General features: G+C 41.1%; 2 protein-coding genes across 2 annotated transcripts; one reads left to right on the top strand and one right to left on the bottom strand.

Annotated features, from left to right (window-relative positions):
* Positions 1-566: 566 nt before the first annotated feature.
* Positions 567-1,001, bottom strand: LOC124622188 (molybdenum cofactor biosynthesis protein 1-like). The gene has a single exon (XM_047147833.1). The coding sequence runs from the start codon at positions 999-1,001 to the stop codon at positions 567-569; it is 435 nt and encodes a 144-aa protein (XP_047003789.1).
* A 71,389-nt stretch (positions 1,002-72,390) lies between these two features.
* LOC124621929 (molybdenum cofactor biosynthesis protein 1-like) lies at positions 72,391-114,454 on the top strand. The gene is made up of 4 exons (XM_047147435.1): positions 72,391-72,600; positions 81,802-81,947; positions 92,048-92,133; positions 114,399-114,454. Exons 1-4 carry the CDS (start codon positions 72,391-72,393, stop codon positions 114,452-114,454), a joined length of 498 nt encoding a protein of 165 aa, XP_047003391.1.
* Positions 114,455-144,179: the final 29,725 nt, after the last annotated feature.

The raw sequence follows: 144,179 nt of genomic DNA, 5'->3' as shown, positions 1-144,179 counted from the left end.
GACCATCAAAAATTGAAACAATAGAGCAACACAGAGGACACTACCACACAGCTGGGGGAGGGCACAGAGAGAGAGAGAGAGATTTGGAATTTGGTACAGTTACGTTGCAAATTTCAAACTCACAGTTATTCATCTAACAGATGTGCTTTTTAAAGGTACGGTTCAAGAAATGCTGCACATGCAATGCCCAGGATTGTAGCGACGCCACTGTACTTTGGGAGGAGAGTGACAAAAATACTGACAGCGACAAAACAATGAATGTTAGTGAAGTTAAGAGTGTCTTACATGAAAACTGCAACTGAAAGCTTTGTTTTTGTGTGTAATTTATCTACAGTGTACTACAAAAAAACTGGTTAAGGGTAAATCACGTTTTGAAAAGCTTTTGTAAATGGGCAACTTGACAAATTATTTTTAATTAAGTTTCTCTCTTTTTCGAAATTAAAGGTGCAACTTATATTCAGGCCAATTCGATGTGTATATAATTTATGATAACTATGAACAGACTTTGAAATTTGCCTACATCACACCAGGTATACTTAACTTATTTCACTGCCCCACACAGATGCTCATGTCCGGTGGAAGTCTCCTCTAGTTCCCCCACTTTTGGCCAGAAGCATTATTTCAGATATCACAATGTCATGACTCACAGCTTTGCACATATCGTACACTGTTAAGGCAGACACCGATACAGCAGTGAGAGCTTCCATCTCCACACCCGTCTGCCCTCTACACTTTGCTGTGCCAGTTACAATCACACAGTTGAGAGCAGAGTCCAGTTCAATGTCCACAGCCACAGAGGATAAAGATATGTTATGACACAGAGGGATAAGGCTGGACGTCTGCTTGGACCCCACAATTCCCGCCAGGCGAGCAACGCTAAGTACGTCACCTTTCTTCAGGCCATTTTCTCGTATGAGTTTCATCAGTTCGGGTCCCACAAAAACCTTTGCTTGTGCTGCAGCAGTCCGTTCTGTCACCAGCTTCGAACCCACGTCGACCATTTTCGCCCTGCTGGTCCGGTCAACATGAGTCAGACTTCCGGACTGTGCTCCCAAACTGCAGAAACGGCAAGAGAAGACAGAGGGCAGTGCTCTGTGTGTTTGTCTTGTTAGGAGTCCTGTATTGCACATAATGCTTGGGGTACAGGGAAGCAAAAGAAACTGTTTTCTAGATTCAGTCACTACACTCAAATTATGTGACAACAACTGAGACATCTGTGTATCCGACACAAACAGGGGCGAAATATTGGTATCTGAGAAGAAGTACTTTTGAAAATCTTGTTTCTGAAGGTTTAACAACTTCCGACTTTGTGCCTTCACAACATCACTACAGCCATCAAGTTCAGTGCCACCTGGAATAAAAATACAAGCTGTAACAAAGAACTCTTCATAATCTGAAAATAGGTTAACTACAAAAGAATTTTTAAGGATTCATGTTGAAACACCCCCGATTAATTCCTTTACTGGATTTTGGGTAATTTACCAAAGCCACAAAACAGTTAATTATTATGATATATGACCGTGTGCTTACTGCATGAAAGGCTATTGGTTGTTCTGCGTTGTTCTGCTGTGGTTTAGGGAGTATTTCAACCGAATGCGGCTGTTCTGAGACGGAATAGCTAATGATTGAAAGTTTGTCTATTATTAAGTATCACAAAGGTTGCGATGTACAACTGATATATATTTCCTACTAACACACAAATTCTGAGGCTGTTGCTACCTTTGCCTTACACGTCTAATTGTGGTTATCTCTTTTTATTGATTGCTGATTTTCAGCACTTTGTCACAGGCAATGCTGATGGTTAACATTCACAACAATCCTCACTGCAATCCATGGTTGTTGCTGGCTGACGCGGTTGACACGAAACACGTAATTTGGCACTTGTCACTTTCTGTTTCATATCACTCGCGAATCGGCATTAGTGAGAGTCAACCCCACGACGATCAGGGGGACGTGCTCACTCATCATACTCCAGTGAATTTTACCGTTTACAACTCACTAGACCACCATTCTTGGCCGTCTTTCCCACTCTACTTCTCACTCGACACTCTACCATACTACTGCGCACTCAGCACTAGTCTCACTGCCTACTGCAGTGCTCGACAATCGACTCCTGTCCGCTATCGACCTGGGCGTCAGATACTAGAATCTATGTTTGTGGGATCACGGATCCCTTACAGTGTTCAAGACAAGTTCTTTGAACCTTAATGATCTGTGATGATTCTTTTCTTTCCTAAGCTAAGGTCGAAAATCTGTTTTGTCTGCAGAAGTGTGCAATATGAATGTTACACAAAGTTGATAGGAACATCTCACATAAATCTCCTCAGTGGCTGTAGATTTCACAATCTTGCAGGAGTGGATATAAGGGGAGGTCATTGCAATGATGATAACTACCACCCACTTCCCAAACAACATATTATACTGGGGTGCCCTTAAGAAGGCAGCAGTGTGGTTCATTCCGTGCAGAAAGAGATGGGGAATGCTTTATGGTGCTGTCTGTGTGTTCTCTCTCTCTCTCTCTTTCTCTCTGTCCCACGACTCACATTTCAGCCACTTCCAACCCTCGTATCTGGCACAGGCCACTGTGTCTGCTTCTGACTCTGCCTAGTAGAATTTATGCGGTCGGAAAGCTATCGCTGTTGCTTTCTAATGTAATACTTGTCATGTTTCCTTTATGCCAGCCATTGTGAACACTAATGGCTAAGTAACCTCACCATACCTAAATGCCTTGTATCGTACACGCACCCCAAAATGCACACTACAGACAGATGTGGCAGAACAACACGATGTCTTTATATTTTTTACTTCACCAATTTCCAAATGCACACATAACTTTTGGAGAAGGAGGTAGCATGGAAACAGAAGTGTGTCAAAAATGCCAAGTTCTTCCAGCAATGACAAGCTACATGTAATAAAGGACACTTTTCAGTTGCTCGTGCTAGGGTCTGCCCACAAGGACATGCTTTTGGTCTGATTGACAACATTCCAGCCGGGTAAAGCTGCACACCACTGGGTTGAACATACCAGGTGTCAACAACAGATCCGATACAACAACAACAGAAAGAATGACTTCCCGAACACAGTTGGAAATCATTGATAGAAACAGTATTCCCCTCATTCACATGTGTTTGCAGACCTCTGTTCAGTCATAATGTTTATTGAAATGATGATGGTGAGCACACACTTTGACAGAGTTCAACTTGGTTGTTACGTGATTGTTCAGATTTTTCCTTATTTCCTCCTCCCTTTTCTCTTCCCAAAATCGTTTCATTCATTGAGTGTGTTCTTGTTTCCTTTGATATGTACATATTTTCTCTGTTTTCTTCCTTCCCTTTACTTCAAGTTTTATGTTCATAATTTTGATTCTGAATTTGTCTCTTTCATTCATCATTTCCATTCTGATTCCTGCTCGTTTTAGCCTTCTTCTATTTCTTGAAACCAACTGGTTTTTTTTGATTTAGGCATTTACTACATCCTAAATCCCTTTGTGAATCTGTTGCTGTTCATTGTGTGTATGTGTCCACAGAATGTTAGTCGGTGTTTTCTGATTGTGACTGAGTCTGCCTCTGTGTTCTTATAATTCTCTGGTTGATCTCTTCATCCATATGCCATCTCTGTACACTGCTCCAAAAAATTTTCTGAGGATTTTGCATTGCATTCTTTCTGCTTTGTGGTGCCTGGTCCTCAGATTGTGGTCATTTCTGATGCGAAGAGTGCTTCTGATACTATAACTGTATTGTAGCGCATGTGTTTGCCTTGTACTGAAATGTTTCTTTTATTATAGTGTGTCCATGTCAGTTTGTACACTTTCTGAAGTTCTTTTGTTTGTCCTATGTTTTCTTCCTTCTTTGATCCACCTATTTGTATTGTTACTATTATATTGAATAATTTAATATATTTTTGTGTGTTTATTATTGTTATTAAAATTGTAGATGTCTGTCGTATGCTAACAGTGAGGTTGCTAGCGAGTTGCATTTTTGAGGGAAGCTGGGTGAGGGGGGTGGAAACAATAACAAACCATCACTCCCCCAACCCCCCCCCCCCCCCCAAATAACCAAACCCTGGGTGCCAATACATTTGCTCTGTATAGGTGTTTGTGCCCAGAAGTAAGAGTCAATTTAGCAAAAAAAGGCAAAGGAAAGCTTCATGTTCTGGCCCACATCAAAACCAGATGACCAACCACAGTGTAATCCTCTGCAATGGCATCACTGAAATCAGTATAGTGGGGGGGGAGGGGGGGGGGGGGTGAGTCAGCACACCCTGTTCTGGTCACTGCCAGCTTTCTTGACCTCAGAGTCACTACGCCTCAGTCCAACAGTTCCTCAATGGGCATCACAAGGCTTGGTGCACCTCGTTCCAGTCCTCCCACCAAGGAAAACCACGGGCAGTACTACGGGTGAGTCGCAGCTGAGCAGCTGCCTTCCCTCTGTACCTGCAGTAGCTGCGAGAGGATATTTGTGTTACATATACGCTAAAACTGGCATAGATGCCACAGGACACTCTTTGGAGTGTCACTAATAAGCACACGCTGCTACACACTTGACAGTGCTAGGTGGCCAAGAGTTCTGGCTCAAAGTTCCTGCAACTGTGGTTGGAACTTCCCCAGTGTGACTCTCCCATTCTTTAATAGGGTATTTCAGTGTCCGGGGCACGTTCACATTGGACAACACTTTCCAGTACAGGCCTGCTGTCTACCACCCGTGCTCTCTTGCACTGTGCATTGCATCTTGCACAAGTGAGTCATAAGGACTCCCCTCTTCTGTATGTACACTAAAAAAGCAAAATTGTCTTTTCAGACGAAAAAGTAAAATTGTCTCATATCCACATTCTATCCTTAAAAGTATCCTTATGTCTGGGAGACGGCAGATCCACCGAGCAGATCCCACCCAACGACCCGTAGCAAGACTGCAGCACAAGAGGCAGGAGTGCCATCTGTTCCCTTCAATGTTTCTGTCTTGCTTTGCCACCTATCAGTAAGTGATGAACCAGCTAAATCTGGACTTTGCTGCCACAAATCAAGAAGCAATGGCTCGGAGACAGCATGAGCTCATTGTCCAACTGACGGGTGGAAGCAACGCAACAGCAACAGCAACACCAACACCAGTCACACCACCAGTGAATATACTAGAGAGGCCCTCAATATCACCGCAGGAGTCCTCGAGCTGGAAGTGACAGCTCCGTGGAACAAAGATGGACCTTCGAAGCTGGTGGGTCCAAAATGGAATCAGCAGCAACATACACGAACAACTGAGCCTACTGACTCACATGGCAAATGCAGCGTGCTTTCACCAACAGCAGTTCTGAGCATCGGTAATACGAGCGCCCATACAAACAATTTTGCAGCACCTCAACTACACAACACTAACCCAGCCGCTACGCAGAACACTACACCGACTGGCTTCCCACTGGTCATAATACACAATTACACTTGCCTCGGCAAGCTAAACAAGACATTTGTAGAATGTCACTCCCCACCATATACCAAACACAAAACTCACAAGGGACCATGTATCACTGTATGTATGCAACAAAACAGATTGCACAAATCTCCTGAAATTCGTCAAAGCTGGGGGAATTGAGTATCATAAATATAGCACCCAAGGGGGAAAAACTCGAATGTACATCATGAAAGGAGTTGACACCACAACCCTCAATGACATTCTTCATGGTATAATCACAGCTCTCAGCTGGGACTGTGAGAGCATGAGATGAATTCTGGGATTCGTGACACACAGACTGCAGCCAAACTATTTAGTGGATTTGGACGACACAGCTTACTCATGCAACTTTCTGACGCAGATGCTCCTGCTTCACATGGTCGTAGTAGAAATATACACACTTCCGTGTGTCCCCCAACAGTGCCACCACTGCCAGCAGATTGGCCGTGCGGCACCCGATGTGAACTGGCACACAGTGCTGCAAATGCACTGGTAACCATGTAGCACGACACTTTAAACTTGGTACAACTATCAAATGTACCAAATGTGGAGGGGTCCATGTGCAAACTACAGATGGTGTGCAGCATACAAAGAAGCTCTAAGGTGCAAAAGTGCCAAAGACAGACAAGTGGTAACCAGAACAGCTCCAAGACACTCCCCACCCCCCAACCAGTAAGGTGTGGAATCTCTTTTACTAGCATTGTCAGTGGAAGTGGATGAACTGAGGATGCACAGAGCTCCACAAACTCATGGCACACTCCCACAACAACAGAACCACAACCCACACCTGCAATGCTAGAAACTGCCCCTGTACTGATGACAACACTGCCGGTCCCAGACAACACCAAGTCAACTCTGTCTAGGCCACATTGTGACACTCGTGATATCACAGAAGACACACCCAAACTAGGGCAACCACAAACACACGAAATGAAACAGAGGTACCCAAAAAACAAAAGAGGGGACACTATCACACCACAACAAATACACCAACAACAGACCAGACAAACATAGGAACACATTAAAAGGAACAATGTAACCGTAACTCACACTCTTGCCCCCCTCACCACAGCAATAACACAGGTGACCCCAGATGAAATACAAACCATGAATAACACACAAGCCAGCCCATCCAGTACACCAACATAAGGACCACCAGCCACCAACACCACCGCCAACACTTTGGCTGACATAACAAACATTCTCACCACAATCAGAGGCATAGTGGAGACACTATTCCCCACTCACGTGGCTTAAGATCCTCTTGAGGCTCTTCATCATAACGCATGCACAAACTCATGACGGCTACACCCAGCCATTGCATGGCTGCTATACAAACTGCTATCACCACACCGCCCACACTCTTCCATAGATAATACACCACAAAACACAAACAACAGTACTTTGACTCAGATGCTATTCTGGAATGCAGATGGGATTGGCAACAAAAGGGCAGAGCTAGCTGCATTTATGGAGGAGAAGGGAATCTGGAATGCTCTCATGAACAAAGCTTAACTCCAGTCACACGAACAACTACTCTTCCCAAGATATTACATCTACTGAACTGACCACCTGAAGGCACAACTGTGGGTGGAAAAGCAATCATCATATATTGAGACAAAGAATACACAAATATTAAGATCCCTGAACCTGCAAGACTAGAAGCCACAGCTGTTAGGGCCAAGTCAACTGAGTGAACACTACATTGATATCGATATACAATTGATCTGGTAATATCATAACAAGCGATATCAGCACAATACTCAACATAGCATAGTGACTAATAGCCACTGGTGATCTTAATGCTAAACACTCTGCTTGGAACTAACAAAGATCAAACACCATTAGCAAAAAAACTATGCGAACATGCACTGCGCCCAAACTACATTACACTAGTGCCAGCTGAGGTGACACTTAAAACAGGGAACAGAGACTAAATGTGATAGACATTAGATGTGATTGGCATTATAGTCACAATCAACATTGAAATTATACATGATTTGGCCTCACCAAACACCTGTAATACTTTACTTGGAAGAAACACAGCAGTATGATGAATCTCACAGGATACTGAGCTACAAGCGTGTGAATTGGGCATTGTTCAAGGAAATGCTTGAAAAGTCATATCCCACAAATTCCCAAAATTACACAAAGCAGGAAACTTGTTGAAGCTGTCAAAGCCCTTACCACCGCCTTACAGACCAGCATACTCCATGGAGGAGAAGCATGAGCTGATGACCAGAACACTAGCAACATCATTCACACTGAATCTGGCTCCTTCCAATCCAGCACTGCTACTTGAAATGAACCAGGAGGTTACATGGCTTGTAACCCAGCCCACGTGCAATGTAACAATACATACTGCTACACATGAAATTACACAGGTTATTAAGCACAAAACAGCTAGAAAAGCTCCTGGTCCCAATCACTTTCAAAACCATGTCACCCAGGAGTTCACAAATAAAGCTATAGAGCATCTCACACATATGACGAATACCATTCTACAACATCAACACTTCCCTGTCCTGATGTTCAGGAAGCCAGGGAAATACCACTCCCTACCACAAAATTATGGAGCCATCAGCCTGCTGAGCTCCCTGAATAAGATTGTTGAGAAGATGATTCTCAAACATCTTACTATGCACTGCAACACCAATCACTCGCTGAGACTGGAGCAATTTGGATTCTGCAATCACCACTCCACAACACAACAACTCCTCGGTGTAGTAGAACATATTACACACACCCCCAACACCAACAAAGCTACAGGAGTGCTGTTCTTGGTCTTCAGTCATCTACGGCACAATCGTCTCATTCGCAAACTCTGCACTGCTAGTCTCTCCAACGAGTTCATGCATCTTACACACTCAATCTCACCCACAGAAGCTTCAACACCGACGTTCAGGGCAAACAGTCAACACAACACAGTATACAAGTGGGAGTACCCCAAGGCAGCATCCAAGGGCCCCTCTTGTTTAATCTCTACGTCAATGACTTTCCAACTGAACAAAACACAATGGCAACCATCTACGCAGACGACATTACCATCCTAGTGCAAGACTGGAAACCATCAGGCATAATTCGCAACTGCAAACAAAACTGCCTAGCTGGAACGACAGTGTGTTAAAGCAAATGCTGACAAGTGTGAATCAGTTCTGTTCACTGACAAACCATAACAACTGCACAAACATTAAGTGTTCTGGCATACCCACAAGCTCTGGAATGAAAATTAAGATTGCAAGAGCTAAGAAGGCAGTGAACACACCGTCAGCCAATAGCCCACTGGCAAGGACCACACCACGACGGGAGCAGGCCCCTAGACAAAGAGAATATAAGTGCCGCTCCTGCCAGCCTCGGCCACTCAGTATTTGGATAGGATTAGGACAGTATACGGACAGGCCTAGCGCTGAATGCTACAATAACAGTTATTAGTGATCCACAAACTGTGTGTCAAACTTGCACGAACATTGTATATAGCAAAGGACTCGGATTTATACTGCATGTCGCCTATTGCTTGCGACACCATTGTAAATTCCAGGTTAAGCATTGTCAAACTTCTTATTTGTAATAAAAACTATTAATGTTGTTTGCTTGAATTGTTGTATAGCATTTTGAGAATGCAGCATCCTTTAGGCACCCTATATGAGATGAGTGGGCAGGACCCCACATTAAGACTGAAGACAAATAACGCTACACACACGCCCAATACGTTTCAGTGTGAAAGTCAAATACTTCAGTGACTGGCCAACTGAGCAAATGCAAGGCTCAAACAGTGTTACTCTAAGCTCAACAGGTAAAGCACACTGAATAGGAGGGTATCGAGGTCTGTGTACATGATACTGATTAGATCCATGATGATACATGCAGCTGCAGTCTGGGGTTATGTGGCTCTGACCGCCTGTGCCGCCTACAGGTGATACACAACGAAGTGCACCACAGTCCACACACACTGTCGATCTTCACAGAGAATACTGCCTTGAGACTCACACACAGATATTCAAAAAACTCACCACACGACTGTAAAGGAACTTGAGACACTCTGACAATTATTTCATTCTTAACCTGGGAAACTACGACCACAACCATGGGTGAAAACACAACTGCTGAAAAACACTTCTATCTAGGGACAATTAATCACCTGTGGACAGCACAAGCTCACAGACAAAATAAACACTGGTGAATCCCTGCATTACAGCAAAACTAAATGGCATTGCCAGCTGCAAATATCTAGCTGACCAACTGGCAATACGGGAAAGCAGTATTGCACACTAAACATAAACATATCCAACCAAACCTCTTTATGGCCAATTGACCACTCGTATAACGACCTTGGCATGTTACAAGTACAGATGCTGCAGGTGGCCCAGGAGACACTGAGGTGCACAGCCCAGGAGTACCCCTCCTCAATAGGACTGACACTCGTAAAGAGTGTTTTAAGCTGCGACAATGGTATCGAGCATCGCATGATACCCAAAACTAACGACAACCTCACCCTTGCAGACAGAAAGAAACTGTTACTGCTCTTACTATCTGTCCAGACTATTGCAGAAGTTCTTTTCCTTTGGTGCTTGCCTCGGCACTTTTCTCCCTCTGCCCTTAAAACTGCTATGTTCTGCTCACTTCTCGACCACTTCTATCGCCTCAAAGTGCCTGTATTAGTGGGTAATCCTACGGACAACATCATGACCCCACATCCTGTGCACTTCTCAATTGTAACGAAGCAAACGGAGGTGATGGTAGAACTTTGGTGATGGTCACCATGTCAGTGTGGGTGTGGAGTAGCTTCGCCCCTTAAAAAAAAAGGCATTACCACGAATTGGACCTGGGTCCTCCACATAGCAGCAAGATATGCTGACCTTGAGCTGCTGAAATGGACAAGAGAGAATTTAGCATTAATTGCAAAGTTTGCAACCATAACAATCACAATATAAATAATTTCCATAGAGAATATGCATTGAAGCTTAGGGTTAAGAAAACTGTTTTATATTCAGGTGCAACACCCTTTTAACATCTGCCAGCCGACATTAGGAGCAGTCGGGAAATCCCCAAATATTCAAAATTAAAGTAAAAAATGTTTTATTAGCCAGTACACCAATAATTTACCTGGATATGTGAATTTACCTACCTGTCCCACCTCAAATACACAACACACAAACACTTTCTAACAGAAGACCATATTTAGCCATGCAACATATTCTCTAGGAGCAGACAGGAATGCCTTTTGAAGTGGTGATTACATCATGATAATAGCCTATGTGCAGGTACGGTTGGTCCTCCACGGAACAGAAACTACTGTACCGGTCCCAACGTGGCATTGACAGCATAAAGGGCATTGCACAAGAAGGAAGTATATGAATTTATCAGAATAAGTTTAGATGACAGTGTCCTGTGTAAAATTAAATGCCCATTTAGCATGAAGTATTAAATCAAAATAGTGGCAGAGCAGTTTAAGTAGCAGAGCATTGGCTTTTTTCAAGTAGTTGCTTCTCTGTATATTTATAAAAATAAAATGATGTAGAACTGATCCCCTTGAATAATGATTAATGTGAGCAGATTAGTAGTAGATGAAAATGGTTGTTAGTAGTTCAGTGGCACTTCTCACTTACTCGTTTTACACCCCTGAAGGCTCTCATCGGTGATGGAGCTGTTGGAATATTACATGTGAATGAATGGCTGAACTCGATAATTTTCAAGGTATTCAATATTCTTGTACAGTGCATTCAAAACAAAGTTATTTAAAATGAAGAGGGATGTGTACTTCATAAACTGGCTTGACAACAAGTACACAATGAAGCAGTGTGATGTAGCTTATTCAAGGACCTCAGTTTCGCAGGAGACCCTGAGGCAACAAGTACACGCATCATGTTTGCTCACTGTTTTTTATTGCCTGTGCTCGAGCACAGTATGAAATGTATTAATTTTTATGGAGTCAGCTATCCGTCCAATTTCCTTCTCCAATCTGAGGCTGCTTCCCATCTCTAATTAATTTGTCGTTAACAGGATGTTAATTGTAATATTCCCTTTATTGAACCCATTTTCAGCAAATTGCTAAGCTGGTAATCTTCCTTTCTGTATTGAATAATAATAGTAACTCTGACATTTACATGAAGAGACATACCAGCAACAGCATTTAGCTGTCTTTTAAACTTCATTTGATGCATCCAGAACATTGGAGATATACTGCAAAGTCAGTAAGACATATTTACTGAGAAAAATCATACACGACACACTTGCTTCCACTGAACGCATCCACACCCATTAATGTACAGGCAAAAATCCACAAAACCTAACATTCTAGAAGTGGAACAAAATGAATAATATTTTTCAAATACAGTGCTTAAAAAAGTTTCACACTGCCCCCACAGCTTGCAAACTTTGTTTTTAACCCATTTGTGGGCACATTTTTTGTAGCAGCCCTGTAAAGTTAATTGTTTTGGTATCATTTTAGAAGTTTCAACTAAATTTAATTTTTGATTATTTTATTTTTGTGATTTAGGAGCAAAAAACTATAGTAGTAAGTATACTTCCCACTGTCTTTAGTAAGCTGTTATGAGTTACTACTACATGTGAAAAAAAGGAATTTTCTGATTTTATTTGACTATCTATTTTACAATCCTAGAAACTTCATTTAACACTACTTAAAGAAACGAGCTGAGGCAAGTCACAATAGCATATATTGCAGAATGAAACAATGTGTTCTGTTGTAACAAGTGACAACAGCACTGATGTCATGACAAACAGGCACCAGTGGTTTAGCATATTATCACAAAAGATCAACCACGTCCAGAGGAGGTACAACATTTTCCCAAGAGCATAGTAAAACAACTAAATTAGTGGTAAGTATGGTCAGTTGGTGGTAAGTATCTTTTCTGCAGTCCAAAAAAGAAATTAATTTTGTGGTAAGTATATTCTTCTTGTATCATGGAAAAATTACTTTGGTAGTAAGCATACTTCCCAGTGGCCTTCAAAACAACATTATTTGGTGGCACATATATTTGCAACTGCTTCTGAAAGGAACAAGTGACATTTAATGACAATTAAAAGCTACATTTCATAACAGACAGAAAGTTCAGCTGGTGCAGCAAACTAACATCAGGTGCCAGGTGCATACAGAGCTCGTATGATGTGTTCTCAGGAATACAGTAAAGAAATACAGTTGATGGTAAGTACATGTCCCACATCCTGTGAAATGGTAAAATCAGGAACTTCTCTCAAAATATATCGAGCGAGGTGGCACAGTGGTGAGCTCACTGGACTCACATTCAGGGCGACTAACAGTTAAAGTCCATGCATTACTCTCCTGTGGCAACCTGTTCATCTCAGAGTAGCCCTTTCAACCTACAGCCTCAATTATCTGCTGGATGTATTCCAATCTCTGTTTTCCTCTACAGTTTTTGCTCTCTACAGCTCCATCTAGTCCACCCAGACTTGGGATTCCTGAGCTTTCTCTAAATCAGTACAGGCAAATGCCGAGATGGTTTCTCTGAAAGGGCACAATAAATAGCCTTCCCATCCTTGAAACAATCAGAGTTTGTGCTCAGACACTAAAGACCTCAGTGTTTATGGGACATTAAACACTTATCTTCCTTCATTTCTCCTTTCTCAATATTCTTTTGTCCACCAGAAATCACTAAGTACAACTGACTGTGTAATGTAGGTGAAAGCGAACCTGCACTCTCATTTACTTTAGCAGAGTGCACTGTGTCTCCATTCGTTAATGGGACAGTGTGACTCACGTGGGCTGTACAGTCTGTCGACCTGCTGCAAAGAGTCACTTAAGGCTTTTACTGGTCATAAGAGATATACTTAGCAGTAGCTGTGTTTCTTTACTGCATTTATGGGAATACATTGAACCACTTCTGCATGCTCCTGGCATCCAGTGATAGTCCGCTGCACCAGTTTACTTTCTTTTTGTTATGAAATATAGCTTTTAGGGCTGTGAGAAGTATACAGCCCACCAAATAACAGTGTTTTAATGGCTCTTGGAAAATATGCTTTCCATCAAAATAGTTTCTCAAAATGGTTTGGGAAGTACACTTACTGTATTTACCCGAATCTAAGCCACACTGGAATCTAAGCCGCACCTGAAAAATGAGACTCGAAATCAAGGAAAAAAATTTTTCCCGAATCTAAGCCCCACTTGAAATTTGTGACTCGAAATTCAAGGGGGAGAAACGTTTTAGACCACATCTCCAAACCGAAACAAAGTTGGTCCATTTAGGTCGAATGAATGACGATACAGCTACAGTAGTTTGGTGCGTGTGGTGAACTTAGCAGTTAAGCTTTACCACGTAGTCATTGCTATGCGTCAGGCTCTCCGTCCGCATTTATACTAGAGAGTCTTTTTCAAGTGCTTCGTCTGGTTTGAATTGATTGCTTATTTTTCTTTGATCTGATAAGTGCCGTTCTCTTTGTTACATTACAAATGTAATGTATTGCGAATATATAGAAAGAAGGATCCTTTATTGTATGATTATATGATAGCGGAACAAACACTGGCAGCAGTTACTTCTGTAAAATATCTGGGAGTATGCGTGCGGAACGATTTGAAGTGGAATGATCATATAAAATTAATTGTTGGTAAGGCGGGTACTAGGTTGAGATTCATTGGGAGAGTGCTTAGAAAATGTAGTCCATCAACAAAGGAGGTGGCTTACAAAACACTCGTTCAACCTATACTTGAGTATTGCTCATCAGTGTGGGATCCGTACCAGATCGGTCTGACGGAGGAGATAGAGAAGATCCAAAGAAGAGCGGCGCGTTTCGTCACAGGCTTATTTGGTAACCGTGATAGCGTTACGGAGATGTTTAATAAACTCAAGTGGCAGACTCTGCAAGAGAGGTGCTCTGCATCGCGGTGTAGCTTGCTCGCCAGGTTTCGAGAGGGTGTGTTTCTGGATGAGGTATCAAATATATTGCTCCCCCCTACTTATACCCCCCGAGGGGATCACAAATGTAAAATTAGAGAGATTAGAGCGCGCACGGAGGCTTTCAGACAGTCGTTCTTCCCGCGAACCATACGCGACTGGAACAAGAAAGGGAGGTTATGACAGTGGCACGTAAAGTGCCCTCTGCCACACACCATTGGGTGGCTTGCGGAGTATCAATGTAGATGTAGATGTAGATGTATAGGTGTTTCCATCACTCTAAGCTCAAAATGCATTATAGGACTGTGCCATGCATTGTTTGTCGCATTCTGATTATGCGTGTTTACGGCCTGTCGCCGCTCGCGGGATGGCTTGCTTTTGCGCACGCTACCGCCGCTTACAATTAAAAAAAAAAAAAAAAAGAGAGAGGAATCGCCTCATCAGTGAGACAATGGCAAGAGACTGCTATTTGTTGTTACTTACACTGCTGGTTTCTTTGATAATGATCAACAAGAACCATATAATAGACTGCATATGATAGATGTTCCAAACGAAAGTTTAGCGAAAAATTTTCTCCGTTTGAAAATTTTTGCAGACGCCTCTTTAGTGCATTACATTCTGCACAGAAATTAGAGCCATCTTAGGTTTAAAAATCTAGTCAGTTGCCGTGCTTCATTTCTGACTGTATCACTATTCAGCATAGGAATAATACGAATATAAACATGACATGATATATATATTCTTCCGCGTTTGCTGTTGTCTCACTCTAGTTTCATAGTTTATTAGGAAGACAGGATTTAAATGAGATAGCAGGAATCACATAGGAATACATGGCAAAATGTTTACATTCGTATTATTCCTATGGTGAAGAGAATACTGCATGTGATTCACAATTCATAAAAGTTGCTATTAACAACCATCTCTTGTCAGAGGTAGGACAAAAATTCAGAACGTAGACTTGGCCATATTGACAAACATCCCAAACAGTCTTCCAGTCGGATTTTCATAGTACATTGAAAGGCTGCAACATTCAGAGATGAAGAATATGGAATTTGTATTTACTTTGTTGGATAAAGTATGAAAATGCAGTGGTCGAAACTCGGGGCAGAGAAAAAAGCTCGTCTTCCACCCCCCCCCCCCCCCCCCACCACCCTCCACCGTTTTTTTTTTAATTTGTTTACTGACGCAGAGGTTTTGGCGCCAGTATTTATCTTTGTGCCTGCAAAGCATGCCTGTGTAGTGCTACATATATTCGACGGCAGAAGTTAGTTGTGGCGGCACCTACCAACATTTTTCAGAACTTCCGCTTACTTTGCACTTGATTCTAAGCTGCAGGTGGTGTTTTGGATTACAAAAACCGGAAAAAAGTGCAGCTTAGATTTGAGTAAATACGGTATTACACAATTATGTCTTTTGTGAATCTCGGGAAGCACACTTGCCAACCACTTAGTGGTTTTACAAAGCTTTTGGGAATATATATTACCATCTGTTGATGTACCTGGTATCTTGTGATAGTACACTGTACCAGATGCATAAAAATTGCTACAACAAACAGTTTTTGTTTGTTGTCAGATCACTACTATCGTCACTTGTGTAGTTGGAAAAAAAAAATTGCCTCATTTTCACAGTGGAAAATAGCAGCCCACAAAAGGGCTCTAGGAGAAATACACTACCACTACAGTTTTTGTACTAAACCACAAAAATAAAATTACAAAAATAAATAAATAAACAAACTGATCACATGTCAAATATAACATCAAAAAATTTGACTTTGCAATGGGATTAAAGCGTTAATGCTTAAAGACTGCCCAAGCATTGTTACTTTACAGTGAGAATGTTTGTCAGCATGCAAAGTTACCACACAATTGGCAAAAGCTACAGCGACGTCATATGAACATTCCACAGCCTTTGCAGTAACAAAATGTTAAAAATCGGCACTACAGAGATTGCTCAGAGCCAACAACAACTGACGACTGCTAACTTCAAATTATAGCTGACAGGTAGTACCTCAGGAACTTACTGTAACTGCACTGTGACTTTTTTGCAGATAATGGGGAGAGCTGTGTTGACTCACACGGTACACAACCATCTCGACACATTCAGTGGGGTCTCTAGGTGTCCATTATGTACTACAGTACAAACCCCCAGGGAATGTAGTGCACAAAGAATCGTGGTGTACATGGAAACCGGTGGATGGCAAGCGACAATCTTTTTAAGGAGCACTAGTGAGAAAATTTAGAGAAATGGCTGTTGACGCTGACTGCAGAACAATCTACTGTGACTAATGTACATTCCATGTAAGGGCCATGAAGACAAGTTTAGAGAGATTAGGGCTCATTCAGAGGCATATAGACAAGTCATTTTGCCCTCACTCTGTTTGTGGTGCAACAGGAAAGGAGATTACTAGTGGTGATACAGGGTGTCCTCCAGCGGAACTTGGATCAGTGGTATTGTATTCCTTTCACAATAAGTGAAGCATTTCTTTGATACCTGATGATCCTTGTAGAAGGGTGCGGAAATGGCCAGGTACCAATGCATGTCTCAAGTGTGAAGACCCACAGATTCAGCACATAGTTGAGTCAGTCTGGTTTTGGTCTTGTGTCACCTATGGATATCAAATGCCTCTAATAACTAGTAAGTATAATTTGAGAGCTGTGCAGTATCAGAACTGAATCCTCCAACCTACTGTTTAGCCAACAAAATGTCAAAATTTCAGCAATGGATCTCTCGACAAATAGTGCACTATGGCATAGGTCCTGTTCTTAGCATGCATTTATTGTAATTTCCTGCTTAATGCAAAGTCATAAGCAATTGGAAAAAAGCATGGTAATTCCTGTATATAAGAAGAGTAAAAAAATGGACCCACAACATTACAAACCAATATCCTTAACATTGGTTTGCTGCAGAATTCTTGAATGTATTTTCACTTTGATTTCCACGAGGCAGAAAAGCTTCTGTTCACAAATCAGCACAGATTTAGAAATCATCGTTCGTGTGAAACTCGACTTGCTCCTTTCTCACAAGATATCCTGCAAATCAGCAATGAAGGGAACAGGCAGATTCCACATTGCTGTTTCCAGAAAGTGTTTGCCACAGTTGCATACTGTTGATTAAGGTCTGAAATTACAGATTAGGTTTCAAGATATGTAAATGGCTCGAGATGACTTCTTGTGTAGCAGAAGCCAGAATGTCGTCCTTGATGGTGAGTGTTCATCAGAGGCAGGGGTATTGGGGTTATTCTCAGGAGTGCCCCGGGGAAGTATGATAGCACCACTCTCATTCTCTATACAGGGTGTTACAAAAAGGTACGGCCAAACTTTCAGGAAACATTCCTCACACACAAATAAAGAAAATACATTATGTGGACATGTGTCTGGAAATGCTTAATTTCCATGTTAGAGCTCATTTTAGTTTCGTCAGTATGTACTGTACTTCCTCGATTCACCGCCAGTTGGCCCAATTGAAGGAAGGTAATGTTGACTTCGGTGCTTGTGTTGACATGCGTCTCATTGCTCTACAGTAATAGCATCAAGCACATCAATACGTAGCATCAACAGGTTAGTGTTCGTCAGGAAGTGGTTTTGCAGTCAGTGCAATGTTTACAAATGCAGAGTTGGCAGATGCCCATTTGATGTATGGATTAGCACTGGGCAATAGCCATGGTGCGGTACGTTTGTATCGAGACAAATTTCCAAAACGAAGGTGTCCCGACAGGAAGACGTTTGAAGAAATTGATCGGCATCTTATGGAGCACGGAACATTCCAGCCTATGACTAAGCGACTGGGGAAGACCTAGAATGACGAGGACACCTGCAATGGACGAGGCAATTCTTCGTGCAGTTGACGATAACCCTAATGTCAGCGTCAGAGAAGTTGCTGCTGTACAAGGTAACGTTGACCACGTCACTGTATGGAGAGTACTACGGGAGAACCAGTAGTTTCCGTACCATGTACAGCGTGTGCAGGCACTATCAGCAGCTGATTGTTCTCCACAGGCACACTTCTGCGAATGGTTCTCCAACATTGTGTCAATCCTCATTTCAGTGCAAGTGTTCTCTTTACGGATGAGGTTTCATTCCAACGTGATCAAATTGTAAATTTTCACAGTCAACATGAGTGGGCTGATGAGAATCTGCACGCAATTGTGCAATCACGTCATTGACACATATTTTCTGTGAACGTTTGGGCAGGCATTGTTGGTGATGTCTTGATTGGGCCCCATGTTCTTCCACCTACGCTCTATGGAGCATGTTATCATGATTTCATACCTGTGCTGCTAGAACATGTGCCTTTACAAGTACAACACAACATGTGGTTCATGCACGATGGAGCTCCTGCACATTTCAGTTGAAGTGTTCGTACGCTTCTCAACAACAGATTCGGTGACCGATGGATTGGTAGAGGCTGACCAATACCATGGCCTCCACACACTCCTAACCTCAACCCTCTTGACTTTCATTTATGGGGGCATTTGAATGCTCTTGTCTACGTAACCCCGGTACCAAATGTAGAGACTCTTCGTGCTCATATTGTGGATGGCTGTGATGCAATACGCCATTCTCCAGGGCTGCAACAGCGCATCAGGGATTCCAAGCGACGAAGGGTGGATGCATGTATCCTCGCTAACGGAGGACATTTTGAATATTTCCTGTAACAAAGTGTTTGAAGTCATGCTGGTACATTCTGTTGGTGTGTGTTTCCATTCCATGATTAATGTGATTTGAAGAAAAGTAATAAAATAAGCTCTAACATGGAAAGTAAGCGTTTTCGGACACATGTCCACATAACATATTTTCTTTCTTCGTGTGTGAGGAATGTTTCCTGAAAGTTTGGCAGTACCTTTTTGTAACATCCTGTATAGACTGGTGGTCCAAAACATTATGACCTGCTTAATAGCTTGTTTGTCCATCTTTGGGACAAAATACATCACTGATTCTGCGTATCAGGGATCAGACAGCTTGTTGTTAGGTTTGAGGAGGTATGAAGCATTAGATGTCTACACACAGGTCTTGTAATTCACTGATTTGCATACGTGGTAATGATGCCCGATAGTGATCCAGATGGGTTTTTTAGGTTTACATCAGGCAAATTTGGCCACCAAGACATCAACGTGACGTCACTATAATGCTTTTCAAACCTCTGTAGCATGATTCTGGCTCTGAGACACAGACATTTACACTGCTGAAAGATGACATCGCTGTCGGGGAAGACATCAAGCATGAAGGGACACAGGTGATTCACAGCTGTCGGCATGTCTTTGATTACTACATGCAAGTGCAGGAGAATGTCTCCCAAGCATAATGCTGCTCCCACCAGCCAGCATCCGTGGTGTGCTGCACATTTGGAGCTGCCATTCACCTCAATGATGGTTTTTGTGGAGACACCTATCAACCTAGTGTAGCAAAATGGGATTCACCCAAAGAGCCAACATTTCCATTGATTGATGGTTTAATCCGAATGGTCCTGTGCCCACTGCAATCACAACTGATGATGTTGTTGGGTAGACATGTGAACATGTAGGAGTGGTCTGGTGCGGAGATCCGTGTTCCAGAATTTACAATGAACAGTGTGCTATGGAACACTTGTGCGTGCACTAGCAGTGTGCTCTTTCAGCAGAGTTGCTACAAATCACCGTCTATCCTACATTGCAGCCAGACATGCCGCCAAACCCCAAGTACTGTGAAGAGTCATGGATGTCTAACCATTTAGCACCTAGTGATAGATAGCACATGAACATTTGACCAGCATTGCCGCTTTTGAGATGTGTGTCACAGGCTTAGCATAATAATAATCTGCCATATATCAAAATCACTTATCTCAACTGATTTCCCCATTTGCAGCCCATATCTTACCTAAGTGAGCCCCCACTCCCCTCTGCTCTATTTACATATTTTTGTTACCGCATCACATGCCCGCAATGCCACCAGGCAGCATCCAACTTGCAGTGGGCAGTGGTCATAATGTTTTGGCTAATAAGTGTACATTAAGGATCTGACAGCCAATGTGGCCAGCACTATGAGGCTGTTTGCTGATGACGCTATTGTGTATGAGCAAATGTCGCCATTGAGTGACTATAGGAGGATATAAGATGACTTAGACAAAATTTGTGATTGGTGAGATGAATGGAAGCTTACTGTAAATATAAAAAAATGTAGGTTAATGCAGATGAGAAGGAAAAAAAATCCCATGATGTTTGAATACAGCATCAGTAGTATGCTGCTTGACAGTCACGTCAATTAAATACCTAGGCATAATGTTGCAAAGCAGTAAGACATGAAACAAGCAAAATTGTTTGTAGGGAAGGCAAATGGCCAAATAGCTTTATTGCAAGAATTTTAGGAAAGTGTAGCTTATCTGTAAAGGACACAACACTAGTGTGACCCATTCTTTAACATCGCTTGAGTGTTTGGGATCTGCATGACATTGGATTAAAGGAAGACATTGAACCAATTCAGAGATTTATCACCAGTAAGTTTGATCAGCACATAAGTATTATAGAGATGCTTCATGAACTCAAATAGGAACCCCTGGAGGGAAGATGATATTCATTTCACAAAACACTATTTAACTATTTAGGTACCTCATACTTGAGGTTGACTGCAGGATGATCCTACAGCCACCAATTTACAATTAATGTAAAGGCCACAAGGACAAGAGAAATTAGGGCTTGTACAGAGGCATATAGACTATTGCTTTTCCTAGCACTATTTGTCAGTGGAACAGGACAAGAAATTACTAAGGTGGCTTGTGGGGTATGTACGTAATTTTAATCAGCATGATAGATACATTTTTGTACATGTTTACTTTCAAGGAACTTTGTTGTGCTGTTCTTTTTTAATAAAAACAAATACAAAGCTCGTGTGGGGTATGTACATAATTTTAATCAGCATGATAGATACATTTTTGTACATGTTTACTTTCAAGGAACTTTGTTGTGCTGTTCTTTTTTAATAAAAACAAATACAAAGCTCGTGCTTATTCACTCCATTCCTGGCTGATGAAAGTATCTAATGTAATTATCATCTTTCTCATGTTCCCAGTACCTCGGAAACTCTCTGTCAATTGTATTTCTTTTTATTTGGCATTTATGGCGTGGACATCTTGGAATTCACGAGCATCTATTCTGTTATCAGAAACATTACATTCTCTTCAGACCATTCTGCTGCTCAAAGATCTTGAGTTGAAGACAAAAGTTCACTGATGAAACACCAGAATTTAGCTCTTTCTCTCCTGCTCTCACCAATGCAGAGATGATGGAGACTTCGTTTGACAGTTCATCGAAGGACTGATAATGGGCAGAACATGAGTGAACACCTGTGAATGCTAACCAAATGCAACAGAATGGTGTCTGCTTGTGCTCAGCTACTGTTCAGAGCCATAGATAATTCTTGTTCATTTGTGTCCGCTCCAGTGAAAAATGTGTTTCAGACCTGCAGTCCAGTCTTTTAAGTTTAGCAGGCAGATGGATCGGTCATGTTTTGGGCCAGTATGGTATACAGATGTCTGACACATCTCATTTCTAATAAGGTTATTTGAGGGCTGTGCAATATGATGATAGGATCCTCGAACCTACTGTCCTGTCATATAGTCGACATTTGGATGATCATTGGTTGTGTTTCAAGATGACAATGCACAAGTACACCATGGGATACGAATGATGGAGGAAATCAAAGTCAAAATGAGGGCAGCTCAGTCTGTATTATTGTAAAATATTAGGAGAGAGAGAGTCACAGACATGATATGCGAGTTGAGATGGTAATCACAAAAAGAAATACTTTTTTGCTGTGGCAAGATCTTTTCACAAAATTCCAGTCTCCAACTTCATCCTCCAAATGCAAAAACATTTTAATTTTCATAGCACTCACCTTCATAGGGAAAAATGATCGTTATAATAAAACACAAGAAATCAGAGATCACACAGAGCGATTTAAGTGTTACTTTTCCCCACACATTGTTCAAGAGTGGAACGGTAGAGAAACAGTATGGAAGTGGTTTGATAAATCCTCTGTCAGGCACTGAGCTGTGAAATGCAGAGTAGTCATATAGATGCAGACATTTCATATCCCATAAGCACGGTGGTTGTGGAGGTCTAGTGGGTAGCGCACTAGACTCCAATCAGGAGGTCCTGGGCTCGATTCCCCATAAAACATATAAGGTGGGGAATTTTCCTTGTTCCAGTGACTGCAGGATGGCCCCCAGGTGACGCCAACCTGCTATCAGGTGACTCCTGGGGATATTTCCCAGGGGTAAAAGGAAGCTGGGGTGATAGGCCATTAACCCTCTCCCTCCTAGTGCCACAGTGAACAAAGGCTGCACCCTACCTGCTGTCAGGACAACAGCCCAGTCACTGCCTGTCATCATAGACCTTACTTTTACTTTTATGTTGTATGCATCTGAACAATTACTTTAACACAGAACAAATACGGAAATGAACAAGACCAGAATAATTAACATATTCTGTTGGATTTTCTGTTGTGGCTATATCATAAATTAAACAACAGCAGAAAGACATCTTCAATCAATTCTCTAAAATTCATGACATAAAAGTATTGTATAAATCATTAAAACTCTACTGTACTCTATCGAAATTGTAATACTCCTGGGTAGATGCCAACGTTAGCATGCAGCTAGAGCCAGTGTGGACATGGTTTTTAGGCTGTTGTCCACATCCGACTAGATGAATAGCAGACTGGTATGCACACCCCACATCAGTTACATGATCCTCAAACATTTTGAAAACATTCTCACACTTTCACACACGATAATATTAGATACATACAGATACAGGGTACATAACTTTCACTCTGGTGTGGGTTGGAAGGGGGGGAGGGGGGGGGGGGAGGTGGCATGGAAAGGGCATCTGGCCACAATTTACCACTAATACTGCCAAATCCACATTAACATGCTGAGACTGTGATAGCAGGGGATAAAGACTAAGAAAAAGAAAAAGTAAAATGTATCAAAGTTGTGAGGTAAAAGTCTGTGCCCACTGCCAGAAGAAAATTCACTCTAGATTTAATGTTGCAACAGTGCATATGGAGTACATGAAATGATCACATTTACAGATCAATACTGCAAATGCTTCTCAGCTAGCATGTATCGACCCGTGCCAAAACACACACATTAGTACGTGGTGTAGGCCTCACTGGTGACAATGCAGGCACTGACTACGGCATTCAGTCGATAGTACAGATGGCAAAAACTGTCCTGAGATAAATTATGTCACACATGCTCAATCTGTTCAGATAGTTATGTAAGAGTTGTTGGTTGACAAGTTGCACGAGTCACTTCTCATCCCATGTTCCCACATGTGCTCGGTTGGAGACAAACTCGTAGAACATGCTGGCCCGGGAAGTCACTGCTCATCTTTCTGAGAACACTGAGTTTCATGGGCAGCGTGTGGGTCCTCACTATACTGTTGGAACAGTACATTACCTTCCAGTTACAAGAATGCAAAAATAACAGGTGTAACATCATTCTGCATGTACCAAGTGCAGAAACACCACAGATGAATGAGAGTTGTAGTTTATCGCACCACAGACCATAAGGCCTGGGGTGGGGCCACTGTATCTTGGGCAAATGCACTCTACAAGAGAGTGCTCACCAGATTTATGTCATTTGCTGATACGACCATCACTTGTGTGTGAGCGGAATCTGCTTTCATCACTTACAACCATGGCGTGCCATGCCATCCTCAAAGAGATCGTCTAATGGCACCACTCGAACCATGCATGTCAGTGCTGAGGCACGATTGGAAGACAGGATAGATGTGTGCACGTCCGTAACGCAACTGGCAATAACTGCTTCGCAACAGTTTGTGTTGACACATCTGGGGCTCACAAGACCTTTTATCTGTGCTGTGGTAGCCGTACGATCTGCAACTGCTGCCCTTTCAGTACAACAATCCTAGTGAGCATCTGTGCTGTGTGGATGTCCAGAACCTCGATTACGTGTGTGAGAATGTTTACGTGACTACTGATACTAGCAGCGTTGCATAACTGATGCAGCACATCCAACTTGTGTGGAAATTCCCCCGAAAGGACCATCCTGCCACTCGGAAACCCACAATTTTACCCCTTTTTAAACTCACTCGTTGGCTATAAGAATCACGAGTGTGCCTTCCTGGCATGGTTGCCTGCTTGCTTCACATGTCTGCATCACACTGGCTGTGAGCATTTCCTATTAAAGGGTAGACACATATAGCACTCTGATAGCTATGCCATTACACTATCTGTTGGCGGATGACACTGAAACCATTGCCAGTACATCTACTACTCCCAGGTGACATACGTTGTCATCGGAACAAAATTGACATTGTATTTCCAGGTGTACAATATAAGCTGTATCAGCAGAAATATGTGACTAAAAAGATGCTAGCCTTACATTATTCTGGCACATTATCATTATCTTTGATGTTAATATGACAAGAAACATGAAAAATGCAATATCGAAAGTGAAGTTCATGGGAGAGATCTATGAACTGTTCAAAGTAAAGACAGGAGTGAGGCATGAGGAGAAAATAATCAGGACATGGGACAAAAGAGACAGATGGGTGAAGACTGAACCGTCGCCCTCCAAGTGCCGTGCCAAACAAAGAAAGTTGATGATTGAAATTTTAAGAACCTGCTCCAGCAAAATGCTTTTGCTTTATTGACTGCCACCCTAATTCACATGCGATATCTGTGGCATGCACTTTCCTGTTTGCTAATAATACAAAATGAGCTGCCCTTCTTTGAACTTTTAAATGATGTCCTCTGTCAGTCCTATCTGGTAAGGATCCCACACCATGCAGAATACTCCAAAAGAGGACTGACAAGTATAGTTGTAGATAGTCTCTTTAGTAATCCTAATCTTCTAAATGTTTTACTATTAAATCACAGTCTTTTGTTTGCTTTCCCACCGCATTATCTATGTGAGCATTCCAATTTAAGTTATTTGTAAATGTAATTCCTAAGTATTCAGTAGACTTCACAGCCTTTAGATCTGCGTGAATTATCGTGTAACCAAAATTTAGTAGATGCCTTTTACTACTCATGCGGATGACATAACAATTTTTATTATTTAAGGTCAGTTACCACTTTTTGCATCATATGGATAGGTAGCCTAAATCATTTTGCAGTTCATTTTGATCATCTGATCGCTTTACAAGACAGTAAATGATTTGCAAGACTGTAAATGATAGCATCATCTAAGAGGACTGCTCAGATTCTCTCTTAAATTGTTAATGAATATCAGCAACAGCAGGTGGTCTATAACACTTCCTTGAGGAATGTCAGATATCACTTCTGTTTTACTTGACGATTTTCCATCAATTAATATGAACTGTGACCTTTCTGACAGGAAACCACACATCCAGTTGCACAACTGAGACAATACACCATAGGCACACAATATGATTAGAAAATGCTTGTGAGGAACTGTTTCAAAAAGTCTTCTGGAAATCTACAAATATGGAATCAATTTGAGATCCCCAGTCGACAGCACTTATTACTTTGTGTGACTAAAGAGCTAGCTGTGCTTTAAAAGGTCGATATTTCTGAATCTATCTTGGCTATTTATCAATGAATCATTATCTTTGAGATAATTCAAAATATTCAAACACAATATATGTTCCAAAATCCTAATGCAAATCAACATTAGTGAAAATTTAGTAGATGCCTTTTACTACTCATGGGGATGACATAACAATTTTTATTATTTAAGGTCAGTTACCACTTTTTGCATCATATGGATAGGTAGCCTAAATCATTTTGCAGTTCATTTTGATCATCTGATCGCTTTACAAGACAGTAAATGATTTGCAAGACTGTAAATGATAGCATCATCTAAGAGGACTGCTCAGATTCTCTCTTAAATTGTTAATGAATATCAGCAACAGCAGGTGGTCTATAACACTTCCTTGAGGAATGTCAGATATCACTTCTGTTTTACTTGACGATTTTCCATCAATTAATATGAACTGTGACCTTTCTGACAGGAAACCACACATCCAGTTGCACAACTGAGACAATACACCATAGGCACACAATATGATTAGAAAATGCTTGTGAGGAACTGTTTCAAAAAGTCTTCTGGAAATCTACAAATATGGAATCAATTTGAGATCCCCAGTCGACAGCACTTATTACTTTGTGTGACTAAAGAGCTAGCTGTGCTTTAAAAGGTCGATATTTCTGAATCTATCTTGGCTATTTATCAATGAATCATTATCTTTGAGATAATTCAAAATATTCAAACACAATATATGTTCCAAAATCCTAATGCAAATCAACATTAGTGATATGAGTCTGTTATTTAGTAGATTACTCCTCTTTTCTTTCTTGAGCATTGGTGTGACCTGAGCAACTTTTCAGTCTCTAGGTATGGATCTTTATCAAATGAGCGGCTATATATGATTTCTAATGGAGCTATTGTATCAGCATTCTCTGAAAGAAACATAATTGCTTTATGACACTGAGGAGAGCTACTACTAAGTTACTCACAGTTGCAGTTGTTCTTGATTTGAATACTGCAATATTTACTTTGTTGTCTTTGGTGAAGAAATTTCAGAAATCCGTGTTTAGTAACCCTGCTTTAGTAGCACTGCCATCAGTAACATTACCACAGCTATTGCACAGTGATGGTATTGGTTGGGTCTTGACATTGGTGTACTACACATTCAACCTGAACCTCTTTGGATTTTCTTCCAGATTTCAAAACGAAGTTTCACTATGGGAACTATTAAACACATCTTGCACTGAAACCCACCCTAAGTTTCGAGCTTCAGTAAAACATTGCTAATCTTGGAGATTTTGCATTCTTTTAAATTTTGACATGCTGTTTTTCATTGCTTCTGCAGCTGAGTTTTGACATATTTTGTGCACCACCCTTTTAATTTATTTGGTATCCTTTCAATTTATTTGGTATACATCTCTTAATTGATGTCGATACTATTTCTCTGAATTTAAACCATCTCTGGTCTACACTTACATAGTCAGACTTGAAGGAGTAGAGACTTAGTAGAGACCGTCTTCTTGGAAGGCATCAAGTTAATTTTTATCTGCTTTCTCATTAAATGCCTTATTGTGTAGGGCTGGAAATTAATAGAGATAAGGCAAACAGAATGTGCAAAGTAAGTGGAAATTACTCGTCTCTTCCCCGATTACAGTGCAATAGAAGATATTACAAGATGTTGACAGATTGCCATATCTCGGTAGCTTTATATGTAATAATGAGGTCACAGATGCAGAAATCACCAGCAGAACTGGAAAATCGGTCCATATGGCAATTAGGTCTGTAATATGTCAACAAAGCTTTGACTGTACTCCTTTATCGTTTATATGTGTGAGACTTGGAAAATGTCAGTAAAATCAGCACACAGTCTCCATATTTTTCACCAACAATGCTATAGATGAATTCTGAAGATGTTAACCCAACCAAGTTACAAACGATGAAGTGCTGAGAATACGAGGTCTACACAGCCTGCACGTAATTATTGTTGAAAGAAGACTGAAGATTGCAGGTTATGTTCTACGCATGTAAGGTGGAAGAATCCCAAAATCAACACTGTTGTGGAAATCAATGGACAGATACAGATGTACAGGAAGACCTTTTAACACCTGGAACTTTTGCAATGAATCTTCAATGCATGGACACAAACTTGGAGGAAGGTGAGAACTTGGCAGCTGATCGAGTGAACTCTGTGAAACCAGTTCCTTGTATGGTACACAGCAAATCTGAGTAAGTTAGTAAGTAAGTAAGTAAGTAAGTAAAGTAAGTACAACTGGGGATTTTGCAAAACTGCTGGATGATCGATATTATTGTCTAGATTTGACACTGTTGGACTTATACCTTTTCCTTGATGTGTATTCTTCAAATTGTGAGTTTTATGAGAAAGCTGATAGGTACTTACCAATCAACCTTCCCTCACATGAACTGACATTGTCTCTTTATAAATTCTACTGTGCTAACAATTATCTACTGAGAATCCTCAACTAGGTCTCCGCAGCTCAAATGAGCCAGTTTCTTTTAAATTTCTGTCTTTGGCTATAATTGTCTTCCAAGTATGGTGACACAACATCCTGTCATGAAACTTTTGCCTTTACACTTGTTTTTTTTTCTGGACACTGCCTTTTTCTGCACTGTGCACTAAATACACTATGTGAGTAACCCCCAATCTCCAACAACCAATCGTGAACTGTAAACAGTTGTAAACTCTACCAGGGCACATAACAAACAATTAACATTTGTGTTTTAGTGTTCTAAGCTGTGAGGTCATCAGTGGACAAATAATTTAGTACTTATTCCTGGACAGCCATAGTGACCGTGCGGTTCTAGGCGCTACAGTCTGGAACCGAGTGACCACTACGTTCGCAGGTTTGAATCCTGCCTCGGGCATGGATGTGTGTGATGTCCTTAGGTTAGTTAGGTTTAATTAGTTCTAAGTTCTAGGCGACTGATTACCTCAGAAGTCGCATAGTGCTCAGAGCCATTCGAACCTATTCCTGACGTGCTGTTGTTTGGAACAACAACTGACATGATCCAAAATATTACTTTCTTTTATTATAGCTTCACTTTTATTTTGTCTAATGATTACTAATTTCAGTATCAAATTCCATCATCAAGCCACTATATGATTGGAAAGCAAAGTGTATCGTTAAAATATTGTTTATTAAACAGATTACCATTATATCATCATTCCTTAAAGTAATGTCCAAAGTGGAAGGACAGATGATTAATTTTGAGTATATACAAAAGTCAGAGTACTGAACCGGATATGAAAGAAGGAACATCAGAAGGGCAGTGAGAGACGGGTGCCTTCTATCACCTTACTTCCTTAATATTTTCATCAAGGAAGTAATAACAACAACAAAGAAAAGATGACCAGAATCAAAAGGTAATTTCTGGAATACGCCAAGGAAATGTGATAGGATCATTACATTTACAATGTATATAAATGATCCAGTAGAAAGTGTCAGAGGCTCCTTAATATTGTTCACAGGTACTACACTTGTCCATCAGAAAGTAGCAACAACAGATGGCAGTATCAATTAGCACAATGACCTGCAGAGGATTGGTGAATGATGCAGGCTCTGGCAGTTGACCCTGCACATAAATAAATGTAACATATCACACACACACACACACACACACACACACACACACAGGAAAAGAAATCCAATACTGTACAACTACACTATTAATGACAAATTGCTGGAAACAGAATCTACCATAAAATATCTAGAAGTAACTATCCAGAGCAACCTTAAAGTGGAATGACGACATAAAACAGCAATAGAAAAGCAGATGCCAGACTAAGATTCTCAGGAAGAATCTTAAGTGAATGTAAATTACCCCCGTGTCCTTACCCAGTAGGACTGACAGAAGAGAGAAAGAAGATCCAATGAAGTGCGGAGTGTTTTGTCACAGGATCATTTAGTCACTGTGAGATCATTACAGAGATGCTCAGCAAACTCCAGTGGTAGATGCCATAAGAGAGCAGTTGTGCATCACGGAAAGATTTACTACCCAAATTTTGAGAGAGTAGTTTCTGAGAAGAGTCTGACAACATAATAGTTTCTCTCATATACAATTCACGAAATGATCACGAGAAGAAAATTTGAGAAGTTAGAGATAATACAGAAGCGTACTGACAGTCATTCTTCCCAAGCACTGTTCACAAGTGGAACAAGGCAGAGGGGTTCAGTTGGTGGCATGAGACGTACCCCCTGCCACACACAGTTAGGTGGTTTTTGGAGCATGATGTCGATATGGAAATTTAATTGCATGCATATACACTGCAGATTGATGACATCACAATAATAAATCAAAGTAGGAACTAAATAAAATGTTTCAGGCCTTAAATCAAGAAGTGGTAAAACTAAAGCTAAAAATGAATACAAAGAAGACAAAAGTTATGGCTACGGACAAGAAAGGAGGTGGAAGTAGAACTGACACAAGAACAGGCAATGAGCAACTCAAGAAAGGAACTGAAATTCAGTATCTCAGTAGCATTTTGCAAGAAAACAATCAATATTTCAAAGCATTCAAGAAAAGAATAGCACAGGTGAAGAGTTCCTTCCAAAATAAGAAGAATCTGCAACTGAATAAACATATCAGCTTCCACATTAACAAAATATTTGTAAAGACCTTTGTGTGGAGTGTTCTGACACACAGATGCAAAATCTGTACATTAGAAAAGCCAAAGGAAGCTCGCCTCAAACCTGCTGAAATGTGGTTCTGGAGGAGAAATACAAGAACTAGCTGCATTGACAGAAAAATCAAAGGAAATAGGAGAGAAGAAAGTTATAATCCAGGGCAAAGCAAAATACACTGAACACTTAACTGGAGATGATAATCTTTTAAAAAACATTTCTGAAGGCAAGATTGTAGGTAAGAAAACAAGGGGATGACTGAGAACATCCTACTTAAACAATATGATCAATGAATGGTATTTTCATCACTCATGGAGATGAAGACAACTGCTGGAGAGAGGGAGCTGTGGCTGCAGAGACAAGGTTTAACCTTTTGGAAGAGTAAGGACAAACTAATACAAAATATGAGTCTGCATGGTAGCTACATATGGAATAAATGACAACTTCTTGTGTGCAGTCATCTAGTCTCTTACCCCAGTAGGTGTCTTATCTACTAAAAGTAAAGGTCACTGTTGTGCTTTCAATAGATGTGAACTGCACCCTGAAAATGGTATGTCTAGTTTGCAGTTGTACAGAAGCTTTTTATTTTGCAAAATGGTTCAAATGGCTCTAAGCACTATGGGACTTAACATCTGAGGTCATCAGTCCCCCAGTCGTAGAACTACTTAAACCTAACTAACCTAAGGACATCCCTGCCTGAGTTAGGATTCGAACCCGCGACCGTAGCAGCAGCACGGTTCCGGACTGAAGTGCCTAGAACCGCTTGGCCACAGTGGTCAGCATTTATTTTGCAAAGAAATTTTTGATAATAAGATGAACTGATGCTGGTACTCGCTACTGAAACCAGTAGTACTTAGACACAACAAAAATGTGACTACAGAATTAAGAATAATTTTTCCAAACTATGGAGTATTTTTTTCAAATCAGAACCACAATAGAGGAAACTTATTTTAAACTAAAGACACAAAAGAAAAAAAGAGAAACTGTAAAGATCTTGAGTCTCATAAGACTCTCCTGGGAGGAAAATATAAGATATTTAATTGGTAAACTTGCAAGGCATACTTTTTTATGTTGTATAAACTATGAAACTGTTAGCATCGTCAGCTAAAATTTACTTCTTCTGTCTTAATATACCTTCCTTCACCTACAGCTGCAGTGTGGAGACAGGGGTGAGGGTGGGAGCAGGGATGGGGGTGAGGGTGAGGGCGTACTGCTTTAAAATGGTGATTATTGTATTGATATTCTTAACAACAGATTTATATCTTTTGCTTATGAAAGTCTGCATGCGATGACAGCCGCACTAGTAATACCTTCACAGGGTTGTATTCAAGTTGCAAGGCTAGATCTATGCCAGCCATGACACGCTCCCAGCCTTTCCTCCTCATGATCTGGTTGTAGCGTCGGGTCTGCAGGGTGTCTAAGCTGATGTTCAGACCGTCAAGCCCTGCCCTCTGCAAGGCAACCAGCTGTCTTGTCAACATGAGGCCATCGTTTGTCATTAAGACACTTTTGAGATCTTTCATTTCCTTCAAGGCACCTGTGAAACAGCAAATTATTCTAAAGAAACTGAAACAAATAATTTGTAACATTGCTGCTGCATATGAAACAAAACTCCAGTTGATAAATTGAAAATACAAATTCCTTAAAAGTTAACTGTACATTTGCCCTAATACCAAGAGATATGAAGGGTAAATAAACTGAAGTGAAGAATGCAAGTTAAGATAGCAATGAAAAAATAATTAGAGGCATAAGATCACCTACTGCAACAGGGAAATGGGAATCAATATGAACCATTACCCATCTACTGTCAACTCATTCCATGTCTCCATGCACACTGTATAAACCACTGTGGGTTGTACGACAAAGTACATTGTTGTACCACACATTACGGTTTTTCCCCATTCAATGCTCATGTGGAGTGTGGGAAGAATGATTCTTTAAATGGTTCTGTGCATGCTGTAATTAATCTTGCCTTCATGGTCCCTATAGGAGTGATACATATGCGGTTATTGTATAATCCCTAAATACCTCACTTAATACAGGTTCCTGAAATTTCATAAGTTAGGTTTTGTCATATATTTGGCGTCTATCTTCACTTGTCTGGCATTTCCAATTTTTAGTAGCTTCTTGATGCTCTCCCATGCATCAAATAAATCTATGATCAATCGTGCTACACTATTTTGTATACATTCAATGTCTGCCATTAGCCTTATTTGTTATGGGTCGTACTTAAGCAATATTCTAGAATGGGCCACACAAGTATTTTGTAAGCAATGTCCTCTATAGACTGATTGCATTTTCCAGTATCTTACCAATGAATTGAAGTCTGCATTCTGCTTTGCCTACAAGTGAGTCTATGTCACCATTTCATTTCATCCAGATATTTGTATTAGTTGACCAATTAAAACTGTGATTATTTGATAATGTAGTCATACAATACTGTCTTTTTTTTGTTTTGTGATGTGCTCCAATTTACATTTCTGAAAACTTAAACTCAGTTGCCTATCTTTGGACCAAACTGAAATGTTATGATCTGACTCAAATTTGTGCAGATTTTTTTCAGGCAATAGTTCATTATAGACAACTCTATCATCCAGGAAAAGTATGAGGTTCCTTATAATATCGTCTTCCAGAACATTAAGTTACAACATAAATGTAATGGTATAAATTACTATAACTGTATAAGTAAGTTTATAAGTGTGTAAAATACATTGAACTATTTGTTACAACAAAATATTGTACCGGTATACTCAGCAAGATGTTAAATCAGCAGATAGCTACATTTTATGTTCAACATTTTGTGTACAGCATATATGCTGGAAAGGATTTATACCCAAATTAAATAAATCTGAAGAAATGGTAGTGTGTGTCTGGAAAAAAAATCCGTAAAAACTCATACAGTCCAATTTGCTATTATGTCACTGTTACTGAAATATAATACAAAGTAACTGAATTTGATGAACATTCTCAGAGTGCAATATGCCTCAGAGTGAAATGCACAGTAATGTCAACATTATTTTTCAAGGCTATGTTTGTGAAAATGGATGAAAGCAAACCACACATTTTGTTCTCAATCTGCGGAAGCATTATGCACTGTGAAACACTGTACTGCTGTTCTACATAAAAGCTGTCTCATTGCCAACATCTTTCCCCTGCTGGCTGTTCTACACTTCTCATCATTGATTCAACACGTTGTAAGATATTTTATGCTGTATGACACCACAGTCCAGTCTGGTTAGGACAGCATAAAAATAATATATGAATTTCAGTATTGAAACTGGAACAGCAGAACAGTTCTCATCACACTGGATATCAAATCGAGGTTGGATTACAGCCATGGGTACATCATTTCATGCTACTCAACTGTATGTCATATGTCAGAGTTCTTCAACTGTAGTGGCTGGCGACTGGTGGCTGGCGACTGGTGGCATACCCATCTCTTGGCATCCTGTGAACAGACGTTCTCCACAGGTGACAGATTTGAAGAAAATGCTGGATGCGGCAACAGTGGAACACTCTCTGTATCGAGGTAGCTCAGTACAGCTCAGGTGATGTGTAGTCTTGCATTATCTTGTTAAAAGATAACATCACGGAGCCCTTGAAAATAGGGCACAGCAATAGGCCTTAACAAAACACAAATGCAATGGCTGCTGTCCAAATTACTGGCTATGTGAACCCGAGGTTGTGACATGTATCCAGTTGCACCCCATACCATCACATCACATGCTGGACCCGCATGAGAATGACAGGTACAATCTGGCCAGGTCTGTTAGCATCAGAGCCTCCACACACAAGTACATCAATTGTGACGATGTTGCAGAACCGAGACTCATCTGATACGATGACACAGTGCCATTCCTGTGTCTGGCATTGTTGTCAGTTGCACTGCTGTCAGTTCAACTCTCTCTAGAGCCGCATTAATGGCTTGACAGTCTGTGCTGCTCCAGATGCCATCACATTGTATGTGTGGATACTTGTCTCACTGTATACAAGCCCACTTCCTGACTAAATGTACACAACTTCACTGCAGGATCATGTACGCATGAGCGAACACTTGTCTGCCCTCTCAGGTGCTAGTTGGATGGCACTACGGAGGCCCTGCAAGGCATTTAGCATGGCCCTCCTGAACCTACCAATTCTATGTTCACACAAATTGAGATTCTGAGCAATGCAAGCAGCAATATAGTGAAACAATAAACCAGAGTCTCACCAGACCATGAGCCTGCAACTGCCAAATCTGGAATGCTGATAAACATTTCTCCTTCTTCCATTATGCTTAACACGGTCATCGTGTAAACAACCAACACTGAAATAGAATTTCTGAATGAGAAACCTGCTCCATAAGCTTTTCTTGCATACAGAGTATGCATGGGAGTGCTGAAAAGTAATGCCTCTGAATTTTTTATTCTGTTCTCAATATCGGTCGAGGTATGACACATCACGCATATTACTTGGTCAACTTTCCCACTTCACTGACTTGTGGCACACCTCCCTCCTGCAAACAGATGGTGTCGCAATAGGCAGCCCACTCTGACCAGAGATTGTGAATATGTTTACGGTGCGCTTCGAAGAAGAGGCCCTGATGTCATCCAAATGGAAATCCATCTTCTTCTTCTTCTTCTGTTATGTGGATAACACACTTGTCATCTGGCCTCATGGAAGAGACAAACTTCTTGACTTCTTTGTACATCTGAACTCCACACGCCACAAAATCAAATTCACAATGGAGACCAAAGAAGAGGGAAGACTACCATTCCTGGACATCATAGTCAGGAGAATAACGGATAGCACCTTGTGCCACAGCTTGTATCTGACTCTATAAAACACATAAACGCAGTTCTCCCTATGTCACTGTGAATAATTTCAATAACAAAAAGTGAGATGAATGTTGCAGCGTACATTTAATTTCCACTTTGGCTTTGCATTCAAGATCAGTCTTACCTGAGAGTGCAACATTACATCTTTGGTTAATTTAATTATATGTTCATTAGATTTTGGTTATAAGGCACGTTTTGCTGCCTAATGTTTCATCTCCAAATACTGGAAACAATCCATGGAGGAAGAGGAGTATGTAAGACATTGGTGGACCAGGTTGGAAGAATCTGTGAATTTCAATACTCTGTAGAAGAGCTCAATCATTTGAAAATAACTTTCAGACCTTGTGGCTATTCTAACAGATATACATAGGGCACTACATTCTAAAATATTTGCATCTTTCAGTGAGAAACAAGCAACTAGAGGAAAAGTTCTGTTGCCATTTGTAAAAACTGTCGCAGATAACGACCTCCGTGTGCTATGAAGAGAAGGTGCTTAAACCAAACTGAAGACCACAACAGCAGCCATACTCAAGCAAATTGCTATGCAGTAGTTTCAGTGAATTTGACAATGATGTGGCTGCTTTCATTGTGGCCCAGTCATATTGTGGGGTAGGGAATGCCAGTGACTGGGCTGGATTTGTAGGTGACAGATGGATTTTTGGCAAAGCCTTGTATCAATACCTCCTTAATTATTGAGCTGAAAAACTGTAAAAAACATTCATACAGTAAAATTGCACAAAAAAATTTCCTATTTCCGCAGGTATTGTGCCTTCTGTTTCTTTTTCATTACAAAAACATATTGATTCAAGTTTATAGAGTCACAACTATGTCACTGTGATTTGTGTAACACACATTCTGGAACATGTTCCAGGAATGTCATGAAACAGACAGCTTTAAATACTTACTCTAGCTCATCTTTCAAGACTTGCATGCCAACAACAACACCATCTATCCAATCTGTTTTTATTTCACTTTCATGTTAAGATTTCTCCACAAAGGATGTCATCTGCCATGTAGGCAGTGCAAGAGGAAATTCCACACTCACATTTGGGTAATCAAGTGGATTCTGTGTCTTGTCAGAACCAAGTACAATCAACCCAATATCATCTTTACCACTGGTAAATATCTGGAAACATATTAAATGGTAAAAATAAGTTTTGTTTATAACAAGTTGTATACCAATAGAAACATCACACACAGATACTCTTTATAAAATTATTTAATTGGATAGATAAAAAATCTACTCACCAAGCAGTGGCAGAACACACACATAAAAGACTGTTGTGATAGGCAAGCGTTTGGAACCAGTGACTCCTTCTTCAGGCTGAATGGTTGCAGGGGAAGCAAGAAGGGTGAAGGAAAAGGACTGGAGAGGTCTAAAAAAAGGGGTAGATTTTGGGAAAAGTTACCCAGAACCATGGCTCATGGGTGACTTACCGTACAGGATGAGAAGGAAAGACTAATTGTTGGAGACTGCATCGGGCAAGATTCGGAAACCTGAGAGCTTAAAGGTGGAAGACGGGGTAATATGCAAGACAGAGATTACTACTAAAACTGTATATGGTTAATAAGAGTGAGAAGGTAAGTGTATTGTATGCAACAGTTGTGGGAGGGGGCAGTGAAAATAGACGGGAAAGACAATGAAAGATGTAGAAAGCTAAAACGGAGTGAAGCAAAGAGTAATTACAGTGAAGAAAAGCTGAGACAGAAGAAATTAACGTAAATTGAGGCGAGGTGGGTGGTGAGAACCAAGGACATGTTTTAGTGCTAGTTCCCACCTGCGGAGTTCTGAGAAACTGGCGTCTGGCGGAAGAATACAGGTGGCATGTGTGGTGAAACAAGTGCCGAAGTCATGTATGCCATGTTGTAGAGCATGCTCTGCAACAGGATATTGCGAGTTCCCAGTATATACACTATGACTACGCCAATTTATCCTAACTGATAATTTGGTGGTAGTCATGCAGATGTAGAAAGCTGAACAGTGTTTACATAATAGCTGGTATATGACATGTGTCGTTTCTATTTCTCGCCTGATCCGCAGTTCTGTGTGACTTTCCCAAAATCTACACCTTTTCATGGAACTCTCCAGGCCTTTTCCTTTACCCTTCTTCCTTCCCCTTCAACGCTTCTGTCTGGAAGAGCCACTGTCTTTTATGTGTATGTTCTGCTGCCGCTTGGTGAGTAGATTTTTTATCTATTCAATTAAATAAATTTATCAATAATTTATTGTTTTTGTTGTTATAGTTACTCTTTATAACCTACTTAAAATACATCATGTACCCTCCTCTCCACAATTCTTCGAACACATAGTTTTGCCTTTTGTAAAAAATCACTGCGTTTCTGTATAACATACTTGGAGTCAAAGTGTCCAACATCTATCACAATTACAAACAGATGAAAGAAAGTCATTGTATTTATTGGCAGTTTTACGCAATCAGATATTTTGAAAGAGTTCCAGTGGTATAAATTTACAATATCTTACAATTAAATATATACGTTTATTCTTTATATCAATTCTTAGCAATAATATAATAGTATAAATTGCAGAATCAATATAGCCAATTTTAATGTAATGACTGCAATACAAATACAAAATAACAGCGGTAAGTTATAACAAATGAGAGAGAGAGAGAGAGAGAGAGAGAGAGAGAGAGAGAGAGAGAGAATGAGGCATTTAGACAATGTTTCATTACAGTGTGAAACTTATTAGAATTAAAATGAAGCCATAGTGAATTATTACATTCCAAAAATAATAATTATTGTGTTCTTTCACCCCAAAATAATACATTCATTAGGCAATGTATACTTTTAATTTCAGAAATTTTTACAACAGTTCTGAACTTCACTGTTTCGATGAATTTATTACATGTGTCAATGAATGAGGGTTGATAACATTGCTTTAGTCATTCAATTGTTCATCATTTGATATTCGCAATGTTCTTAATAACTTCTTATGTAAAGTTCTATCATCAAAAAGATAATCTACGTAAGTTTTAAAAGTCGCGAATCTTTAAACAACAACTTGAAAATGGGTATATCAGAATTTTGTATACATTCTAGCATTGCTAGATTTACTTTTAAATTTTAAAGTATATGAGCAGATTGAGCGACTTTCCATCCAGAAAATTTGCTGTTGGCAAGACCTCACTACAAAGAAGAATGGTCTTTCCGGAGTCAAATGCTAAAAAATTCATAAATACCAGCATTGTAAGTGATACAAACAGGTATTAAGCACTGTGCATAAATATCGTTCTGCTTGGCGAGAAAAAAAGTAGGTAGATGAAAGAGTAAATTGGGTGCAAGGATTGAACATAAACTCACCCAAATTGCAAAGGTTAAAAAAAAAAAAAAAACAAGGGGGTCACTGCTCAAGAATTGAGAACTGCCCCCCCCCCCCCTTTTCTTTTACAGGCTTGCTTTCACTTTTCAGATGAGACCATGTCCCCCATATGTGAAGAAAATAGCCAATATGTAAAGAGAATTACAGATAAAGCGTTTTCTAGAATGAGATTTTCACTCTGCAGCATAGTGTGCACTGATTTGAAACTTCCTGGCAGATTAAAACTGTGTGCTGGACCAAGACTCAAACATGGCGATCGTAAACACAGACCTGTGTTGCCATTTTGGGAGGTAGATCTCGTATCTGGAAAGAGGAGATGACAGTTAGGGTACTATGGGTGAGCAGCTGCCATCAATTTTTGATGGTGCAGAACCCACAATAGTGGAACTGCTGCCTAGTCCAAAGGCACCTGTTACCAGTCTTACCCCACAATAGTGTATCGAATCCAGATGTAATGTCGAAGCTGATAAAAAGTCATATGAGAGATTCCTGTAATCTAGGTGTGACTGCACCAGTGCTGCATACAGCCATATCAAAGTAGAGTGGACCACACCGTGGTCGGTGTCGCTGAGGCATAGAAGAGCATTCAGGTGTGACATACATGTCTGCTTTGGTTGACATAGACGGGGAAGCCATGTCAACTAGGCATCAAAGACCGGTCCTAAAAAACACAATGACAGAAATGCATAACGTAGGTCATGGCAGCCAAGAAATGGATGCTATGAGTGAAAGCCCAGGATTGTGCTTGGTGTATTGCTCCCTGCATTCTGCCTCCAGCAATAGCCGTCGCGGACGAACAGAAAAGATGGGGACACCATATGTCATGCAGCTGTCGCCAGATCATTGATAGCCACAAAAAGGAGAGTGACACTCAAAACAGAACCTTGTGAAAGCCCCTTCTCCTGCAGGGGGGGGGGGGGGGGGGGGATGCTACAGGAGGCACCAACCTGTTCCCAAAAAGTGTGACATGGAAGAAAGTTCTGGATAAAAATCAGGAGTGGGCCATGGAGGCCCCACTCCTTTAAGGTGTCAAGGATGTTATGGCACCATGTTGCATCATAAGATATATATGCAGATCAATGAAAACTGCAAAAAGGAACTGATGCTGAGCAAAAGCTGTTCAGATAGCACACTTCAAGTGGACTAAATTATCTTCGCCCTTGGCGAAAAGCACCCTGGATCGAAGCCAAAAGATCCGGGGATTCAAGGACACAATACAGCCTTCGACTAACCATATGTTCAAGTAACTTGCAGGACACTGAGTAAACAATCTGGACGACAGCTGTCCGTTTGAAGAGGCAATTTATCTGATTTCAAAATTGGAATATCGGCATTTTCTCGCTACTGGGAAGAGAGTTCTGCATTGCACCAGGGATGGTTAAAGAAAGGCCAGGTACACTGATGGAAAAATTTGCAACACCAAATAATAATTTATGTAGAGTAATGAAATACCAGGAATATGTGGTGTCACCGCCAGACACCACACTTGCTAGGTGGTAGCTTTAAATCGGCCGTGGTCCATTAGTACATGTCGGACCCGCGTGTTGCCACTGTCAGGGATCGCAGACCGAGCGCCACCACAAGGCAGGTCTCGAGATGCGGACTAGCACTCGCCCCAGTTGTACGGACGACGTAGCTAGGGACTAGCAAGTGTGGTGTCTGGCGGTGATACCACATTAAGAAGCTTTGGCTCTCGTGTTTGGTGTTACTAAGTTCCATGATTTCTTGTATGGTCGTCACTTTACCATCATCACCGACGCACAAACAGTTTGTAAATATTGCTGAAACAATGCAGGGGTGGATGCACACCCGAATGGCAGTCTTTTGAATCGGTACAAGCCAAGATGCGTGTTAACCACCAAGACGCGCTGGGATTCGGCGTCCACTGGGATTTGCAAGTACGCATCTGCTAGGTCCAACTTCGAAAAGTATTTACCCCGTCCGCCGGGCGCACTGCACGGCCCAGTAAACTGCCCTCGCACGCGTCCGCGCAGCTGCCGCCTCGCTCTAAACCAGGTGTGCCGTGACAGCATACAACTGCAGTGAAATCATGCCCGCGGTGTGCTACTAGACATTTGCGTGAAAATTGCCCGTCACGCCAAGCTATTTGTTTTTACTGTAATAAGAAAGGACATGTTCAAAGTGTTTGCCAGAAAAAGCTCAGATCAGACACTCTTAATCATTCCAAGCCCTTTGCTTCGCGCCGGAATCGAACCAAGAATACTCAGGCTCGTGTACCTTCGCCCATGGACATTCATGTAGTTAATTCCACTTCGTCCAGTGCCACTGTCTCTAACAGTGACTGTGTTCGTTCCACAAATGCTGTGCGTCGACGTTGCCGGAACTCGCGTCAAGTCGCAAGTGCTTCTGTACCAGTGTCAGTTCAAATTGCATGAGACAGTCGCTCATGTCGTCACCAGGACAATAAACTTTTTGTAGATTTGGACTTAAATGGCAAGGTCATACCATTCCAGCTTGATACCGGAGCTGCAGTTTCATTGCTCAATCATGACACGTACAAACAACTGGGCAAACCTCTGTTGCATGCCGCAAATGTTAAGTTAAATAGTTATTCAGGTCAGAATATCCCTGTGTTAGGACAGTGCACCCTTCTTGCAACATACAAGGGACAAACAAAACTTGTGTCATTTTACGTTCTTCGTTCTTCTACTGCAGTGAACTTGTTTGGTTTAGATTTATTTCAGTTGTTTAACATGTCTATAGTAAATCAGGACCTATCAGTGAACCAGCCTGTACCTCCGTGTACAGCGCAGAAATTCATTCGCTTGTCTATTTTCCTCTCGCATTACCGCTACGATATCTTTTATCGGTCCACTGCTAAGCACGGAAACGCCGATGCCTTGTCCCGTTTGCCTGTTGCTGAGGATAGAGCATTCGACTCTTCTGAACTTGCTTGTATGCTCATTGATTCGGAAACCGATTACGTGGTCAAATCGTTTCCGATTGATTTTCGTCGTGTAGCTACAGCCACAGCTGCTGACCCGGTCCTTGCTACCGTTTTGCGTTTTGTTGCTACGCAATGGCCTTTGTCAAAGTCTCGGATCGAGGATCCGTTGGTTCGCCGATTTTTTGCTCACAAGGAGAGACTTTTTGTTCGACGTGGTGTTTTGTTGTTGCGTTCTGATAATGATCAGTCCAGAGTCGTGGTCCCACGTTCGTTACAGTCCTCTGTTTTACGGCTTCTTCACCAAGGACATTGGGGTATAGTGCGAACGAAACAACTTGCTCGTCAGCACTGTACTTGGTTCGGCATCGATGCTGCGATTACGAATATGTGTTCTTCTTGCATGGCGTGTGCCGAACAACAATCAGCACCGCCGCGGAAAATATTTGCATGGCCAAAAGCCACTTCCCCTTGGCAACGCTTGCACATCGATTTTGCTGGTCCATTCTGGAATGCTCGGTGGTTTATTCTGGTAGATGCCTTCAGTAATTTTCCTTTTGTTGTCCGGATGTCTTCCACGACGTCAACTGCCACCATCCAAGCGTTGTCTGCTATCTTTTGCATTGAAGGTCTTCCGCAGACTATTGTTTCTGACAATGGCCCACAATTCATGTCCGCAGAATTTCAGTCATTCTGCCAGGCCAATGGTATTCAACATCTGACATCCGCGCCGTTTTCGCCTCAGTCAAACGGTGACGCTGAACGATTGGTCCGGACTTTCAAGTCACAGATGTTGAAGTTGAAAGAGTCGCATTCTCGGGAGGACGCGTTGTTGCTCTTTTTGTCTTCGTATTGCTCTCAGCCCCGAGATGGTCGCTCGCCGGCTGAGTTGCTCCACGGTCGTCCTCATCGAACCTTGATGTCTTTGCTGCACCCGCCGCATCAGGTTCCTGTGCAGCGGCAGACTTCTGCTTTTGCTCCAGGCGACGTTGTATTTTATCGCAACTATCGAGGTTCACGGCGTTGGCTCGCAGGGCGCATTCTTCGCTGCCTCGGCCGCGCGATGTATTTGGTTTTGGGGGCCTCTGGTGAGGTGCGTCGGCATCTCAATCAGCTGCACCTCTGTCGTCGCACGGGTTCTGCCGCTCCCCGTCTGCTTTCAGCGACGGTGCCGTCCGGTCAGCGCCCTGGGGACCCATCTACTGGCTCGCCTCATCCCCAGGTGTTACCGACGATGAATTCCATTTTGCCCCATGGCGACGCGCCGCTGCCGCCTCCGCCGCCGCCGCCTGTCCTCCAGCCGGCGCCGCCCACAGTGGACGCTTCGCTGCAGCCGCCAAGCACCTCCCTGGGTCACGCGCCGCCGATCGCTTCCCGTGACCAGCTGTCCTCCACCATGGAGCTCTTGCCCGCTCCGGACCACATGGCGTCTTCGCGGTCGACCCTTCGGCCCCTCCTGTCTCTTTACGGGCACATACACCGCATGTTGACGTGCACCCTGGACTAGGTTATCAGGCGTTTCCTAGATCCCCTCGCACCGAATGGCTGGGTGCGGGTGGCACAGCCTCGCCTGTTGTTAGTTTCCCCACCTCATCGCATACGTCAACATGGGGTCCTCCCCACGGCGGGCGGAAGCCTTATAACACGACCGTTCGCCGATTTGCGGGGGAGGAATGTGGTGTCACCGCCAGACACCACACTTGCTAGGTGGTAGCTTTAAATCGGCCGCGGTCCATTAGTACATGTCGGACCCGCGTGTCGCCACTGTCAGGGATTGCAGACCGAGCACCACCACAAGGCAGGTATCGAGATACGGACTAGCACTCGCCCCAGTTGTACGGACGACATAGCTAGCGACTATACTGACGAAGCCTCGCTCCTTTGTCGAGCCGATAGTTAGAATAGCCTTCAGCTAAGTCAATGGCTACGACCTAGCAAGGCGCCATTAGTAACATTGCATGTATCTAAAGAGTCTCACTTGTATCACCACATTCCCCAGATGTACCAAAAGGATGGATTAAAGTTAAGTATTACAGAAGCTATGTACTTTTCTGTATAGCATTCATTACGTATCCTGTTTCAGACCTCACGTCCATCTGTGTGAGCGTAGCGCATGCCTTTCGGCTTCCTCTTATTGTGTCTAGGCTGTCTTGTCTACACACAACAGAATATATTTGTTGAGTCAACGTATGTAAAGTGATTAACGTTGCAGGATCAGAGATCAATGTGAGTGTGAGATAAGCCACTGCAAATGTAAATGCAAATGCTGGTACGCCGTTGTACACTTGTCATGTGTCAGTTTGTGGGATGGAGTTCCATGCCTGTTGCACTTGGTTGGCCAATATAAGGACAGTTAATGATGTTTGTGGATGGGTTGAAGCTGTCATCAGATGATGTCCAATATGTGCTCGATTGGAGGTAGAGCTGGTTATCGAGCAAGCAAAGGCAATATGTTGACACACTATAGCATGTTGGCTTACAACAGCAGTATGTGAGCAAGTGTTATCCTATAGGAAAACACCTCCTGGAATGCTGTCAGCATTCGTGGGATTCATACAGACAGTTTTGTCAGTGGAAAAGCGAAAGCTATTGTTGATGCTCCAGGAGTAAAGACAATCAAGACATTGCTGAAGGTGCCACTAAGTGAGACAGGTTCATAGAGAACTGCAATAGAAGGCAAAATCGTCAAAAAAAAAGGGAGCCGGAGATTCCCAGTGGGAGACAGGCCATTATAGGGTTAATGGCGATAGCAAAGAGAATGACACTCAGAATGGAACCCTGAGACACACCATTTTCCTGGATAAAGGTGTCCGACAAGGCAGACCCTTCATGCACCTCGAAAACTCAGTCTTTTAAAAATGTCTGAAGGAAACAGGGTAGGTGGCCATGGAAGCCCCACATGTGAAGAGTATGGAGGGTACTAGCTCTCTAGCAGGTGTCATAGGCCTTCTCCAAATCGAAAAACACGGCGACAATCTGGGATTTCTGCAGAAATCCATTCATGACTTGGGTGGGCAAAATAATGAGACGGTCCACTGCAGAATGCCGTGTTGAAAGCCACACTGTGCATTCATCAAAAATTGTGAGACTCGAGCCACCATATCATCCGGGCATGAATCATATGTCCCATCACCTTGCAAACACACTGGTAAGAGAGATGGAGTGGTAGCTAGAAGCTAATTTCGGCAAGAGCTGGATTTCCATCAATAAATTGAGTTGAAGTCTGCTGTTGTGGTCTTCATCCAACTACTGGTTTGGTGCATCTCACCAGCCTATTCCAGCCTTTGTAAGCCTCTTCATCTCTGCATAGTATTTCAACCTAAATCCACTTAGAATGGTGAACCACCATTCAGAGGATAACTTTTTAACAACACAGTTTGACTTCTGTAAAGGCTTCTATACTGAGAATCAAACATAATATCTCACAAATTCAATTCCAGTAGAATTAAATAGTGGAAATTATCCCCTCTGTAATCTTGCCAAAGCCTTTGACTGTTTAGATTAAAAAATTCTGTGAGGGGAAGCTAAAATAGTATGGCATTAAAAGTCTTCCCCTTGCATGGATTGAGTTGTACTTTAACTACAGAAAATGGAAGGTCACATTAACAAATGATAAGACAGGAATAAGATTAAACTCAAAAAGGGAGAACATAAAATATGGTGTGGCACACAGTGTTTGCTGCCAAGTCCACAAAAATGATTTACTTCCGGCACTGGAGGGCTTAGGAAAAACTCTAATGTTTTGCAGTGCCACAAACTTATTGATGCAAGATCTAAACTCATCCATACCAGAAACATCCAGGAGAATAACAGAACAGGCGTGTACTGATCCACAGGTACCAGCTTAATGCCTAAAAACTTGTATTGTGCAGTTCTAAAGAAATGAAAGTGACTTACAGATACGAATATCAAAAGTAGGGATAACTGGGCAATTAGGCTCCCGTGTTCTAAGTTCCTGGGTGTGCAGATACCACTCACGTGTGAGTTTAGGATGAACTCAGCAATTCAGAACTGCAATACTAGAAGCAAAAATAATTTCCATATATAAAAACCTAAAATCAGGGCTGCCACAAGTTTCTCCAAGTGAAATTCCCTGATATCTCTGATTCCACGGACACATTTTAGAATTTTTCCCCGACAAATTTTGAGGTCTCAAGGGGAGGTAAAGACATAAGTCGACAAAAGAATGTAAGGGCCTTGTATTTCTCCCCCATTTTGTTTTAGGGCGCAAAAACAACTAGGGTCATATGTGTCCATGCCAAAACTGTGAAACACAAAGGTGAGGAGAGGAGTTAAAAATGATTACATGTCAACGTTTAATGACAGGAGAGAGGACAGCTACAATCAGGGATGTGGAGAAAGGTCTATGAAGTACGCAATAGGTAAATGGAGGCCCAGAACTAAAAGTTAAATGGCCTTCACCATATTGCTACAACTGATAAGAAGTAAAACACGGTCGACAGCCCACGCATTGTTCACTAAAACGGCCAATAACTCAGATGGCAAACCCAAACGGGAACGTAAACGGTAAAAAAAAAGGGCACCCTCTGAGGAAACAGCAGACAGTTAAAAGTTGGGTGCAATGTACACAAAGTAGTGGGGGAGCACCACTTAACAAATGGTGATGGCTAAAAAGGCAGTGCCCAATATGCAACCTAGTTAAAATGACCTCCTCGCCGCAGGACGACTGAGAGGAGGTTGTCCAAGCCACTGGAAGAGGCTTAATAACCCAGAGCTTATTCCTATGAATGGAGGACCAGTGGCGATGCCAAAGTGACACCACCTCCTGACAGAAAGCAACAAGAGATCATCAGAGGGAATGCAAGAATTATTGGGCTGAAGTACGAGGAATGCAGCTTTGGCAGCAGTGTCAGCAACCTCTTGGACCGATATGACCTGGAACCGACGTAAACATCACAGTGGCTCCATAAAAAGTGAGCAAGTGGAAGCTTTCCTGGAACCGGTGCACTAAGGGATGGACAGTCTACAGTGCACAGAGGCTTTGAAGGGTGCTGAGAGAGTCTGAGCAGTGACACAGTTGAAAAGAGTATGTCACCAGATGTACTCCATGATCTGATACAGGGTGAAGAGCTCTGCTGTAAATACTGAGCAATGTGCCGGAAGTCAGTATCAAAAAATGTTGGTTGACGTTGAAGGCACACCTGACACCATGGTCAGTGTACACAAAGATATTGTTGCAAAAATCCATGCATAGGTCGTGAAACTGAAGGCGAGCCTGAAGGTCAAGGTGAAGATGGGCTGCCGCATGAAGCCAAGATGGTGAAGGGTTCACACCCATCGAAAAAGCTGCAGGGAGCATGAAGTCGGAGGACCAAGATAGTTTTGTATAAAGCAGGAGCCTCAGGAATTTTGTAGTTTCAATGAATGGAAGAGCAACAGGCCTAAGACGTCCGGTGGCTGCACGAAAAGCATTATTCGACACATTGGCATTGCTGTCAGGCTTTCTCAGAGCCATAATCTGTTGGTAGCAGGCACCCACTGCAGTAGTAGCCCTCGGGTGGCCTGAGCAAGGTATGTCACTGATAGTTCCTGTCCCTCTCTATCTCTTCCATGTCCAAACAACATTGCCACGGTTCACTCCACGATGTCTGGACACTACCCTTGCTGAGAGCCCTTCTTGGCAAAGTGTAATAATGCAGATGCAATCAAACTGCAGTAAGGATCATCTAGGCATTGTTGAACTACAGACAACATGCCCTGAATTCCTCATGTCGACAGCAGAAGAAAGCCGACACTTCTGTAGGACCTGATGGAGCAGGATCCTCTTGCCTCTGTGCCCTGTAGCAGTGAGTTTTCGCAGACTGACACTTGGCAGCTGCCGAGGTGACACCCCTTCCTATTGTCCTCATTGTGACTGTCCTCCAATGGAACTTTTGCAGACTTTGATCCAACAAAGAGGATTTATGACTGCTTTTAGAATCGCAGCTTCTACTTGTACTCTGCCTTCAGGAAACAAAATTGCATCCTCACGACTGCTTTGAGCTTTTGTATTTCTTCCTGGTCTGTTTTGACCTTCCGCTCGAGGTTGGCATTCTGTCTCATGAAGGAGTCATGCTGCTCATATGGGATGACATTCATAGTCAACCCATCCATCTCCCTGACTACCTGTCATCAAGCTGTTGCAGTCTGTCTTTTCCTTCCTCACTTGAACTTTTCCCTTTCTACCATTTACATCCCTCAATCATTTGATGTCACCAGGTTCGACTTCCTCCAGCTTATTGGACAGCTTCCTCGCCGATTTCTGCTGCTTGGGGACTTTAATGCACACCATCCCATTTGGGGCTCTTCCAGAACCTATCCGAGAGGTGCCCTCTTCGCTGCCATTCTTAATCAACTTAACCTTTTCATCTTTAACACAGAAGCACCCATGTTGCTTTCAGACTCGTCGCACTCCTATTCCCATTTGGACCTTTCCTTCTTCACTGCCCGTCCTGCACATCATCTTGAACGGTCCGTTCTTTCTGACACCTACTCGAGCGACCATTTCCTGTGTGCTATCCATTTGCTGACTCCTACCCCACCTCCGTGCACATCGAAATGGCAGCACACTAAGGCTGACTGGAGACTTTACCCCGCCCTGGCGACCTTCAACAAACATGATTTCCACAGTTGTCACAGGTGGAATTTCTTACAAACATTATCCTTACCGTCGCAGAACATTCCATTCCTCACACTTCCTCTTTACCATGCTGTGTCCCAATCCTTTGGTGGACTGAAGCCTGCTGCGATGGAATTCGCATTCTTCAGGATAACCAAAAAGGTAGCTGAACTTCGTTCACTAGTTCTTTTAACAGTTTCACCCCCCTCTTCCATCGTGTGCACCAACTTCCGATGGTTCTCTGGGAGCAAGATCCATTCCCCAATTTTCATCCTGACAGTAGCAGACAGTATCATCGTGTACCATATTGCTATCTCCAACACCTTGGGTCGCCATTTTGCAGAAATGTTGAGCTCCTCCCACTATCATCCTGTCTACCTCTATTGGAAATGGGCAGAGAAGACTCAGGCAATACCCTTCTCTTCTCAGAATCGTGTGTGTTACTGTGCTGCCTTTACTATGAGGAAGCTAGCTCACGTTCTCACTTCATCTCAATCCTCTGCCCTGGACCAGACACTGTTAATTTTCAAATGTTGCAGCACCTTTCTCTTGTGGGCAAGCACTTTTTGCTTAATACGTACAACCGGACCTGGGCAGAGGGCATGTTATTAAGCCACTGTTGTGAAGCCACTGTTATACCCACACCTAAGCCCGGTAAGGACAAACAACTTCCTTCTGGCTATCACCCACTTTGTTTACCCATGTCATGAATGGTTTTCTGTGGAAATCCCAGACTGGCTGTGTTTTTCAATTTGGAGAAAGCCTACGACATTTGTTGGGGACTAGTATCGTTTGTACTCTCTACACATGGCGCCCACTTCCTGTCTTATCATTTGTTAATGTGACCTTCCATTTTCTGTAGTTAAAGTACAACTCAATCCATGCAAGGGGAAGACTTTTAATGCCATACTATTTTAGCTTCCCCTCACAGAATTTTTTAATCTAAACAGTCAAAGGCTTTGGAAAGATGACAGAGGGGTTAATTTCCACTATTTAATTCTACTGGAATTGAATTTGTGAGATATTATGTTGGATTCTCAGTATAGAAGCCTTTAGAGAAGTCGAACTGTGTTGTTAAAAAGTTATTCTCTGAATGGTGGTTCACCATTCTAAGTGGATTTAGGTTGAAATACTATGCAGATGAAGAGGCTTACAAAGGCTGGAATAGGCTGGTGAGATGCACCAAACCAGTAGCTGGATGAAGACCACAACAGCAGACTTCAACTCAGTTTATTGATTGAAATCCAGCTCTTGCCGAAATTAGGTCTCTGTCTCTCTCTCTCTCACTCTCTCTCTCTCTCTCTCTCTCTCTGACACACACACACACACACACACACACACACACACACTCTTCCTTCTAGCTACCACTCCATCTCTCTTACCAGTGTGTTCGCAAGGTGATGGGACATATGATTCATGCCCGGATGATATGGTGGCTCGAGTCTCACAATTTTTGATGAATGCACAGTGTGGCTTTCAACACGGCATTCTGCAGTGGACCGTCTCATTATTTTGCCCATCCATGTCATGAATGGTTTTCTGCAGAAATCCCATATTGTCGCTGTGTTTTTCGATTTGTGAGAAGGCCTATGACACCTGCTAGAGAGCTAGTACCCTCCATACTCTTCACATGTGGGGCTTCCATGGCCACCTACCCTGTTTCCTTCAGACATTTTTAAAATACCGAGTTTTCGAGGTTCATGAAAGGTCTGCCTTGTCGGACACCTTTATCCAGGAAAATGGTGTGTCTCAGGGTTCCATTCTGAGTGTCATTCTCTTTGCTATCACCATTAACCCTATAATGGCATGTCTCCCACTGGGCATCTCCGGCTCCCTTTTTTTTGACGATTTTGCCTTCTATTGCAGTTCTCTATGAACCTGTCTCACTTAGTGGCATCTTCAGCAATGTCTTGATTGTCTTTACTCCTGGAGCATCAACAATAGCTTTCGCTTTTCCACTGACAAAACTGTCTGTATGAATCCCACGAACGCTGACTGCAAATTTGTATGTCCGTCTGGTTATTTGACCTGTTGTGCTGCCATTCACAAACAGCATTCCAGGAGGTGTTTTCCTACAGGATAACACTTGCTCACATACTGCTGTTGTAAGCCAACATGCTATAGTGTGTCAACATATTGCCTTGGCTTGCTCGATAACCAGCTCTACCTCCAATCGAGCACATATTGGACATTATCTGATGACAGCTTCAACCCATCCACAAACATCATTAACTGTCCTTTTATTGGCCAACCAAGTGCAACAGGCATGGAACTCCATCCCATAAACTGACACATGACACGTGTACATCAGTGTACCAGCAATTACTTTTACATTTGCTGTGGCTTATCTCACACTTACATTGTTTTCTGATCCTGCAACATTAATCACTTTACATACGTTGTCTCAACAAATATATTCCTGGTATTTCATTACTCTACATTAATTATTTTTTGGTGTTGCAAATTTTTCCGTCAGTGTACCTGGCCTTTCTTTAACCATCCCTGGTGCAATGCAGAATTCTCTTCCCAGTAGCGAGAAAATGCCATTATTCCAATTTTGAAATCTGATAAATTGCTTCTTCAAACGGACAGCTGTCGTCCAGACTGTTTACTCAGTGTCCTGCAAGTTACTTGAACATATGGTTAGTCGAAAGCTGTATTGTGTCCTTGAATCCCCGGATCTTTTGGCTTCGATCCAGGGTGCTTTTCGCCAAGGGTGCTCTACTGAAGATAATTTAGTCCACTTGAAGTGTGCTATCTGAACAGCTTTTGCTCAGCATCAGTTCCTTGTTGCAGTTTTCATTGAACTGCGTGTATATCTTATGATACCACATGGTGCCATAACGTCCTTGCCACCTTAAAGGAGTGGGGCCTCCATGGCCCACTCCTGATTATTATCCAGAACTTTCTTCCATGTCACACTTTTTGGGTACAGGTTGGTGCCTCCTGTAGCATCCCCCCCTGCAGGAGAAGGGGCTTGCACAAGGTTCTGTTTTGAGTGCCACTCTCCTTTTTGTGGCTATCAATGATCTGGTGGCAGCTGCATGGCATATGGTGTCCCCATCTTTCCTGTTCATCCACGACTTCTATTGCTGGAGGCAGAATGCAGGGAGCAATACACCAAGCACAATCCTGGGCTTTCACTCATAGCATCCATTTTTTGCCTGCCATGACCTACGTTATGCATTTCTGTCATTGTGTTTTTTAGGACCGGTCTTAGATGCCTAGTTGACATGGGTTCCCCGTCTTTGTCAACTAAAGCAGACATGTAGGTCGCACCTGAATGCTCTTCTATGCCTCAGCGACACTGACCACGGTGTGGTCCACTCTACTTTGATATGGCTGTATGCAGCATTGGTGAAGTCACACCTAGATTACAGGAATCTCTCATATGACTTTTCATCAGCTTCGACATTACATCTGGATTCGATACACTATTGTGGGGTAAGACTGGTAACAGGTGCCTTTGGACTAGGCAGCAGTTCCACTATTGTGGGTTCTGCACCATCAAAAATTGATGGCAGCTGCTCACCCATAGTACCCTAACTGTCATCTCCTCTTTCCAGATACGAGATCTACCTCCCAAATCGGCAACACAGAACTGGGGTTAAGATCACCAAGTTGGAGTCTTGGTCCAGCACACAGTTTTAATCTGCCAGGAAGTTTCATATCAGTGCACACTATGCTGCAGAGTGAAAATCTCATTCTAGAAAAAGCTTTATCTGTAATTCTCTTTACGTATTGGCTATTTTCTTCACATATGGGGGACATGGTCTCATCTGAAAAGTGAAAGCAAGCCTGTAAAAGAAAGGGAAGGGCGGGGGGGGGGGGGGGGGGGGCTGTTCTCAATTCTTGAGCAGTGACCCTCTTGGTCCTTTTTTTTTTTTTTTTTTTTTTTTTTAAAAAACCTTTGCAATTTGGGTGAGTTTATGTTCAATCCTTGCACCCAATTTACTCTTTCATCTACCTACTTTTTTTCAAGTCAAGCAGAACGATATTTATGCCCATTGCTTAATACCTGTTTGTATAACTTACAATGCTGGTATTTATGAATTTTTTAGCATTTGACTCCGGAAAGACCATTTTTCTTTGTAGTGAGGTCTTGCCAACAGCAAATTTTCTGGATGGAAAGTCGCTCAATCTGCTGATATACTTTAAAATTTAAAAGTAAATCTAGCAATGCTAGAATGTATACAAAATACTGATATACCCATTTTCAAGTTGTTGTTTAAAGATTCGCGACTTTTAAAACTTACGTAGATTATCTTTTTGATGATAGAACTTTACATAAGAAGTTATTAAGAACATTGCGAATATCACATGATGAACAATTGAATGACTAAAGCAATGTTATCAACCCTCATTCATTGACACATGTAATAAATTCATCGAAACAGTGAAGTTCAGAGCTGTTATAAAAATTTCTGAAATTAAAAGTATACATTGCCTAATGAATGTATTATTTTGATGTGAAAGAACACAATAATTATTATTTTTGGAATGTAATAATTCACTATGGCTTCATTTTAATTCTAATAAGTTTCACACTGTAATGAAACATTGTCTAAATGCCTCTCTCTCTCTCTCTCTCTCTCTCTCTCTCTCTCCCCCTCTCATTTGTAATAACTTACCGCTGTTATTTTGTATTAGTATTGCAGTCATTACATTAAAATTGGCTATATTGATTCTGCAATTTATACTATTATGTTATTGCTAAGAATTGATTTAAAGAATAAACGTATATATTTATTTGTAAGATATTGTAAATTTATACCACTGGAACTCTTTCAAAATATTTGATTGCGTAATACTGCCAATAAATACAATGACTTTCTTTCATCTGTTTATAATTGTAATAGATGTTGGACACTTTGACTCCAAGTATGTTATACAGAAACGCAGTGATTTTTTACAAAAGGCAAAACTATGTGTTCGAAGAATTGTGGAGAGGAGGGTACGTGATGTATTTTAAGTAGGTTATAAAGAGTAACTATAACAACAAAAACAATAAATTATTGATAAATTTATCTAATTGAATAGATAAAAAATCTACTCACCAAGCGGCAGCAGAACATACACATAAAAGACAGTGGCTCTTCCAGACAGAAGCGTTGAAGGGGAAGGAAGAAGGGTAAAGGAAAAGGCCTGGAGAGTTCCATGAAAAGGTGTAGATTTTGGGAAAGTCACACAGAACTGCGGATCAGGCGAGAAATAGAAATGACACATGTCATATACCAGCTATTATGTAAACACTGTTCAGCTTTCTACATCTGCATGACTACCACCAAATTATCAGTTAGGATAAATGGGCATAGGCGTAGTGTATATACTGGGAACTCGCAATATCCTGTTGCAGAGCATGCTCTTCAACATGGCATACGTGACCTCAGCACTTGTTTCACCACACATGCCCCCTGTATTCTTCCGCCAGACACCAGTTTCTCAGAACTCCGCAGGTGGGAACTAGCACTAAAACATGTCCTTGGTTCTCACCACCCACCTCGCCTTCATTTACGTTAATTTCTCCTGTCTCAGCTATTCTTCACTGTAATTACTCTGTGCTTCACTCCGTTTTAGCTTTCTACATCTTTCATTGTCTTTCCCGTCTGTTTTCACTGCCCCCTCCCACAGCTGTTGCATACAATACACTTAGCTTCTCACTCTTATTAACTCATGTACAGTTTTAGTAGTAATCTCTGTCTTGCATATTACCCTGTCTTCCACCTTTAAGCTCTCAGGTTTCCGAATCTTGCCCGATGCACTCCCCAACAATTAGTCTCTCCTTCTCATCCTGTACGGTAAGTCACCCATGACCCATGTTTCTGGGTAACTTTACCAAAATCTACCCCTTTTTTTAGACCTCTCCAGTCCTTTTCCTTCACCCTTCTTGCTTCCCCTGCAACCCTTCAGCCTGAAGAAGGAGTCACTGGCTCCAAACGCTTGCCTATCACAACAGTGTTTTATGTGTGTGTTCTGCCATTGCTTGGTGACTAGATTTTTTATCTATCGAATTAAATGATTTTATAAAGAGTACCTGTGTGTGATGTTTTTATTGGATACAACTTGTTATAAACAAAACTTATTTTTACCATTTAATATGTTTCCAGATATTTACCAGTGGTAAAGATGAAATTGGGTTGATTGTACTTGGTTCTGACAAGACACAGAATCCACTTGGTTACCCAAATGTGAGTGTGGAATTTCCTCTTGCACTGCCTACATGGCAGATGATATCCTTTGTGGAGAAAGCTTTACATGAAAGTGAAATAAAAACAGATTGGATAGATGGTGTTGTTGTTGGCATGCAAGTCTTGAAAGATGAGCTAGAGTAAGTATTTAAAGCTGTCTGTTTCATGGCATTCCTGGAACATGTTCCAGAATGTGTGTTACACAAATCACAGTGACATAGTTGTGACTTTATAAACTTGAATCAATATGTTTTTGTAATGAAAAAGAAACAGAAGGCACAATACCTGCAGAAATAGGAATTTTTTTTGTGTGATTTTACTGTATGATGTTTTTTACAGTTTTTCAGCTCAATAATTAAGGAGGTATTGATACAAGGCTTTGCCAAAAACCCATCTGTCACCTACAATTCCAGCCCTGTCACTGGCATTCCGTACCCCACAATATGACTGGGCCACTATGAAAGCAGCCACATCATTGTCAAATTCACTGAAACTACTGCATAGCAATTTGCTTGAGTATGGCTGCAGTTGTGGTCTTCTGTTTGGTTTAAGCACTGCATCAATACCTTCTCTTTATAGCACTCAGAGGTCACAATCTGCGACTGTTTTTACAAGTGGCAAGAGAACTTTTAATCTAGTTGCTTGTTTTGTCACTGACAGATGCAAATATTTTAGAATGTAGTGCCTTATGTATATCTGTTAGAATAGCCACAAGGTCTGAAAGTTATTTTCAAATGATTGAGCTCTTCTACAGAGTATTGAAATTCACAGATACTTCCAACCTGGTCCACCAATGTCTTACATACTCCTCTTCCTCCATGGATTGTTTCCAGCATTTGGAGATGAAACATTAGGAAGCAAAACGTGCCTTATAACCAAAATCTAATGAACATATAATTAAATTAAACAAAGATGTAATGTTGCACTCTCAGGTAAGACTGATCTTGAATGCAAAGCCAAAGTGGAAATTAAATGTACGCTGCAACATTCATCTCAGTTTTTGTTATTGAAATTATTCACAGTGCCATAGGGAGAACTGAGTTTATGTGTTTTATAGAGTCAGATACACACTGTGGCACAGGGTGCTGTCCGTTATTCTCCTGACTATGATGTCCAGGAATGGTAGTCTTCCTTCTTCTTTGGTCTCCATAGTGAATTTGATTTTGTGGCGTGTGGAGTTCAGATGTACAAAGAAGTCAAGAAGTTTGTCTCTTCCATGAGGCCAGATGACAAGTGTGTTATCCACATAACAGAAGAAGAAGAAGAAGATGGATTTCCATTTGGATGACATCAGGGCCTCTTCCTCGAAGTGCACCGTAAACATATTCACAATCTCTGGCCAGAGTGGGCTGCCTATTGCGACTCCATCTGTTAGCGGGAGGGGGGTGTGCCACGAGTCAGTGAAGTGGGAAAGTTGACCAAGTAATATGCGTGACGTGTCATACCTCGACCGATATTGAGAACAGAATAAAAAATTCAGAGGCATTACTTTTCAGCACTCCCATGCATATTCTGTATGCAAGAAAGCAGGTTTCTCATTCAGAAATTCTATTTCAGTGTTGGTTGTGTACACAAAGACCATGTTATACATAATGGAAGAAGGAGAAATGTTTATCAGCATTCCAGATTTGGCAGTGGCAGGCTCATGGTCTGGTGAGACTCTGGTTTATTGTTTCACTATATTGCTGCTTGCATTGCTCAGAATCTCATTTTGTGCGAACATAGAATTGGTATGTTCAGGAGGGCCATGCTAAATGCCTTGCAGGGCCTCCGTAGTGCCATCCAACTAGCACCTGAGAGGGCAGACAAGTGTTCGCTCATGCGTACATGATCCTGCAGTGAAGTTTTGTACATTTAGTCAGGAAGTGGGCTTGTATACAGTGAGACAAGTATCCACACATACAATGTGATGGCATCTGGAGCAGCACAGACTGTCAAGCCATTAATGCAGCTCTAGAGAGAGTTGAACTGACAGCGGTGCAACTGACAACAATGCCAGACACAGGAATGGCACTGTGTCATTGTATCAGATGAGTCTCGGTTCTGCAACATCGTCACAATTGATGTACTTGCTTGTGTGTGGAAGCTCTGATGCCAACAGACCTGGCCAGATTGTACCTGTCATTCACATGCAGGTCCAGCATGTGATGTGATGGTATGGGGTGCAACTGGATACATGTCACAACCTCTGGTTCACATAGCCAGTAATTTGGACAGCAGCCATTGCATTTGTGTTTTGTTAAGGCCTATCGCTGTACCCTATTTTCAAGGGCTCCGTGATGTTATCTTTTAACAGTATAATGCAAGACTTTACATCACCTGATCTGTACTGAGCTACCTCGATACAGAGAGTGTTCCACTGTTGCCGTATCCAGCATTTCCTTCAAATCTGTCACCTGTGGAGAACGTCTGTTCACAGGATGCCAAGAGATGGGTATGCCACCAGTCGCCAGCCACCAGTCACCAGCTACTACAGTTGAAGAACTCTGACATATGACATACAGTTGAGTAGCATGAAATGATGTACCCACGGCTGTAATCCAACCTCGATTTAATATCCAGTGTGATGAGAGCTGTTCTGCTGTTCCAGTTTCAATACTGAAATTCATATATTATTTTTGTGCTGTCCTAACCAGACTAGACTGTGGTGTCATACAGCATAAAATATCTTACAATGTGTTGAATCAGTGATGAGAAGTGTAGAACAGCCAGCAGGGGAAAGATGTTGACAATGAGACAGCTTTTATGTAGAACAGCAGTACAGTGTTTCACAGTGCATAATGCTTCCGCAGATTGAGAACAAAATGTGTGGTTTGCTTTCATCCATTTTCACAAACATAGCCTTGAAAAATAATGTTGACATTACTGTGCATTTCACTCTGAGGCATATTGCACTCTGAGAATGTTCATCGAATTCAGTTACTTTGTATTATATTTCAGTAACAGTGACATAATAGCAAATTGGACTGTATGAGTTTTTATGGATTATTTTTCCAGAGACACACTACCATTTCTTCAGATTTATTTAATTTGGGTATAAATCCTTTCCAGCATATATGCTGTACACAAAATGTTGAACATAAAATGTAGCTATCTGCTGATTTAACATCTTGCTGAGTATACCAGTACAATGTTTTGTTGTAACAAACAGTTCAATGTATTTTACACACTTATAAACTTATTTATACAGTTATAGTAATTTATACTATTACATTAATGTTGTACCTTAATGTTCTGGAAGATGATATTATAAGGAACGTCATACTTTTCCTGGATGATAGAGTTGTCTATAATGAATTATTGCCTGAAAAAAATCTGCACAAATTTGAGTCAGATCATAACATTTCAATTTGGTCCAAAGATAGGCAACTGAGTTTAAGTTTTCAGAAATGTACATTGGAGCACATCACAAAACAAATAAAAGACAGTATTGTATGACTACATTATCAAATAATCACAGTTTTTATTGGTCAACTCATACAAATATCTGGATGAAATGAAATGGTGACATAGACTCACTTGTAGACAAAGCAGAATGCAGACTTCAATTCATTGGTAAGATACTGGAAAATGCAATCAGTCTATAGAGGACATTGCTTACAAAATACTTGTGTGGCCCATTCTAGAATATTGCTTAAGTACGACCCATAACAAATAAGGCTAATGGCAGACATTGAATGTATACAAGATAGTGTAGCATGATTGATCATAGATTTATTTGATGCATGGGAGAGCATCAAGAAGCTACTAAAAATTGGAAATGCCAGACAAGTGAAGATAGACACCAAATATATGACAAAACCCAACTTATGAAATTTCAGGAACCTGTATTAAGCGAGGTATTTAGGGATTATACAATAACTACATATGTATCACTCCTATAGGGACCATGAAGGCAAGATTAATTACAGCATGCACAGAACCATTTAAAGAATCATTCTTCCCACACTCCACATGAGCATTGAATGGGGATAAACCATAATGTGTGGTACAACAATGTACTTTGTCGGACAAACCCACAGTGGTTTATACAGTGTGCATGGAGACATGGAATCAGTTGACAGTAGCTGGGTAATGGTTCATATTGATTCCCATTTCCCTGTTGCAGTAGGTGATCTTATGCCTCTAATTATTTTTTCATTGCTATCTTAACTTGCATTCTCCAATTCAGTTTATTAACCCTTCTTATCTCTTTGTATTAGGGCAAATGTACAGTTAACTTTTAAGGAATTTGTATTTTCAATTTATCAACTGGAGTTTTGTTTCATATGCAGCAACAATGTTACAAATTATTTGTTTCAGTTTCTTTAGAATAATTTGCTGTTTCACAGGTGCCTTGAAGAAAATAAAAGATCTCGAAAGTGTCTTAATGACACCCGATGGCCTCATGTTGACAAGACAGCTGGTTGCCTTGCAGAGGGCAGGGCTTGACGGTCTGAACATCAGCTTAGACACCCTGCAGTCCCAACGCTACAACCAGATCATGAGGAGGAAAGGCTGGGAGCGTGTCATGGCTGGCATAGATCTAGCCTTGCAACTTGAATACGAACCTGTGAAGGTATTACTAGTGCAGCTGTCATCGCATGCAGACTTTCATAAACAAAAGATATAAATCTGTTGTTAAGAATATCAATGCAAGAATCACCATTTTAAAGCAGTACGCCCTCACCCTCACCCCCATCCCCGCTCCCACCCTCACCGCTGTCTCCACACTGCAGCTGTAAGTGAAGGAAGGTATATTAAGACAGAAGAAGTAAATTTTAGCTGACGATGCTAACAGTTTCGTAGTTTATACAACATAAAAAAGTATGGCTTGCAAGTTTACCAATTATTGTCAACATGAGGCCATCGGTTGTCATTAAGACACTTTTGAGATCTTTTATTTTCTTCAAGGCACCTGTGAAACAGGAAATTATTCTAAAGGAACTGAAACAAATAATTTGTAATTGGTATCTTATATTTTCCTCCCAAGAGAGCATTATGAAACTGAAGATCTTTACAGTTTCTCTTTTTTTCTTTTGTGTCTTTAGTTTAAAATAAGTATCCTCTATTGTGGTGCCATTTTGAAAAAAATACTCGATTGTTTGGAAAAATTATTCTTAATTCTATAGTCACACTTTTGTTGTATCTAAGTACTACTGGTTTCAGTAGCAAGTACCAGCATCAGTTCATCTTATTATCAAAAATTTCTTTGCAAAATAAAAGCTGACCACTGTGGCCAAGCGGTTCTAGGCACTTCAGTCCGGAACCGTGCTGCTGCTACGGTCGCAGGTTCGAATCCTGCCTCAGGCAGGGATGTCCTTAGGTTAGTTAGGTTTAAGTAGTTCTAAATTTGGGGGACTGATGACCTCAGATGTTAAGTCCCATAGTGCTTAGAGCCATTTGAACCATTTTGCAAAATAAAAAGCTTCTGTACAACTGCAAACTAGACATACCATTTTCAGGGTGCAGTTCACATCTATTGAAAGCACAACAGTGACCTTTACTTTTAGTAGATAAGACACCTACTGGGGTAAGTGACTTGATGACTGCACACAAGAAGTTGTCATTTATTCCATATGTAGCTACCATGTAGATTCACTTTTTTCGTATTTGTTTGTCCTTACTCTTCCAAAAGGTTAAACCTTGTCTCTGCAGCCACAGCTTCCTCTCTTCAGCAGTTGTCTTCATCTCCATGTGTGAAGAAAATCCCATTCATTGATCACATTGTTTAAGTAGGATGTTCTCAGTCATCCCCTTGTTTTCTTACCTACGATCTTGCCTTCAGAAATGTTTTTTAAAAGATTATCGTCTCCAGTTAAGTGTCCAGTGTATTTTGCTTTGCCCTGGCCTATAACTTTCAGTGGTTTTTTCTTCTCTCCTATTTCCTTTAATTTTTCTGTCAATGCAGCTAGTTCTTGTACTTCTCCTCCAGAACTACATTTCAGCAGGTTTGAGGCGAGCTTCCTTTGGCTTTTCTAATGTACAGATTTTGCATCTGTGTGTCAGAACACTCCACACAAAGGTCTTTACAAATATTTTGTTAATGTGGAAGCTGATATGTTTATTCAGTTGCAGCTTCTTCTTATTTTGGAAGGAATTCTTCACCTGTGCTATTCTTTTCTTGAATGTCTTGAAATATTGATTGTTTTCTTGCAAAAAGCTACTGAGATATTGAATTTCAGTTGCTTTCTTGAGTTTCTCATTGTCTGTTCTTGTGTCAGTCCTACCTCCACCTCCTTTCTTGTCTGTAGCCATAACATTTGTCTTCTTTGTATTCATTTTTAGCTTTAGTTTTACCATGTCTAGATTTAAGGCCTGAAACATTTTATTTAGTTCCTACTTTGATTTACTATTGTGATGTCATCAATCTGCAGTGTATATGCATGCAATTAAGTTTCCATATCGACATCATGCTCCAAAAACCACCTAACTGTGTGTGGCAGGGGGTACGTCTCATGCCACCAACTGATCCCCTCTGCCTTGTTCCACTTGTGAACAGTGCCTGAGAAGAGTGACTGTCAGTACACTTCTGTATTATCTCTAACTTCTCAAATTTTCTTCACGTGATCATTTCGTGAATTGTATATGAGAGAAACTATTATGTTGTCAGACTCTTCTCGGAAACTACTCTCTCGAAATTTGGGTAGTAAATCTTTCCGTGATGCACAACTGCTCTCTTATGGCATCTACCACTGGAGTTGCTGAGCATCTCTGTAATGATCTCACAGTGACTAAATGATCCTGCGACAAAACACTCCGCACTTCGTTGGATCTTCTTTCTCTCTTCTGTCAGTCCTACTGGGTAAGGACACAGGGGTAATTTGCATTCACTTAAGATTCTTCCTGTGGATGTTAGTCTGGCATCTGCTTTTCTATTGCAGTTTTATGTGGTCATTCCACTTTAAGGTTGCTCTGGATAGTTACTTCTAGATATTTTATGGTAGATTCTGTTTCCAGCAATTTGTCATTAATAGTGTAGTTGTACAGTATTGGATTTCTTTTCCTGTGTGTGTGTGTGTGTGTGTGTGTGTGTGTGTGTGAGTGATATGTTACATTTATTTATGTGCAGGGTCAACTGCCAGAGCCTGCATCATTCACCAATCCTCTGCAGGTCATTGTGCAAATTGATACTGCCTTCTGTTATTGCTACTTTCTGATGGACAAGTGAGAGTACCTGTGAACAATATTAAGGAGCCTCTGACACTTTCTACTGGATCATTTATATTCATTGTAAATGTAATGGTCCTATCACATTTCCTTGGAGTATTCCAGAAATTACCTTTTGATTCTTGTCATCTTTTCTTTGTTGTTGTTATTACTTCCTTGATGAAAATATTAAGGAAGTAAGGTGATAGAAGGCACCCGTCTCTCACTGCCCTTCTGGTTTTCCTTCTTTCATATCCGGTTCAGTACTCTGACTTTTGTATATACTCAAAATCAATCATCTGTCCTTCCACTTTGGACATTACTTTAAGGAATGATGATATAATGGTAATCTGTTTAATAAACAATATTTTAACGATACACTTTGCTTTCCAATCATATAGTGGCTTGATGATGGAATTTGATACTGAAATTAGTAATCATTAGACAAAATAAAAGTGAAGCTATAATAAAAAAAAGTAATATTTTGGATCATGTCAGTTGTTGTTCCAAACAACAGCATGTAAGAAATAGGTTCAAATGGCTCTGAGCACTATGCGACTTAACTTCTGAGGTCATCAGTCACCTAGAACTTAGAACTAATTAAACCTAACTAACCTAAGGACATCACACACATCCATGCCCGAGGCAGGATTCGAACCTGCGAACGTAGCGGTCACTCAGTTCCAGACTGTAGCGCCTAGAACCACACGGCCACTCCGGCTGTCCAGGAATAGGTACTAAATTATTTGTCCGCTGATGACTTCACAGCTTAGAACACTAAAACGCAAATGTTAATTGTTTGTTATGTGCCCTGGTAGAGTTCACAACTGATTACAGTTCACGATTGGTTGTTGGAGATTGGGCGTTACTCACATAGTGTATTTAGTGCACAGTGCAGAAAAAGGCAGTGTCCAGAAAAAAAAACAAGTGTAAAGGCAAAAGTTTCATGACAGGATGTTGTGTCACCATACTTGGAAGACAATTATAGCCAAAGACAGAAATTTAAAAGAAACTGGCTCATTTGAGCTGCGGAGACCTAGTTGAGGATTCTCAGTAGATAATTGTTAGCACAGTAGAATTTATAAAGAGACAATGTCAGTTCATGTGAGGGAAGGTTGATTGGTAAGTACCTATCAGCTTTTTCATAAAACTCACAATTTGAAGAATACACATCAAGGAAAAGGTATAAGTCCAACAGTGTCAAATCTAGACAATAATATCGATCATCCAGCAGTTTTGCAAAATCCCCAGTTGTACTTACTTTACTTACTTACTTACTTACTTACTAACTTACTCAGATTTGCTGTGTACCATACAAGGAACTGGTTTCACAGAGTTCACTCGATCAGCTGCCAAGTTCTCACCTTCCTCCAAGTTTGTGTCCATGCATTGAAGATTCATTGCAAAAGTTCCAGGTGTTAAAAGGTCTTCCTGTACATCTGTATCTGTCCATTGATTTCCACAACAGTGTTGATTTTGGGATTCTTCCACCTTACATGCGTAGAACATAACCTGCAATCTTCAGTCTTCTTTCAACAATAATTACGTGCAGGCTGTGTAGACCTCGTATTCTCAGCACTTCATCGTTTGTAACTTGGTTGGGTTAACATCTTCAGAATTCATCTCTAGCATTGTTGGTGAAAAATATGGAGACTGTGTGCTGATTTTACTGATATTTTCCAAGTCTCACACATATAAATGATAAAGGAGTACAGTCAAAGCTTTGTTGACATATTACAGACCTAATTACCATATGGACTGATTTTCCAGTTCTGCTGGTGATTTCTGCATCTGTGACCTCATTATTACATATAAAGCTAACGAGATATGGCAATCTGTCAACATCTTGTAGTATCTTCTATTGCACTGTAATCAGGGAAGAGACGAGTAATTTCCACTTACTTTGCACATTCTGTTTGTGCAATTGAAAGGATACCAAATAAATTAAAAGGGTGGTGCACAAAATATGTCAAAACTCAGCTGCAGAAGCAATGAAAAAAAGCATGTCAAAATTTAAAAGAATGCAAAATCTCCAAGATTAGCGATGTTTTACTGAAGCTCGAAACTTAGGGTGGGTTTCAGTGCAAGATGTGTTTAATACTTCCCATAGTGAAACTTCATTTTGAAATCTGGAAGAAAATCCAAAGAGGTTCTGGTTGCATGTGTAGTACACCAATGGCAAGACACAACCAATACCTTCACTGCTCAATAGCTGTGGTAATGTTACTGATGACAGTGCTACTAAAGCAGGGTTACTAAACACGGATTTCTGAAATTTCTTCACCAAAGACAACAAAGTAAATATTGCAGTATTCAAATCAAGAACAACTGCAACTGTGAGTAACTTAGTAGTAGCTCTCCTCAGTGTAATAAAGCGGTTATGTTTCTTTCAGAGAATGCTGATACAATAGCTCCTTTAGAAATCATATATAGCTGCTCATTTGATAAAGATCCATACCTAGAGACTGAAAAGTTGCACAGGTCACACCAATGCTCAAGAAAGAAAAGAGGAGTAATCTATTAAATAGCAGACTCATATCACTAATGTTGATTTGCATTAGGATTTTGGAACATATATTGTGTTTGAATATTATGAATTATCTCAAAGATAATGATTCATTGATAAATAGCCAAGATAGATTCAGAAATATAGACCTTTTAAAACACAGCTAGCTCTTTAGTCACACAAAGTAATAAGTGCTGTCGTCTGGGGATCTCAAATTTATTCCATATTTGTAGATTTCCAGAAGACTTTTTGAAACAGTTCCTCACAAGCATTTTCTAATCATATTGTGTGCCTATGGCGTATTGTCTCAGTTGTGCAACTGGATGTGTGGTTTCCTGTCAGAAAGGTCACAGTTCATAGTAATTGATGGAAAATCATCAAGTAAAACAGAAGTGATATCTGAAATTCCTCAAGGAAGTGTTGTAGACCACCTGCTGTTGCCGATCTACATTAACAATTTAAGAGAGAATCTGAGCAGTCCTCTTAGATGATGCTATCATTTACAGTCTTGCAAATCATTTACTGTCTTGTAAAGTGATCAGATGATCAAAATGAACTGCAAAATGATTTAGGCTACGTATCCATATGATGCAAAAAGTGGTAACTGACCTTAAATAATAAAAATTGTTATGTCATCCGCATGAGTAGTAAAAGGCATCTACTAAATTTTGGTTACATGATAATTCACGCAGATCTAAAGGCTGTGAAGTCTACTGAATACTTAGGAATTACATTTACAAATAACTTAAATTGGAATGCTCACATAGATAATGCGGTGGGAAAGCAAACAAAAGACTGTGATTTAATAGTAAAACATTTAGAAGATTAGGATTACTAAAGAGACTATCTACAACTATACTTGTCTGTCCTCTTTTGGAGTATTCTGCATGGTGTGGGATCCTTACCAGATAGGACTGACAGAGGACATCATTTAAAAGTTCAAAGAAGGGCAGCTCATTTTGTATTACTGGCAAACAGGAAAGTGCATGCCACAGATATCGCATGTGAATTGGGGTAGCAGTCATTAAAGCAAAAGCAATTTGCTGGAGCAGGTTCTTAAAATTTCAATCATCAACTTTCTCCTCCGAATGTGAAAATATTTTGTTAGAGCCCTCTTACATAGGGAGAAATGATCATTGTAATAAAATAGAGAAATCAGAGCTTGTACGGAAATATTGAAGTGTTTGTTTTTCCTCAAATGCTGTAGGGGAGTGGAATGGTAGATAAAGAGGTTGAGGGTGGTTCTCTGAACCCTCTGCCAGCATTTAATTGTGAATTACAGACTAGTCATGCAGATATAGATTATGTAGATAGGCTTTCAATATTGTGCACTGATTCTCTAATTTTATACATTGCTCAAATACTTTCGTGGCGCTTTGGAGTGACCCCTTTAAAATAACACTTTACCAGTGTTCTTAATATGTATTTTGGTAACCAGGTTGATAAGAAGTTACAACAATCCTCTCTTATTACTCCCCAGTTTTGGGTTTTATTAATGAACAAAATCGCCACAGTGTTCCATAACAATTACGGGCTGAAGTTTCCTGCTGATGGAACCAATATGATTTTCTGTGTTTCTGAGCATACAGGTTGTGTACGCTGTTTGGAGTCTGGTGTATGCTGAATCAAATGTTTTTATTGTTGTGATCTTCCATCTGAAGATTGGTTTCATGGAGTTGACCATGCTAGCCTATCCTGTGTGACCCTCTTCACCTCTGCATAACTACTGCAACGTACAATAAGTTGAACTTGCTTACTGCAGTCAGTTTTTGGTCTCCTACAGTTGTTACCCCCATTATATTCACAGAGGACCACATATTGTGGAAATTGCATATTGTAATGTAGGATGCAATAATAACGTACGGAAAGTTTCTGTTGAAAATTACGAATTATTTAGGAATAAAGGAGATGGCTCACCAAAAGGCAGAAGCACTGTCTCATCGATAGGCACATGAACAAAAGGTATGTAGAATGAGATTTTCACTGTGCGGTGGAGTGTGCACTGATATGAAAATTTCCTGGCAGATTAAAACTGTGTGCCGGACCAAGAGTCGAACTTGGGACCTTTGCCTTTCATGCGCAAGTGCTCTACCATCTGAGCTATCCATGCACGACTCACAACCCGTACTCACAGCTTTACTTCCACCAGTACCTCGTCTTCTACATTCCAAACTAAAAGGTACGTTGCTTGGCGAGCTTCCAGAATGCACTTTCTTTTTCTAGCTGTAGGGAAAACATGAGCACGAGCACACTTTCACACACACACACACACACACACACACACACTCACACACACACACTCACATGCGCATGCACGTCTCCTTATTTTGTGGTCGCTCAACTGCCAGCTCTTTACTGGCCCACGGTGAGTGTTCTGGAGTGAGGTGGGGCTTTAGAGTGGGGTAGGATGGGGTGGGTTGAGGCAATGTGAGGAATGGAGAGAGATGGGAGGGGTTTGGAGGGAAGCATTTAGTGGCTCGTGGGAGAGTGGGGAGCCATCTGTGGGCTAGCTAGGGGTGCAGGTAGAGGGGTCAGGTGATAGACAGCTGGGTACTCATAGACTAGGGTGTGACGTGAGATAACAGCACACAACTAGCTGATTGCGAGGGGGGGGGGGAGAGGGGGGGGAGGGGCGTGTGTGTGTGTGGGGGGGGGGGGGGGGAGGGGGCTGGGAGTTAACTTGGATTTAGACCAGGAAGCAAAGGATGTGCTGTAAGTATGGCTACGAAAGTTCAGTATTCTTAAATAAGATCAGCTGGTGCCAATGTATTGGAAAGTAACTGGCACACAAAGTGCAATTGTGGCTCCTTTTTCTTTATGAATTTTAAATAGTCTGCAGAGCAAATTGAATTAGGAGGATCAGGCATTTGTGTGGGTCTAGGAAAGTAAATTGTAGGGCCAGATAAAAGGCGCGCAAGACAGGAGGGGTACTACTGCTCATCACTGCTGTATCGTGCTACTAGTACGTGTCTGTGTGAGTGCACCGAGAGTGGTGTTGCCGTACTTGCGTCTTTAAATTGGTCACCGACTGATCATTGCAGGCTGGCTGCTGGAGGCCATCTCTGGGAGCCAAGCGTGCCGTGCGGTCCCTGCCATGCCATCTGCTGGCGACTTGCACATATGTAAGTGTGGAACAGTGCTGACTGACTCTCTGTGTGATTCTAGTTTGTAATGTGCACATCAGCGTTCTGTGTCTTGTTGAGTCCTTAGAGGCATATTGTTCGGAGGTTATTATTAAAGCCATATTTGTGCGACTTGGATCACACTTCAGTATTACTTGGTTAGTACATCACCACAAACATAAGGACCAGGGATGTACATGCTTTGACAGTTTGCTACGTCTCTTTCTTCTAGGACTGACATGGTAGCTGCCTTGCATTTCTTAATGACTCTGACCTTGTCAACCACAAACCGAATCGTAGTACAGTCATGATTTCCCTGAAGAGATTACATGACAGCAGAGACTTGTAAAATTGTGTTACCCATTTCTCTAGCCAGTGAAGATTCATTCTATACCTTCAGATACAGTGTCATGTAGGAGTAGAACAGCAAGAAATACGTAGCTCCTCTAACAGTAATGACAGTTTATCACCTCCCAACACTACATGTGCCAATGTTTCAGTGCATTTTTGAATATGTTTGTTAACAGATTCATCAACACAAGAAAAATTTATGATCTCAGTAGCATCTTATTTCTTAACTCATACTTTACTATTCATCAGAATCTTCATCGCTGCTCTTTAATTCGTCAGAGCTCCCTGCTGTACTTTGTTTTATTTCATAGTCAGAATTAGTTGAAATACCACCTATTGTATTTACTCAAATCTAAGCTGCACTCAAACCTGAAAAATGAGACTCGAAATAAAGGAAGGAAAAAAAAAAATTCCCGAATCTAAGCCGCACCTGAAATTTGAGACTCGAAGTTGAAGGGGAGAGAAAAATGTTAGGCCGCACCTCCAAATCGAAACAAAGTCAGTCCATTGTAATATGAGACACAATTTAGTTCGAGTGAATGACGATACAGCTACAGTAGTTTGGTTCGAGTCGTAAGCGTAGCACTTAAGCTTTACCAGGTAGCCATTGCTATGCGTCAGGCGCTCCGTCCGTATTTATACTGGTACCCTTCCTTTTTCACGTGCTTCATCTGGTTTGAATCGATTGCTTATTTTGCTTTGATCTGATAAGTGCCATTTTCCTTGTTATAGGCGTTTATGTCACTCTAAGCTGAAAATGCATTACTGTACTGTGTCATGCATTGTTTGTCACATTCTGATAGTGCATAATAGACTGCGTATGATAGAACATGTTCTGAACGAGAGTTAGGCGAAAATTTTTCTCCATTTGAAAATCTTTGCGGCCGCTTCTTTAGTACATCAAATTCTGCACAGAAATTAGAGTCATCTTAGATATAAAAATCTAGTCAGTTGCCATGCTTCATTTCTGACTGTATCACTATTAGGCATAAGAATAATACGAATATAAACATGACACGATACGTATATTCTTCCGCATTTGCTGTTGTCTCACTCTAGTTTCGTAGTTTATTAGGCAGACAGGATTTAAATAAGATAGCAGCAAACACGAAAGAATACGTGGCAAAATGTTTATATTCGTATAACTCTTATGATGAAGAGAATACTGCATGTGATTCACATTTCATCAGGTTCCTATTAGCAACCATCTCTTCTCACAGGTAGGAAAACATTCAGAACGTAGAGTTGGCCATATTGACAAACATCCCAAACAGTCTTGCCAGTCAGATTTTCGTAATACATTGAAGTTCTGCTACATTCGAAGATGAACAATACGGAATTTGTATTTACTTCTTTGGATAATGTATGAAAATTGTCTTCCACCTTTTTTTTTTTAATTTATTTACTGACGCAGAGGTTTTGGCGCCAGTATTTATCTTTGTGCCTGTGTAGCGCTACATATATTCGACGGCAGAAGTTAGTTGTTTCAGCACCTACTGACATTTTTCAGAACTTCCACTTGCTTTGCACTCGATTCTAAGCCGCAGGCGGTTTTTTGGATTACAAAAACCGGAAAAAAAGTGCGGCTTGGATTTGAGTAAATACTTCTTAAGTATTATCTTTCAAGTCAACACCTGCTAATCTGTGAGACCGAAATGATGAGCCATACTACTCTATTTCACTGTGCCTGTTTGTTTCATTTGTATAACATTTTATTCCATCATAGATGCTGCACTTACAGTTTCATATATGCATTGCAGCAGCAGACACAATAAAAGTAGCAATCAGCAGTGCTTAGTTTGTTGAATGGGTAAAAAATATGCCATTGTCCCAGTTCCACATATCCCCAAAATTTGATTCTGCCAAATTCTGTACTCTCTGAAATCGAATGTTTAATCCAAAGATGAAAGTGAACAAGTTTGATGCAGTATTGCTAATATTGTTTATTACGCATCTTGCTGAATGAAGAGCATACCGTGTCTTTTCTGAAAGGTTTGGAGAAGTAACGCACATACCAGTTTTCTAAAAACTTACATTGAGATTGTGCTCTCCTTCCTCTTGTACAAATTAGTAGAGCCCTTCGGATTACTCCACAATATGCCTCTTGGCAAGGTGGTAACGACAGTATTATGAAAAGGATAGATTGGCACTCACTGTATAGTGTAGATGTTGTGTTGCTGGCAGGGGGGGGGGGGGGGGGGGGGAACACCACCTATTAAACACGTAAGCTTTTGGTGCAAACGCCCCCCCCCCCCCCATTCCCACACACACACACACACACACACACACACACACACACACACACACACACACGCGCAAATGCAGATCACACATACATGACCACTGTCTCTGGCTGCTAGGGCCAGACTGGGAGCAACTGCGCATAATGGGAGAAACAACGGTCATGGGTGTGTGTGTGTGTGTGTGTGTGTGTGTGTGTGTGTGTGTGTGTGTGTGTGTGTGTGTGTGTTTTGTCCACTTTGGAAGAAGACTTTCTGATCGAAAGCTTACTTGTTTAGTAGTCTTTTTGTTGTGCTTGTCTGTGACCTAACATTTCCTGTATACAGTGAATAGCAATGTATCTTTTTTATAATATGGTCATTATTCCAGCCTAGATTTTCTATTGTTTGTTTCCTTTTAAGACCTTATAAAGACAGTTACTGACAATTTCTTTTTTTCTTATTGGAGAAAAGTAAAACCATATGGGGGCCAGACGTAGATTGTAAATGAATATGGAATAGAGTATTTTTATTCTCCCTGTATGCAGTGTCAATAACGTCACCTCACACACTTCGTTTCTGGCAGCACCTCCTTCTCAACACATGACTGTCCCCCACCATCTCACCATAGTCTTCAAGTTATATCCTATAGCACTTCTGGGTGGACAAATAGATGAAGGATGTAGTTTAAAACAGTATAACTAAACTTAAAAGTCAAACTGCCATTTTATAGAGACTGCCATCATTATTTAAACATACTAAACAACATCAAAACAGTCAAAAGAAATTTTTTTTCAAAAGAGCAGAAAATTGTAGTGAAATTCATGAAAGGATTGTTTTAAATTGTTATATCTTAAATCAATAAGTATGTCAGCATTTCCCAGGATTTTCTGGCTTAATTAAGACTAGGTCATGCCACCACAGTTGTCAGACAGTGGACTTGCCTTCGAGAGAACAACGGACCCGAGACCCATCGGGCCACCAAAATTTGGGTTTCCCTTGATTTCCCTAATTGATTTAAGGCAAATGCTGGGATGGTTCCTTTGAAAAAGATGACATTCGGTTGAGGAAGCTAATTTCTGTGGCAGGTCTGATGACACAGTGCTGGTGGAAGCACGAGTATTTCAGAGCACACCAATCATTGCACATTGTTAAACATAGGGCTCTGCTGTAGACAACCCCTGTATGTTCCCATGTTGACAACACTGTTGAATTACAATTTCTGTGGCTCAGGAGCATTGAGATTGGGCAGTGAATCAATAGAAATGTGTCATCTGGTTGAATCATTCGTGTTTCGCATTACACCTGCTTGACGGTTTTGTGCACATACACTGTCAACAGAGTGAATTGGTGCTTGAAAGGTGCACTTTGCTACAGACTTAGGCCAGTGGGAGCAATATTATGCTATGGAGGACATTCACCTGGTCTTCTATGGGTCCTGTGGTAGTAACTGAAGGCTCCATAACAGCTTTGTTCTGTGTGAACATTATTGTGCACTGTCCGCACTCTGTCCCTAATGAAGGTGACATGTTTCAACAATATGACTTTCAGTGTCACGAGGCCAGAATCAAATTCACCCCTTCTGAATCTGATGGAATACATCTGCGATGATATCAGATACCAGTTCTGCACCCAGAAACCACTGATCTCCAATTTATGGGAATTACATGACCTGTGCTTAGACATGCGGTGCTGCATAATGCTGGGAACATACCTCACATAATGTTGGGAACATACCTGAAATTTATTGAACTTGTCCCACACAAAATCACTGCTGTATTGTGTTCCAACAGTGGACAAACACATTATCAAACAGGATGTCGTAGTGTTTTGTCTCATCAGTTTATATATTCAATGCTTGAATGAAAGGTGTGCTCTTTTCCTTTTTTCTGCCATTGCGTGTATGTGTAAAGCAGGATGTTCTACCATATGGGCTTGTTTATATGAAGGCTGTCAGTGTTACTACCTGCACAGATACTAAATGCTCCTTTTGTGAAGACCTTTTATCTTGAGAACACTTTTAACTTTGTTTCACAAATGGCAGCACAGTTTCAAGAAAGCTTCATAATTTAATGTAATAGTTAAAATAATACCTTCAGCAAAAGATGTGTGCGTTGGAGTGGGAAAAAGGATTGGAGACGTATGTAGTTTAATTTTCTTAAATTGTTAAGAAGGTTAACAGTTTGGCATGCTAAGATAAATTCCCACATTCTCTAAAAAGAGAGAAAAAGATTAATTTAACAGAATCAGTGAGGTATACAAATATAACAACAGACTTGTAGAACCATTATTTTGTAGGTTAGATTAGATTAGATTCAGCTTTTGTTCCAAGACCCAAAACATGAGATGATTCTCATGGGTGAGTAACATGCCAGAAAGTATAACATAAAAAATATAAAACATTTGAATACCCTGATCATTTGTCAGGAGATTGTCAAACTAGGTGAATACAATACAAACTGTAACAGCTAATATTTTCAGAATTGATACGCTGTCAGACCGAAACATTGTTATGCACTATTCATAAATTTATCAAACAAAAAGTACATAATCTTGACTGTTATGACAAAGTGCTCTCAGAACTGAAATCTAACAGACATTCTTATTTAAGCTGGCCTAACAGCCACTGTTAAGATATTCATGTATAGAGTAGGATGAGTTGCCTATCAAAAAGTCTTTCAAACTCTGTTTAAACCATGCTTTATCTGATACCAAGTTTTTAATGGTGTCTTTCTTCCACAGATAATTTGTGTTGTAATGCAAGGTTTTAATGAAGATGAAGTGTGCAGTTTTGTGGAGTTAACAAAAGAGAAAAATGTTGATGTAAGATTTATCGAGTACATGCCTTTCAGCGGCAACAAATGGAATGATGGGAAGATGGTCTCCTTTAGTGAAATGCTCCAAATAATTAGAAAGCAGTGGCCTGATTTTGATCCTCTTCCCAATGGGCCCAATGATACCTCAAAGGTACGTGCAGTATTACATATGAACATACATTGAAAATAATTTAATGTTTATGACTTACTACCGATCACAAGAATACTTCACATCTGCTGGTGGTATGAGAGATGGACTGGTTTAGTTACATATTTCTCATCCCATTCAGTAAGTCTGTCCTGGCCTGGGTTTCTCTGCAGCTTCTTTGCAACTCTCCCCATTTCCTGAACCTTGACAATCCTTTTATTTCTTCCCTTTTCCTTCCCCTTCATTGTTTCTGCCAGAAGAAGAAGCCACTGACTCCAAAAGCTTGCACATTTCCATAACTTTAAGGGGAGTTAGAAGGGGAAAACATTCTTTTTCACTTTTTTGGGTTTTTATCTGATTATAAAATTTGCAATTCTCCAACTAAAATGATATGTATATTACTTATAAACTTGTGTGGGAAGTATTTTATTTTATTTTCTAAAATATAATCTACACCAGTTGAAAATGTTAAAATTTTTACATGCATTACGTCAAGACCTAATAAAATCGGTAATTTATTATATACAGGGTAGTCCATTGATTGTGACCGGGCCAAATATCTCACGAAATAAGTGTCAAACGAAAAAACTACAAAGAAAGAAATTTGTCTAGCTCGAAGGGGGAAACCAGCTGGCGCAATGGTTGGCCTGCTATAAGGCGCTGCCATAGCTCAAACTGATATCATCTGTGTTTTTTTAAATAGGAACCCCATTTTTTATTACATATTCGTGTAATACGTAAAGAAATATGAATGTTTTAGTTGGACCACTTTCTTCGCTTTGTGATAGATGTCGCTGTAATAGTCACAAACATATGTTTCATAATTTTAGACGAACAGTTGGTAACAGGTAGGTTTTTTAAATTAAAATACAGAATGTAGGTACATTTGAACATTTTATTTCGGTTGTTCCAATGTGATACATGTACCTTTGTGAACTTATCATTTCTGAGAATGCATGCTGTTATGGCGTGATTACCTGTGAATACCACATTAATGCAATAAATGCTCAAAATGATTTCTGTCAACCTCAATGCCTTTGGCAATACGTGTAATGACATTCCTCTCAACAGTGAGTAGCTTGCCTTCCGTAATGTTCGCACATGCATTGACAATGCACTGACGCATGTTGTCAGGCATTGTCGGTGGATCACGATATCAAATATCCTTCAACTTTCCCCACAGAAAGAAATCCGGGGATGTCAGATCCAGTGAACGTGCGGGCCATGGTATGGTGCTTTGACGACCAATCCACCTTTCATGAAATATGCTATTCAATACTGCTTCAACCGCACGCAAACTATGTGCCGGACATCCATCATGTTGGAAGTACATCGCCATTCTGTCATGCAGTGAAACATCTTGTAGTAACATTGGTAGAACGTTACGCAGAAAATCAGCATACATTGCACCACTTAGATTGCCATCGATAAAATGGGGGCCAATTATCCTTCCTCTCTTAATGCCACACCATACATTAACCTGCCAAGGTCGCTGCTGTTCCACTTGTCGCTGCCATCGTAGATTTTCCGTTGCCCAATAGTGCATATTATGGCGGTTTAGGTTACCGCTGTTGGTGAATGATGCTTCATCGCTAAATAGAACGTATGCAAAAAATCTCTCATCGTCCCGTAATTTCTCTTGTGCCCTGTGGCAGAACTGTACATGACGTTCAAAGTCATCATTATGCAATTCATAGTGCATAGAAATATGGTACGGGTGCAATCGATGTTGATGTAGCATTCTCAACACCAACGTTTTTGAGATTCCCAATTCTCGCGCAATTTGTCTGCTACTGATGTGAGGATTAGCTGCCCCAGCAGCTAAGACATCTACTAGGGCATCATCATTTGTTGCAGGTTGTGGTTGGTGTTCCACATGTGGCTGGACACTTCCTGTTTCCTTAAATAATGTAACTATCCGGCGAATGGTTCGGACACTTCGATGATGTCGTCCAGGATACCGAGCAGCATACATAGCACACGCCCCTTGGGCATTTTGATCACAATAGCCATACATCAACATGATATCGACCTTTTCCGCAATTGGTAAACGGTCCATTTTAAAACGGGTAATGTATCATGAAGCAAATACCGTCCGCACTGGCGGAATGTTATGTGATACCACATACTTATATGTTTGTGACTATTACAGCAGCTGGCCGGAGTTGCCGAGCGGTGCTAGGCGCTACAGTCTGGAAACGTGCGACCGCTACGTTCGCAGGTTCGAATCCTGCCTCGGGCATGGATGTGTGTGATGTCCTTAGGTTAGTTAGGTTTAAGTAGTTCTAAGTTCTAGGGGACTGATGACCTCAGAAGTTAAGTCCCATAGTGCTCAGAGCCATTTGAACCATTTTTGACTATTACAGCCCCATCTATCACAAAGCGAAAAAAGTGGTCCAGCTAAAACATTCATATTTCTTTACGTACTACATGAGTATGTAATAAAAAATGGGGGTTCCTATTTTAAAAAAATGCAGTTGATATGAGTTTGACCTATGGCAGTGCCATCTAGCAGGCCAACCATAGCGCCATCTGGTTTCTCCCTTCAAGCTAGACGAATTTCATTCTTTGTAGTTTTTTCATTTGATGCTTATTTCGTGAGATATTTGGCCCAGTCACTATCAATGGACCACCCTGTAGAAAGCTGTGGATTACTGTGTTACAAATGTTAAATTATGTTTGTATTGGTAGCACTGTCAAAAATAGTATCGTATCTTTTCATAGTATAAACATGCTTTGTATATCGAAGTGCTAACGTTCTTCCGAGGAAAAGTGACGAATAGACTGGTAAATCTCTCAAAAAGTATGACTCCAAAATGAAGTGTTTTTAAGAAATGTGGGTTTCATGGTAATAAATTTTTGTATAAAGAGAAACTTTGCATTCAGCATGTGGTGTGTGAAGTTACAGACAACGAAATACTGGCAAACTCATGAGTATCTAGCGAAACACCCATTAGTGCTTCGAAGATTAAAATGAAACATAGTGATAACACAGTTATCTCAAAACAAAACTCATGTAAACGGTAGGTTAGGTTATATTCTGATACTTTTACACAACCTAACAGGGGTGTTATGTGAATGTGCGTGCTGTATGTATGTGGAGGGCCAGTTAGTTTACATGAAGACATTGAGGTATCAAATGGACTAGCCAGGAAACGTATCATTAATTCTGCCAGTTGTAAATATACTCATTCATTTTGGAATTCTGATAAGTGTAAAGATAATTATTTTGAAATAAATGTTAGGTGGTTTTATGGATTGAGAGCTATTGGCAAAGGTTACACTGCAGCAGAAACAATGTGTGTCATGATGTATATGCCACGCCCACTTTGTAAAATGGACAAGTATGCAGGATTTATTGGAGCTGCTGTGAAATCTGCTGCATGTGAGTCAATTAAGTGTGCTGCAAATGAAGCTGCTGAAATAAACGATGGTATGATTGACATATCCGTAGCTTTTGGGGCACTTGGTAGAAGCGCAGCTGCATTTCTAAGAATTCTGTTGCTACAGTGACCAGTGTGGATACTGGAAAGCTAATAGATTTCCAGATTTTAACCAAACATTGTTATAAGTATAAAGCAGGGCATGAAGAAGGGCATATCTGTGACAGAAATTATGAAGGACAACTAGTCGTACGGAGGCCTGTGCAGCTGTTGAAATTTATAATCGATCTGTAAACTAAAGGCGAGTGTGTTACACTAAGTTCTTAGGTTATGCAGACTCAAATGCATATAACAGTGTAGTAGCCACTCAGCCTTATGGTGAGAAGCTTATCACAGAACTGGAATGTGTTGGTCATGTCCAGAAGAGGATGGGTACCAGATTGAGGAAGTTGAAACAAAGTTTGAGAGACAAGAAACTTTCAGGTGGTAAGACCATAAGAAGCAGGCTGACAGACAAAATGATTGATCAACTACAACAGTATTATGAGATTGCCATTAGAAATAATACTGAGGATTTGTTGAAATTGAAGCAGGCAGTATGGGCTACCTTCTTCCAGAGACTGTCAGCTGATGATAAACCAGTACACCATCTTTGCCCTCCTGGATCTGGTTCATGGTGCAATTACTGCAATGCCCAGTACTTAAACAGGTCATACAGCCATAAACATTCTATCCCAGCAGCAGTTGTGGATATCATAAAACCTGTTTACAGAGACCTGGCAATCTGGAATTATTGAAGAAGTGTCTGCATTGTCAGACTCAAAATCCCAATGAGTCGTTCAATAATCTTATAGTGTCAGTGTTGTCGTAACTGCCGTCTGCGTCATGTCTGCTGTGCAGCGAGCTACGCTAATTTAAGTATTAACTCTATTTTTCTTACTTGTCACTTCTTCTTCCATGTGTTTTTGCTTTTAGGAAGCTTTTTATTGTCGAGTGCTAGTAATAGTGTTCCATAGATTTTGTGTTTGTTTTGAATACAGTCAGAGAGAGTCCGTTTAGTAAGCCATAGTGCCAGTAGTGCTAGTGTTTGTTTTCAATACAGTCCAGAGACAGGTAGGGCTATTTTCATTGTTTTCTACAGGAAGTGTCTAGTAACCACAGTTTAGTCAACTATCAGCCACCTTTAGTGAATTAGCAGTCTAGTTATAAGTTGATTAACTCTCTACAGTAAATTGATTTCTTAGGATGGATAGGATGTGTGACTGCTGTGTATGGACACAGGTGGAGCTGGCCACTGTTCGCGAACAGCTGAACGTGTTGATGGCCGCGGTTACCCGTCTTCAGGCTGCTGCCTTGGAGTGTAGCGGCAGTGGGGAGTCTGGTGCTTTGCATGGTACACCCCAGGTGATACATGCTTCACCCACTGACCCTTCTGTCGACACATCTTTGCGGGTACCGGGCGCGGTTGGGCCACCCTCTTCCCAAGGGGAGTGGCGGGTTCAGCAGCATTCGCGGCGCACGAGGCGGAGGGTCAGTGTGGAGGCTGGCTGTGTGGCATCGCCCGTTCTGCCTGTGAGTGGACATGTGGCCACTCCTTCAGCAAGGTCTGAGCAGGCACATGGGGGGAGGGGTTTATTAGTTATTGGGAGCTCCAACATTAGGCGGGTGATGGAGCACCTTAGGGAAATAGCGGAAAGGTCGGGGAAGAAGGACAGTGTTCACTCTGTCTGCTTGCCGGGGGTCTCATCCGAGATGTGGAGGAGGCCGTGCCGGCAGTGATAGAGAGCACTGGGTGCACCCGACTGCAAATTGTTGCTCATGTCGGCACCAATGACTCCTGCCGTCTGGGTTCAGAGGTCATCCTCAGTTCATACAGGCGGTTAGTGGAGTTGGTGAAGGCAGAAAGCCTCGGGGGTTGGAATCTGAGCTAGCTATTTGTAGTATCGTTCCGAGAACTGATGGTGGTCCTCTGGTTTGGAGCCGAGTGGAAGGCTTAAACCAGGGGCTCAGACGATTCTGCGGAGATCTGGGGTGCAAATTTCTCGACATCCGCTATCGGGTGGAGAAATGTAGGGTCCCCCTGAATAGGTCACGCGTGCACTACATGCAGGAAGTGGCTACAAGTGTAGCGGAGTATGTGTGGAGTGCACATGTGGGTTTTTTAGGTTAGAGAATTCCCTCCCTAGGCCCGACAAGACACCTCCTGAGATGCGGCAAGGTAGGAGTAGACAAAATGCAACAGGGAATAACAATATTAATGTGCTAATAGTAAACTGCAGGAGCGTCTATAGAAAGGTCCCAGAACTGCTCTCATTAATAAACGGTCACAATGCCCACATAGTACTAGGGACAGAAAGTTGGCTGAAACCCTATGTAAACAATAATAAATTCTAAACTCAGATTGGAATGTATACCGCAGAGACAGGCTGGAAAGTGAAGGGGGAGGCATGTTTAAAGTGATAAGAAGTGCAATAGTATCGAAGGAAGTTGACGGAGATCCGAAATGTGAAATAATTTAGGTGAAGGTCACGGTTAAACCAGGCTCAGACATAGTAATTGGATGTCTCTATAGGCCCCCTGGCTCAGCAGCTGTTGTAGCTGAGCACCTGAAGGATAATTTGGAAAATATTTCGATTAGATTTGCCCAACATGTTATAGTTCTGGGTGGAGATTTTAATTTGCCCGATATGGACTGGGAGACTCAAACTTTCATAATGGGTGGCAGGGACAAAGAATCCAGTGAAATTTTTTAAGAGCTTTATCTGAAAACTACCTTGAGCAGTTAAACAGAGAACTGATGCATGGCGATAACATATTAGTGACAAACAGACCCAAACTATTTGAAACGGTTAACGCAGAACAGGGAATCAGTGATCATAAAGCGGTTACTGCATCGATGATTTCAGCCATAAATAGAAATATTAAAAAAGGTACGAAAATCTTTCTGGTTAGCAAAAGTGACAAAAATCTGATTTCAGAGTACCTGATGGCTCAACACAAAAGTTTTGTTTTAAGTACAGATAGTGTTGAGGATCAGTGGACAAAGTTCAAAACCATCGTACAATATGCGTTAGATGAGTATGTGCCAATCAAGCTCATAAGAGATGTAAAAGAGCCAGCGTGGTACAACAGCCGAGTTAGAAAACTGCTGAGGAAGCAAAGGGAACTTCACAGCAAACATAAACATAGCCAACACCTTGCAGACAAACAAAAATTACGCAAAGCGAAATGTAATGTGAGGAGGGCCATGCGAGAGGCGTTAAATGAATTCGAAAGTAAAGTTCTATGTACTGACTTGGCAGAAAATCCTAAGAAATTTTGCTCTTATGTCAAAGCGGTAGGTGGATCAAAACAAAATGTCCAGACACTCTGTGACCAAAAAGGTACTGAAACAGAGGATGGTTGACTAAAGCCGAAATACTAAATGTCTTTTTCCAAAGCTGTTTCACAGAGGAAGACTGCACTGTAGTTCCTTCTCTAGATTGTCGCACAGATGACAAAATGGTAGATATTGAAATTGAGGGATAGAGAAACAATTAAAATCACTCAAAAGAGGAAAGGCCGCTGGATCTGATGGGATACCAGTTCAGTTTTACACAGAGTATGTGAAGGAACTTGCCCCCCTTCTTGCAGTAATGTGCCGTAGGTCTCTACAAGAGTGTAGCGTTCCAAAGAATTGGAAAAGGGCACAGGTCATCCCCGTTTTCAAGAAGGGACGTCGAACAGATGTGCAGAACTGTAGACCTATATCTCTAACATCGATCAGTTGTAGAATTTTAGAACATGTATTATGTTTGAATATTATGACTTTTCTGTAAACTAGAAATCTACTCTGTAGGAATCAGCATGGGTTTCGAAAAAGACGATCGTGTGAAACCCAGCTCGCGCTATTCGTCCACGAGAATCAGAGGGCCATGGACACGGGTTCCCAGGTAGATGCTGTGTTTCTTGACTTCCACAAGGCGTTCGATACAGTTCTCCGCAATCGTTTAATGAACAAAATAAAAGCATATGGACTATCAGACCAATTATGTGATTGGATTGAAGAGTTGCTAGATAACAGAACGTAGCATGTCATTCTCAATGGAGAGAAGTCTTCCGAAGTAAGAGTGATTTCAGGTGTGCTGCAGGGGAGTGTCGTAGGACCGTTGCTATTCACAATATACATAAATGACCTTGTGAATGACATCGGAAGTTCACTGAGGCTTTTTGCGGATGATGCTGTGGTATATCGAGAGGTTGCAACAATGGAAAATTGCACTGAAATGCAGGATGATCTGCAGCGAATTGATGCATGGTTTAGGGAATGGCAATTGAATCTCAATGTAGACAAGTGTAATGTGCTGTGAATACATAGAAAGAAAGATCCCACATCATTTAGCTACAATATAGCAGGTCAGCAATTGGAAGCAGTTAATTCCATAAATTATCTGGGAGTATGCATTAGGAGTGATTTAAAATGGAATGATCATATAAAGTTGATCGTGGGTAAATCAGATGCCAGACTGAGATTCATTGGAAGAATCCTAAGGAAATGCAATCCGAAAACAAAGGAATTAGGTTACAGTACACTTGTTCGCCCACTGTTTGAATACTGCTCAGCAGTGTGGGATCCGTACCAGATAGGGTTGATAGAAGAGATAGAGAAGATCCAACAGAGAGCAGCATGCTTCGTTATAGGATCATTTAGTAATCGGGAAAGAGTTACAGAGGTGTTAGATAAACTCCAGTGGAAGACTCTGCAGGGGGGACGCTCAGTAGCTCGGTACGGGCTTTTGTTGAAGTTTCAAGAACATACTTTCACCGAGGAGTCAAGCAGTATATTGCTCCCTCCTACGTATATCTCGCAAAGAGACCATGAGGATAAAATGAGAGAGATTAGAGCCCGCACATAGGCATACCGACAATGCTTCTTTCCACGAACAATACGAGACTGGAATAGAAGGGAGAACCAATAGAGGTACTCAAGGTACCCTACACCATCAGGTGGCTTGAGGAGTATGGATGTAGATGTAGATGTAGACCAAAAAATGTTTTTCTTGTAATGAAGACACTAAAGTGGGGGTCAGTCATGCTGTTATTGCTTTTACTGATGGCAACATTGGTAGCGTGAAAGTGCTACAACATATGGGAATTAATTCTGGAGCAAACTGCATCAGAGAATTTGAATGGATGGACAAGGTTTGCACTGGTATAGCAGAGTATGCAGCACAGTTGGCCACTACAGAGTCCAGAAAGAAGAAATCAAGAAAAAACTTAAAAAAGATCAAGAGGATGATATACAGTATGGTGCAGGGTGCTTCTGAGTGACTAAAAATAAAATGTTAAGCATATATTGAGTTACAGTCTATTAAAACTTTAAAAACTCTTCCTGAAAATTTACATTTTGTCTTGCATTTTTCCCTAAATCTCAGTAACTAATTCGAATAGCGAATTCAAATTTTCAGTATGTATCCTGAGCCTTCTGAACTAAAAGAAGAACATAATGTTATGTATAAATAAAATTATTTAGAATAACATACAAAAAAGTACACAAAATTTTAACTGTGTAATTAAAAAATTGTATTTCCAAAAGCAGTGGCTGAAATGCAATTATTGTAAGACTCAGAACATATAGTTTAATGTCCTGTAAAAGTTTCTTGTCAATGGCTACAGTTGTTCCTGAAATACGGGGAAGTTAAGTCACTAAATTTAACATTGTCAGGATATGGCGTTCAAACTCCCCTTAATGCACATTTTCTTCTTCCTCCACTTGGTGAGCAACACATTTATAGTATTTTCACAACAGCAGTACCTATTTTCTTACAATTTCTTTTTGCAGGCATACCATGTGCCGGGCTTCAAGGGACATGTGGGATTTATTACCTCAATGAGTGAACACTTCTGTGGCACGTGCAACCGTTTACGGATAACAGCTGATGGCAATTTGAAGGTGTGTCTCTTTGGGAATTCAGAGATATCTCTCAGGTGAGTGATGAAACATAGAATAATCGTGTCCAAGTGAAAATTCATGTGAGGAAACCATAAAATTACTAGAAGATTGACAGACTGATCAGTATTTTACCTCCAGGAGGTGAAATTCCAAAACTTCTTATAGACACATTTGTTCCTCTTGTCCTCACATTAGTCATGGAGTCCGAGTGACCTTTGAGACCTTCAGAAACTTATCCCTCTTTCCTCTCTCATTAAGGAACTGATAGTTCCAAATGCTGAGTATAGAATAATACTTTCAAACTGTTTGCCATGCACATTAGGTATGTGGTTGGTATATGGAAGAGATAAACTGCAGTTAAATCCAGCAGGTATGAAATGAGTAATCTTTTCTTGAAGTTTTCAGCTTGCACCCTCCTCCCTCCCAGACATACAAACCAGATACCTCTAGCTAAATAATTTGTGAGTATATATAATTTGCCTCTGTCAACATCATGTTACACTAACCTATTTGTGAGATTAAATTAAAGGAAAGTAATCAGAACTGGAAATTATGTAAAGACATTTTTAGTTATGTCCCTATGTTGTAATAAAGTTAACACAATATTTCTGTCCATGTGATGGTAACTATGATTCGTCAGCCACTGTTGCCGAGCGGTTCTAGGTGCTTCAGTCCAGAACTGCGCGACTGCTACGGTCGCAGGTTTGAATCCTGCCTTGGCTCAGATGTTAAGTCCTATAGTGCCCAGAGCCATTTGAACTGTGATTCATGATTATCAGAGTCTATATGTTCCAAATAAAAATTGGAACTTCATGTGTATAAATGTACAAATTATTAGACAATGGGACCAACAACTGACACTTTTAAATTGATGACTAGACTAAGAGATTAATAATAGGAAAAAAACTGCAAGATACTTGGCGATAAGTTTGCTTCAGGACAAGGTAAGGGGGGTGAGGGGTGGGAAGAATCAGCTCTCTCTTTGTGAGCATACCAGAAATCCTTTATCAACCGAAGGTAAAATAAGATATAAAAATACAGGGACAAACAATTAATTTAAGTATCTTAAAAACCAAATGACTAATAAAATTGGAAGCTAAGAAAAGTAAGTTCATAGTAAGTAGGGTGAAACACAAGGGGCTGCAACATATTGCCATTGTTGTTTGACTTGTCTATCAAAGAAAAAAGAAATGGATCAAAACAAAATAAAAGTGAGAATGGAAATGTATCAGAAGCAAATAGGAATAAGCAAGGAACATATTCTTTAATAAAAAAAAAAAAAAAAATGACCTGTGAGGCAGATGTTCCTACAATTTTATGTTCATAGCACAGCAGTCTGTGAAAGCAAAATATTTATGACATTGAAAAAAGAAAATCAGTGAGTGAAAAGTGTGTGTAGGTGAATTGTGGTGAAAGACTGGATATTGGAACTTCTGTTAGGCTGCCCAGTATTAGTTAACTTGGTAGTAAAGGAGGAAGTTTGCAAGGGCAGATAACTGTTTGACTACGTAAAATAGAGTGGGAGTATGGAAAAGCTAGTCCAAGATAGGATGAAAAAGATAACAGCAACTTAAAAAATGAATTGATAAGTTACCATGAACCCCATTCCAATCTAGTGAATGCAGTGGTTGACAATATCTTGTGACATTCGCCTATAAGGCTCAAACAATAATTGCTAAATAAAAATACAAAATGTTGACAAGACTGTATCGAAGCTGTCACTCTCTTTTGAAACAAGGGTGTTTAAACCAACAAACACGCAGGAAAGCAGGGACAACTCGGACACTAGAGGAGGATAGGAAGTATCATTGAAGGAGTGAGCATAAACCGTGTGGAATATGTGTGGCACAAGTAAAAAAAAAAAAAAAAAAAAAAAAAAAAAAAAAAAAAAAAAAAAAAAAAAAAAAAAGAAGAAGAAGAAGAAGAAGAGGAAGTGGAAAAATCTTGATCTGGAAACAAGGGAATAAAAATTTGCCACGCGAAGAGACAATATGGTACTGTGCTGATGAGTGTGTACAAGTGGTGATATACAATATACATTGATAAAGGAACTCTGCATTGGGCCCAGAAGACCACGCAATGCCCTTCGAGAGATGTCCTCTACTATATACGCGTATCTATGGAGAGTTAGGGGGTCAGTATACAACTCTCCAGGCTGTTATCAACTTCCAGAAGTTGAAGACACTGCTTCTCACTTGAGTAGCTCCTCAGCTGGAACTACAAGCAGAGTGTACCCTATTCCAGTCCGTCCACCGAGCAGAATTTCCCGGCTCTACAAGGAATTGAACCTGATCCCTTTCTATGGCACCCCTGTGGCATACTGACTGCATAGCTGTGGCAAGAGTCATAATATACACTTGTGAACAATTGAGTTATAACTATTCTGTTTATTGGGGAGAGAGTATGTATATTGCACCGTGAATGAAACAGTTTAGTGTATCGTAAATGGAATGTATTCAGACCTTGTACTTGTTGTGTGAGAGCGCGGTGTCTTACACACTTGTAGTGTTTGTCTTAGCATGTACGGACCAGTGAGCCTTACTTTCTAGTATTTTTAATTATATATCATTACTGGTGCCTCTGGCACTTTTGTGCTGCAATAGCAATAGCTTGCAATAGCAAACATTGAGTCAACCATGGTTTTTGGATTAGAAGAAGAGGTCAACTGGGTTGACATTGGGAATAGAGTGATGGGAAGTGGACAATAAGCAGTTATATCGAAGGGTGCATTATTTGATATGTTAAGGTTAATTATAAAATGTGGATTGGAGAATTTTTCACGTTGAGCAGAAGTAAGTTTACAGGACCAGATGTCAAATTACACATGATCCGTGTGAATCCCTATAGTCAGCATGAACACTGGCACACAGAATAATTTATAGGTAGCCTTGCTGTATATAAAAAATCAGATTTGTGCTGAACTGTCATGAACAAACTGTCACTTCTCTGGAATAAATAGACTCTGATTTGTTAATTACATCTGTGTAAATGAAAAATATAGGAAAACATACGAGGGTCGGTCAAAAAGTAATGCCTCCCATTTTTTTTCTACTTAAAGAAATTAAGTTAAGTGAAAAATTTGAATTTGGCGCCATTCCTCAAACCTTCTTCTGCAATCCACTGCAGTAGTAACTTTCTGTGTCAACAGGTGGCAGCACAGCAGAAGTTTGTAAGATGGCCGACATCGATGTTCGTTTGAGACAGCGTTGTGTGATTGAATTCTTGAATGCAGAAGGTGAAACGCCCATACGCATTCATGAAAGACTGAAGAAGGTGTATGGTGTTGTGACAGTGGATGTCAGCACTGTTAGACGATGGGTTCGTCGTTGTAAGGAAGCTGAAGGGCAAACACCGTTGACTGACGAAAAGCGGAGCGGCAGGCCGGTGAGTGCAGTGACTCCACACAACATTCAGCAAGTTGATGACATCATTCGTGGTGACCGTCGGGTGACTGCAGATGAAGTGTGTCGCATTATTTCTCTTAGTAAAGGCAGTGTGATCACGATTATTAAACAATTGGGGTACTCAAAAGTTTGTGCACGGTGGGTTCCAAGAATGTTAACCGATCAGAATAAAGAGGCAAGGAAAACAATAGCCTCCCAACACTTGCAGCGCTTCCGTTTGGAGGGAGATGAGTTTCTGAAAAAAATTGTGACCGGGGACGAAACATGGGTGCATTTTTTTGAGCCCGAATCAAAGAGGCAGTCAATGGAGTGGCGTCACACAAGCTCGCCGAGGAAGAAAAAATTCACAACTGTGCGATCGGCAGGGAAAGTTATGGTAACAGTTTTCTGGGATACAGAGGGTGTGATTCTGGTTGATTTTTTGGAGCAGGGATGCACAATAAATTCTGTTCAATACGTCACAACCCTCAACAAACTTAAAGCACGTCTTCAGCGAGTTCGCCCAACAAAATCAATGGCAGATGTTCTTCTTTTGCATGACAATGCAAGACCACACACCAGTCGTCACACCTCTGACGAGATTGTCAAAATTGGATGGGAAGTTTTGCCTCATCCCCCATACAGCCCTGACCTGGCACCATCAGACTTCCATCTGTTCGGGCCACTAAAAGAAGCTCATCGTGGGATTCATTTTGAAGATGAGGAGGCCGTCAAAACATCCGTGCGTCAATGGCTTAGGAAGCAGAGCTGTGATTTTTACCGTGCTGGGATACATGCCCTTGTTCAAAGATGGACCAAAACTGTAGAGATGGGCGGAGATTACATTGAAAAATGACAAAATGATCCTCAATGTTGTGGTTTTCAACCTATGTAATTGCATTTAAATTTCCTGACAATTAAACGTAGAAAAAAAAATAGGAGGCAGTACTTTTTGACTGACCCTCGTAGATTGCTGCTTACTGTAAAGGAGACATGTTACATTGTAGACAGGCACAATTAAAAAGGCACTTACACAAAGCTTTCGGTCACAGCCTTCATCAGCAAAAGAGATACAGAGAAACACACACATTCATACACACAGGCAAGCACATGTCACACACATATGACTGACAACTCCAGTAGCTTGCCCCTAGCTGCTGGACTTGGCAGTTTTTTTTTCTCTGTGTGTGTGTGCGTGCGTGCACGCGTGGAGTGCTTGCTTGTGTGTTGTGCCTGTGTGCAACTTTGTTTTCTTTATGGTAAATAGTGATCTATCTTTCCCTGCACTGTTGATATTCCTACCTGGAATTTCCATTGTTTAATCAGTGTAAATAAGAAGGACACAGTTACATATATTCTGTCACTTGAAGACTAATACATGAAGTAAGTGGACATTATTTTTTATTGCAGAGGATCTTTGTCACCACTAATTATTAATTTTGTGTTCCAGTTAATTAGACATGGTTTCATCCTTTCGTGGATGTGCTCTTTTTGTTAAATCTTCCTGCAAAAGATCTGATTTACTTCAAATTAATAAACCTGAGTATTCTGAAAAAGGAGGTGCAGCTTACAGCTGCAGTGTGACAGTTGATCACAGGGTGATTTTATCACTGCCATATCGTGGGTAACCATGGCTCGAGACACTTATTCTATAAGGGTGTGTAGTCATTGGGCTTTCTTGTACCACAGTGTCAAAGGTGCACTGTGAGCAGATTTATTCAAGGAAAATACTACCACAATCAGCAGAGTGAACTGCTATGGGCAACAGGATATCATTGACAGGGGTTACCACTGACTGGCATGGCTTTAGCAGCGAACAGGTGGGCCACAATGTAGCAAATGACTCACCAACTCAGTGACAGTCAATAAACAGTAACCATTCATGCCACTGGGAACTGTCACCTCTTTGTGGGATACAAAGATGCAATCTGCACACTGCTCGTCACAGTTACAAAGATTAGCATTGGTTCGGAACAGCACCAGGGGATGCTCGAAGCATGCAGGAAGGTCGTCTGTCTGATGATTTGCGGTACATATTGCCAAGGTGGCAGGGTGCAAAATAAGGAGTGATCAAAAAACTTCCATTTGAAGGCTGCATAGTTCAGACCAGTATGCCACACACACACACACACACACACACACACACACACACACACACACACACACATATCCATCCGCACATATACCCTGCTTGTGTCTGTATATGTGCGGATGGATATATGTGTGTGTGTGTGTGTGTGTGTGTGTGTGCGAGTGTATACCTGTCCTTTTTCCCCCCTAAGGTAAGTCTTTCCACTCCCAGGGTTGGAATGACTCCTTACCCTCTCCCTTAAAACCCACATCCTTTCGTCTTTCCCTCTCCTTCCCTCTTTCCTGATGAAGCAACTGTGGGTTGCGAAAGCTTGAATTTTGTGTGTGTGTTTGTTTGTGTGTCTATCAACATACCAACGCTTTCGTTTGGTAAGTTACATCATCTTTGTTTTTAGATATATTTTTCCCATTTGGAATGTTTCCCTGTATTATATTATATATCAGTGCTTTCCTCTCCCACAACTATCCTGCAGACCTTGTCCACAAACAGATCTCCCAAACAATACATTCCTCCCCACCCAACAACAATGTTACTACCCCCAGACCACACAGAAGCATCCCCCTTGTCACAAAATATTATCCTGGCCTCGAATACATCAACTAATTACTCCGCCACGGATATGAATTTCTCAAGTCAAGCCCTGAAGTGAGATCATCCCTTGACAATATTCTCCCCACACCACCCAGAGTTGCCTTTTGCCGACCCCCTAACCTCCGTAACATCCTTGTCAAACCCTACAATATTCCCAGACCACCTTCTCTACCCAGCGGTTCCTACCCCTGTAACCGACCCCGATGCAAAACCTGCCCCATGCATCCCCCCACAACCAACTACTCCAGCCCCGCTACTGGTATAACATACACAACTCAAGGCAGGGCCACATGTGAGACAGCACGTCATTTATCAGCTGACATGCCTGCACTGCACAGCCTTTTACATTGGTATGACGACAACTAAACTGGCTGAGCGCATGAATGGGCACAGACGAACTGTCCACCTAGGAGATGTCCAATACCCAGTAGCGGAGCATGCCCTCCAGCATAATTCTAGGGACCTAGGAACCTGCTACACCATATGTGCCATTTGGCTTCTCCCACCCAACACCAGTACCTCGGAACTGCAGAGATGGGAACTTGCACTCCAACACATCCTTTCATCCCGCCATCCCCCTGGACTGAACCTATGTTAACCAACCTCACTCCCATTTACTCTTTAGTCTTCTCCTCTTTCCCTTTCCTCTTTAGCCATTCACGCATCTTTTTATCCTACATAGTTGTGTTTATCTTTATACTATGTACCTCTTTACTTCTGTATTCATCCTCCTTGGTTTGAAGCTGGCACAGTAATTACAGTAGAATATCTTTGGCTTCCCTCTGACATCCATGCCTCCATCTTTGCTACCCTCCCTGTTTACCTTTTCCCTGTTGCTTCATAACCTGGGTTGTGAATAACTGAATCCACTTTCCCTTCTTCCCCTTTTTTCCCCTCTCTCCTCCCTGATGAAGGAACGAAGTTCCGAAAGCTAGGATACGTCAATTTTCTGTTCTGTTTTGTGTATCTATCGGCTGTACTGAGCTGAGGTAAGTACTCACCAGGCCCTCTATCTCTTTGTTAGTATTTGTTTCATATATATAAACACACACATACACACACATACTCACACACACACACACACACACACACACACACACACACACACACACACACACAGGGTGATGCGTATTAACATTTAAAAACCTCCAAAGCACTGTAGATGACCCTGAGACAAGTAATTTAATACAAGACACAGTGGATCACAAATGTTGGATACGATACAAATGTTGGGAAATGTGTCAAAAGCGAATGACAAATGTCACCAGATGATGTACCTTGCCATGCTTGCAGTGGTTGAGCCTCTTGGTCTGTCACACTTGATCATCCCAACCCAAGTCAAGTATTCATATCGTTGTGGCTACGGATACATGTGTGCGACTTTAGTGATGGCGTTCAGGATTTGTGTCTTGCATCTGGCAGGCAGTATTTTTTCATTGTGTTAAACAATTATGTATTTATATTGAAGTTTATTATTTTATTTACCGGTCTTGCAGTTTCCTTGATTTCTTGCAAAGTACAGTACAATGAAAACCTACCATAAGTAGATGAGTGTAAACTTCAGAATAGCATCATCGCCATTAAATGACCTTTGTTTTCTTTACTAACTAATGTCTGTAAACAAAAAGAGAAGTGACAGAAGCAAAAAACACAAAATCAGAACTGCTTTTGCTTGATTACAGCAGGGACAGTAATTTTGTAACATCTACATTTACAACAGATCATATTTACAAAATGTTTTGAAATTTGCTCTGTTTTCTCAAATGAAAGTATTGCACTGCTCAATCATTCCTTTACACTCAACCCCGACTGCTGCACATGCTGTGGGGTATGTCATCTGGTTACGTCATATGTTCAGTGTTTCTCACCAATTTTTGGGGTATTTTGAAATTTACAAAAAAGCAAATGCAGAAAGTTATCACATTTTGCTGCACAATACCTGTGTCACAGAAAAATAATGTATACAAATCTTCTCAGATTGGCCACTGAATAACTTTGTGCAAGCCTCGCAATATTTCACCAACACAACTGTTCGTCATCTTCAGGTAGTGGTGGGTCCTGTCATCACTGCTGCAAGATGTGACTGGTGATATTCGCACAGCAGAATTGAAATTTGTCAGGCTAGAAGCAGGAGTACGAATGTGTGGACAGGCACTCCCAGTTGGATGGAAATGCCATTCATAGTAGCCTTCTGCTTATGTGTTGTGGGCAATGACTGCACTTCTGGACACTCGTGTGGTTAAAAGCTGAATTAACTCTCTGCAAGGTGCTGCATCAGGTCATACATCGAAGGATCTGGTTTCTACTGTTTTAATTTCATGGCAGTCAGTGCTGGATTCTGGGCAGTGCTTAGTCAAAATTCCATATTCCTGTTGGTAAGATTGCCCACCGTATGGCCTCTTGGGAAACGTGTGGTGCCCTGTATTCAGGCAGTGCTCTGCTACCACTAATTTACTGGGTGGCATTTTTGTCAGTGCTGTTGAACACAGTGTTCTTGCACAATGTGAGGTGTCTGCCCTATATAAGATTTCCCATAATGGCATCAGATCTTATATATGATCTATGTTTTCTAGGGTCAAGATTGTCTTTAACTTAACACAAACACTTCCTTAGTTTCGCTGGTAGACGAAAAACACACTTGATTCTGTTTCTCCTAGCGATTCTTTCTATTTTTGAAAACATGCCACTGAAATATGGTAAGAAAGCCATTTGCAGTGCTTGTCTAAGTATCTTCATTTACATCCCTACACTGAACTTGCTTTGCTCAGAACACATTGCAAATCTGTTTACAAGAATAAACGTTCTGCTGCAACACTGTTATTAGGTTTTACAGTTCACCAGGCAGACTGTTGGTATCTGAGATCACGTGTGCTCTATGTGCCAGGGAGTGTAAGACACTACCAGATTGTGCAGGGTGATGGCAACTTTTGGACCGCAAATATAACTCTGCGTGTATCAGTTTGCAGTAGAGACTATGCCCCAGTGTTCTGTCAGCTTTTCTTCTAACTGTGACATCCAGGAATGGTAAGCTGCTATCTTTTTGTACTTCCACAGTGAACTGAATATTCAGATGGAGCGAGTGCAAATGCTGCAGGGACATAGGTAGTGTCTGTATTATGTGGGCCACACCACAAATGTCTCTTCAGCATTCTGCCAGAAGGAGGAATGTTGGATATTTACTAAGGGAAATAGAGGATCTCCCATGGGAACACTGTCCACTTGATTAAAGTAGTTGGTGTTACATAAGAAATAGGATGAGGTATGCACATGTTTAAACAGCACCACAATTTCTTTCTCAAACTTGATGTTAATAACCTCTAATGAGGGCTGCAGGGGCACTTTTGTAAGTAATGATATAACATTTGAGCTAACTAAAAGATCTGAAAGTTCTAGTTTAAGCATCTTCAGGTATTCTATGAAATCCTCTGAATTCTAAATATGATGGTCATAGTCATCCACATGATAAATTTCAAAGCTGTCATGTGGAAATTGCCAGTTGCATCTTGCAGCAGTGATGGTGGAAATCACCACCACCTGTAGATGCCAAAACGTTGTGTCACTTAAATATTGAGGGAGGGACTTGCATAATGTTATCTGGTGGGGAACCCAAAGTGTTTTTGCAACAGATCTATCAGGCAAGCCTGAAAAGTCACATATACTCCAAGCAGTAAGTACCTGTCGTAAAATGATCACATTAGTGAGCTTGGCAATTAATTAAGAGTTTATCAATAAATTTGGCTTCATTTTGCAAGAAATTGTGCAGTGTTCCAGTACTCCCTCTTCAACAAAACTAATGTCAGTTTCTGCTCCACCTCTTCAGCCCAAGATCCTATGTACACTCTTGAGCATTTGTGTAAGATACCTGTTTATTTATAAAAATAAAAGTAACTTCTATCATGACTTTCCCATTCTTGTCCAGTGGGTTTGTTATCCTGCTGTTGCCTACTGCAGACTACAAGATTACTGTTGAAGATTTCTGCAAAGTTTTTCTTCCTTTTTAGTGTACCAACATTTCACTGTGTGGTAATTGCCTGGTACTGTTTAACGGGTGTTTTAACAGTTGTTTCAGAGATGCAATACGAAGCAAATTCAGTGAGGATGACTTGCTTGCCATGATTGGGGCAGCAGTGAGAAGAAGGAAGAAACAACATCGAGGTAAGATACATTACAGCAAATGTAACTCTATAGATAGAAAGAAAATTTCTGTTTAACAAGTCATAGCAAACATAAGAGCAAAATAGAACGAAAAACAACAGTGTTAGAACCTGTGTTTTTTGTGTAAACTTGGATTTAATTTTTATTTAGTATTCATTCTGATTAATGCCCATTGGTCAACAAGATATTTCAGCCCTAGAATTTGGTTCTGCAAGGTCCACCAGATAACCATATATGGCTGTTGTAACTCCTTTATTGGACTTCAGAAGTTTTCCAGCAACAAATCTTTTTTTTTTTCTTTCTTTCTTTCTTTTTTTTTCTTTTTTTTAAAAAAAAGCTAAAATGCAGAAAACATCATAAAGCAAACACTCACAGAAAAGCATCAGTGTCCTTGAAACAATGGAAACTCCAGTAGGAATATCAACAATATTGGAAAAGGCAGATTACTACTTACTGGTGAAGGCTGTGGCTGAAAGCTTTATGTAAGTGTCTTTTAATTCTGCCCATCTGCAGCCTAAGGTATCTTCTTTATGGTAAGTAACAGTCTGTCTTTTCCTTCATTATTCATTAGTGTTCCTTGTTTTTATTGCTGTTTAGCAAGCATCATGTGGTATATAAGGGATGCGAATAGCGTCAGATGAATCATCACTCTGGAGGATATGAAGGTGCTGCATATTGGTGTGAGACAGCATTATCTGATGAGAGTTTGAAAGAAACCTCATTGTGGATGTCCATTTGGTCGCCTGGTTAAACCTTGCAACATCTGTATTTTTGGAGTATTTGGATCTGACAGTGGCCTGATGTTGGAAAGTAAGGGCATACTCATCATCAATGTTCCAGTTGACTACATGAGACCACTACAAGGGAGCATCACTGTGTAGTGTACTGAGTACATTGTAACCTGTTCACATCTGTGACTGCCATCTGAGAACAAGTACAGTAAACTCTCGTGCAGCTACACTTTTGGCTAGCTAGATTGACACTTGACAAGTTTCAGTTTGCGTGCACCTGGAGCCAAGCATTTGCTGGTGTTTTTTGGCAATCTACTGCTAATCAGTGCACTGGTGCGTGTCAAAAGTCCAAGTATCGTCAATTCGTGCGTGTGTTGGTTGAAGCTCTAGTGTGTTTCTTATTCGTATTGCATGGTTTCATGCCACTGCCATCTATTGGAACTCCTTGGTAGTACAGTACATACAGTATTGTTCTATGCAGCGCAACGTAGCCCTGTCAAAACCGACAATTAGAGTACGCCGCCTAACACTTTCCACTTGTTGTCGGTACATCAAAGCTGAGTGTGTAACAGTGAATGTACAACACCCTGTTGTGTTGCCACGTGGGCTTGGGTAGAACAGAGGAAATGGCATAGATGTATCGAATGCTTTCATTTGATGGCTGCCACAGCCTGGTTTCAAAAGTCAAAAGTTTGTCTAGTGCATCTCGAGTGTTGTCAAGTTGTGCATCTGTGTGTTTCTGATTTGAGGTTTCGTGCTCCCACTATGTGCCTTAAAGTGTCCAGAGATAAAAGGGGCCAAAAACCATAAAGGACTCAGTCGAGTGTCTGTAGAAAGAACACTGAACGTGACTACAGGCACGAAACATAAAATGAATGTGATCTTGTTGGAAAAAGAGCTTCACACTTTGCAGAGAATTGATGCTGGTGAGCCACCCACAAAAGTTGCTGCAGAGTAGGAGTACAATTACTGATCGGAAGACAAATTGATCAGAAATTTAAAAATTTTGTTCCATCCAAGCATTGGGCAGCGCAGTGAAATCTTGAAAAGCAATGAGAAAAGGTGCACATCCTCAGTTAGAAGAGGCATTATTTTTGTGGCACGAATAAATAAGAGCCAAAGGTGTGTCAGTTTCAGGTCCTCTACTTTGTCAAAATGAGCTGATTGAAGGAAAGAAGCAAGAATTGCTCGGAAGTAATGGCCAGCAGGATCGTTTCAAGAAGCAGCATGGCATTCATGAAATTGCCATCAGTGCCAAATCATTATCTGGGGATGAAGCTGCTACACTGATTTTAAGAAGAAACTGCACACAATCATTGACAAAGGAGGTTATACTGGCAATCAACTTTACAAATGTGATGAAACTGGGTTGAATTACAAAATGCATCCAATGAAAACCCTTGCCTCTAAAGAAGAAGAAATGGCTTCAGGATACAAAAAAATCCAAGAAAGATTTACTGTCCTTGCTTGCAGTAATGCCACTGGCAATCATAAACTGTGTCTTACTTTAATTGGCAAATCCAAAACACCAAGAGCATTTAGACACCAACCAACCAGTTTGCCACTGAGGTACACGAGTCAGTCTTAAGGCATGTATGAACAGTGCCATCTTCAGAGAGTGGTTCCAGGCAGAGTTTGTTCCAACTGTAGTAAATTACATGGAAGGAAAAGGACTTCCTTGAAAAGTGCTACTTCTTGTGGACAATGCTCCTTCTCACCCAGGTGATCTGCAAGATGGGGATATCAAAGTTGTATTTCTCCCACAAAATGTCACATCTCTATGTCAACCAATGGACCAAGGTATTCTTGAGGCAATGGAAAAACATTACAGACGCAAGATGCTGGAATAATTAATAGGCGTGATTGATGCTGCAGATGATTTTGTGGAAGCTCTTAAAAAAATCGATGTTTTAAGTGTCATTCATTGATTGCTGAAGCTTGGAATCTAATTCCTCCAGTTCCTCTTGTTAGGTCTTGGAAAAAACTCTTAGATCGTAAGGCAACCTAAGTGGTGGGAAGGAGGAGGCAACACCGAAACTCAAGCTGACATAATTTTGGTGAATTTACTGGAGAAGCTGGTTGTAAAGACACACACTTCGAAGACATTGAAGAGTGGATAGAAAATGGCATTTTTTCATGTGACTGAGGATGAAATCGTCCAAATTGTGACCGATCATAAAGTGTCAGAAGACTATGTTTCTGATGATGAATCAGAGAAAAATATTCCTCACACATTCTGTTACGAAGTGATCCAAACTGCCCTGGAGTACATCAGCCAACAGGCGGAGACGATTTATCTTGAAATAGTTTGATTTCAACGTTGGAGATGTATTGTTGCAGCAATAGTTTCTCAAGCAAAAAAACAAAAAAAAAAGACGTTTGTGACTTCGTTACCAAAAAATAAACTCTAATGAAGCATCCTAGAACTTCTATGTCCATAACTTAAAAAGATTTTTTTTTTTTTTAATTTTCTTGAAAGTTTCTCTAGACAGACTTTTTGTTCCTTTGAGTAATCTCTAGATTTGTTTCATGATTTTGTTCAGTAGTTTATTTTTTACTCAAAAGAGTAGGTAATAAAATTAAAACTCCTGTTATTTCCTGCTGCCAAATAAGGGAGATTTTTTCTGTAAGAATGCAAAATAAACGAGCTTTGTTATACAGCAGTTAAAAACTTTGAGTTTTCAATCATAGTTTGGTGCCTTTTCAACATGTCAACACAATTTTTTCAGTAAAAAAGTGCAGGGTTATTTGCAACCATATCAGTAACGTTTTACATACCCTACGCACGTTTTACGATCGTATTTCGCAATATTGATGCAATTTGGAGTGTTCACATGTGAAAACAGGGGGACTTTGATTTATCTGAAATTTTTGTTATCGGAACCGGCCACCGTCCCGATCATTTAGGATAAACAGGAGTTCACTGTAATAGACTCCTTGCAACATGCTGTGTCATACAGCTAGGAGCAGCCAGACTATGGAATTGCCGTCCTGCACATAGGCTGCCATTAACACCCAAGCAAATGACTGCATGTGAAGTGGTGCCATGATCGAGAAGTACGGACTGCTAATGAATGGTGTCACATTATGTTCACTAATGAGTCCCAGTCCTGCACTGCTCCAAATGACTATCGTGGAGAAGTTCGACAGTGACCCGGGGAGATGGGGAGAGGTCCCATTCTTCCACATTTTGGGGGGGGGGGGGGGGGGGTCACAAAGCAGTCCCATGGTGTGGGGAGCCATTGGGTATGACTTCAGGTCACGGCTTGTAATGGCCGAGGGAACTCTGATGGTACAGCAGTGGGTAATAGTATTGTGGTGCTATTTTTCAACAGGCCAGTGCTTGTCCACATGTAGTGTGTGTCTCTTTAAGTTGTCTGCGTGATGTTGATATACTCCTGTGGCCAGCAAAATCCCCATATCTGTCCCCGATAGAACATTATGGGACCAACATGGACGTCAACTCCATCCCACTGCCTGTATCCATGATTGCAATGTCCAGTTACAACAGTTGTGGATCACCTTTCTCAGGAGGGTATGCAGCAGCTTTACGACATCCTCCCGCACTGTCCAGGCCAGACAGGGTGCATTGCTGTGTTGATAAGTGGGCTCAAACTGATAAGTTCTGTGTAAATTTGACTCTGTTTTGTTATCACTGAAATAACATCACATACCCTCTAAATTAGCTATGTTTCAATTTGTTTTCTCCCCACCTTCTGAGTGTCTCACTTTTTTTCAAGCAGTGTAATTTAAGACAGACATAAGTATATGAAAATGGGATGGCATAACACATTGCTATTCAACTATGCCCCTAAGAAAATTGTAAGATAATGGAGAAGAGCAGGTGCACTATTACACTGACTAGAACGTAAACTTAAAGATAGAATTATATTGTGTAACCTATACCGATGATGTAATACTAATTGACAAAAACATCACTGATGTGCTAAAGCAAATTGAAATATTAAGGGAGCAATCTAGGAAAATTGGACTAATAATTTCACCTGGATAAAAAATTAATGGACGATACCAAAATGGCACTGGGTGAACTTATATAGGCAACAACATAGTATTCGGTGATAAAGAGTTTAAATAATTAGGTGAAAAAGACCACTGAACATCATAATGAAAAGAAGGCATAGAATCCAGACTTCAGAAAATACAAACTGTCTCTCAGTTAACTAAAAGTATTTTTCCTGGAACTCTAAAATCTAACATTGCACAACAGTGATCAAATTAGAATTTCTTTATGCATGAGAGAGACTCTTTGTCCAACACAAGACATGAAAACAGCAAACTGAATTAGAAGAATGTAAAATTGTAGTAAAAATCTTAGGTCCAAGAATAAAAGATGGAATACATCACACAGAACCCAGTGTGAAATCTCCAGGCAAATTCCTAAAAACTCTTGTTACAATGTGTCTCCAAAGAATCCAACTTGTGGGACATACAGAAAGAATGTATCCAAACAGGCAGCTCATTGGATTCCCACATACTTGAAAAATAAGATCCAACTGATGAAAACAAACAGGAAGAGACCTTACGAAATTGGAATCACCACATTTACAGTATTCTGATGTAGTGATGAGTCACACAGAGTGCAGTTTCACAGTAGCTTGATCGATGCTTGTACTTGTGTATGTAGTATATGCAAGTGTGTACAGCGTCTCTTCTGGTGTACTCACAATATGCTAATTTATGGCCGAGCAGTAAACCGGATCCCTACTCGGTTCCAGTGTGCTGTGCTAATTATTCTTCTTCACTATACATTTATGCTTGGAGCTGCAAGAGAGGCCATTTTCCAGATAGTGCCACAAAAACAACAAATTCTCAGATATCAGTTTAACTTAAACTCTTCAACATCATAGACAACATTTCACATTAATATGTTGCAGAACACTAGATTAGTGTTAAAATTGCCAGAGTAAACATTGTTCTCCATGTGACAGATTGTCACCCGATGTCCAAAATCGATAAATTTTATATCTCTGCACAGAGAAGCAGCTGGTTGCTCATTGTCATCTGTGGTGCTAATCAATGGGTCGAGCTCGTTGCTGGCACAGCGCCACCTCAGAGTAAGTGGCCCCTCATCCCAGCAGGTGGCGATGTTTAAACACCCGTATAGCTCCCAAGACTTACTGCGTCTGTGGATAACTCCGTCTCTGCACAGAACTTCCCACATTTCCCACACAGTGGGCCCTCGTGTCTCTTACACACAATAAATCTTCAAACTTATTTCATTGGCTAAGTTAAATTTCGAGTGTGACGTGCTATTTCGTAAAAAATAGCAAACGGTAGACATGGATGTTATTGTGACACTTTCCTAAGGCAACATTTGTGTATTACACTTGTAGAAGTGCACTGCAACATAAAACAGTAGACCGTAAGTTCAAACAATGGAAACTACAGGTTGGAATATCAGCAGTGTAGGAAAAGATAGAGTGCTAATTACCATAAAGATGGCACGTTAAAATGCAGACAGGCACAGTTAAGACACTTACACATAAGCTTTTGGCCACAACCTTCATCAGAAAAAGAAATAGAAATACACACCATTCATTCACACAAGCAAGCACACCACACACACACATGACCACCAACTCAGACAGCTCAGGCCAGAATGCTAGCCTGTAAGTTTGCTACACAATAAAATAATTATTCTGAGCTACAAGAAAAATGGATTCAAAGAACTAAACTGCTTGAAGAAAAAAAAGGGAAGCTCCCTGAAGCAACGTAGTTTCACGAGTGTGCATACCAGTGGTAAATTATGAGAGTCGCAACTCTCTGAAATGGATAAAAAGGTCACCAGATTGCATTAGCTTTGTTTGTGTCTCGGATTGTTACCGTGAATGGTAGGAGCTATAAGAGATGTGAAGAGCGTAAGATGTTGAGTGATCCCTGTTAAGGACACAGATGCCCTGTACTTCTGTGAGTCAGCATTATCAGCACGTAACAAAATTTGAAGGGGCCTAATTGTGTGTCTCCATTTGCCAGGCTGATTGAATTATGCAGTATGCAGATTTGTGAGACATTCAGATGTGGTAGTGTCCCCATGTTGGACTGCTTGGGTACGTAAGGGCGGTTTGCTTGTCAGCAAGCTTCCGGTTGACCGTGTCTGACGAGCCCATGGGAGAATTGCTGCAAGTACGCCGAGCACATTGTAACCCTTTCACACCTGCACCTGTCATGTGATCAGCAGTGAGTCACATTCTACAAGACCCGCAATGACAGTTGTCAGTGAGTATGACAACGACATAGGGAGAGGGCGTTTGGGGCAGCATCGGATATGACTTCAGGTCACTCTGACAGCACAGCAGTATGTCATGGACATCCTACATCCTCATTTGCTACCTCCATGTCCAACAGAGTTACAAGAGACAGAGCAGTGAAAACATATCCAGTTGTTGACTCACAAAGCGGTTTTGAGCTGTGACGCATGTAGTCTTAAGTGAATCATTCATACAAAAAGAAAAGAAGAGGAAGCTAAAGTCAGAATGTGAAAAAATTGGAGAATGGAATAGTTATTTGAAGACTTCACACTTGAAACTCCCAGTTTTCCTATTGTGAAAGTGCCTTTGTGACCATATGCATTTCACTGATGATAAACTTTTTTTTCCCCCTGGGTCTTGGCTCCATATTTTTTCATCCGGTTGAGTCAGAATACTTGCATAGTATTTGTGAGGTATTGTTTCAGTCTTGCAAGCTAATCTAAAATACAATCCCTTTTGCATCCTAGAAAACAATGACCACTCTTTCTCTCCGATTAAGTCACCTTGGCTATTTTTGTGCAACTGCTGTTTCATTTCATCATCGGGAACAGATTGGTGCATAGAATCAGTTGTGTGTCAGATTGTCCCAAATTGTTTTTCATATTAGGTTGTAGTCAGGCTTCAACAGACATGCCACTCACTTTCTGGTATGGCCACGGCATCAACTGTTTTGCACATCTTTTTAATTACTGATCTTGCAATATCACACTGTGTTCTTTCTCAGCATTTTCATATTTGATTGTAATTCTAGGAAGTAGTTCATGAGTCATCTTACAGAGACATATGCCACATATGAATTCAGCCACCCATTCCTTAACTGTTGACTATGAAGGAACTCCCCCCATGAACCATGGACCTTACCGTTGGTGGGGAGGCTTGCGTGCCTCAGCGATAGAGATGGCCGTACCGTAGGTGCAACCACAACGGAGGGGTTTCTGTTGAGAGGCCAGATAAACATGTGGTTCCTGAAGAGGGGCAGCAGCCTTTTCAGTAGTTGCAGGGGCAACAGTCTGGATGATTGACTGATCTGGCCATGTAACATTAACCAAAACACCTTGCTGTGCTGGTACTGCGAACGGCTGAAAGCAAGGGGAAACTACAGCCATAATTTTTCCCGAGGACATGCAGCTCTTCAACTTGACTAGAAGAAGAGATCGGTTGGTAGGACATGTTTTGAGGCATCAAGGGATCACAAATTTAGCATTGGAGGGCAGCGTGGAGGGTAAAAATCGTAGAGGGAGACCAAGAGATGAATACACTAAGCAGATTCAGAAGGATGTAGGTTGCAGTAGGTACTGGGAGATGAAGAAGCTTGCACAGGATAGAGTAGCATGGAGAGCTGCATCAAACCAGTCTCAGGACTGAAGACCACAACAACAACAACAACATGAAGGAACTGACTCCTAATAAGTAAGATGATGCCTGTAGAAAAGTACAACAAAACAGTAATCTCGAAAAAGGACAGGATAGACAGTACATTCTGTAGGACATATTAAAAGTGATTGGTAAAAGAGACTTGGTGTGTTAAATGCAGCTTTTGTTTACATGATAACTGAATTGGATAGATAAACAACCTACTTGCTAAGTGGCGGCAGAACACACACATAAAAGAACATTATAATTAGGCGAGCTTCAGAGCCAGTAGCTCATTCTTCAGGCAGAAGGGTTGAAGTGGAAGGAAGAGGGGTGAAGGATAGGTCTAGGAAAAAGGGTAGATTTTGAGAAAGTTACCCAGAACTGCAGATCAAGGGCTGACTTTCCAGATGGGATGTGATTCCACATCTACATACATACTCCACTAGCCACCATATGGTGCATGGCAGAAGGTACCCTGTCTCACTACAATAGTCTAAATAAAATTACTTGATAGTTGACATCAATCACTTGCTGCAACAATGTTGCCACATTGGCTACCAGCTACCGTTTGGTTACAGGTGACAACAAACAAGCAGCTCACTTCACAAATTATGTTAAATGTTTAACACAGAGCAATTTTTCTAGTGGCTGGTGCAAGGTATGTCAGAATTGTTGGATGCTCTGTCGACTATTGATTTAAAGTGACCAGTGACTGAACTGGGGCAGACGACCCGTTTTGTATCCCTGACTGTAAACTTGTGTCCTAACCCAGCCGAGAAAATTGTGGTCAACAGTCTGCAGCAGTACTAATATCATGATCGCTTTGTTCATGGGAATTAAACCTAACCCTTAAGGGTAAACTCACGACAACAAAAACTCAATTTCAGGGCTGAAAGCAAATTGAAATTTCTCCATGTCATTTGTTACCTGTAACTATCCTTACACTAGCTGCACATGCTGCCATGTTAGAAACCAGTGAACAGTCCATGTGGGCACTTGGTCGTGGATTATAGATGACTGAGGCAGATTCCAAATGAAGAAATAATGACAGGAAGAAAAATTAGACCAAATAGAACAGTCAAAACAATGATGAAAAATGATGCAGCAAATTATTAAAAATAGAAAAAAATATATTTAAACCAATTAATTGAATGAAAATAATAATCACACTCTTTTGGTTAGATTTAAAAATAAAAATTTTGCTACATTGATGAGATTCAAACCTACAACATGCTACATATTAGATTAATCTGCCAACCATTGTGCTATGCCACAGCACTGCATGAAGTATTTATATACGTGAATGTAGTGACCCAGTTGCAACTATGAATTGCAACCTTAAAAATTTCAGTTTCACGCAGTGTAGTGAAAAGCTTATCTAATGTAAGATGATCTCTGTGAATATGATAACTATATGTATGATACAGAATCACACCTTGTGCTGAGTTATTCAGTAGTGTTTGGTTAGTGCTATGAATGAAATGTGTGTCTTTCATTAGCATTGTTAATGTGTGTTGTTTTTGGTGTAGCTATTGCGTGTCATGAAATACATAATAAAAGTGTCGTGCTCGTAATTCGGGATACAAATACATCAAGAAAGAATGCTGAACCAGGAATTGGAAGTGACTGGCCAATTTTGGTGGAGTTTGGCAACAGCAGACAGTTCAAGTGTGACGCTGACTACTCTTATTGGCGTTTGAAGTGCCAACTATCAAGTAATTTTATTTCAACTGTAGTCAGTTCCTTTCCCGTTCCATCTGCCAATTGAGTGAGGAAAAAGTGAATGTCTATATGCCTCTCTATGAGTCCTAATTTGTTGTCTCTTATCTTTGTGGTCCTTACGCATAATGTATGTTGGTGCAAGCAGAATTGTTCTGCAGTCAGCACAGTGTTCCTCAAAATCCCTCCAGGGATTCCCATTTGAGTTCCAGAAACATCTCCATAATACTTGTATGTTGTTGTTTCAACCTACTGTTAACAAATCTAGTATCCTGCCTCTGAATTACCTCAATGTCTGCTTTAATTCGACCCCTTGCGGATACCAGACACTCAAACTGTACTCAAGAAGAGATCACACTAGCATCCTATATGTGATGTCCATCACAGCTGAGCCACACTGTAGTAAAATCCACCCAACAAACAAAAGATGATTATTCGCCTTCCCTACCATGACCCTCACACGTTTGTTCCATTTCATATCACATTGCAATGTTACGTCCAGATATTGAAACAATGTGACTTCTTCATTCATGACACTACTAATGCTGGATTCTGGCATTATGGATTTGTTTTTCCAACTCCTCTGCAGTAACTTATATTTTTCTACATTTAGGGTTAGCTGTCATTTATCACACCAACTGGGAACTTAGTCCAGGTCATCTTTTATCCTCCTAAATCACTCAACGATGACACCTTCCATACACCACAATATCATCAGCAAACAACCACAGATTACTGTCCACTTTGTCCATCAAATCAGTTATGCACATAGAAAATATGAGTAATAGTGCTCCTATCACACATCCCTGGAACGATCCTAATGATACCCCAGTCACTGATGGACACTCACCGTCGGGATAATGTAGTGGGTTCTATTACTTCAGAAGTCTTTGAGCCACTCACATGTCTGGGAATGTATTCCATGTGCTTGTACCTTTGTTAAAAGTCTGCATTGAGTCATTATGTCAAATGCTTCTCGGAAATCAAGAAATATGGAATCTGGGTTTGTGAATTTTGTGATGGCAAAGTTAGAGGAGCAATGCATCTGCATTAAATTTTGTGTGAAACTCAAGAAAACCTTTACAGAGACACACCAAATGATGCTGGGAGCCTATAGCGATGAGTACTTAAGCCATACTCGGTGTTACATATTATTCACACGTTTTAAAAATGGCTTTACAAAAGTCAAACATGATCCTTGTTCAGGACGCTCTTAGATGTCCACTGATGATGCTTGTGTCAGGAACGTCAACGAAATTGTGTGTGCCAGTCGAAGATTCACTGTCCGAGAGATTGTAGAAGAATGTAACATTTCAATTGGATCATATTATGAAATGACACAGCATCTTGGAATGCATTGTGTTGCCGTCAAGTTCATTCCACGCTCATGAGTCAAGACCAAAAAAACTTTTTGGATCTTACAAATGAGACTGAGATGTTCCTTGTGAGAATAGTATGACCCCTGCAGACTTCTTTTTATTTCCAAAGGTGAAAAGGATGAAGTTTTGCAATGGTAGATGAGATAAAAGAAAATTCGCAGACGACACTTTATGCGACCCAGCAAGATGTGTGTCAAGACTGCTCCTGGAAGTGGAAATGATATTGGGAGCAGTGTATCAATTTTGGAGTAGAGTATTTTGAAGGAGACAATCCATAGTAACTAAAAGATAAGCATAGAAAATTTTGTGGACAAAGTTCTGGAATTTTTTGAACAGACATTGTATGACAAAAGGGCATGCTGAGTTGCCCATGAGTGATGCTTTGTACTGATTTGTGGACATAAACTTATTGGTCTCTATGAAACTGATTAGATTCAAACCCAGAATATGTTCAAGAATTCTGCAGCAAACTGATGTTACGGGTATTGGTCTGTAATTTCGCGGGTCTGTTCTTTCGCCCTTCGTATATACAGGAGACGCCTCTGTATTTTTTCCCCAGTTGCTTAGGTCTTTCTGCTGGGTGAGAGATTCACAATAAATACAAGCTAAGTAAGGGTCTAGTGCCATATAGCACTCTTTGTAAAACCAAATTGAGATTCCATCTGCAACTGGTGACTTATTTGTTTTTAATTATTTCAGGTGTCAGGGATGCTTACGAGGGTGGTTTGAAAAGTTCTTGAAACAGAATAGAAAAAAAGTACTTATGTCACTGAAACTTTTTTGTTTTTCAATGTACCCTGCTTGTAGATTAATTCACTTGGTCCAACAGTGTTCCAATACCTTGATCCCATCTCGACAATGATTTTCCTCCAGGCCTACAAAATAGTTGTCAACTCAGGCTATCAATTCTTAATTTAAGTGAATCTTCATCCACAAAGAAAAATTTTCAGTTTAGGGAAGAGGCACGTGTGGCAACAATTCATACCTTAGTTTGTGTAATTTTACCATGGCGATGGCACATGCGTGCGAGCGTGCATTGGCTTGATGCTAGATGACTTTCTTCCTTATTAAACCTGGCCTTTTTCTCATATCTTTTGTTGCAATTTGTCCAGAAGGTTAGCATAGTATTCTCCAGTAATTGTTTGCCCAGTGGGGAGATAAAGTACAAACAGAATCCCCTTCTCATCCCAGAACACTGATGCCATGATCTTCCCCGCTGAAGGAATTTGGTGGCGCATCCCAGACCACTGACGCCATGTCCTTCCCCGCTGAAGGAGTTTGGCGGCGAAGATTCAGCATGTTTCCAATGCTTTGATTGTTGCTTTGTCTCTGGGGTATAGTAGTAAACCAAAGTTTCCTCGTGGTCACAAACCAGCACAAAAGTTCTTGTTTGTTTCTCCTAAAACAGGCCAAACATTGTTGTGATATGTCCATTCTCATGTGTTTTTGACCCAGCATCAAGAGTCGCGGCACCCATCTTGTGAATACCTTTCAGATGACATCTGGCAAGCGTGAGCAATTTCATGCACTCTAAATTGGTGATCCTCCTTGATCATTATGCGCACTTTTGCGATGATTTCTAGAGTAGTGACACATCTTGGCTGACCTATTCATGGATGATCATCATCTAAGCCCTCCTGACCAAATTTAAATTCATTTATCCACTTGGCAACAGTTGAAGACAAAGGAGCAGAGCCCCTGGTGTATTCTGGAAATCAGCATGAATGTCCTTCGCTTTCATACCTATCTTTATGAAGTACTTCATCACTGCTTGAATCTCTACCCGTCCCCCCCCCCCCCCCCCCCCCCCCCCCCCCCCGTCTTTGCAGATCACTACACAGGAACAACAACAGAGCCGTGTCACTGCCACAGCTCTCTTCCAAGAGCACTGACATGGCACATGTTTACAGGTGATTGTTGTTAGGTGTCTTTGTGCTATTGTCAAATGACGGTATGTTTATATGATTCTCTTGCATGAATGATTTCTTAAATGCAAAATTTAAAACATTTATCTCCTACTGCCACACCAGACTGGTCAAGTGACTTGATGGAATTCTTTGACTCACTTAGTGATTTTACATAGGACAATAAATTCCCCTGCTTCTCAGCCAGATCTTTTGCTGAGGTATGACAGTGGTAGTAACCTTTCCTTGTTGCCATTTGGCATTCTCTTTTGAACCAAGAGTGCAGTAGCTTTTCCTTCCTCAGTATTTTCCAAATTTCATTGTTAAACCGCAGTGGCTCTTTTGCATCCTTAATTCGTTTACTAGGTACAGACTTGTTGAGAGTGCAATTCACGATCTGTTTAAGCTTTGACCATAATCTCTCTACGTCCATCTTAATGGAACTAAGTGATGTCAGTTCTGTCTAAGTAAGATGCTAACATCTGCTTATCTGCTCTTTCTGGCATGAACATTTTCCTAGCCTTCTTGACTGATTTATTAATTTTTGTAACCTTAGTTGTTATTATGTTATCATGATTATTAATCCCCATCTCTATGCTGAAGTCATTGATGATATCTGGCCTGTTTGTAACTACAAGGTCTAAGATATTTCCATTGCATGTGGCATGGCAAACTAGGTGCTCAAGACAATTTTCGAAAACCACATTCAAAAGTGCTTCACAAGATTGACTGCACCCCCTGCAATGAAGCCATAGGCTACCATCTATACTCAGTAGGCTAAATTCACCTCCAACTAGTATTGCATGATCTAGGTATTTATGTGCTACTGTCTGTAGACTTTCTGTGAATGGCTCCAAAACTGTCATAGCAGAACTGGGTGGCTGATTATCCATTAATTAACGTGATTTCACCTAGACTTGTTATACGCAACCAGATAACTTCACTGTCACAATCAGCTTTGACCTCAATAGAGACAATGGACACTCCCTCTCCTACAGTGTCTAACCTGCCTTTCTGATATATATTCCATTAATCACTAAATATGTCAGAGCTTTCTGCTCTCGGTTTCAGCCATCTCTCAGTCTCTGAGAATAATTTGAGTGCGATACTTTCCTGGATGGCAGTAAATTCGGAAACTGTGTTACAAGTACATTGACAACTGATAAAATTTTGACAATCTACACTGGAGTGAATTCAAAAGATAAACCTCAACCAACATTGAATGTATCTTGGTGATAAAGAGCCCAAATAAATAAATTGATGATTTTATTCCATTTCATCTGATTGAATGAAACACACACAGCATAACTACTCAGAAAACAACTATAGTGCTGATTACATTTACTATCATACATGTAGCACTCTGAGAACATTTCACCTTGTCATAGTAGTCCTGTGTTTTGGAACTAGGCAGTGCTTCATTTCACAAAGCGAAAGGAATAGCTTGTGTAAAAAACAAAAGAAGGGGAAATAGTGGTTGCTGGTGTTTTTAACACTATCATTCAATTTAGTTCCTATTGTGAACTTTGCAGCTAGGATATGTAAATGCTCTGAGACTGCTATTGATAATATCTTTATGAACAAATCTAGGGGAAAAACATCATATCACAAAACCAATAGTAAATGGACTATCTGATCACGACGTGCAGCATCTTGTGTTAAATGTTGAAACTTGTCAGGATAAAAAAATATTAAATCTGAGTACAGGAGGATAATAAATAAGCCAGAAATTGAGGAATTCAGGAAATTGCTCAAAGACATGAACTGGAGAGATGTTTACCTGACTCAAATGGAAAATGCAAAGCATTTATTAATAAAGTTACCTCCTCTTTTGAAAATTGTTTTCCCCTAAAGGTAACTCAGATCACACAGAAGTCAAAAGATAAACCATGGATTATACAAGGAATAAAGATATCATGTGGGGCAAAAAGGAGACTGTATCTACTATCTAGGAATGTTTCTGATATTAGAATTGTAATGCATTACAAAGAATACTGCAAAATATTGAATCAAGTAATCCAGAAATCGAAGTAGCTTTATTAAGAGAAAATGATAATTGTATCGGGCAACAAAATAAGAACTGTTTCAGATATAGTGAAGACAGAGAGAAGTGGGGCCAAAAAGGAAGTGGAACAGATAGCTCTAAAAGTAAATGAGACTTTGGTAACAAGTGCATGTAGTGTTGTAAATCTCTTAAGCAAGACTTAATTTTTGTTACTGACGGCTCGGGGTTATCAGGTTCGGTGAATGGTGCAATGGAGTATCTGGGACCAGTCTTTGAAGAACATCGTGTAGAACCTATTCGAGGAACTTTGAATTCCAACCATTGCTTCTCAGTATACTTACTCCTTAATGAAATTTGTTGCAAGTTATATATCTATATTTCCAACAAGTAGCTCAATACATATTATCAATACTAGGAATAAGAAAAATCTACATAAAGACCTAACATCACTTATGTTGGTCCAAAAGGGGGTCCAATATTCAGGAACACACATTTTCAATAAATTACCAGCAACCATTAAAAACTTGGTTTCAGATAAAGCACAGTTTAAACAGAGTTTGAATGACTTTTTGATAGGCAATGCCTTCTACTCTATAGATGAATATCCTAACAGAGACTGTTAGGCCAGCTTAAGTAAAAATATGTTAGATTTAAGTTTTGACAGCACTTGGTTGCAACAGTCAAAATTAGGTATTTTGTGTATGATAAATTTATTAATAGTGCATAACAATGTTTCATTCTGACAGCGTATTAATCCTGTAAATATTAGCTTTTCCAGTTTATTGTATTGTATTCACCTATTTTGACAATCTCATGACAAATGATCAGGGTAGTATTCATTATATTAAAATGTTTTGTGTTATACATTCTGACATGTTCCACACCCTCGAGAATCATCTCATTTTTTCGGTGTATGTAATGAAAACTGAATCAAATCAAATCCAATCACCATCTCTCATCATGTAATAACTTCACTTCTTCTTCTTCCCTTGTCGTCTCCTGTTTTTCCAGTACTCGTCCATCTCCTCCTCATGTTTTTCCCCCTTTATTCTATTCGTGTTGTTCTCAATCCCCTATTTCTTCTGCATTGAAAGCCTTTTATTTTTATTTACTTATTTTTTTTATTGAGGTGAGTCTCTACGGACTGCGTGGTAACAACCGACTTCACTCTAGTGTCCAGGTCTTGTTCTTGCTCCAGCTTTGACTTCCTGCCGGTATCTTCTGAGCCCCTGCAAGAAGTGCCTTTTTATGCTCTTCAGATAATGGTCCTCACTGTCTTTCGGATGTTGATGCCATGTTAAAACCTTGGTAGTTGGTCACCAATCTTCTAAATTTGTTCCTTTCAGGAATTTCTCTCTGAGATACCAATCTGCTTAAGATCTTTTTCACATTCTTTGAACCATCTCGGCCTCGTTTTCTTAGATAGGATGAAACTCTGTATTCTTTTTGTTAGTCAATCACCGTCCATTTTCATGAGATGACCATAAAATAACAATCATTTCTTTGTAATGGATGCTGTGATAGGTTCTGTCTCACTGCACGTGTCCTCATTTGCTCTCATTCGTCATTGTCCATCGACCCATCTATTACCTTAGGATTTTCCTTAATATCCTACACTCACGCTTTTCCAGCCACTCAGCTTGACCTTGTCTATTCGTGGTCAAAGTTTTGGATGCTTATAAGCCCTCAGGTTGTACAACTGTATTATAATGTTGGAACTTGGCCCATATACTCATAGACTTTTTGTTATAAGTATTCTTTGTCAGTTGGTATGCTTGGTCTAACTTCCTCATCCCGACAATTGCTTCTTCTTTTAATCCATTCTCCTGGTGGATGACTTCACCGAGATACCTGAAATTCTTAACTCATCCGATTTTTTCCCAGGTTGGTTATCTTCCATTCAGGTCCGTCACAGATGTTCGTCATATATTTTGTCTTTTGAATAGAGATCTGGAGTCTAACTTTTTTCATCAATTTCTGACAGCCTATTTATCTTGTTGATTGCTGACTCTATGTTGTTAGCAAAAATGGCCAGGTCAGCCGCAAAATCTAAGCAGTCAATGCACACCCCTTTGTTCTTAGGACCAAGTCTGAACCACTCTTCATTTGTTTCTTCTTGGGCTAATAACTTTCTCCACTCTCGAATGACATTTTCCAAGACACAATTGAAAAGGAGAGGGATAGTCCATCTCCTCGTCTTATGTCCGTTCTGATTGTAAAGGGTTCAGATACCTCACCCATAAGTTTAATTTTCGACACTGTGTTAGCAAGAGTTTGTTTGATCAGCTTTCTTGATGTATTATCCACCCCAAACTTTTCCAAAATATTCATTAATGCATGTCAGTCGATGGAGTCATATACTTTCTGAAAATCAACAAACATGACCACATAGTTATTTCTTCCAATTCTTTTTTGTACCTCATGATGTTCTTCAGGTTAAAGATCTGTTCTGCGCAAGAATCACCCTTTTGGAAACCAGCTTGATAGTCCCCAATCAGTTGGTTACAATGATCTTCTATTCTATTCTGTATCACTTTCGAGAGAATCTTATATGGAACAGATACTAAAGAGGTACCCCTATAGTTATTGACATTCTATTTATCACCTTTTTTGTGTAGACGATGGATTAAAGCTGACTGCCATTCAGTTGGTATCATCCTAGCTCTCCAGATCTCCTCAAAAAGTTGGACTAGTATATCTAGAGTTTCATTATTTGGCAGCTTCAGTAGTTCCACCACTATTGAATCCTCTCCAGCTGCCTTATTATTCTTAAAGTTGTTGATGATCTCTTTGGTCTCCTCTTTACTAGATGGAGATGAGGGGTAGTTTGTGGATTGGGGCACATACAGGGAATCTTTCTTTCGGTTCATCACAATTAAGTAGGTTTTCAAAGTAACGAGACATTATCTTGCAGTTTTTTTGTTGGTCAGGCCGAGTGTGGTGTGTGTACTGTAAGACCTTCAGTGCACACACCATCAGATTATTTGACTTGTTGCTCTAACGAAGTAAGCGAGTGTCAGCAATATGTCTCGTGGTCTTATCATGGCATGTTTATCTTCTGCCATTAGGTCAGACGATAGAAATGCCACTTGCACACTTAGAGTAGCAGATTGATGGTGACCAACTTTAAACAGAACTTGATTAATTTTCACATACATTTATTAAAATAATAACAAATAGAAAAATTACTTAACTTGGTTCTGGATGCTATTTACAATTGACAATCTGAAGTTCCTTTGGTATTGATACATTAATCTTATTCTCACATATATCTCGGGTACTTGACGAAAGTGTCTATACATTTATCTTCATGGCAATGTACAGGAATATGGTAATCTTATTAGGCGCAGACTGAATCTTGACTATGGACTGGTACAGACAATTGTAGAACTCGTACAGACTGGTACAGACTATGCAGACTGGTACAGACTAATGCAGACTGGTGCAGACAAATGCAGACTGACTGGTTGAAGGTCTTTACACTCGTTATAATACCTCGCACGTTCATGTATCACTGCGCGAGTGTGATGCGCGAGGAGAAAGTGTTCTATCTTAGCAGCAATCTCATTGGCTGTGTTACATATTAATACGCGGATCGGCGGAAGCAGAATTTGGTCCGTCTCTGTGGCAGCGCCATCTCGTAGTGCGGAGATGGACGAGTGCTGCGCCTGCGCTGTTGTGCTTAGCGGGGCTCACTCTAGTGGGAAATTTGTGTATGCGCTGAATATGCGGAACTATGTACACAACACTGAGCTTTCCATTTTCGTCTCTAAAACAAAAACTAGGGGCTTGGTATCCTTTCAAATTCGATTTGAACGTCTGATAGAAGTCTCTGACATTGTTTATCTGGAAACGCTGATCGATCTGTTATAACTGCTGTTTCTCATGCAACTGCTTAGCCCTTCGTAGAGTTCTGGCTGCATATTTTCGAACTTCATGGAATACATCAAAATCATCAGGTCTCCTGGTAGAGTTCCACTTTTTCCATGCACTTGCTGTTTGGCCCACCACCTCACCACAAACCTCATTCCACCATGTATGATTCCTCTTTTTAGCTGTCAGGATTTTAGTATTAGCTGCTTGTTGGATCATGGAGTCAATGTCTGCCCATTTATGGGATTCAACTGTCAGTTACTGGTGGCATTGTTCCAATATGTTTTGATTGATTTTGAGCTTCGCAATATCATATTTATGAATTTTATTTCCGGTTTTCACGGTCTTATTGAGAGGGATGAAATTAATTTTGATCTTGGAGAGGTGATGATCCTTTTAAATTCAGTATTTTATCTGTAAAAAGGTTTCTTTCTATTATTTCTGATTGTTTGATGTTGTTTCTTTCTTATTTCTGTAATCCATGCTATCATTGATTCCTTCTTCCAGAACTACTCATTCAGTAGAGGTCTCTAAAAAAGATTAATCTTCTTTTAGCCATTACTTCTGATATTTTCTCAAAATTTTTGTAGATCTCCTCATTACTTCTCATTTTCCAGCCATCTGTAGCTTGTATTGCAACCATTATTTTCTAATAATGCTCCTTTGAGGAACCTCTGTTCTGTCCAGCTTATAGTTCATCATTAGGCATCCTCAACCATATAAACATCCTGGTCATACCACTGTGGGATAGTGTCTTAGTTTTGTTTTTTTAGTTGTACATTTCTTGTTGTAAATATCCTTTGTCAAACGATTTGCTCTCTCCAGTTTTCTGACTCTTGCATCTACTGTTAATTCTTCTAGTCCATTTTGTTGTACAGTTTGTCCAATATATTTAAATTTACTTCCTAATGCTATTTTACATTTTTGTTTTTCTAAGAGTGTTGATGCATTGTTTGAAATTGTCATCAATGTTGTTTTTTCAGCTGAAATTTTGGGACCAGCTCCCTTTGCTATTTCTTCCAAAAGATTTCTTTCAATAACTTTCTGCCAGATTTTTTGAAAGTATATCAGAATCATCTGCAGAAGCCAGGCAGTTTACCTTAATTCCATTTGTTTTTCATCCTAAAATTATTGGTTCAATTTTGTGATTTTTTTTTCTCCAAATTCCAGATACTTTCTATTTTTTCTAGAATGCAGTGTACAGTAAAGGTGATAAACTGTCCCTTTGTCTAACATCAGTTTTTATTTCAAATGGTTGAGATACTTCTCCCATAAATTTAGCTTCTGCCATCCTATTTGCTAGTGTTTTGAGGATTATGTTTGCTTTAACACAAAATTCTTTGATGATTTTACCTATAATTTCTCTGCCTACCAAATCAAATGTTTTCTTGAAACCAATACATGATACTATTATAGGTTTGGTGATTAACAGTATGTGGAGAATTATCGATTTTCTAATAAACATCTGTTCTGTGCAGGGTATTCCCTTTCTAGAGCTCCTTGAGATTCTCCCAGTTATTTGTCTAAAGTTTCTACAACTCTGTCCAGAGAATTTTTGATAATATTTTGTATACCACTGGCAGAAGTGAGGCATCTCTGCAATTGTTGACATTTTGTGTGTCCCCTTTTTTTCATAGCTGTGAATTAATGCTTTCCATAATCTCTTCAGCTTTCCAAATGTTCTCAAACAGCAGTCGTAGATCATTTGTGTCTTCTGACTATTTCAATAATTTTTCTGTAGTGGAGTCTTCATTTGTTGCTTTGAAGTGTTGGAATGATTTGATGGCTTCATGAATTTATTGTTCTGTTAGTGGAAAATCTTCCTCCAGATGTTGTGGGACTGCTATTATATATTGCTACAATGTGCTGTTATTATTATTGTTGTTGTTGTTGTGGTTGTTTGGTTGCCTGTTCTTCAGCACTATCTTTCTGTTTCGTTTATCTATTTGCCGCCATTTTAGCCCATTTACCGGTATTTTCAGCTTGTTTTTCACTTATTTGACCTTTTGGTGGCTCCTCTTGAAGAGATCTTATTTCTCAGCATTTAAAATTACATCATCTGCTGCTCTTTCGCAACTCAATTTCATCATGTCCAGTCTAGTTTTTTCATTCATTTAACCATCCATCTTCCTTGACTCAAGATCCTGAATTTTCATCCTTAATTCTTGAACAGTCTCATTTCTCTTTTTACATTTTCCAGATGAAGAAACTTTTGGTCCTCAAAGCTAAGATTAGTATCAGTTTTTTTATTTGTTTCTGCCTATGGCTGCTATATCTCTTTAGTTAGAATATTTTCTCTCTCTGTATTTGATTATAGTCTAAGTCTGAATATTTTTATAAGTACATTTATTGCTGTAGCAATGAGTAAAATAAATTGTATTGCACTGCCTGTAGCATGTAGCACCATTTTGACTGTTAGTCCTCTTGCTGTACAAAAAGTAGCTTTGATGATTACTTAATGCAAGTATTTTGTAAGAGCTGTGGAATGGTTAGTATCTGTTTATATTTTTCTGATTAATTCAAGCTCGTCAATGCACATCCTGTGTTAAGGAAATATTTGAACTGAATTTACTGTGTGTTAAATATAAGCAGTGGATCCATTGGGGTAGTCTTTTTGGTAGAAATATGTCAAGGTGAACAAAACAGGAGATGAAACTTCCTGGCAGATTAAAACTGTTTGCCCGACCGAGACTCGAACTCGGGACCTTTGCCTTTCGCAGGCAAGTGCTCTACCAAAGCACGACTCACGTCCGGTACTCACAGCTTTACTTCTGCCAGTACCTCGTTTCCGCTGCAGAGTGAAAATCTCATTCTGAAAACAGGAGATGGTGAAGGAAGAGAGGGAAAAGATCAACATTTGCTTCTCATCAGCAATATAACTGGGTTGCAACATTCAGTGAAAATTATCTGTGACAGGAAGTTGTCAGAAATACATTTTTTGAAGAAACTTTATGTTTGTATAAGCATTTATTAAATTTAAAAAGTTGGATTTCATCTGTTAATACAAAAGATAATGTTTTGCATTGCAGGCATGCTAAACCTGTCAAAGATGAAGAATCGGCCAATGATTCTTATTGGAGGATAACAGTATGTATAACTTAAACTTGAGATTCTTGAAAATAAAGCTAGTCAGTATTTCTTAACAGTACTGATTTAAATACATCTAAAGATCGCTGTTACCTAAATGAAAGTTGACGAGCAAAGTCTTAGTGGTCATTTGTATAAAATTGTCATAGGTGTTATTTACAAGAAGAGTAAATAGTTTCAATAGGAATGTGGTGAGACATTTAACAAATGTCATGACCACACATTAATAGGACCTTATAACGCTACCATTATGATATTAGCATGCTTTTACATAAATAACAGAAACCCTGTCTCTATGTTGCCACGTATAACCCTCTTACTAAAATTTAATTTAGTTTCCAAATAAAATACACTATGGAAGGATAGTCCTGTTTATAGGAAAAGATAATCAATAGAGTTATCCTTCTTACAGGATTTACCGTGTGTTGCATCTAATGGATAAGTAAATTGGACTATTCACTTCTTTTCCTAAGATCTTACCCAGTGGCTAGATAGAAACACAGTATGAATAATAATATACTGAAGCTAGGACAACTCATTTCCAAGTTCATTTAGTGGTATGAAACATGTACTTAATGGTCACCAACCTATCCTGGCAATGGAATAGTGAAGTATTGGAGAAGCAGAAATGTGAATTTTGCCTACTTTCTTGCTACTGTTTAGTTTGGCTCTTCAAATAAATTACCCCACTTAAACAATTTTGGGCTACATCTTTATGCATTATGTTTTTAAAAAAGAAAAGGCCCAGTAGATAACTTCGAGGAAGGTAAAAAAAATTAGCCGGGGTGGGGGGGACAACCTTTAGAAAAGCACTTTCCATGATCAAGAAACTTAAATACTTAGACACTAAAGCACACACTTTTTAACTGAACATTTCACTTAAAGAAAACCTCTTTCTTGGTGGAATTAACTTTCAAAAGCTGTTATTCTTTGAACTAATTCTGTATAGCCATCTAACAGGTTTTAGTAACTTGGCTTCACTCTGATTGAATTTTATGTAACCAAACTACAACACTTTGCAATAGTTAAGAAAACATTTTTATTATTTACACTAAAGCTATTTAAATGGTGCCTCTTTATATTAACTTGGAACTTCATAAGTCTGTAAAACAGGACACTCGGATTAATCAAACACCAGGAAGGAACCCTATACAGATGTATGATTAAGATGAAATAACAGGGTGAACCAGTTTCCGTAAAGTTCAAGAATGATTATTAAAACACAGTTTAAATTAATGGTTCATGCCCTACAAAGGTAAAAATAGAAAAAAATCTTATCTGTGGGCTGTAGGCTTGGGTGTGGCGAACAGTTATGACGGCTAAACTACACACACTACAGCCTGCAAGTTTCTTGCTGTATGGGCCCAATTTCTCTACTTGGCTTCATTCAGTTCTACATACAGTAGCTCAACAACTCGCAGCTATGCTGCAAGCTGTTTGCAGTCTTCAACCGAGGGATTTTTATGAAAATTTGCAGGCAAAGCTTCTGCTCCACAAAGGAGTTACCTCAATCACTACTGCCTACAGACTGTGTGACTTACTTCCCGCACTTGCTCAAGGTAGCACGCCAATTCGCCTTTCGAACCTTTTCCACTCTCCATAGCCATTTTCGTTTCAAACAAAAGCACACTGGCTTTTACATAACGCCTATTTCTTATATTGTTCCTAAGCATGACCATTTCTTAAAATGTCAAATTTACATCAACATGAACAATTTATACACACAAATATTTTTAAATACAAAATGTTATCAAAAAATTATTTAGACCCTTGGTATCCTTTGTAGAGGACTTGGGCAGGTTTGACATATCCTAGTACACATTATTCTGTTACTTCCCTTCAGATATTCCATTTAGCTACATCTACAATTATTCCCAATGTTCAGCCTTTTGAGGTGTCCAGTGCGGGTTCCTCTCCACTTCCTGGGTGTATTGTAACGAGTTAGCTCCCAGGAGCCTCTCAAACCACAAACTCTTAGAAGATTCACTCTTCTTGTACTTAAGTCAGCATTGTCACTTTTGTATTCAATCCCAATGCAATTTCTGTGTTTCATAGTCAATGTGAAGGTCCAAGGGATACAGAAAACCTGCACTGGTGCATCAGAATCCAATACTGGTCTCCCAGGAGCCACTGAAAGCACAAACTGTAAGAAGATTCACTCTTCTTGTACTAAAGGCTACATTGTCTCATTTGTATTCAATCCCGATGCAATTACTGTGTTTCATGGTCAATGTGAAGGTCCAAGTAATACAGTAAACCAGCACTGGTGCATCGGAATCTAATACTGGTCTCATAGGAGCCGCTGAAAGCACAAACTCTTAGAAGATTCAATCTTCTTGTATGTAAGTCAGCATTGTGCATTAAGTATTCAATCCCGATGCGATTTCTATGTTTCATGGTCAATGTGAAGGTCAAAGGGATACATTTAACGTTCACTGGTGCATCGGAATCTAATACAGGTCTCCCAGGAGCCGCTCAAACCACAAACGCTTAGAAGATTCACTCTTCTTTTACTTAATTGGCATTGTGCCTTTTGTATTCAATCCCGATGCAATTTCTATGTTTCATGGTCAATGAGATGGACCAAGGGATACAGTAAACCTGCACTGGTGCATCGGAAACTAATACTGGTCTCCCAGGAGCCGCACAAACCACAAACTCTTAGAAAATTCACTCTTCTTGTACTTAAGTCGGCATTGTTCCTTTTGTATTCAATCCCGATGCAATTTCTGCGTTTCATGGTCAATGTGAAGGTCAAAGGGATACATTTAACGTGCACTGGTGCATCAGAATCTAATACTGGTCTCCCAGGAGCCGCTCAAACCACAAACTCTTAGAAGATTCACTCTCCTTGCACTTAAGTTGGCATTGTGCCTTTTGTACACAATCCCGATGCAATATCTGTGTTTCATGGTCAATGTGAAGATCCAAGGGATACAGTAAACTTGCACTGGTGCATCGGAATGTAGTACCGGCCTCCCAGGAGCCGCTCAAAGCACAAACTCTTAGACGATCACTCTTCTTGTACTTAAGTCGTCATTGTGCCTTTTGTATTCAATCCCGTTGCGATTTCTGTGATTCATGGTCAATGAGAAGGTCCAAGGGATACAGTAAACCTGCGCTGGTGCATCCGAATCCAATACTGGTCTCCCAGGAGCCGCTGAAAGCACAAACTCCTAGAGGATTCACTCTTCTTGTACTTAAGTCATCATTGTCCTATTTGCATTCAATCCCGATGCAATATCTGTATTTCATGGTCAATGTGAAGGTCCAAATGATAGAGTCAACCTGCACTGGTGAATGGGAATGTAATACTGGTTTCCCAGGAGCCGCTCAAAGCACAAACTCTTAGAAGATTAACTCTTCTTGTACTTAAGTTGGCATTGTGCATTTGATTTCAATCGCGATGCAATTTCTGTGTTTCATGATCATTGAGAAGTTCCAAGGGATACAGTAAACCTGCACTGGTTCATCAGAATCCAATACTGGTCTCCCATGAGCCGCTCAAACCACAAACTCTTAGAAGATTCACTCTTCTTGTACTTAAGTCGGCACTGTGCATTTAGTATTCAATCCCGATGCGATTTCTGTGTTTCATGGTCAATGTGAAGGTCCAAGGGATACAGTAAACCTGCACTGGTGCATTGGAATATATTACTCGTCTCCCAGGAGCCTCTCAAACCAGAAACTCTTAGAAGATTCACTCTTCTTGTACTTAAGTCGGCATTGTTCATTTTGTATTCAATCCCGATGCAATTTCGGCGTTTCATGGTCAATGTGAAGGTCCAAGGGATGCAGTAAACCTGCACTGGTGCATCGGAAACTAATACTGGTCTCCCAGGGGCCACCCAGAACACAAACTCTTAGATGATTAACTCTTCTTGTACTTAAGTCGGCAGTCCCTTTTGTATTCATTCCCGGTGCAATTTTTGTGTTTCATGGTAATGTGGAGATCCAAGGGATACAGTAAACCCGCACTGCTGCATTGGAATTTGATACTGGTCTCCCAAGCGCGGCTCAAAGCACTAACTCTTAGAAGATTCACTCTTCTTGTACTTAAGTCGGCATTGTCCCTCTTGTATTCGATCCCGATGCAATTTCTGTGTTTCATGGTCAATGTGAAGGTCCAGGGGATACAGTAAACCTGCACTGGTGAATCGGAATCTAATACTGGTCTCCCAGGAGCCGCTCAAAACACAAACAGTTAGAAGATTCACTCTTCTTGTACTTAAGTCGGCATTGTCCCTTTTGTATTCAATCCCGATGAAATTTCTGTGTTTCATGGGCAATGTAAAGGTCCAAGAGATACAGTAAACCAGTACTGGTGCATCTGAATACAAAACTGGTCTCCATGGAGCTGCTCAACCCACAACCGCTTAGAAAATTCACTCTTCTTGTACTTAAGTCGGCTTTGTCCCGTTTCTATTCAATCTCGATGCAATTTCTGTGTTTCATCTTCAATGTGAAGGTCGAAGGGATACAGTGAACCTGCGCTGGTACATCGGAATCTAATACTGGTCTCCCAGGAGCCGCTCAAAGCACAAACTCTTAGAAGATTCAATCTTCTTGTACGTAAGTCAGCATTGTGCATTAAGTATTCAATCCCGATGCGATTTCTGTGTTTCATGGTCAATGAGAAGGTCAAAGGCATACATTTAACGTTCACTGGTGCATCAGAATCTAATACTGGTCTCCCAGGAGCCGCTCAAACCACAAACGCTTAGAAGATTCACTCTTCTTTTACTTAATTGGCATTGTGCCTTTTGTATTCAATCCCGATGCAATTTCTATGTTTCATGGTCAATGTGAAGGACCAAGGGATACAGTAAACCTGCACTGGTGCATCGGAAACTAATACTGGTCTCCCAGGAGCCGCACAAACCACAAACTTTTAGAAAATTCACTCTTCTTGTACTTAAGTCGGCATTGTTACTTTTGTATTCAATCCCGATGCAATTTCTGTGTTTCATGGTCAATGTTACGGTCAAAGGGATACATTTAACGTGCACTGGTGCATCAGAATCTAATACTGGTCTACCAGGAGCCGCTCAAACCACAAACTCTTAGAAGATTCACTCTCCTTGTACTTAAGTTAGCATTGTGCCTTTTGTACACAATCCCGATGCAATTTCTGTGTTTCATGGTCAATGTGGAGATCCAAGGGATACAGTAAACTTGCACTGGTGCATCGGAATCTAAAACTATTCTCCCAGGAGCCGCTGAAAGCACAAATTCCTAGAAGATTCATTCTTCTTGTACTTAAATTGGCATTGTCCATTTTGTATTTAATCCCGATGCAATTACTGTGTTTCATGGTCAATGTGAAGGTCCAAATGATAGAGTCAACCTGCACTGGTGAATGGGAATGTAATACTGGTTTCCCAGGAGCCGCTCAAAGCACAAACTCTTAGAAGATTCACTCTTCTTGTACTTAAGTTGGCATTGTGCATTTGATTTCAATCGCGATGCAATTTCTGTGTTTCATGGTCATTGAGAAGTTCCAAGGGATACAGTAAACCTGCACTGGTTCATCGGAATCCAATACTGGTCTCCCATGAGCCGCTCAAACCACAAACTCTTAGAAGATTCACTCTTCTTGTACTTAAGTCGGCATTGTGCATTTAGTATTCAATCCCGATGCGATTTCTGTGTTTCATGGTCAATGTGAAGGTCCAAGGGATACAGTAAACCTGCACTGGTGCATTGGAATATATTACTCATCTCCCAGGAGCCTCTCAAACCAGAAACTCTTAGAAGATTCACTCTTCTTGTAATTAAGTCGGCATTGTGCATTTTGTATTCTATCCCGATGCAATTTCTGTGTTTCATGGTCAATGTGAAGGTCCAAGAGATACAGTAAACCTGCACTGGTGAATCGGAATCTAATACTGGTCTTCCAGGAGCCGCTCAAATAACAAACTCTTAGAAGATTTACTCTTCTTGTACGTAAGTCGGCATTGTGCATTTGGTATTCAATCCCGATCCAATTTCTGCCTTTCATGGTCAATGTGAAGGTCCAAGGGATACAGTACACCTGCACTGGAGCATCAGAATCCAATACTGGTCTCCAAGGAGCCGCTCAAAACAATTTCTTAGATGATTAACTCTTCCTGTACTTAAGTTGGTAGTCCCTTTTCTATTCAATCCCAATGCAATTTCTGTGTTTTATGGTCAATGTGAATGTCCAAGGGATACAGTAAACCTGCACTGGTGCATTGGAATCTAATACTGGTCTCCCAGGGGCCGCTCAAAGCACAAACTCTTTGAAGATTCACTTTTCTTGTACTTAAGTCGGCATTGTGGTTTTTGTTTTCAATCCCGATGCAATTTCTGTGTTTGATGGTCCATGTGAAGGTCCCATGGATACAGTTAACCCGCATTGGGTCATCGGGATCTAATACTGGTCTCCCAGGAGCCGCTCATACCACAAACTCTTTAAGATTCACTCTTCTTGTACTTAATTTGGCTTTGTGCCTTTTGTATTAAATCCCGATGAAATTTCTGTGTTTCATGGTCAATGTGAAGGTCCAAGGGATACAGTGTACCTGCACTGGTGCATCGGAATCGCATACTGGCCCCCAGGTGCCGTTCAAAACACAAACTCTTAGACGATCACTCTTCTTGTACTTAAGTCGTCATTGTGCCTTTTGAATTCAATCCCGATGCCAATTCTGTATTTCATGATCAATGTGAAGCTCCAAGGGATACAGTAAACCTGCACTGGTGAATTGGAATCTAATACTGGTCTCCCAGGAGCCGCTCAAAGCACATACTCTTAAAAGACTCACTCTTCTTGTACTTAAGTTGGCATTGTGCATTTGTATTCAATGCCGATGCAATTTCTGTGTATCATGGTCATTGAGAAGTTCCAAGGGATACAGTAAACCTGCACTGGTTCATCGGAATCTAATACTGGTCTCCCATGAGCCGCTCAAATCACAAACTCTTAGAAGATTCGCTCTTCTTGTACTTAAGTCGGCATTGTGCATTTAGTATTCAATCCCAATGCCATTTCTGTGTTTCATGGTCAATGTGAAGGTCCAAGGGATACAGTAAACCTTCACTGGTGCATCGGAATCTAATACTGGTCTCGCAGGAGCCGCTCAAACCACAATCTCTTAGAAAACTCACTCTTCTTATACTTAAGTCGGCATTGTCCCTTTTGTATTCAATCCCCATGCAATATCTGTGTTTCATGGTCAATGTGAAGGTCAAAAGGGATACAGTAAACCTGCACAGGTGCATCGGAATCTAATACTGATCTCCCAGGAGCCGCTTAAATTCTTAGAAGATTCGCACTTCTGGTACTTAAGTCGGCATTGTACCGTTTGTATCCAATCCCGATGCGATTTCTGCGTTTCATGGTCAATGTGAATGTCCAAGGGATACAGTAAACCTGCACTGGTGCATCGGATTCTAATACTGGTCTCGCAGGTGCCGCTCAAACCACAATCTCTTAGAAAACTCACTGTTCTTGTACTTTAGTCGGAAATGTCCTTTTTGTATACAATGTCGATGCAATTTCTGTGTTTCCGGGTCAATGTGAAGGTCCAAGGAATACAGCAAACCTACACTGGGGCATCGGAATCTAACCCTGGCCCCCAGGTGCCGTTCAAAGCACAAACTCTTAGATGAATCACTCTTCTTGTACTTAGGTCGACATTGTCCCTTTTGTATTCAATCCCGAAGCAATATCTCTGTTTCATGCTCAATGTGAAGGTCTAAGGGTTACAGTAAACCATCGCTGGTGAATCGGAAACTAATTCAGGACTTTCTGAAGCCGTTCAAAGTACAAACTCTTAGAAGATTCACTCCTCTTGTTCTTAAGTCGGCATTGTGCCTCTTGTATTCAATGCCGATGCGATTTCTGTGTTTCATGGTCAATGTGATGGTCCATGGGATACAGTAAACCTGCACTGGTGCATGGAATCTGATACTGGTCTCCCAGCAGCCGCCCAAACCACAAACTCTTAGAAAATTCACCTTCTTGTACTTAAGTCGGCATTGTCCCTTTTGTATTCAATCCTGATGCAATTTCTGTGTTTCATGGTCAATGTGAAGGTCAAAGGGATACAGTAAACGTGCACTGGTGCATCGGAATCTCATACAGGTCTCCCAGGAGACGCTCAAGGCACAAATTCTTAGAAGATTCACTCTTCTTGTACTTAAGTCAGCATTGTTCCCTTTGTATTCAATCCCGATTCGATTTCTGTGTTTCATGGTCAATGTGGATGTCCAAGGGATACAGTAAACCTGCACTGGTGCATCGGACTTCAATACTGGTCTCCCAGGAGCCACTCATTTCACAAATTACTAGAAGATTCACTCTTCTTGTACTTAAGTCGACATTGTCCCTTTTGTATTCAATCCCGATGAAATTTCTGTGTTTCATGGGCAATGTAAAGGTCCAAGGGATGCAGTAAACCTGTACTGGTGCATCCCAATCTAATACTGGTCTCCCATGAGCCGCTGAAAGCACAACTCTTAGAAGATTCACTCTTCTTGTACTCAAGTCTGCATTGTTCATTTTTTATTCAATCCCGATGTGATTTCTGTGTTTCATGGTCAATGTGAAGGTCAAGGGATACAATAAACCTGCACTGGTTCAACGGAATCTACTACTGGTCTCACAGGAGCAGCTCAAACCACAAACGCTTGGAAAATTCTCTCATCCTGTACTTATGTCGGCATTGTCCCATTTGAATTCAATCCCGATGCAATTTCTGTGTTTCATGGTCAATGTGAATGTCGAAGGGATACAGTAAACCTGCACTGGTGCATCGGAATCTAATACTGGTCTCCCATGAGCCGCTCAAAGCACTAACTCTTAGATGATTTACTCTTCTTGTACGTAAGTCGGCATTGTGCATTTTGTATTCAATCCCGATGCAATTTCTGCGTTTCATGGTCAATGTGAAGGTCCAAGGGATACGGTACACCTGCACTGGAGCATCGGAATTTAATACTGGTCTCCCAGGAGCCGCTCAAAGCACAAACTCTTAGATGATTAACTTTTCTTGTACTCAAGTCGGCATTGTCCCTTTTGTATTCAATCCCGATGCAATTTCTGTGTTTCATGGTCAATGTGAAGGTTCAAGGGATACAGTAGACCTGCACTGGTGTTTCGGAATCTAATACTGGTCTCCCAGGACCCGCTCAAAGCACAAACTCTTACAAGATTCACTCTTCTTATACTTAAGTGGGCATTGTGCATTTTGTTTTCAATCCCGATGCAATATCTGTGTTTGATGGTCCATGTGAGGGTCCAAGGGATACAACAAATCAGCACAGGTGCATCGGAATCTAATACAGGTCTCCTAGGAGCCGCTCAAAGCACAATATCTTAGAAGATTCACTCTTCTTGTACTAAAGACGGCATTGTGCCTATTGTATTTAATCCCGATGCAAATTCTGTGTTTCATGGTCTATGTGAAGGTCCAAGGGATACAGTAAACCTACACTGGAGCATCGGAATCTGATACTGGTCTCCCAGGCGCCGCTGAAAGCACAAACTGTTAGAAGATTAACTCCTCTTGTACTTAAGGCGGAATTGTGCCTTTTGTATTCTATCCCGATGCAATATCTGAGTTTGATGGTCATTGTGAAGGTCTGAGGGATACAGTAAACCTGCACTGGTGCATCGGAATCTAATACTGGTCTCCCAGGAGCCGCGTAAATCACAAACTCTTAGAGGATTCACTCTTCTAGTACTTAAGACGGCATTGTTCCCCTTGTATTCATTCCTGATTCGAATTCTGAATTTCATGGTGAATGTGGCGGTCCAAGGGATACAGTAAAAGTTCACTGGTGCATTGGAATTTAATACTAGTCTCCCAGGAGCCGCCCAAATCACAAACTATTACAAGATTCACTCTTCTTGAACTTATCGGCATTGTGCATTTTGTATTCAATCCCGATGCAATTTCTGTGTTACATGGTCAATGTTGAGGGCCAAGGGATGCAGTAAACCTGCACTGGTGCATCGGAATCTAATACTGGTCTCCCAAGAGCCGCTCAAAGTACAAACTCTTAGATGAATAACTCTTCTTGTACTTAAGTCGGCAGTCCCTTTTGTATTAAATCCCGATGCAATTTCTGTGTTTCATGGTCAATGTGAAGTTCCAAGGGATACAGTAAACCTGCACAGGTGCATCGGAATCTAATACTGATCTCCCAGGAGCCGCTTAAATTCTTAGAAGATTCGCACTTCTGGTACTTAAGTCGGCATTGTACCGTTTGTATCCAATCCCGATGCGATTTCTGCGTTTCATGGTCAATGTGAATGTCCAAGGGATACAGTAAACCTGCACTGGTGCATCGGATTCTAATACTGGTCTCGCAGGTGCCGCTCAAACCACAATCTCTTAGAAAACTCACTGTTCTTGTACTTTAGTCGGAAATGTCCTTTTTGTATACAATGTCGATGCAATTTCTGTGTTTCCGGGTCAATGTGAAGGTCCAAGGGATACAGTAAACCTGCACTGGTGCATTGGAATCTAATACTGTTCCCCCAGGAGTTGCTCAAAGCACAAAATCTTAGAAGATTCGCTCTTCTGGTACTTAAGTCGGCATTGTGCCTTTTGTATTCAATCCCGATGCGATATCTGTCTTTCATGGTCAATGTGGAAGTCCAAGGGTATACAGTAATCCTGCACTAGTGCATCAGAATCTAACACTAGACTCCCAGGAGCCGCTCAAAGCACAAACTGTTAGAAGATTATCTCTTCTTGTACTTAAGTTCGGTTTGTCCCTTTGTATTCAATCCCGATGTAATTTCTATGTTTCATGGTCAATGTGAAGGTCCAAGGGATACAGTAAACCCACACTGGTGCGTAGGAATCTCATGCTTGTCTCCCAGGAGCCACTCAAAGCACTAACTCTTAGAAGATTCACTCTTCTTGTACTTAATTTGGCATTGTGCCGTATGTATTCAATCCCGATGCAATTTCTGTGTTTCATGGTCAATGTGAAGGTCCAAGGAATACAGCAAACCTACACTGGGGCATCGGAATCTCACACTGGCCCCCAGGTGCCGTTCAAAGCACAAACTCTTAGATGAATCACTCTTCTTGTACTTAGGTCGACATTGTCCCTTTTGTATTCAATCCCGAAGCAATATCTCTGTTTCATGCTCAATGTGAAGGTCTAAGGGTTATTGTAAACCATCGCTGGTGAATCGGAAACTAATTCAGGACTTTCTGAAGCCCTTCAAAGTACAAACTCTTAGAAGATTCACTCCTCTTGTTCTTAAATCGGCATTGTGCCTCTTGTATTCAATGCCGATGCGATTTCTGTGTTTCATGGTCAATGTGATGGTCCATGGGATACAGTAAACCTGCACTGGTGCATGGAATCTGATACTGGTCTCCCAGCAGCCGCCCAAACCACAAACTCTTAGAAAATTCACCTTCTTGTACTTAAGTCGGCATTGTCCCTTTTGTATTCAATCCTGATGCAATTTCTGTGTTTCATTGTCAATGTGAAGGTCCAAGGGATACAGTAAACCTGTACTGGTGCATCGGAATCTAATACTGGTCTCCCAGGAGACGCTCAAGGCACAAATTCTTAGAAGATTCACTCTTCTTGTACTTAAGTCAGCATTGTTCCCTTTGTATTCAATCCCGATTCGATTTCTGTGTTTCATGGTCAATGTGGATGTCCAAGGGATACAGTAAACCTGCACTGGTGCATCGGACTTCAATACTGGTCTCCCAGGAGCCACTCAATTCACAAATTACTAGAAGATTCACTCTTCTTGTACTTAAGTCGACATTGTCCCTTTTGTATTCAATCCCGATGAAATTTCTGTGTTTCATGGGCAATGTAAAGGTCCAAGGGATACAGTAAACCTGTACTGGTGCATCCCAATCTAATACTGGTCTCCCATGAGCCGCTGAAAGCACAACTCTTAGAAGATTCACTCTTCTTGTACTCAAGTCGGCATTGTTCATTTTTTATTCAATCCCGATGTGATTTCTGTGTTTCATGGTCAATGTGAAGGTCAAGGGATACAATAAACCTGCACTGGTTCAACGGAATCTACTACTGGTCTCCCAGGAGCAGCTCAAACCACAAACGCTTGGAAAATTCTCTCATCCTGTACTTAAGTCGGCATTGTCCCATTTGAATTCAATCCCGATGCAATTTCTGTGTTTCATGGTCAATGTGAATGTCGAAGGGATACAGTAAACCTGCACTGGTGCATCGGAATCTAATACTGGTCTCCCATGAGCCGCTCAAAGCACTAACTCTTAGATGATTTACTCTTCTTGTACGTAAGTCGGAATTGTGCATTTTGTATTCAATCCCGATGCAATTTCTGCGTTTCATGGTCAATGTGAAGGTCCAAGGGATACGGTACACCTGCACTGGAGCATCGGAATCTAATACTGGTCTCCCAGGAGCCGCTCAAAGCACAAACTCTTAGATGATTAACTTTTCTTGTACTCAAGTCGGCATTGTCCCTTTTGTATTAAATCCCGATGCAATTTCTGTGTTTCATGGTCAATGTGAAGGTTCAAGGGATACAGTAGACCTGCACTGGTGTTTCGGAATCTAATACTGGTCTCCCAGGACCCGCTCAAAGCACAAACTCTTACAAGATTCACTCTTCTTATACTTAAGTGGGCATTGTGCATTTTGTTTTCAATCCCGATGCAATATCTGTGTTTGATGGTCCATGTGAGGGTCCAAGGGATACAACAAATCAGCACAGGTGCATCGGAATCTAATACAGGTCTCCTAGGAGCCGCTCAAAGCACAATATCTTAGAAGATTCACTCTTCTTGTACTAAAGACGGCATTGTGCCTATTGTATTTAATCCCGATGCAAATTCTGTGTTTCATGGTCTATGTGAAGGTCCAAGGGATACAGTAAACCTACACTGGAGCATCGGAATCTGATACTGGTCTCCCAGGCGCCGCTGAAAGCACAAACTGTTAGAAGATTAACTCCTCTTGTACTTAAGGCGGAATTGTGCCTTTTGTATTCTACCCCGATGCAATATCTGAGTTTGATGGTCATTGTGAAGGTCTGAGGGATACAGTAAACCTGCACTGGTGCATCGGAATCTAATACTGGTCTCCCAGGAGCCGCGGAAATCACAAACTCTTAGAGGATTCACTCTTCTAGTACTTAAGACGGCATTGTTCCCCTTGTATTCATTCCTGATTCGAATTCTGAATTTCATGGTGAATGTGGCGGTCCAAGGGATACAGTAAAAGTTCACTGGTGCATTGGAATTTAATACTAGTCTCCCAGGAGCCGCCCAAATCACAAACTATTACAAGATTCACTCTTCTTGAACTTATCGGCATTGTGCATTTTGTATTCAATCCCGATGCAATTTCTGTGTTACATGGTCAATGTTGAGGGCCAAGGGATGCAGTAAACCTGCACTGGTGCATCGGAATCTAATACTGGTATCCCAGGGGCCGCTCAAAGCACAAACTCTGAAGTGATTCACTCTTCTTGAACTTACGTCGGCATTGTCCCTTTTGTATTCAATCCCGATGCAATATCTGTGTTTCATCGTCAATGTGAAGGACCAAGGGATACGGTAAAACCTCACCGGTGCTTCGGAACCTAATACAGGTCCCACAGGAGCCGCTCAAAGCACAAACTGTTAGAAGATTCAGGCTTCTTGTGCTTAAGTCGGCATTGTCTCTTTTGTATTCAATCCTGATGCATTTTCTGTGTTTCATGGTCAATGTGGAGGTCCAAGGACTACAGTTAACTAGTACTTGTGCATCGGAATTTTATACTCGTCTCCCAGGAGCCGCTCAAAGCACAATTTCTTATAAGAATCACCCATCTTGTACTTAAGTCGGCATTGTCCCTTTTGTATTCAATCCCGATGCAATTTCTGTGTTTCATGGTCAATGTGAAGGTCCAAGGGATACAGTAAACCTGCACTGGTGCTGTGGAATCTATCACTGGCCCAACACGAGCCGCTCAAACCACAAACTCTTAGAAAAAAACTCTTATTGTACTTAGGTCGGCATTGTCCCTTTTGTATTCATCCCCCAATGCAGTTTCTGTGTTTCATGGTCAATGTGAAGGTCCAAGGGATAGAGGAAACCTGCACTGGTGCAACGGAATCTAATACTGGTCTTCCAGGGGCCGCTCAGAGCAGAAACTCTTAGAAGATTCACTCTTCTTGTACTTAAAACGGCACTGTGCCTTATGTTCTAATCCTGATGCAATTTCTGTGTTTCATGGTCAATGTGAAGGGCCAAGGGATACAGTTTACCAGTACTGGTGCATCGGAATCTTATACTGGTCTCCCAGGAGCCACTCAAAGCACAAACTATTAGAAGATTCAGTCTTCTTGTACTTAAGTCGACATTGTATCTTTTGTATTGGTCCGAATGCAATTTGTGTGTTTCATGGTCAATGTGAATGTCCAAGGGATACAGTAAACCTGTACTGGTGCATCGGAATCTAAGACTGGTCTCCCAGGAGCCGCTGAAAGCACAAATTCCTAGAAGATTCACTCTTCTTGTACCCAAGTCGGCATTGTGCATTTTGTATTCAATCCCGATGCGATTTCCGTGTATTCTTGGTCAATGTGAAGGTCCAAGGGATACAATAAACCTACACTGGTTCATCGGAATCTAATACTGGTCTCCCAGGAGCAGCTCAAACCACAAACTCTTAGAAAATTCTCTCATCTTGTACTTATGTCGGCATTGTCCAATTTGTATGCAATCCCGACGAAGTTTCTGTGTTTCATGGTCAATGTGAAGGTCCAAGGGATAGAGTAAACCTGCACTGTTGCATCGGAATCAAGTACTGGTCTCTCAGGAGCCGCTCAGAGCACAAACTCTTAGATGATTAACTCTTCTTGTACTTAAGTCGGTAGTCCCTTTTGCATTTAATGCCGATACAATTCCTGTGTTTCATGGTCATTGTGAAGGTCCAAGGGATACAGTACACCTGCACTGGTGCTTCGGAATTTAATACTGGTCTCCCAGGAGCCGCCCAAAGCACAAACTCTTAAAAATTCACCCTTCTTCTACTTGAGTCGTCATTGTCCCTTATGTATTCCCTCCCGAAGCAATTTCGGTGTTTCATGGTCAATGTGAAGGTCCAAGGGATACGGTAAACCTGCACTGGAGCATCGGAATCTATTACTGGTCTCTGAGGAGCCTCGCAAATCACAAACTTTTAGAAAATTCACTCATTTTGCACTTATGTTGGCATTGTGCATTTTGTATTCAATCCCGATGCAATTTCTGTGTTTCATGGTCAATGTGAAGGTCCAAGGGATACAGTACCGATACACTGATACATCGGAATGTAATACTGGTCTCCCAGGAGCCGCTCAATGCACAAACCCTTAGAAGATTCACTCTTCTTGTACTTATGTAGCAATTGTCCCTTTTGTATTCAATCCCGATGCAATTTCTGTGTTTCCTGGTCAATGTGAAGGTCCAAGGGATACAGTAAACCTGCACAGGTGCATCGAGATCTAATACTGGACACCCAGGAGCCGCTCAAAGCTTAAACTCTTGTAAGATTTACTCTTGTTGTACTTAAGTTGGCATTGTCCCTTTTGAATTCAATCCCGATGCAATTTCTGTGTTTTATGGTCAATGTGAAGGTTGAGGGGATGCAGTAAACCTGCTCTGGTGCATCGGAATCAAATACTGGTCTCCCATGAGCCGCTCAAAGCACAAACTCTTACAAGATTTACTCTTCTTGTACATAAGTCGGCATTGTGCATTTTGTATTCAATCCCGATGCAATTTCTGCGTTTCATGGTCAATGTGAAGGTCGAAAGGATACAGTACACCTGCACTGGAGCATCGGATTCTAATAGTGGCCTCCCAGGAGCCGCTCAAAGCACAAACTCTGAGAAGATTCATTTTTCTTGTACTTAAGTCGGCATTGTGCATTTTGTATTTAATGCCGATGCAATTTCTGCGATTCATGGTCAATGTGAAGGGCCACGGTATGCAGTAAACCTGCACTGGTGCATCGGAATCCAATACTGGTCTCCCAGGGGCCACTCAAAATACAAACTCTTAGATGATTAACTGTTCTTGTACTTACGTCGGCAGTCCCTTTTGTATTCAATCCCGATGCAATATCTGTGTTTCATGGTCAATGTGAAGTTCCAAGGGATACAGTAAACGTGCGCTGGAGCATCGGAATCTAATACTGGTCTCCCACGCGCCGCTCAAATCACAAACTGTTTGAAGATTAACTCTTCTTGTACTTATGACGGCATTGTGCCTTTTGTATTCAATCCCGATGCAATATCTGTGTTTCATGGTCAATGTGAAGGTCCGAGGGTTACAGTAAACCTGCACTGGTGCATCAGAATCTAATACTGGTCTTCCAGGAGCCGCTCAAAGCACAAAGTCTTAGAAGATTCACTATTCTTGTACTTCAGACGGCTTTGTTCCCTTTGTATTCAATCCCGATTCGATTTCTGAATTTCATGGTGAATGTGGCGGTCCGAGGGATACAGTAAACTTGCAATGGTGCTTTGGAATTCAATACTGGTCTCCCAGGAGCCGCTCAAATCACAAACTATTAGAAGATACACTCTTCTTGTACTTAAGTCGACATTGTATCTTTTGTATTGGTCCCAGTGCAATATCTGTGTTTCATGCTCAATGTTAAGGTCCAAGGTATACAGCAAACCTGCACTGGTGCATCGGAATCTAATACTGGTCTCCCAGGAGCCGCTGAAAGCACAAACTCCTAGAAGAATCATTCTTCTTGTACTTAAGTCAGCATTGTCCCTTTTGTATTCAATCCCGATGCAATTTCTGTGTTTCGTGGTCAATGTGAAGGTCCAAATCATACAGTCAACCAGCACTGGTGCATCGGAATCTAATACTGGTCTCCTAGGAGCCGCTCAAAGCACAAATTCTTAGAAGATTCACTCTTCTTGAACGTAAGTCGGTATTGTGCGTTTTGTAATCAATCCCGAAGCAAACTGTATTTTGCATGGTCAATGAGAAAGTCCAAGGGATACAGAAAACCTGCACTGGTTCATCGGAATCGAATACTGGCCTCCCTTGTCCAGCTCAAACCACAAACTCTTAGAAGATTCACTCTTCTTGTACTTAAGTCGGCATTGTGCCTCTTGTATTCAATCCCGATGCGATTTCTGTGTTTCATGGCCAATGTGATGGTCCAAGGGATACAGAAAACCTGCATTGGTGCATCGGAATCTAATACTGGTCTCCCAGCAGCCGCGCAAACCACAAACTCTTAGAAAATTCAACTGCTTGTACGTAAGTCGGCATTGTCCCTTTTGTATTCAATCCTGATGCAATTTCTGTGTTTCATTGTCAATGTGAAGGTCAAAGGGATACAGTAATCGTGCACTGGTGCTTCGGAATCTAATACAGGTCTCCCACGAGGCGTTCAAAGCACAAACTCTTCGAAGATTCACTCATCTTGTACTTAAGTTGGCATTGTGTGTTTTGTATCAGATCCCGATGAAATTTCTGTTTATCATAGTCAAATTGAAGGTCCAAGGGATACAGTAAACCTGCACTGGTGCATCGGAATTTAATACTGGTCTCCCAGGAGCCACTCAAATCACAAACTATTGGAAGATTCACTCTTCTAGACTTAAGTCGACATTGTTTCTTTTGTATTGGTCCCCATGCAATATCTGTGTTTCATGGTCAATGTGAATGTCCAAGGGATACAGTAAACCTGTACTGGTGCATCGGAATCTAAAACTGGTCTCCCAGGAGCCGCTCAAATCACAAACCCTTAGAAGATTCGGTATTCTTGTACTCAAGTCGGCATTGTGCCTTTTGTATTCAATCCCGATGCGATTTCTGTGTTTCATGGTCAATGTGAAGGTCCAAGGGATACAGTAGACATGCAGTGGTGCATCGGAATCTAATACTGGTCTCCCAGGAGACGCTCAAAGCACAAACTCTTAGAAGATTCACTCTTCTTGTACTTACGTCGGCATTGTGCCTTTTGTATTCAATCCCAATGCAATATCTGTGTTACATGGTCAATGTGAAGTTCCAAGGGATACAGTTAACCTGCACTGGTGCATCGGGATCTAATACTGGTCTCCCATGAGCCGCTCAAAGCACAAACTCTTAGAAGAATTACTCTACTTGTACGTAAGTCGGCATTGTGCGTTTTGTATTCAATCCCATTGCAATTTCTTCGTTTCATGGTCAATGGGAAGGTCCAAGGGATACAGTAAGCCTCCACTGGAGCATCGGAATGTAATACTGGTCTCTCAGGGGCCACTCAAAGCACAAACTCTTAGATTATTAACTCTTCTTGTACTTAAGTCAGCAGTCCCTTTTGTATTCAATCCCAATGCAATTTCTGTGATTCATTGTCAATGTGAAGGCCCGAGGGATACAGTAAATCTGCACTGGAGCATCGGAATCTAATACTGGTCTCCCAGGGGCCACTCAAAACACAACCTCTTAAATGATTAACTCTTCTTGTACTTAAGTCAGCAGTCCCTTTTGAATTCAATCCCGATGCAATTTCTGTGTTTCATTGTCAATGTGAAGGTCCAAGGGATACAGTAAACGTGCACTGGAGCATCGGAATCTAATACTGGTCTCCCAGGCGCCGCTCAAAGCACAAACTGTTAGAAGATTAACTCTTCTTGTACTTATGACGGCATTGTGCCTTTTGTATTCAATCCCGATGCAATATCTGTGTTTCATGGTCAATGTGAAGGTCTGAGGGTTACAGTAAACCTGCACTGGTGCATCAGAATCTAATACTGGTCTCCCAGGAGCCGCTCAAAGCACAAAGTCTTAGAAGATTCACTATTCTTGTACTTAAGACGGCATTGTTCCCTTTGTATTCAATCCCAATTCTATTTCTGAATTTCATGGTGAATGTGGCGGTCCATGGGATACAGTAAACCTGCAATGGTGCATTGGAATTTAATAGTGGTCTCCCAGGAGCCGCTCAAATCACAAACTATTAGAATATTCACTCTTCTTGTACTTAAGTCGACATTGTATCTTTTGTATTGGTCCCCATGCAATATCTGTGTTTCATGGTCAATGTTAAGGTCCAAGGGATACAGTAAACCTGCCCTGGTGCATCGGAATCTAATACTGGTCTCCCAGGAGCCACTCATAGCACAAATTCTTAGAAGATTCACTCTTCTTGAACTTAAGTCGGTATTGTGCGTTTTGTAATCAATACCGAAGCAAACTCTATGTTGCATGGTCAATGAGAATGTCCAAGGGATACAGAAAACCTGCTCTGGTTCATCGGAATCGAATACTGGCCTCCCTTGTCCCGCTCAAACCACAAACTCTTAGAAGATTCACTCTTCTTGTACTTACGTCGGCATTGTGCCTCTTGTATTCAATCCCGATGCGATTTCTGTGTTTCATGGCCAATGTGATGGTCCAAGGGATACAGAAAACCTGCATTGGTGCATCGGAATCTAATACTGGTCTCCCAGCAGCCGCGCAAACCACAAACTCTTAGAAAAATCAACTTCTTGTACTTAAGTCGGCATTGTCCCTTTTGTATTCAATCCTGATGCAATTTCTGTGTTTCATTGTCAATGTGAAGGTCAAAGGGATACAGTATTCGTGCACTGGTGCTTCGGAATCTAATACAGGTCTCCCACGAGATGCTCAAAGCACAAACTCTTCGAAGATTCACTCATCTTGTACTGAAGTTGGCATTGTGTGTTTTGTATCCAATCCCGATGCAATTTCTGTTTGTCATAGTCAAATTGAAGATCCAAGGGATACAGTAAACCTGCACTGGTGCATCGGAATTTAATACTGGTCTCCCAGGAGCCTCTCAAATCACAAACTATTAGAAGATTCACTCTTCTAGACTTAAGTCGACATTGTTTCTTTTGTATTGGTCCCCATGCAATATCTGTGTTTCATGGTCAATGTGAATGTCCAAGGGTTTCAGTAAACCTGTACTGGTGCATCGGAATCTAATACTGGTCTCCCAGGAGCCGCTCAAAGCACAAACCCATAGAAGATTCGGTCTTCTTGTACTCAAGTCGGCATTGTGCCTTTTGTATTCAATCCCGATGCGATTTCTGTGTTTCATGGTCAATGCGAAGGTCCAAGGGATACAATAAACCTCCACTGGTTCATCGGAATCTAATACTGGTCTCCCAGGAGCAGCTCAAACCACAGATTCTTAAAAAATTCTCTCATCTTGTACTTATGTCGGCATTCTCCATTTTGTATTCAATCCTGATGAAATTTCTGTGTTTCATGGTCAATGTGAAGATACAATGGCTACAGTAAACCTGCACTGGTGCATCAGAATTTAATACTGGTCTCCCAGGAGCCGCTCAAAATACTAACTCAGGGAAGATTCACTCTTCTTGTACTTACGTCGGCATTGTGCCTTTTGTATTCAATCCCAATGCAATATCTGTGTTACATGGTCAATGTGAAGTTCCAAGGGATACAGTAAACATTCACTGGTGCGTCGGGATCTAATACTGGTCTCCCATGAGCCGCTCAAAGCACAAACTTTTAGAAGAATTACTTTACTTGTACGTAAGTCAGCAGTCCCTTTTGTATTCAATCCCAATGCAATTTCTGTGTTTCATTATCAATGTGAAGGCCCAAGGGATACAGTAAATCTGCACTGGAGCATCGTAATCTAATACTGGTCTCCCAGGGGCCACTCAAAGCACAACCTCTTAGATGATTAACTCTTCTTGTACTTAAGTCGGCAGTCCCTTTTGAATTCAATCCCGTTGCAATTTCTGTGTTTCATGGTCAATGTGAACGTCCACGGGATACAGTAAATCTGCACTGGAGCATCGTAATCTAATACTGGTCTCCCAGGGGCCACTCAAAGCACAACCTCTTAGATGATTAACTCTTCTTGTACTTAAGTCGGCAGTCCCTTTTGAATTCAATCCCGTTGCAATTTCTGTGTTTCATGGTCAATGTGAAGGTCCAACGGATACAGTACACCTGCACTGGAGCATCGGAATCTAATACTGGTCTCTCAGGAGCCGCTCAAAGCACAAACTCTTAGATGATTAACTCTTCTACTACTTAAGTCGGTAGTCCCTGTAGTCAATCCCGATGTAATTTCTGTGTTTCATGGTCAATGAGAAGGTCCAAGGGATACAGTAAACTTGCACTGGTGCATCAGGATCTAATACTGGTCTCCCAGGAGACGCTTAAAGCACAAACTCTTAGAAGATTCACTCTTCTGTTACTTAAGTCGGCATTGTCCTTTTGTATTCAATCCCGATGCGGTTTCTGTGTTTAATGGTCAATTTGAGGGTCCAAGGTATAGAGTAAACCTGCACTGGTGCATCGGTATCTAATGCTGGTCTCCCAGGAACCGCTCAAAGCACAATCACGAATAAGATTCACTCTTCTTGTACTTAAGATGGCATTGCGCCTTTTGTATTCAATCCCGATGCAATTTCTGTGATTCATGGTCATTGTGAAGGTCCAAGGGATACAGTAAACCTGCACAGGTGTATCGGAATCTAATACTGGTATCCCAGGAGCCGCTCACAGCACAAACTCTGAAGTGATTCACTATTCTTGTACTTAAGTCGGCATTGTTCTTTTTGAATTCAATCCCGATGCAATATCTGTGTTTCATGGTCAATGTGAAGGACCAAGGGATACAGTAAACCTGCACTGGTGCATCGGAATCTAATACTGGTCTCCCATGAGCCGCTCAAAGCTCAAACTCTTAGAAGTTTTACTCTTCTTGTACGTAAGTCAGCATTGTGCATTTTGTATTCAATCCCGTTGCAATTTCTGCGTTTCGCGGTCAATGTGAAGGTGCAAGGGATACAGTAAACCTGCACTGGAGCATCGGAATGTAATACTGGTCTCTCAGGGGCCACTCAAAACACGAACTCTTAGATGATTAACTCTCCTTGTACTTAACTCGGCAGTCCCATTTGTATTCAATCCCGATGCAATTTCTGTAGTTTCATGGTGAATGTGAAGGGCTAAGGGATACAGTAAAATTGCACTGGAGCATCGGAATCTAATACCGGTCTCCCAGGAGCCGCTCAAAGCACAAACACTTAGATGATTAACTCTTCACTGTACTTAGGTCGGCATTGACCCTCTTGTATTCAATCCAGATGCAATTTCTGTATTTCATGGTCAATGTGAAAGTCCAAGGGATACAGTAAACCTGCACTGGTGTATCGGAATCTAATACTGGTCTCCCAGGAGCCGCTCAAAGCACAAACTGTTAGAAGATTCACCCTTCTTGTACTTAAGTCGGCATTGTCCCTTTTGTATTCAATCCCGATGACATTTCTGTGTTTCATGGTCAATGTGAAGGTCCAAGGGATACAGTAAATCTGCACAGGTGCATCGAAATTTAATGCTGGACACCCAGGAGCCACTTAAAGCTCAAACTCTTGTAAGATTACCCCTTCTTGTACTTAAGTCGGCTTTGTCCCATTTGTATTTAATCCCGATGCAATTTCTGTGTTTCATGATCAATGTGAAGGTCGAAGGGATACAGTAAACCATCACTGGTGCATCGGAATGTAATACTGGTCTCCCATGAGCCGCTCAAAGCACAAACTCTTAGCAGATTTACTCTTCTTGTACGTACGTCGGCATTGTGCATTTTGTATTCAATCCCGATGCAAATTCTGCGTTTCATGGTCAATGGGAGGGTCCAAGGGATACGGTACACCTGCACTGGAGCATCGGAATCTAATACTGGTTTCCCAGGAGCCGCTCAAAGCACAAACACTTAGAAGATTAACTCTTCTTGTACTTAAGTCGGCACCCCCATTTGTATTCAACCCCGATGCAATTTCTGTGTTTCATGGTCAATGTGAAGGTCCAAGGGATACAGTAAACCTGCACTGGTGCTTCGGAATCTAATACTGGTCTCCCAGGACCCGCTCAAAGCACAAACTCTTACAAGAATCACTCTTCTTATACTTAAGTGGGCATTGTGAATTTTGTTTTCAATCCCGATGCAATATCTGTGTTTGATGGTCCATGTGAAGGTCCAAGGGATACAGTAAACCAGCACAGGTGCATCGGAATCTAATAGAGGTCTCCCAGGAGCCGCTCAAAACACAAACTCTGAAGAGATTCACTCTTCTTGTACTTAAGTTGGCATTGTCCCTTTTGTATTCAATCTCGACGCAATATCCGTGTTTCATGGCCAATGTGAAGGACCACGGGATACAGTTAACCTGTACTGGTGCATCAGAACCTAATACTGGTCTCCCAGGAGCAGTTCAAAGCACAAACTCTTAAAAGATTCACTCTTCTTGTACTTAAGTCGGCATTGTGCATGTTGTATTTAATCCCAATGCAATTTCTGCGTTTCATGGTCAATGTGAGGGGCCAAGGGATACAGTAAACCTGCACTGGTGCATCGGAATCTAATACTGGTCTCCCAGGGGCCACTCAAAAAACAAACTCTTAGATGATTAACTCTTCTTGTACTTAAGTCGGCAGTCCCTTTTGTATTCAATCCCGATGCAATTTCTGTGTTTCATGGTCAATGTGAATGTCCGAGGGGTACAGTAAACCTGCACTGGTGCATCGGAATGTAATACTGGTCTCCCAGGGGCCGCTCAAAGCACAACCTCTTAGAAGATTCACTATTCTTGTACTTAAGGCGGCATTGTTCCCTTTGTATTCTATCCTGATTCGATATCTGAATTTCATGGTGAATGTGGCGGTCCAAGGGATACAGCAAACCTGCACTGGTGCATTGGAATTTAATACAGGTCTCCCAGGAGCCGCTCAAATCACAAACTATTAGAAGATTCACTCTTCTTGTACTTAAGTCGACATTGTATCTTTTGTATTGGTCCCCATGCAATATCTGCGTTTCATGGTCAATGTGAATGTCCAAGGGATACAGTAAACCTACACTGGTGCATCGGAATGTAATACTGGTCTCCCAGGAGCCGCTCAAACCAGAAACTCTATATGATTCACTCATCTTGTACTTAATTTGGCATTGTGCCTTTTGTATTCAATCCCGATGCAATTTCTGTGTTTCATGGTCAATGTGAAGGGCAAGGGATACAGTAAAAATGCACTGGTGCATCGGAATCGCACATTTGCCCCCAGGTGCCGTTCAAACCACAAACTCTTAGATGAATCACTCTTCTTGTACTTAAGTCGGCATTGTGCATTTGGTATTCAATCCCGATGCAATTTCTGTGCTTCATGGACAATGTGAAGGTCAAGGGATACAGTAAACCTCCTTTGGTGCATCGGAATCTAATACTGGTCTCCAAGGATCCGCTGAAAGCACAAACTCCTAGAAGAATCATTCCTCTTGTACTTATGTCAGCATTGTCCATTTTGTATTCAATCCCGATGCAATTTCTATGTTTCATGGACAATGTGAACTTCCAAATGATACAGTCAACCAGCACTGGTGCATCGGAATCTAATACTGGTCTCCCAGGAGCCGCTCAAAGCACAAATTCTTAGAAGATTCACACTTCTTGTACTTAACTCGGTATTGTGCATTTTTAATCAACCCCGAAGCAAATTCTATGTTGCATGGTCAATGAGAATGTCCAAGGGATACAGAAAACCTGCACTGGTTCATCGGAATCGAATACTGGCCTCCCATGAGCCTCTCAAACCACAAACTCTTAGAAGATTCACTCTTCTTGTACTTAAGATGGTATTGTGCCTCTTGTATTCAATCCCGATGCGATATCTGTGTTTCAAGGTCAATGTGATGGTCCAAGGGATACAGTAAACCTGCACTGGTGTATCGGAATCTAATACTGGTCTCCCAGCAGCCGCCCACCACAAACTCTTAGAAAATTCAACTTCTTGTACTTAAGTCGGCATTGTCCCTTTTGTATTCAATCCTGATGCAATTTCTGTGTTTCATTGTCAATGTGAAGGTCAAAGAGATACAGTAAACGTGCACTGGTACATCGGAATCTAATACAGGTCTTCCACGAGACGCTCAAACCACAAACTCTTCGAAGATTCACTCACCTTGTACTTATGTTGGCATTGTGAGTTTAGTATCCAATCCCGATGCGATTTCTTTTTATCATGGTCAAATTGAAGGGCCAAGGGATACAGTAAACCTGTAATGGTGCAGCGGAATCTAATACTGGTCTCCCAGGAGCCGCTCAAAGCACAAACCCTTAGAAGATTCGGTCTTCTTGTACTCAAGTCGGCATTGTGCCTTTTGTATTCAATCCCGATGCGATTTCTGTGTTTCATGGTCATTGTGAATGTCCAAGAGATACAATAAACCTGCACTGGTTCATCGGAATCTAACACTGGTCTCCCAGGAGCAGCTCAAGCCACAGACTCTTAGAAAATTCTCTCATCTTGTACTTATGTCGTCATTCTCCATTTTGTATTTAATCCCGATGAATTTTCTGTGTTTCATCGTCAATGTGATGGTCCAAGGGATACAGTAAACCTGCACTGGTGCATCAGAATCTAATACTGGTCTCCAAGGAGCCGCTCAAAGCACAAACCCTTAGAAGATTAACTCTTCTTGTACTTTAGTCGGCATTTTCCCTTTTGTATTCAATCCCGATGCAATATCTGTGTTTCATGGTCAATGTGAAGGTCGAAGGGATACATTAAACCTGTAGTGGTTCATCGGAATCTAATAGTAATCTCCCAGGAGCCGCTCAAAGCACAAACTCTTGAAAGATTAACTCTTCTTGTACTTTAGTCGGCAGTCCCATTTGTCTTCAATCCCAATGCAATTTCTGAGTTTCATGGTCAATGTGAAGATCCAAGGGATACGGTAAAACTGCACTGGTGCATCGAAATCTAATACTGGTCTCCCAGGAGCCACTCAAACACAAACCCGTCGAAGATTCACTCTTCTTCTACTTAAGTCGTCATTGTCCCTCTTGTATTCAATCCCGAGCTATTTCTGTGTTTCATGGTCAATGTTAAGGTCCAAGGGATACAGTAAACCTGCGCAGGTGCATCGGAATCTGTTACTGGACACCCAGGAGCCGCTCAAAGCTCAAACTCTTGAATGATACACTCTTCCTGTACTTCAGTCGGCATTGTCCCTTATGTATTCCATCCCGATGCAATTTCTGTGTTTCATGGTTAATGTGAAGGTCCAAGGGATACAGTAAACCTGCACTGGTGCATCGGGATCGAACACTGGCCTCTGAGGAGCCGCTCAAAGCACAAACACTTAGAAAATTCACTCTTCCTGTACTTAAGTTGGCATTGTATAATTTTTATTCAATCCCGATACAATTTCTGTGTTTCATGGTCAAATTGAAGGTCCAGGGGATACAGTAAACCTGCACTGGTACATCGGAATCTAATACTGGTCTTCCAGGAGCCGCTCAAAGCACAAACCCTTAGAAAATTCACTCTTCTTGTACGTATGTCGTTATTGACACTTTTGTATTCACTCCCGATGCAATTTCTGTGTTTCATGGTCAATGTGAAGGTCCAAGGGATACAGTAAACCAGCACAGGTGCATCGGAAGCTAATACTGGACACCCAGGAGCCGCTCAAAGCTTAAACTCTTAGAAGATTCACTCTTCTTGTACATAAGTCGGCATTATCCCTTTTGTATTTAATCCGGATGCAAATTATGTGTTTCATGGTCAATGTGAAGGTCGAAGGGATACAGTAAACCTGCACTGGTGCATCAGAATCTAATACTGGTCTGCGAGGAGGCGCTCAAAGCACAATCTCTTAGATGATTACCTCTTCTTGTACATAAGACGGCAGTCCCTTTTGTATTGAATACCGATGCAATTTCCGTGTTTCATGGTCAATTCGAAGGTCCAAGGGATACAGTAAACCTGCACTGGTGCATCGGAATCCAATACTGGTCTCCCAGGAGCCGCTCAAAGCACAAACTCTTTTAAGATTCACTCTTCTTGTACTTAAGTCGACATTGTATCTATTGTATTGGTCCCCACGCAATTTCTGTGTTTCATGGTCAATAAGAAGATCTAAGGGGTACAGTGAACCTGTACTGGTGGATCGGAATCTAATACTGGTCTCCCAGGTGCCGCTCAAAGCACAAACTTTTAGAACATTCTCTCTTCTTGTACTCAAGCCGGCATTGTGCGTTTTTATTCAATCCCAATGCGATATCTGTGTTTCATGGTCAATGTGAAGGTCCAAGTGATACAATAAACCTGCACTGGTTCATCGGAATGTAATACTGGTCTCTTAGGAGCAGCTCAAACCACAAACCCTTTGAAAATTCCCTCAACTTGTACTAATGTCAGCATTCTCCATTTTGTATTCAATCCCGATGAAATTTCTGTGTTTCATGGTGAATGTGCAGGTCCATGGGATACAGCAAACCTGCACTGGTGCATCGGAATCTAATACTTGTCCCCCAGGAGCCGCTCAAAACACAATCCCTTAGAAGATTCACTACTCTTGTACTCAAGTCGGCATTGTGCCTTTAGTATTCAATCACGATGCGATTTCTGTGTTTCATGGTCAATGGGAAAGTCCAAGGGATGCAATAAACCTGCACTGGTTCATCGGAATCTGATACTGGTCTCGAAGGAGCAGCTCAATATACAAACATAAAAAAATTCACTCATCTTGTACTTATGTCGGCATTGTCCATTTGTTTATTGAATCCCGATGCAATTTCTGTGTTTCATGGTCAATCTGAAGGTCCAAGGGATACTGTAAACCTGCACTGGTGCATCGGAGTCTATTACTGGTCTCCCAGGAGTCGCTAAAAGCACAAACTCTTAGAAGATTCACTTTTCTTGTACTTACATCGCCATTGTCCCTTTCGTATTCAATCCCAATGCAATTTCTGTGTTTCATGATCAATATGAAGACACAATGGCTAGAGTAAACCTGCACTGGTGCATCAGAATTTAATACTGGTCTCCCAGGAGCCGCTCAAAACACTAACTCAGGGAAGATTCACTCTTCTTGTATTCAAGTGGACATTGTATCTTTCGTATTGGTCCCCAGGCAATTTCTGTGTTTCATTGTCAATGTGAAGGTCCAAGGGATACAGTAAACCTGTACTGGTGCATCGGAATCTAATACTGGTCTCCCAGGAGCCGCTCAAAGCACAAACTCTTAGAAAATTCACTCCACTTGTACTAAAGTCGGCAGACCCTCTTGTTATCAATCCCGATGCAAATTCTGATTTTCATGGTCAATGGGAAGGTCCAAGGGATACAGTAAACCTGCACTGGTGCATCGGAATCTGAAAGTGGTCTACCAGGAACCGCTCAAAACACAAACACGTCGAAGATTCACTCTTTTTGTACTTAAGTCAGCATTGTCCGTCTTGTATTCAATCCCGAGCAATTTCTGTGTTTCATGGTCAATGTGAAGGTCCAAGGGATACAGTAAACATGCACAGGTGCATCGGAATCTAATACTGGACTCCCAGGAGCCGCTCAATGCTCAAACTCTTGAAAGATTCACTCTTCTTGTACTTCAGTCGGCATTGTCCCTTATGTATTCCATCCCGATGCAATTTCTGTGTTTCCTTGTCAATGTGAAGGTCGAAGGGATACAGTAAACCTGCACTGGTGCATCGGAATCGAACACAGGTCTACGAGGAGCCGCTCAAAGTACAAACTCTTAGAAAATTCACTTTTTTTGTACTTAAGTGGGCATTGTGTAATTTGTATTATATCCCGATGGAATTTCTGTGTCTCATGGTCAAATTAAAGGTCCAAGGGATTCAGTAAACCTGCACTGGTGCACCGGAATCTAATACTGGTCTCCCAGGAGCCGCTCGACCCACAAACCCTTGGAAAATTCACTCTTCTTGTACTTAAGTCGGCAGTCCCTATTGTATTCATCCCGATGCAATCTCTGTGTTTCATGGTCAAATTGAAGGTCCAAGGGATACAGTAAACCTGCACAGGTGCATCGGAATCTAATACTGACACCCAGGAGCCGCTTAATGCTCAAACTCTTGAAAGATTCACTCTTCTTGTACTTCAGTCGGCATTGTCTCTCATGTATTCCATCCCGTTGCAATTAATGTGTTTCCTGGTCAATGTAAAGGTCCAAGGGATACAGTAAACCTGCACTGGTGCATTGGAATCGAACACAGGTCTACGAGGAGCCGCTCAAAGTACAAACTCTTAGAAAATTCACTTTTTTTGTACTTAAGTGGGCATTGTGTAATTTGTATTATATTCGATGGAATTTCTGTGTCTCATGGTCAAATTAAAGGTCCAAGGGATTCAGTAAACCTGCACTGGTGCACCGGAATGTAATACTGGTCTCCCAGGAGCTGCTCAACCCACAAACCCTTAGAAAATTCACTCTTCTTGTACTTAAGTTGGCAGTCCCTATTGTATTCATCCCAATGCAATATCTGTGTTTCGTGGTCAATGTGAAGGTCCAAGGGATACAGTAAACCTGCACTGGGGCTTCGGAATGTAATACTGGTCTGCGAGTAGGCGCTCAAAGCACAATCTCTTAGATGATTACCTCTTCTTGTACTTTAGACGGCAGTCCCTTTTGTATTCAATCCCGAGCAATTTCTGTGTTTCATGGTCAATGTGAAGGTCCAAGGGATACAGTAAACCTGCACTGGTGCATCGGAATCTAATACTGGTCTCCCAGGAGACGCTAAAAGCACAAACCCTTCGAAAATTCCCTCATCTTGTACTAATGTCAGCATTCTCCATTTTGTATTCAATCCCGATGAAATTTCTGTGTTTCATGGTCAACATGCAGGTCCAAGGGATACAGTAAACCTGCACTGGTGCATCGGAATCTAATACTTGTCCCCCAGGAGCCGCTCAAAACACAA

The sequence above is a fragment of the Schistocerca americana genome, chromosome 7 (genome assembly GCF_021461395.2).
Source record: "Schistocerca americana isolate TAMUIC-IGC-003095 chromosome 7, iqSchAmer2.1, whole genome shotgun sequence".
NCBI lineage: Eukaryota > Metazoa > Arthropoda > Insecta > Orthoptera > Acrididae > Schistocerca > Schistocerca americana.
Note: the sequence above shows the minus strand (reverse complement) of the source record. Positions and strands in the feature narration are given on the sequence as shown.

Excerpts from the sequence above, each read along its gene's own strand:
- LOC124622188 (XM_047147833.1), bottom strand. The coding sequence starts at position 1,001 with ATGGTCGACGTGGGTTCGAAGCTGGTGACAGAACGGACTGCTGCAGCA.
- LOC124621929 (XM_047147435.1), top strand. The coding sequence starts at position 72,391 with ATGCAAGGTTTTAATGAAGATGAAGTGTGCAGTTTTGTGGAGTTAACA. Across the intron at positions 72,601-81,801 it reads GGCCCAATGATACCTCAAAG|GCATACCATGTGCCGGGCTT; the intron begins GTACGTGCAGTA and ends TTCTTTTTGCAG. Across the intron at positions 92,134-114,398 it reads AAGGAAGAAACAACATCGAG|GCATGCTAAACCTGTCAAAG; the intron begins GTAAGATACATT and ends TTTGCATTGCAG.